Here is a 144,179-nt window from a genome sequence, read left to right as displayed (position 1 = left end):
ACAAATAAAAGTTTGTGAGAAGTGTGTGTGAATACGAGCAGCAAAACTACTTAATTCTTGTCACATTATAAAGAAGAAGAGAGTGCGCTGTATTAAACCATTTTTAACATTGCAGCGTGACGAAAGTGCTGTATCCATTGTGAACGCTAAGTCCACCAGAACGAGCTGTCCCGTGTTGGAATTTCTTCTGAGCATGCGTGGCACTTTGTGCGTCGGAACAGGCCACACACGGTCGGAATTGACGCGATCGGATTTTGTTGTCGGAAAATTTTATCTCCTGCTGTCCAACTTTGTGTGTCGGAAAATCCGATGGAAAATGTCCGATGGCGCCCACACACGGTCGGAATTTCCGACAACACACTCCGATCGGACATTGTCCATCGGAAAATCCGACCGTGTGTACGGGGCATTAGACTGAATCAAAGAAATCCACCTTTTATTCCCAGAAAACCTAATATAAGGAGTTCTAGTTTTAGAGTGCCATCATGTGGTTAAGTTAAGTTATTGACTGTTCAAACAAATTGTTAATCCATAATATTACTCCCCAATCAGATAAATATTACAAACTACATTCTCTGGGATGGTCCTTAGATTAAGGCAGTTTTTGTGAAATGAAAGGGGAAACTCAGAGAATGGAGGCTCATCGTTATCTCAATTCCCAGCTTGGTCCATATCAGCTCCATCTTAATCTTTATCTGGGAGTAATGTGATCCATATCCATCCATTCATCATGATCCATCTTGAATCACCATCCCCATCATGCTCAATCTCCCTGAAGGCCCTGTCTGGGTGTGGCTCGTAACCCAAATTTAATAATTCTTCTGGTATAGTAGAATTTGCTCAGTATTTTTAAACCGCTGTCTTACTTCTGGGGGTAACTAATGGTGTGTTATTATCTGGATGATTTTGCTTGTTAAATGTAAAATTTCTCTTACAATAGCTTTTGCTAATTTAATGAAATATCCTACTCACAATATCAAAACCCCTCCCTAGAATTAGATAAGTAAGTTTTTGTTGTATTGACGCAGATTCTGCCCTTTAATCCTATGGGTGAATAACAGGTACAGTCTGTTAAATGCATATTTAATTATCCGTTAGGTTTAGTAATATTTGATTATGATATCTACAAGAGGAAATTCATTATTCAACTCAATCTAGTTCATTGGCATATACAGTATCTCACAAAAGTGAGTACACCCCTCACATTTTTGTAAATATTGTATTATATCTTTTCATGTGACAATACTGAAGAAATTACACTTTGCTACAATATAAAGTAGTGAGTGTACAGCTTGTATAACAGTGTAAATGTTAACTGATAAATCACATGAATGGTGTGCAACTAATAAATAATAAAAAGTGTCCAATAATGGTGAAAAGTGCAGGCTTCTAATTTCCAGTTGGACAATTTAGTGAAAGATCAGCTGGTTGATAAACTTCCATATATAATCAATGGTGAGATAGCTTCCTTCCCTTAAAAAAGGTCTCCCATTGCCCTTACCTTAAGGGGCTTAAGATAAAGCCTTAATGTAGATACAGGTGATGACCTGGGAGAAGTAGGAGGGTGTCCCCTGGTGGTGGTTCCTGGTGAGTGGATACTCTAGTCACTTCTGATCTGGAGCGATTCAGGATCATGGGCTCCAATCCAACCAAGTAAGGAAAAAAAGAGAAGGAACACGAGGGCTTCCAATGGTGTAGTTAATTTAAAAGATGGTTTTATTGCATCAAAAAAATAAAAAATAACTTTCCAAAACGGTGGGTAAAAAACATACACACTGTGGGTACAGTGTGCGGTGGTGACAGACAAAGATGGCGGCGGGACGCCGTCACCCGGTGCAAAACTTCCGGTTCACACTGATAGCGCTTCTGGGTTAGAGCAGTGTGTAGTGTAAATGTGCTGTCCCCTCAAAATAACTCAACACACAGCCATTAATGTCTAAACAGCTGGCAACAAAAGTGAGTACACCCCTAACGCTGTGAGTAATGACGCTGTGACTCATTAGTGTTACAAGGTCTCAGGTGTGAATGGGGAGCAGGTGTGTTAAATTTGGTGTTATCGCTCTCACTCTCTCATACTGGTCACTGGAAGTTCAAAATCGCACCTCATGGCAAAGACCTCTCTGAGGATCTGAAAAAAAGAATTGTTGCTCTACATAAAGAGGGTCTAGGCTACAAGAAGATTACCAAGACCCTGAAACTGAGCTGCAGCACAACAGCCAAGACCATACAACAGTTTAACAGGACAGGTTCCACTCAGAACAGGCCTCGCCATGGTCAACCTAAGAAGCTGAGTGCACGTGCTCAGCGTCATATCCAGAGGTTGTCTTTGGGAAATAGATGTATGAGTGCTGCCAGCATTTCTGCAGAGGTTGAAGGGGTGGGGGGGGTCAGACTGTCAGTGCTCAGACCATATGCTGCACACTACATCAAATTGGTTTGCATGGCTGTTGTCCCAGAAGGAAGCCTCTTCTAAAGATGATGCACAAGAAAGCTCGTAAACAGTTTGCTGAAGACAAGCAGACTAAAAACATGGATTACTGGAACCATGTCCTGTGGTCTGATGAGACCAGCATAAACTTATTTGGTTCAGATGGTAGTTGACTATGGTCTTGATTTACAAACTTATTAACATATTATTTAGCTAGCCACAATAGGGCAAGCCACAATAGTACCATTAGTCCTATGTTTGGAATTGAAAAGAAAATCATGGAATTTTTTGCCACAATTTTATTTTGGAATGAAACATGCTGGTATTGAGGGGGTTAAAATATGGATCTTGGTAATGGTGCACTAGATACATTAAAGATACAGGTCATACACAAATTGAGGAGGTGAAGGGGTTAGTGTACAGGCCACTTACATTGGGAGGATAAAGATGAAGGGGTTAATGTACAGATGTGCAGGATAAGGGAGATGAGTTGGTCAATATATGCATCACTGCAGAGGCAGGATGGGGCTGAGATATACTGTGGGGGGAGAAAAGGGTTAAAAAAGGATCCCATAATCTTGGGAACTACTAACACTCTGATCTGGAAGTAATGAATGAACTATTAATTCAATCATTTATTCAATAGTTCCTGCACTGCTGACATTTGGGATCACTGTGATGAGTCATCATAGCAATCACATGGTGCAGAACCAATTGGATGTGATCTGTACAATGTATCTGTTATCCAAGCTATTACAGCCATTAACAAGCACACTGGCTGCCAAAGTGTGATTTCTGCAGTAATTTAGGCACTGCAAAAATAAGCATCTACCACTTCACTATTCAATAATCACCATCAGTAGATAGATAGTTAGACTACCTGCAAAAAAAGCCTTTTTGTAACTGAAATTGATTAGATTGGTGTACTGCTGCTGTACATGAGCAAAGCTACTTCTAAAAGAAAAAATAATATTTTTTGCAGCTAAATATGCACTGCCTCTATGCTCTGTCTCTGAAGATGTCTGTGAAAATCATGCTGTTTCACAACACCACAATTAGCTTTAAGGCATCCCCCAAGCATGTAATTTGAATGGATTTGTGATTTTAATACTACCATTAAAGCTGCATGAAAAAAACTCTCTCAATGCTGTAAAGTATATATATTTTTTCATTTTGGCATTGGCCCATGCCCCCCATAGCAATACCTTCTTCCCAGGCTTTTTTTCTTTTTACATTAGCTTGTTTATTAGACCTACAAAATGGATTGGCCAGAATTGTATTTACCTCTCCCCCATAGACTTCAGTGAGGTTCAGTGCAAATTTGTAAACTTCCATCTTCAGGCAAAATTTGTGCAAAGGCTCCTGAACTGAACCTGGGCAGATTTTCTCTGATCTACCAAAAATGCAGCAAGATTTGGTAATACCTGTGGCAATTCATTCCCCTTTTGTGATCTGAAACATGTGTAATCCACAAAATACCAAGCTAGCTCTAGGCAGTAATTTGTTGGACAAACATATTTCTTCATCCTCTCCATCATCAGCCCAGGATATTTGACAGTTACCTCAAAAATATACATTTCTATCTTTCAGCATTTTAAACACTGAAATGACCCATGGTAATGATTGCCATTTTAGAACTTCACATGGTGCATTATTCATGAACATGTTTTGTGTGATCATACATGTTCTTTATAAGATGCACCTCAACCGAATACTGAAAAAAAAGGCATACCCTTGTGTAACTAAAACACTTAGGTGCTTTCCTGATCTTTTTCCTCAGCAGTTCCCTTTGGTTTTGCTCATTGCGTGCACCTTTCCTCCCCAGCAATAAAGCACAGCTTAGAAATAAGTAAGCCTTCCTTTGATACTTACTTTCAAAGGAAAGTGTTTAAGGGAACTAACATTCCACAGCCGCAGATATCCTTCAACGATTTTACTTAAACTTGCTTTGCTGGTTGTAAAGCATGTGCGTTAAAGAGATAGATTATTTTAATCTCTTTTGTTGCACTGAACCTGAAATAATTCTGCATTCCGTGTAAGTGTTTTTAAATGGATTTCCACATTAGCCTTATCATTTTTGTACATTCCACTAGACTGGCTCACAGTGGAGCCGCAATATAATTTATAGTTCACAGAATAAGTTACCTTGTAATAGGACAGTCTTGCTATAAACACAGTTATATTGTTTACTTTACAGTCTAGCCACAGGCTGTGATATGTCTCCACTGCACATACTCTATGAGCAAGAATACCAGAAATATATCCAAATCCTATAGAGCATGTGCATTTCTGTATGTGCATTTCCTTAGTGAGCACTTGACTGTGCTCTCCCCAAGCTTTTCATAAATATCATTGCGTTTGCGGTGCTGAAAATGGGGAAACATCTTTCTAAAAGCACAATGATCACTTTTATCATTGACATTTGTGGTCTGAATTAAAATTAAGTGCACTATTACCCTTTCCTGAAGACAAGATCAAGAAAAAAGCTCTATGTGTGTATCTGTCTCCGCTGGGACATCTCAAATATCAGTTCAGTGGTTCAGATCTAAATGGTAAAAAAGAAAGGTATTTTACAGTAACAGCAGAGAAAGCAGCCATTAGGAGATTCCATCAGAAGTGTTCTCAATTGAATACTCCATAGGATTAAAGGGCAAGTGCCTCACTTGTGTCTATCCCATGGTTTAGTTGAGGAACTAATAATAAAAGATACTCTGACATTCATAAAAAGTTGATAAATGCAGGAGCATACAAGGTCCAGATGCAAGATGAAATCATTGTAAAGTTAGTGTGATGAAGTCTTCGAGTAGTACTTTTATGACTAGGGTGTTTCAGATTAAGCCAGTTACTGTCACACCCCATAATTGCCCATCCCAAATAAAACAGACAATTGAGTGGGATTTAATAAGCAATAGCAACCTTTCATTACAACTTCCAAAAACACATAATAAATAATAGGATTTTTTCATCATACTTACCTGTAAAATCCTTTTCTTTGAGTACATCATGGGACAGGCTAATATTCATTACCTACTGGGTTATTCTCTATCTCCAGGTGAATGGACACTGGTAGACCAAAGGTCTTCAGACAGGAAGTGATCCCCTATATAACCCCTCCCACACAGGAAGCACTTCAGTTTTGTAGCAAGCACTGAATCCTCAAAAAAAAAAAAAAAAAAAAAAAAGAGAGGGGAGGGATCTCTGTGTCCCATGATGTACTCAAAGAAAAAGATTTTACAGGTAAGTATGAAGAAAAAAACATTTTCATACATCATGGGAGTCAGGATAATATTTATTACCTACTGGGACGTCCCAGAGCAAAAGCCTTCAGGGGAGGGAGACACCCTGCCAAACAATAGCCATCAGAACTTTTATGGCAGCCTGCAGTACACTCGGCTGCTCAAACATCCACTTGATAAAATTTTGTGAACAAATGCACTGAAGACCAGGTAGCAGCCTTACAAATCTGAGCCACAGATACCTGATGGCCAAAAGCCCAGGAGGTTCCTACACCCCTGGTAGAATGAGCTCTCACCCTAAAGGGAGGAGCTTTACGTTTCAGACCATAGGCCTGAATGACCAATTGACAGACCCAATTGGCAATGGAAGCTTTGGAAGTTGCCTGCCCTTTCTTTTTGGTAAAATAAAAAAGGAGACTGATCCTCGGATTTCCGTAGATCTAGACAAATAAACCTTTGGACAACGTCCAAAGAATGCAGTCGTCTCTCTTCTGCCGAACAAGGCTGAGAGAAAAAAGAAGGCAAAATAATGTCCTAATTTTAATGAAAGGCTAACACCTCTTTTGGCAAAAAGGATGGAACAGGTCGTAACACAACCCTGTCATGGTGAAGGATCAAGTATGATTCCCTGCATGAAAGGGCTGCCAACTCTGACACCCTTCTAGCCAAGGTGATAGCCATCAGGAAGGTTAGCTTGCGTGACAGCAAGTCTAATGGAATTTCCTTGATAGGTTCAAATGGTTGTTACTGTATCACAGGCAGCATCAAGTTTAAGTCCCAAGGACACATAGGTGACCTAATGGGGGGAAGCAAGCCAGTTGCCCCCTGCATAAAGGTTCGGACCAGTGAATGGGAGGCTAAAGGCCTTTGGAAGAATACTGACAGGGCCGAAACTTGACCTCTGATTGTACTCAAAGCCAATTTGATTTCCACTACTGACTGTAGAAAAGAGAGTATTCTCCCAATCACGAATTTCTGAGGATGCCATTTTCTTGCTTCACACCAAGCAATATAAGTCTTCCAGACCTTATGATAAATTTTTCTAGTGTCAGCTTTTCTAGCATTCACTAGTTTAGACACTACTGATCCCAAGATGCCATGGTCCTTTAACACCCTGGCTTCAATAGCCATGCTGTCAAATTTAGAGACTGTAAATTGGGGTGGAATATAGGACCTTGAGACTGTAGATTGGGGAGACATGGAACTGTCCATGGCCCGTCTATTGTCAGTCTCACAATCTCCGAGAACCAGGGCCTTCTGGGCCAGCCTGGTGCCACCAGAATGACTGGAACTCCCTCTTTCCAAATCCTTCCCAACAAATGTGGAAGGAGAGGGATCTGAGGGAAAGCATAAACCAAGGAGTACTGTCTCCATGGAACTATCAGAGAATCTGCTCTGATTGCCAGAGTATCCCTTGTTTGGGACACAAATTGCTGTAGCTTGTTGTTGAATCTGGATGCCAATAGGTCGACCTCTGGCCATCCCCAACGATGGCAAATTTCCTGGAACACCCCTGGGTGTAGGGACCATTCCCCCGGGAAGATCTGCTAGCTGCTGAGATAATCTGCCTTCCAGTTCTCTACTTCCGGGATATGGACTACCAATATTGCCAATATGGAATGCCACAGGAGTGTTGTCTGAGTAGTGTGTGTGGATCGTTAGTACTTGTGTATTGTGTGTGTGTGCACGTGGGTCCGTGAGTGCACATTGGTCAGCGAGTGCACATTGGTCAGTGGGTGCACATTGGTCAGCTAGTGCACATTGGTCAGTGGGTGCATGTTGGTCAGCGAGAGCACATTGGTCAGCGAGTGCACATTGGTCTGCGAGTGCACGTTGGTCAGCGAGTGCACGTTGGTCAGCGAGTGCACGTTGGTCAGCGAGTGCACGTTAGTCAGCGAGTGCACGTTGGTCAGCGAGTGCATGTTGGTCTGCAAGTGCATGTTGGTCTGCAAGTGCACATTGGTCTGCGAGTGCACGTTGGTCAGCGAGTACCTGTGTATTGTCTTGTTGAGTACCTGTGTATTGCCTTGTTGAGTACCTGTGTATTGTCTTGTTGAGCACCTGTGTATTGTCTGGTTGAGTACCCATGTATTGTCTTGTTGAGTACCTGTGTATTGCCTGGTTGAGTACCTGTGTATCGTTTTGTTGAGTATTAGTGTCAAGAAGCTAATTGTTAAGTTAATTTGGACAGGGTATAATCCCCAATCCTCATTAAATTAGTAGCTACGATGCCTGGTGGGTGTGGAGATGCGACTCTGTGTACATCTTGCGGCATGTATGTGTTCCTTGATCATCTGATCGAGGGTGAATACTGCTGTGCAAAATGTAAGCACATTGTTTCCCTGGAAGCCTAGGTTCCTAATCTGGGGAAGAAACTGTCAGCACTGTGAAGTCCCTTCATATTACAGGAGAGCCAGGAACATACATGGCAGGTGGCAGCAGGGGCCAACACAGAGGCAGTGCAGGCTCTAGGAAAAGAGTAGGTGGGTGACAGTCAGGAAGGGTAGAGGGCGAAGTGCCAGGGAGGCCGATCCAGGGCTGGAGCATCCCAATAAGTAGGCTCCATTGAGTGAAACCAGTCAGGGACCAGCACTGCTGGAGCTGAGGGACTCTCCTAGCTGCCGGGGAAAGAACTCCTCCAGTGAGAGTGGGGGGGGAGCGAAGGGAAAGGAAAGACAGATTCTGGTGGTAGGGGACTCAATCCTTAGAAGGACATAGAGGGCAATCTGTAACAAAGACCTGAAGCGCCAAACTGTATGTTGTCTACCGGGCGTTCGGGTTCGGCACATCATGGATCTGGTGGACAGATTACTGGGAGGATTTGGAATCGTGCTGAAAACTGACATGCATATGAATCATCACTCAGCAATAAATCCCTGAATGCATATCATACAAATTGTACAAAGTGAATACAAAAATGTGAACATATCAAAGTGACATAACACCAAAATAGATGATATAATGGAATGTGAAATAAGTGAAAATAAAATTAATAAATAATGTAAATGAGTAAATGCACGTGAGTCCATATACATATACAACTAAATCACCAATGTGATAAGTAAGTAAAGAGTCCATAAAAGGCTGTATGGTCTCTGCTGCATGTGGAAATAGTGCTCCATCCACCACCACAAGTAAACAATGGCCGCTTACCAGAGACTCATGATTCCCCACTACAGAGGATCAGAGAAAGCTTGAAAGGAATAATTCCTCTGGACCACAGCCGATGAACCAAAATCCTTAGGATATAATGGCACAACCAGGGCCTTGCTACCGTGGCATAAATACTCAAACTGGCACGTTTAGACACCAACCCGCAATAGGATAGATGCACCATGAAAAATAGAAAGGCTCCAATAGTGTAAAAACCATTAACCTTGCACTCATAATTGCACTCACATGATGGTAGTAAAGTAAGCACCTGAAATGTCTGGAGCACCGGCCAGTAAGCTCGCAGACCAACCCGTCCTGCTGGTAACCGCAACAGCAATGAGAGGTGACGCAAGCACATCACTCCGACCTACGCGTTTCGTAATAGAGTTACGTCACCCCTGGAATTATCCCTTTCAAGCTTTCTCTGATCCTCTGTAGTGGGGGATCATGAATCTCTGGTAAGCGGCCATTATTTACTTGTGGTGGTGGATCGAGCACTATTTCCACATGCAGTAGAGACCATACAGCCTTTTATGGACTCTTTACTTACTTATCACATTGGTGATTTAGTTGTATATGTATATGGACTCATGTGCATTTACTCATTTACATTATTTATTAATTTTATTTTCACATATTTCACATTCTATTATATCATCTATTTTGGTGTTATGTCACTTTGATATGTTCACATTTTTGTATTCACTTTGTACAATTTTTATGATATGCATTCAGGGATTTATTGCTGAGTGGTGATTATTCATATGCATGTCAGTTTTCAGCGCAATTCCAATTTTTCCAATTTATCATTACTGTGTTGCCCAGAGGAATTGCTGCTTTTTAACTTGCACAACTACTTAATTTTGTTATTTTGTTGTTTGTATCACCAGAGCGCAGTTTCTTTGCCCCTTTTTTTCAGATTACTGGGAGGGGCTGGGGAAGACCCAGCTGCCATGGTGCACGTTGGCACCAATAAAAAAGTCAGAGGCAGATGGAGTGTCCTAAAGAATGATTTTAGGGACTTGGGAGCTAAATTGAAGAAAAGGACCTTTCCAGGTAGTATTCTCAGGAATACTACCTGTACATCGAGCCACACCAGAAAGGCAGAGGGAGATTAGGGAAGTAAAGAAGTGGCTGAAGAGCTGGTGTCGTAAGGAGGGGTTTGGGTTCCTGGAGGACTGGGCCGACTTCTCAGTCGATCACCAGTACTATAGAAGGGACAGACTGAACCTAAATGAGGAGGGTGCAGATCAGCTGGGAGTAAAGATGGCCAAAAAGTTATAGGGGTTTTTAAACTAGGCAATGGGGGGAGGGCCCAGAGGTAGAGATAGTAAGCATGGAACATATTCCAGAGGGTAGTATTGGGGGCATTAGTGGTAGGTTGACCAAAGCACATAAACCCAAGGTAAGTATAGTAACAAGTCCTATTTGCAATCTTGGAACACCCAATGAGAGGATAGTATGCAACCAGTCTGGGCTACGTGGCATGTTCCTCAATGCCAGGAGCCTGGCAGACAAGATGGGTGAACTAGAGATACTGTTGTACAAGGAGAATTTGGATTTTGTGGGAATTTCAGAGACCTGGTTCAACAGCTCCCATTATTGGCTGGCAACCATTCAAGGGTATACCCTTTATCGCAGAGATAGAGAGGGTAAAAAAGGGGGAGAGGTATGCCTATATATCAAGAATAATGTACAAGTGAATGTGAGAGATGACATCACTAAGGGAGCTAGGGAGGAGGTGGAATCCTTATGGGTAGAGCTCTAAAGGGATGACGCTAAGGAGAAAATATTACTGGGAGTATGCTATAGGCCCCCTAACCTGAGAGAGGAGGGGGAGGTGGATCTCCTATCACAAGCTGGATTAGCAGCAAGGATGGGAAGTGTTATCATAATGGGGGATTTTAATTATCCAGACATAGACTGGGCGGAGGGAACCACGCATTCGTCTAAGGCTCGCCAGTTCCTAAATGTCTTGAAGGACAATTTCATGGTTCAGATGGTAGACGCACCAACTAGAAATAAAGTGTTACTGGATCTACTGATTACCAACAATACAGACCTGATCGTGGATGTGGAAATACGGGGCAATTTAGGAAACAGCGATCGCAGGTCAATTGGCTTCAGTATAAATCACACAAATAGGAAACATAAGGGGACTACAAAGACACTGAATTTTAAAAGAGACAACTTCCCTAAACTACTAACCTTGTTAGAAGGCCTGAATTGGGATAAAATCTTAGGAACAAAGAACATGGAGGAGAGATGGGTTTGCTTTAAGAGCATATTGAATAAGGGCATTAGCCAATGCATCCTATTTGGTAATAAATTTAAAAGAGCGAACAAAAGTTCTAGATGGCTTAACTCCAATGTAAAAATGCATATAAAAGCAAAGGAGAAGGCCTTTAAAAAATACAAGGTTGAGGGATCATCATCAGCATTCAGACTTTATAAAGAATGCAACAAGAAATGTAAGGGTGCAATTAGGGAGGCTAAGATAGAACACGAAAGACATACAGCGGAGGAGAGCAAAAAATCCCAAGAAATTCTTTAAGTAGCATGGAACTATGTAAACAGTAAAAAAGGGAGGACAGACCATATTGGCCCCATAAAGAATGAGGAATGACATCTGGTTACAAAGGATAGGGAGATGGCGAAGGAATTCTCCTCTGTCTTCACAAGGGAATTGGGAAGCTTCAGTAACCAAAACTGCAGTGTTTAACCTTATGACACATCACAGGAAGCACCTCCATGGTTAACAGAGGACAGAATAAAAATGAGACATAGGAAACTTAACATTAATAAATAATGCATTTGAGTGGAAAAAATATGAATGCAATCTATATACGGGGGGAGAACCTCTGTGGGAATCTAGGATGGAAAAGGACCTGGGGCTCCTAGTAGTTGATAGGCTCAGCAATGGCATGCAATGCCAAGCTGCTGCTCACAAAACAAACAGAATATTGGCATGCATTAAAAAGGGGATCAACTCCAGAGATAAAATGATTATTCTCCCACTCTACAAGACTCTGGTCTGGCCGCACCTAGATTATGCTGTCCAGTTCTGGGCACCAGTCTCCAGCAAGGATGTACTGGAAATGGAGCGAGTACAAAGAAGGGCAACTAAGCTAATAAAGGGTCTAGAGGATTTTATTTATGAGGAAAGGTTGTGAGCACTGAACTTATTCTCTCTGGATCAGAGACGCTTGAGAGGGGATATGATTTCAATTTATAAATACCATACTGGTGACCCCAAAATAGGGATGAAACTTTTTTTGCGGAAGTGAGTTTAACAAGACAAGTGGCCACTCATTGAAATTAGAAGAAAAGAGGTTTAACCTTAAACTACGTAGAGGGTTCTTTACTGTAAGAGCGGCAAGGATGTGGAATTCCCTTCCACAGGCGGTGGTCTCAGCGGGGAGTATCGATAGTTTCAAAAAACTATTCGATAAGCTCCAGCTGAGTGTAAATATAACATATAAAGTGACTTGTCTTTAAAGTGCAAAAAGATGCAATATGCAAATTGCAAAAGTGATTTTTCCTCTTCTGTACAACAAACGCAACATGCAAAGTTCAAAAAATGATTTCTCCTCTTCTGTGCAACACACTTCAGTGAAGATGGCCTCTTACCTTACGGTTATGAGGCAACCACATATAAAATAAGTAAGGATTTCATTTAGTTTAACTTTGCAAAGATACATTCCTAAGTTCAACTGTGATGCATGTCAATTACCAAGTTACCTTTCACTATAAGCATATGTTAGTCCAGTCCTGGAAATCTGCATCTGCTTTACTATTAATTTCCATAAAAATTGGGTTCCTGCAGCTAGATGCGCCAAATGCATCTAGATGCGCAACCGCTGTGTATGTGAGATGCACAACTGCTGTGTGCGTGGAGGTATGTACCCGTGGTGCATATCTAGTTCCTGGCAGAGGTGGCCAGCACACAGGAATTAATTTACGCCCCTCCAGGAAGTTGCTTGTACGGCTGCTAATTTCTTCCCACCGCCATGCCCGCTCACTGTTCTCTGAGGAAGATATGATCCTTATTTGCAAATTAAAGAGGAGCTCCACTTTAAAAAAATATATTAAAAGCCAGCAGCTACAAATACTGCAGCTGCTGACTTTATATAAATGGACACTTACCTGTTCAGGGTGCCCGCGATGTCGGCAGCAGATGATGAGCAATCGCTCGGTTCTCGGCTGCCCCCACCGCCATCCTCGGTCAGGGAATCAGGAAGTGAAGCGTTGCGGCTTCACTGCCCGGTTCCCTACTTCGCATGCGCGAGTCGCACTGCACGTCTTCACTGGTCCCCATTGTGTTGTGGGAGCTGTGTGTTTCCCAGAACACAACGGGGGGGTGGGGTGGGGGGGCAGTCATCTGCGGCTAGCTATTCCCAGAAGTGGGTGCAGATACCTGTATTATACAGGTATCTGCACCCCCCCACCCCCCTGAAAGGTGCCAATTGTGGCACTGGAGGGGGGGGGGGGAATCCAATGAGTGGAAGTTCCACTTTAGGGTGGAACTCCGCTTTAAGATAATTTTTGACTTATTTTTACATGGGGTGGTGTTTGTGTGGGTCATGTGTGTATGTCTAAATAATTTGGCCTCAAAACACACACCTACTTCCTGTGTACAGATTCACTTCCGGGCCAATGTATATTGCTTCCTGCTTCAGTGTGTGTGTATATATAGATATATCTATATATAGAGATGTAGGTTCTCGGGTCCACCAGCAGAGAGAGGTTGGGTAGATGCCACTCTCCCAATTCTGGAGGCATAATAATGGTCTAGCACAGGGGTCTTCAAACTGCGCCCCTCCAGTTGTTCAGGAACTACAATTCCCATCATGCCTAGTCATGTCTGTGAATGTCAGAGTTTTACAATGCCTCATGGGATGTGTAGTTCCTTAACCACTTGACGACCGCCTCACGCCGATGTACGTCGGCAAAGTGGCACGGACAGGCAAAATCACGTACAGGGTACGTGATTTGCCTTCCGCGGGTGGGGGGTCCGATCGGACCCCCCCCCGGTGCCCGAGGCGGTCGTCTTTTGTCCAGCGGCGATCCGTGATGAGGGGGAGACCATCCGTTCGTGGCCCCCCCCTCGCGATCGCCGCCGGCCAATGAAAACACTCCTTTGCTGCTGTATGCTAAACAGCAGCAAAGGAAGTGATGTCATCTCCCCTCGGGTCGGTATTTTCCGTTCCGGCCCGAGGAGAGAAGACATCTATGTGAGTGCACCAACACACACACACACAGTAGAACATGCCAGGCACACAAAACACCCCGATCCCCCCCCCGATCGCCCCCCGATCCCCCCCCAATCACCCCCCCCCCCCCTGTCACAAACTGACACCAGCAGTTTTTTTTTTTTTTTTTTCTGATTACTGCATAGTGTCAGTTTGTGACAGTTACAGTGTTGGGACAGTGAGTACTACCCCCTTTAGGTCTAGGGTACCCCCCTAACCCCCCCTAATAAAGTTTTAACCCCTTGATCACCCCCTGTCACCAGTGTCACTAAGCGATCATTTTTCTGATCGCTGTATTAGTGTCGCTGGTGACGCTAGTTAGTGAGGTAAATATTTAGGTTCGCCGTCAGTGTTTTATAGCGTCAGGGACCCCCATATACTACCTAATAAATGTTTTAACCCCTTGATTGCCCCCTAGTTAACCCTTTCACCACTGATCACCGTATAACTGTTACGGTTGACGCTGGTTAGTTTGTTTATTTTTTATAGTGTCAGGGCACCCGCCGTTTATTACCAAATAAAGGTTTAGCCCCCTGATCGCCCGGCGGTGATATGCGTCGCCCCAGGCAGCGTCAGATTAGCGCCAGTACCGCTAACACCCACGCACGCAGCATACGCCTCCCTTAGTGGTATAGTATCTGTACGGATCAATATCTGATCCGATCAGATCTATACTAGCGTCCCCAGCAGTTTAGGGTTCCCAAAAACGCAGTGTTAGCGGGATCAGCCCAGATACCTGCTAGCACCTGCGTTTTGTGCCTCCGCCCAGCCCACCCAAGTGCAGTATCGATCGATCACTGTCACTTACAAAACACTAAACGCATAACTGCAGCGTTCGCAGAGTCAGGCCTGATCCCTGCGATCGCTAACAGTTTTCTTGGTAGCATTTTGGTGAACTAGCAAGCACCAGCCCCAGGCGTCAGATTAGCGCCAGTACCGCTAACACCCACGCACGCAGCATACGCCTCCCTTAGTGGTATAGTATCTGAACGGATCAATATCTGATCCGATCAGATCTATACTAGCGTCCCCAGCAGTTTAGGGTTCCCAAAAACGCAGTGTTAGCGGAATCAGCCCAGATACCTGCTAGCACCTGCGTTTTGCCCCTCCGCCCGGCCCAGCCCAGCCCACCCAAGTGCAGTATCGATCGATCACTGACACTTACAAAACACTAAACGCATAACTGCAGCGTTCGCAGAGTCAGGCCTGATCCCTGCGATCGCTAACAGTTTTTTTTGTAGCGTTTTGGTGAACTGGCAAGCACCAGCCCCAGGCAGCGTCAGATTAGCGCCAGTACCGCTAACACCCACGCACGCACCGTACACCTCCCTTAGTGGTATAGTATCTGATCGCATCAATATCTGATCCGATCAGATCTATACTAGCGTCACCAGCAGTTTAGGGTTCCCAAAAACGCAGTGTTAGCGGGATCAGCCCAGATACCTGCTAGCACCTGCGTTTTGCCCCTCCGCCCGGCCCAGCCCACCCAAGTGCAGTATCGATCGATCACTGTCACTTACAAAACACTAAACGCATAACTGCAGCGTTCGCAGAGTCAGGCCTGATCCCTGCGATCGCTAACGTTTTTTGGTAGCGTTTTGGTGAACTGGCAAGCGCCAGCGGCCTAGTACACCCCGGTCGTAGTCAAACCAGCACTGCAGTAACACTTGGTGACGTGGCGAGTCCCATAAGTGCAGTTGAAGCTGGTGAGGTGGCAAGCACAAGTAGTGTCCCGCTGCCACCAAAAAGACAAACACAGGCCCATAGTGCCCTTCCTGCTGCATTCGCCAATCCTAATTGGGAACCCACCGCTTCTGCAGCGCCCGTACTTCCCCCATTCACATCCCCAACCAAATGCAGTCGGCTGCATGAGAGGCATTTTTATGTCCTCCCGAGTACCCCTACCCAACGAACCCCCAAAAAAGATGTCGTGTCTGCAGCAAGCGCGGATATAGGCGTGACACCCGCTATTATTGTCCCTCCTGTCCTGACAATCCTGGTCTTTGCATTGGTGAATGTTTTGAACGCTACCATTCACTAGTTGAGTATTAGCGTAGGGTACAGCATTGCACAGACTAGGCACACTTTCACAGGGTCTCCCAAGATGCCATCGCATTTTGAGAGACCCGAACCTGGAACCGGTTACAGTTATAAAAGTTAGTTACAAAAAAAGTGTAAAAAAAAAAAAAAAATATGAAATAAAAAAATATAGTTGTTGTTTTATTGTTCTCTCTCTCTCTATTCTCTCTCTCTATTGTTCTGCTCTTTTTTACTGTATTCTATTCTGCAATGTTTTATTGTTATTGTTATTGTTATTATGTTTTATCATGTTTGTTTTTCAGGTGTGTAATTATTTACACTTTACTGTGCTTTATTGTTAACCATTGTTAACCATTTTTTTGTCTTCAGGTACGCCATTCACGACTTTGAGTGGTTATACCAGAATGATGCCTGCAGGTTTAGGTATCATCTTGGTATCATTCTTTTCAGCCAGCGGTCGGCTTTCATGTAAAAGCAATCCTAGCGGCTAATTAGCCTCTAGACTGCTTTTACAAGCCGTGGGAGGGAATGCCCCCCCCCCCCCCCACCGTCTTCCGTGTTTTTCTCTGGCTCTCCTGTCTCAACAGGGAACCTGAGAATGCAGCCGGTGATTCAGCCAGCTGACCATAGAGCTGATCAGAGACCAGAGTGGCTCCAAACATCTCTATGGCCTAAGAAACCGGAAGCTACGAGTATTTCATGACTTAGATTTCGCCGGATGTAAATAGCGCCATTGGGAAATTGGGGAAGCATTTTATCACACCGATCTTGGTGTGGTCAGATGCTTTGAGGGCAGAGGAGAGATCTAGGGTCTAATAGACCACAATTTTTTCAAAAAAGAGTACCTGTCACTACCTATTGCTATCATAGGGGATATTTACATTCCCCGAGATAACAATAAAAATGATTAAAAAAAAAAATATGAAAGGAACAGTTTAAAAGTAAGATTAAAAAAGCAAAAAAATAATAAAGAAAAAAAAAAACAAAAAAAAAAACACCCCTGTCGCCCCCTGCTCTCGCGCTAAGGCGAACGCAAGCGGCGGTCTGTCGTCAAACATAAACAGCAATTGCACCATGCATGTGAGGTATCACCGCGAAGGCCAGATCGAGGGCAGTAATTTTTCCAGTAGACCTCCTCTGTAAATCTAAAGTGGTAACCTGTAAAGGCTTTTGAAGGCTTTTAAACATGTATTTATTTTGTTGCCACTGCACGTTTGTGCGCAATTTTAAAGCATGTCATGTTTGGTATCCATGTACTCGGCCTAAGATCATCTTTTTTATTTCATCAAACATTTGGGCAATATAGCGTGTTTTAGTGCATTAAAATTAAAAAAAGTGTGTTTTTTCCCCAAAAAATGCGTTTGAAAAATCGCTGCGCAATTACTGTGTGAAAAAAAAAAATGAAACACCCACCATTTTAATCTGTAGGGCATTTGCTTTAAAAAAATATATAATGTTTGGGGGTTCAAAGTAATTTTTTTGCAAAAAAAAAAAACTTTTTCATGTAAACAATAAGTGTCAGAAAGGGCTTTGTCTTCAAGTGGTTAGAAGAGTGGGTGATGTGTGACATAAGCTTCTAAATGTTGTGCATAAAATGCCAGGACAGTTCAAAACCCCCCCAAATGACCCCATTTTGGAAAGTAGACACCCCAAGCTATTTGCTGAGAGGCATGTCGAGTCCATGGAATATTTTATATTGCGACACAAGTTGCGGGAAAGAGACAAATTTTTTTTTTTTTTTTTTTTTTTTGCACAAAGTTGTCACTAAATGATATATTGCTCAAACATGCCATGGAAATATGTGAAATTACACCCCAAAATACATTCTGCTGCTTCTCCTGAGTACGGAGATACCACATGTGTGAGACTTTTTGGGAGCCTAGCCGCGTACAGGACCCCGAAAACCAAGCACCGCCTTCAGGCTTTCTAAGGGCGTGAATTTTTGATTTCACTCTTCACTGCCTATCACAGTTTCGGAGGCCATGGAATGCCCAGGTGGCACAAAACCCCCCCAAATGACCCCATTTTGGAAAGTAGACACCCCAAGCTATTTGCTGAGAGGTATAGTGAGTATTTTGCAGACCTCACTTTTTGTCACAAAGTTTTGAAAATTGAAAAAAGAAAAAAAAAAATGTTTTTTCTTGTCTTTCTTCATTTTCAAAAACAAATGAGAGCTGCAAAATACTCACCATGCCTTTCAGCAAATAGCTTGGGGTGTCTACTTTCCAAAATGGGGTCATTTGGGGGGGTTTTGTGCCACCTGGGCATTCCATGGCCTCCGAAACTGTGATAGGCAGTAAAGAGTGAAATCAAAAATTTTCACCCTTAGAAATCCTGAAGGCAGTGATTGGTTTTCGGGGCCCCGTACGCGGCTAGGCTCCCAAAAAGTCCCACACATGTGGTATCCCCATACTCAGGAGAAGCAGCTAAATGTATTTTGGGGTGCAATTCCACATATGCCCATGGCCTGTGTGAGCAATATATCATTTAGTGACAACTTTATGAAAAAAAAAAAAAAAAAAAAAAAAAAAGTGTCACTTTCCCGCAACTTGTGTCAAAATATAAAATATTCCATGGACTCAATATGCCTCTCAGCAAATAGCTTGGGGTGTCTACTTTCCAAAATGGGGTCATTTTGGGGGGTTTTGTGCCACCTGGGCATTCCATGGCCTCCGAAACTGTGATAGGCAGTGAAGAGTGAAAGCAAAAATTTACACCCTTAGAAATCCTGAAGGCGGTGATTGGTTTTCGGGGCCCCGTACGCGGCTAGGCTCCCAAAAAGTCCCACACATGTGGTATCCCCATACTCAGGAGAAGCAGCTAAATGTATTTTGGGGTGCAATTCCACATAGGCCCATGGCCTGTGTGAGCAATATATCATTTAGTGACGACTTTTTGTAAATATTTTTTTTTTTTTTTTTTTTTGTCATTTTTCAATCACTTGGGACAAAAAAAATAAATATTCAATGGGTTCAACATGCCTCTCAGCAATTTCCTTGGGGTGTCTACTTTCCAAAATGGGGTCATTTGGGGGAGTTTTGTACTGCCCTGCCATTTTAGCACCTCAAGAAATGACATAGGCAGTCATAAACTAAAAGCTGTGTAAATTCCAGAAAATGTACCCTAGTTTGTAGACGCTATAACTTTTGCGCAAACCAATAAATATACGCTTATTGACATTTTTTTTACCAAAGACATGTGGCCGAATACATTTTGGCCTAAATGTATGACTAAAATTTAGTTTATTGGATTTTTTTTATAACAAAAAGTAGAAAATATCATTTTTTTTCAAAATTTTCGGTCTTTTTCCGTTTATAGCGCAAAAAATAAAAACCGCAGAGGTGATCAAATACCATCAAAAGAAAGCTCTATTTGTGGGAAGAAAAGGACGCAAATTTCGTTTGGGTACAGCATTGCATGACCGCGCAATTAGCAGTTAAAGCGACGCAGTGCCAAATTGGAAAAAGACCTCTGGTCCTTAGGCAGCATAATGGTCCGGGGCTCAAGTGGTTAACAGCTGGAGATTACTGATCACTCTAGCATGTCTTGAAAAAAGGTGGTTTTTCATGTGCATTGTATAATGCCCAAGAAATATCGTTTCGAAAATACAACTGGGTCATGGCACATCAACATTCCAAATTTGGCACTTAAGATGGTCATGCACTATGCAATCTGATTGGCCAATCTCTGTACAACTAGATATTTAGGCAAAATATGTAAAAGGAAGATGCACTTGAACAATTAATTCAAATTACAGGAAATCAAACAGGCTCTTGCACTAAATCCAATTTATTTAAGATCTAACTGATTGCAGTGTATGGTCACCTTTAAAGCTCAAGATCAGAAAATTTATTGGGTTTAGAAACACTTCTCTGTTCTTTGTAATGTATTGAAAGATTTGGGTAAAAAAATAAAAAAACACATTTCAAAGATATATTAGAAGTGATAGGAATGAGATTAGCATCAAAAGGGTTAATTAACTGAGAACACCTACTAATTGCCTAACAAGACACATCCAATGAGATGAAATTAACCAATTGTATTGGGCGTGCGCTATTATCAGTGAGAAAACCGCAGTTACCCTAGCACAGGTGCAGTTTACGTATGCGGGTATTTATTATTGCTATTTGCGCTTCAATGTGCGCCTGTTCGCACATTCAATTAATGACTTTTCCAATTAATGTATGAACTGGTGCAGTGCCTTCTTCTTAGTAAATCATCCTCAGTGTGTGATTTTAGACAGATGACAGGGATGCAACCATCATATTTCTGTTGATCTTTTTTATTTATGGCTCATGCTAACCTTCCTAAGTACCATTCTGTATTTTAATTAAGTTGTGGTGTTCCCATTAATGCACATAGTATAAAAATGACTATGACTAGTAAGGCACAATACATCTCATTTCATCTACACTATTTTGCCAAAAGTATGAACTTTAATGGCATCCCAGTCTTAGGCCGTAGGGTTTAATATTGAGTTGTCCCACCCTTTGCAGCTATAACAGCTTCAACTCTTCTGAGAAGGCTGTCCACAAAGTTTAGGGGTATGTCTATGCGAATGTTTGACTATTCTTCCAGAAGCGCATTTGTGAGGTTAGGCACTGATGTTGGACGAGAAGGCCTGGCTCACAGTCTCCGCTCTAATTCATCCCAAAGGGGACATATCGGGTTGAGGTACAGGCCAGTCAAGTTCCTCCACCCCAAACACGCTCATCCATGTCTTTATGGACCTTGCTTTGTGCAGTGGTGTGCAGTCATGTTGGAACACGAAAGGGTCATCCCCAAACTGTTCCCACAAAATTTCATGGTATGCTAATGACTTAGGAGTTCCCTTCACTGGAACTAGGGGGTCAAGCCCAACCCCTGAAAAACAACCATATACCATAATCCCCTCTCCACCAAATGATTTGGACCAGTGCACAAAGCAAGGTCCATAAAGTCATGGGTGACCAAGTTTGTGGTGGAAGAACTTGACTGGCTCGTACCTGACCTCAACCCAATAGAACACCTTTGGAATGAAGTAAAGTGGAGACTGCAAACCAGGCCTTCTATAGCTGCAAAGGGTGGGGCAACACAATATTGAACCCTACGGACTTATGTCCTGTACACACGATTGGACATTGATCGGACATTCCGACAACAAAATCCATGGATTTTTTCCGACGGATGTTGGCTCAAACTTGTCTTGCATACACATGGTCGCACAAAGTTGTCGGAATTTCCGATCGCCAAGAACACGGTGACGTACACCACGTATGACGAGACTAGAAAAGGGCAGTTCTGAACTAAGCGTGGCACCCTTTGGGCTCCTTTTGCTAATCTCGTGTTAGTAAAAGTTTGGTGAGAGACGATTTGCGCTTTTTCAGACTCGTGGTTTTCAGATCGTTTTCTGCTGTTCAGTAGGGATGAGCCGAACACCCCCCTGTTCGGTTCGCACCAGAACATGCGAACAGGAAAAAAGTTTGCTCGAACACGCGAACACCGTTAAAGTCTATGGGACACGAACATGAATAATCAAAAGTGCTAATTTTAAAGGCTTATATGCAAGTTATTGTCATAAAAAGTGTTTGGGGACCTGGGTCCTGCCCCAGGGGACATGGATCAATGCAAAAAAAAGTTTTAAAAACGGCCGTTTTTTCAGGAGCAGTGATTTTAATAATGCTTAAAGTCAAACAATAAAAGCGTAATATCCCTTTAAATTTCGTAGCTGGGGGGTGTCTATAGTATGCCTGTAAAGGGGCGCATGTTTCCCGTGTTTAGAACAGTCTGACAGCAAAATGACATTTCGAAGGAAAAATTCAATTTAAAACTACCCACGGCTATTGCATTGCCGACAATACACATAGAAGTTCATTGATAAAAACGGCATGGGAATTCAACACAGGGAAACCCGAACCAAAATTAAAAAAAAAAAATGATGTGGGAGTCCCCCTAAATTCCATACCAGACCCTTAAGGTCTGGTATGGATTTTAAGGGGAACCTCGCGCCAAAAAAAAAAAAAAAAAAACAGCGTGGGGTCCCCCCAAAAATCCATACCAGACCCTTATCCGAGCACGCAACCTGGCAGGCCGCAGGAAAAGAGGGGGGGAGGAGAGTGCGGCCCCCCCCCTCCTGAACCGTACCAGGCCACATGCCCTCAACATTGGGAGGGTGCTTTGGGGTAACCCCCCAAAACACCTTGTCTCCATGTTGATGAGGACAAGGGCCTCATCCCCAAAACCCTGGCCGGTGGTTATGGGGGACTGCGGGCGGGGGGTTTATCGGAATCTGGAAGCCCCCTTTAACAAGGGGACCCCCAGATCCCGGCCCCCCCCTGTGTGAAATGGTAAGGGGGTACTTACCCCTACCATTTCACTAAAAAACTGTCAAAATGTTAAAAATGACAAGAGACAGTTTTTGACAATTCCTTTATTTAAATGCTTCTTCTTTCTTCTATCTTCCTTCATCTTCTTCTTCTTCTGGTTCTTCTGGCTCTTCTGGTTCTTCCTCCGGCGTTCTCGTCCAGCATCTCCTCCGCGGCGTCTTCTATCTTCTTCTCCTCGGGCCGCTCCGCACCCATGGCATGGGGGGAGGCTCCCGCTCTTCTCTTCATCTTCTTCTTCATCCTCTTCTCTTCTTCCTTCTTCTCTTCTTCATTTTCTTCTCCGGGCCGCTCCGCACCCATGCTGGCATGGAGGGAGGCTCCCGCTGTGTGACTGAGTCTCCTCGTCTGACGGTTCTTAAATAACAGGGGGCAGGGCCCCCGGTGACCCTGCCCCCCTCTGACGCACGGTGACTTGACGGGACTTCCCTGTGACGTCACGGGGAATGCCACAGGGAAGTCTCGTCATGTCCCGTGCGTCTGAGGGGGCAGGGTCACCGGGTGGCCCCGCCCCCCCGTTATTTAAGAACCGTCAGACGAGGAGACGCCATCACACAGCGGGAGCCTCCCTCCATGCCAGCATGGATGCGGAGCGGCCCGGAGAAGAAAATGAAGAAGAGAAGAAGAGAAGAAGGAAGAAGAGAAGAGGATGTAGAAGAAGATGAAGAGAAGAGCGGGAGCCTCCCCCCCATGCCATGGGTGCGGAGTGGCCCGAGGAGAAGAAGATAGAAGACGCCGCGGAGGAGATGCTGGACGAGAACGCCGGAGGAAGAACCAGAAGAGCCAGAAGAACCAGAAGAAGATGAAGGAAGATAGAAGAAAGAAGAAGCATTTAAATAAAGGAATTGTCAAAAACTGTCTCTTGTCATTTTTAACATTTTTGACAGTTTTTTAGTGAAATGGTAGGGGTAAGTACCCCCTTACCATTTCACACGGGGGGGGGCCGGGATCTGGGGGTTCCCTTGTTAAAGGGGGCTTCCAGATTCCAATAAGCCCCCCGCCCGCAGACCCCCACAACCACCGGCCAGGGTTGTGGGGATGAGACCCTTGTCCTCATCAACATGGGGACAAGGTGTTTTGGGGGGCTACCCCAAAGCACCCTCCCAATGTTGAGGGCATGTGGCCTGGTACGGTTCAGGAGAGGGGGGCCGCACTCTCGTCCCCCCCCTCTTTTCCTGCGGCCTGCCAGGTTGCGTGCTCGGATAAGGGTCTGGTATGGATTTTTGGGGGGACCCCACGCCGTTTTTTTTTAAATTTTGGCCGGGGTTCCCCTTAATATCCATACCAGACCTGAAGGGCCTGGTATGGAATTTAGGGGGACTCCCACATCATTTATTTTTTTTAAATTTTGGTTCGGGGTTTCCCTGTGGGGAATTCCCATGTCGTTTTTATCAATGAACTTCTATGTGTATTGTTGGCAATGCAATAGCCGCGGATAGTTTTAAATGGAATTTTTCCTTCGAAATGTCATTTTGCTGTCAGACTGTTCTAAACACAGGAAACATGCGCCCCTTTACAGACATACTATAGACACCCCCCAGGTACGAAATTTAAAGGGATATTACACTTTTATTGTTTGACTTTAAGCATTATTAAAATCACTGCTCCTGAAAAAACGGCCGTTTTTAAAACTTTTTTTTGCATTGATCCATGTCCCCTGGGGCAGGACCCAGGTCACCAAACACTTTTTATGACAATAACTTGCATATAAGCCTTTAAAATTAGCACTTTTGATTTCTCCCACAGACTTTTAAAGGGTGTTCTGCGGCATTCGAATTTGCCGCGAACACCCCAAATTGTTCGCTGTTCGGCGAACTTGCGAACAGCCAATGTTCGAGTCGAACATGAGTTCGACTCGAACTCGAAGCTCATCCCTACTGTTCAGTTTGTGCTTGTGGGTTTGTATCTGGTCTTCAGTGCGTGCAGTCAGTTCGTATTGGATTATTCAGTGTGTTCTTGTCCGCTCATTGCCGTTTTTCAGGTCGCTCTTCACAGGCCTTGCTGTTCTTCAGTGCGTTCTGTTACTTCGTTCTGAGCAGCCGACCGTTTTCTATCCATGCTGCGTATACGTACTCCTCGTTCGTGCTGTGCGGGGGCTTGGTGTTGGGGTCCTTACCTTGACACAAGTCCAGTCCATGAACAGGGTGGGGAGGAGTTCAGGGACCAAGAATTGGTTGCTTCAACGTGACCAGTTCTGTCACATGCCTTTGCTCCGTGACATCCGTGAGAATAATCCTGACGATTTCAGGAACTTTCTCCGGATGACGGACCCCGTATTTCACCATTTGTTTGCTTTGCTGACCCCTTATATTAGCAGGCAGGATACCTGCATGAGGCAAGCCATCACTCCGGAGCAGAGGTTGGTCGCCACCCTGCGGTACTTGGCGACGGGGAGAAGCCTGCAGGACTTGAAGTTCTCCACAGGCATCTCCCCCCAGGCTCTGGAGATCATTATCCCGGAGACCTGTTCTGCCATCATTTAGGTCCTGCAGAAGGATTATATTAAGGTAAGATTTTTATCCTTTTATATCACATTTTATTGTATTTAATGTTTGATAATATATTGTATTTCTTTCCTCATTCCCTAATTACCATGATTGTAATATGCTGTGAATGTCCCCTTTGTCCTCATGCATGCTGGATTTTTATGTACTTATTTTTTTTGTCCTTCATACATATTTGCCTTCACTTACCTCCCCAGCATGCTCTCCTGGCCCTATATTCACCTCATGTAGTCACTTAACAATGTATTTTGTCAGCTCCATAGTAGTGCTTTACCCTAAAAACCCCCTAAAATGTTTAAAAATGTGATTTGTGCTTTAAATTCAGGCAGAGCGCCAGAGACTTTTTCTTTGGGTCCCCAAATCATTTGGAACCCTCCCTTCCCCCAACTGCTAAGTCCGCTGATACCAATTCTCTATCTATCCTCAATCATCTATCTGCTGACTTTGCCAAACCCATACACACTATACCCATCTCTTTTGTGGTCATATTTATGGATGAATTCCCCAAAGCATGTAGTGCAAGGGCCTGCCTGTATACTTTCAAATGGTACTGTTGAAAGTTTTTGTATACTATTATTATCTTGATAGGTAATAGCAGAATGTCCAAATGTGCTAAAATGTGTACAATGTGTATTTATATCTTTGTATTATGACACTTCTTACCTGTCCAGTGGGCTGTCAATAGTGTAAGTAAGGAGGGGCTGGCCAAAGTAACACACATTATTTAGGCATTCATCTCTCAATGAAGTGGAGAGGGTTACCTGTCCAAAAGATCTCCCCCCCAAAAATGTTAGAAATGGCCCATGAGAGGGGGGAGGGAGGGGGAATCTGATAGGTGGACCTTATACCTCGGTCTTTCAAAACTCCCTAAAATAAATGTTATACTGATGTTGGCCAAGAATGTTTGTGTCTAATCTGCTTTCCCTGTTTAGGTGCAAAATGATTAATTTTTTTCTTGTTTGACTCCACAGTTTCCTTCCAACCCACAGGAATGGCAGACTGTGGCCTCTCACTTTGCCCAGCGGTGGGACTTTCCTAACTGTAGAGGGGCAATTGATGGGAAACACGTCCACATCGTCCCACCACCCAACTAGGGGTCATACTATTACAACTATAAGGGGTTCAATAGTATTGTGATGTTGGCGGTGGTGTCGGCTACTTATGAGTTCCTGTATGTGGATGTGGGGAAGAATGGCCGGATGTCCGATGGTGGAGTCATCACCCAGACAGAGTTCTACAGGCGTCTCCAGAATGGCAGCGTGGACTTGCCACCTCCAGAAGACAATGTGTAAGGACTCCCATTCGTCTTCGTTGCGGATAAGCGTTTGCACTGGGGGACCATCTTATGCTGCCATTCCCTATGAGGACCCTCACCCCGGACCACAGGGTTTTTAATTACCGGCTGGCCAGAGCCAGAAGAGTGGTGGAGAACACATTTGGCCAGCCGGTTCTGCCTATTTCTTACACCCATACACATGGCGGAGTACAAACTGAATCATATCATCCTGGCGTGCTGTGTTCTACACAACTTTTTAAGGCAAAATTCTGCCAACTATGCTGCCTCAGTTGGGCCTGAGGCCGAAATTCATAATGAACCAACCCTGACGGCACTTCAAAGTGGCCGTCCTGGCTTGCCCCCCCTGAGTGCCCATGAGGTCCATCTTAGATTCCTTAATTACTTTGCGGGTAGGGGGGCCATCAATATGCCAGACAATGTCTGAAACATTTTTAAAATAAAAAAATAATTTTAACTACTAAAATCTTTGGTGACATTTACTGCTTGTGTTTCTTTTAACTGACCCTGACAGAAATGTGGTGAGTCCTGAAAATGGCGTGATTATGTAACATTACAAAGCACTGTTGGGTGTTATTTACTAAAGGCAAAGACACTTTGCACTACAAGTGCACTTGAAACTGCACTTGTAGTGCAAAGTGGATTTTCCCTTAGGAAATAACCCCCATTGTCACAGAAAACACCAATTTAAGCACAACAAAAGTTTGGGAGCATTGAAACAATAATCCAAACATTCTTGATTATCAATCCTTTTAATACCAGCACAATCACATGTGCATTTATCAAAGGTTTTTAAAACAAACCAACATATTTGTTGTATACCAATTTTTTGGGTCACATTACTAAAAGTAGAAATGTCCATTTAACGTAAAACAGGCATGTTTAAAACCAACAAGAAAGACACAAATCTGGAACTTACAAAGTTCAACTTTTAAAGAAATTGAAGGCAATATCAGACCTGAGTATTTATAAACTGTGTTTGATATTGCGTTCAGATGGGGTGAAGTCACCCCTGGAAAAGCCAAATTTTGAAGATGCACACAAATTGCCGAATGTCAACATGTGCTACCTGCCATCATGGGAGATCAAGGGACGTGTTTTGGGGGTGCAACCCCTTCCTCCCAGCTACTTTATTATTGAGGAAGGGGTTGCACCCCCAAAACACATACATTGATCTCCCGTGATGGCAGATAGCACGTTGACACACTGTGTGCATCTTCAAAATTTGGCTTTTCGAGAATATGTAAAAAAATGTGAGTCATTTTTAGATTCCAAAAAGCACAAAAAAGGGAAGGGATTTGGAGGTGTTTCAAACTCGCCCTAAAACATCAATGATGTTCTTCATTTTTTTTTTGAACATCATTGATGTTTTTCTGGATGTTTTCCAAGTCCCTATTACACCCCATGATCTCCCCAATCAGGATCTATGCACTTTCAGAGGTGAAATGACCTGGATCCACAACATCACGATCACCTTAAAAGATAGAAACAAAAACACACCATGTATTATAAATATGCCGGCATCCATCTCGAGCCTGTGGTCGCAGACACTCACCTGTTGTGGTGACAATTTCCACCACATCTCCTTCCTCCTCCTCCTCCTCCTGTTGTCTTTGGTGGGTCTCCACTTCTTCCTGAGGTGGTGGGTCTGTGGTCTCCTTGGATGAGGGGTGTCCTCCGAGTCTTTTCTCCCCTATGTAAAAAAAAATAGGTATACTTAGCACACAGATATTTCATGGCAGAAATAGGAATATGAAACATTGCTTGGAAGTGGGGTACAATTGTCTATTTGGGCAGAGTTCCAGGATGAAGAAATCTTTTTTCCCTTTGTCAAGCTTGAATACTTACCTGTTTTGTACAAGCTTCTCAGATGGAGACACCCCTATAGTATACACTGGAGCACCTGTGTGGGACCCCTAATGAAAAGGGTGTTTTGGTGTCCCACACTAGTGCTCCAGTGTCCAGATGTGAAAACTGCTGCTGAGTGTCCTCTCCTTACACAGAATCTAGTTTGCATTACATTCTACTTACAAACCCAGACAACAAAATTATTTGAATAGAAGTAGGGCCAAAAAAATGTATTCAAATGCATATGGCCAAAACAATGGTGTTTTCTAGGCCGAACAAACAATGTTTCATGCGAACGAACAATGTGCCCATGAACATGAAAGTTGCCATTTTAAACTGTACAACAGTAAAGAAAAGCACATGGAGCAGCACGAACGTAATAAAAAGAAAGAATAGGAAGACGGGACAACTACTTACTTTTTTGCAGCACTCTCCTGATCCTTCTGTACTGCTCATGCTCCCTTAATTTCAGGTCCAACCACCGCTTCCTGAGCTGATCCTTGGATCGTCGTACCCCGAAATTCCAGTGCAGACTCTTGACTACTTTTGCCATGATCTTGGCCTTTCTGACATTGGGGTTGGGGTAAGGTCCATACTTCCTGTCATAGTCGGCCTTCTTCAGGATGTCAACAATCTCCAACATCTCCCCAAAGGACAAATTTGACGCCTTAAATCGTCTCTTCCGGGATCGGGATGTTTCAGGCTCCGGGCTTTCCTCCTCCTCCTCATTGGTGTAATTATCTGACACCTGCTGTGTCTCCGTCATGTGCTCTTCCCCACTGCGCCGAACGAGAAGGGGCAAGAAATAGACTAGAAAGAACGTCAGGGGCGGGCGGAGTTTCACGCATGCGCAGTGTATATAAAGAGTAACAAGCGTGCGTCTTACGTACGATCTGTGAGCGGAGGAAGGAGTATCAGAGGCGCTGATCGTGATAACGAAGGTAAGATTTAAAATTGGGCCTATACTGCTTCTAGATTGAGGCCTGTATTTGGACAAGTTTAGAAGACTTTAGGCTGACATTAGGGTTTGTCTTGTGTTGTGTTTTGCAGTTAAAATGGATATCTTGAAGGATCATGACTTTATGCCAATCTTCATAGATATGTTCAGGGAGCTGCCCTGTCTGTGGCAGATAAACCACCCCAAATATAAGAACCAAACAAAGAGGAAGGCAGCGCTGGATAATTTGCTGCAATTTGTGAAGCCGGTGATCCCCACGGCAGACATCACCTATTTGAAGATCCTAATTGGTGGCCTGAGGAGCACTTATCTAAGGGAGCACAAGAAGGTCCAGGATTCCCTGAGATCAGGAGCTGCAGATGACATTTATGTCCCCAGGCTATGGTATTATGACAGGCTGCATTTTCTGTCAGACCAGAGTGAACCCAGGTCATCACTCTCCAGTCTTCCTTCCACGCTTCCTTCCCCCCCAGCTGAGGCTTCTGATGCCCAACCTGGGCCTTCCAGGCAGCAACATGTGGAGGAGCCCAGCTGGAGTCAGGTATAGCATTCTTCTAAATATTTCTGGTTGCCCAATCAATGATGTTAAATAGATATTAGTTTGGAGTACTAATTTATGATTGTGATTGATGAAGCAAAATCTAAAACCATGTCCCTTTTTCATACACAGGGAAGTCTCAGCCAGGAGGTGGCCGGGCCAATCAGGCTGCCCGATACCCAGGTCCCTCCCCTCCGCCTTCAAAGAAAAAGTGGCAGGAAGAGGAGTAACCTGGAGGAGGCTGCCATAGGCCTATTTTGGAAGGCTACTGATGCCCTCAGAACACCCCACAGTGTGGAGGAGGACTTTGCTGCCATAACTGCATGCAAAATGATGCAAATGGAGGAGGGCCAACGACACTTATGTGAGCTTTTAATTTTGGAAGCTCTAAATAAGGGGTTGAGGGGCCAAATCACATGTGCAACCCACATTTGTCAGCTCACCCAGAGTCCTCCTCCTCCTCTTCCTCCTCCTCCAGGTCCTCCTCCTCCTCCTCCAGGTCCTATTTCACCTCCTGCCACACCTCCAACACCAGAGCCACAGCCGGGAAGGAAGCATGGAAGGAAGACCAGAGAGTGATGGCCCTGGGTTCAGTCTGGTCTGGCAAAAGATGCAACCTCTTGTATGACCACAGCCTGGGAACATATATGTCATCTGCTGCTTTCATGATCTCTTGGACTTCTGGACCGGACTGCACTCCCTTATATATGGACTCCTCAGGCCACCAATTTTGTTGTAAAATAACTGATGTCCTCCCTGGGGGTCAAAGGCTTTGCCAATTTATGATGTTTATCCAGCGTTGCCTCCCTCTTTGTTTGGCTCTGAGCCCTTAATAAAGGAATTTTGGTTTCAATTATACTCGCCTATGTGTGTTTTCCTTCAAAAAGGACAGTTTGTTTGTGAGGAGGCAGGTACATTTCAAAAATACAATGTGAAATTAACAAGGGACACCAACACCAAGCAATCTCCTTGAGATTAAATAATACAAGATAATAATGGTGTTGTGGTAACTTGACACACAAAACACACACAAAAATATTCTGAAGTAAAAAAAAAATTAAAAACCAAAAAAAATCCGCCTTGAAAAAAAGACAAACCAAAAAAAATAATAATAATATATATATTTTTTGTCAGATGTGACAAATCAAAATATATTGAGGGAATCACGATAAATAATAAAGAAAGAAGTTTGTGAGAAGTCTGTGGGAATATGAGCAGCAAAACTACTTCATTCTTCTAGCATTATAAAGAATAAGAGAGTGTGCTGTATTAAACTATTTTAAACATTGCAGCCTGACGAAAGTGCTCTATCCATTGCGAACGCTAATTTTAACAGACCGAGCTGTTCCGTCTCAGAATTTCTTCTGAGCATGCATGGCACTTTGTGCGTCGGAATTGTCCACACACGGTCAGAATTGACGCGTTCGGATTTTGTTGTCGGAAAATTTTATAGCCTGCTCTCAAACTTTGTGTGCCGGAAAATCCGATGGAAAATGTCCGATGGAGCCCACACATGGTCGGAATTTCCGACAACAAGCTCCGATCGCACATTTTCCGTCGGAAAGTCCGACCATATGTACAGGGCATAAGACTGGGATAAAGTTCATGTGCATGTAAAGGCAGGTGTCTCAATACTTTTGGCAATATAGTGTATATATGCATGGATAGCATATTTTTGACTTGCTTGAGGAGTGCTCAGAATCTTGGCAAGTTGTAATAAAAAAGTGGCCATTGATGAGTGAAAAAGGGAGCCTTGGCTGGCAATACGGGGTAGATGACCCGTGCTTAAGTACAAACTATCTGAAAGCATAAAGAAAACGATATACAGTACAAAATTAAAATAATATGAATTGCACTGGCAATATTTTTATTGGAGACAGGGGATTGCAAAGCTTTGCTTTTTGAAAGCAGAAAATAACTTTAACCACTTTAATACTGGGCACTTTCACAACCTTCCTGCCCAGGCCGATTTTCAGCTTTCAGTGCTGTCGCACTTTGAATGACAATTGCGCGATCATGCAACATTGTACTGATATGAAATTGTTAACATTTTTTGAGACAGATTTGGTGGTATTTATTCACCACTGAGTTTATTTTTTGATAAACAAAGTGAAGAAAATGAAAATTTTGAAAAAAACAAACATTTTCCTTTAGTTTCTGTTATAAAATTTTGCAAAGTAATTTTTCTCCTTCACTGATGCTTCACTGATGAGCACTGATAGGCTGCACTAATGGGCACTCATAGGCGGCACTGATGGGCACTGATAGGCTCCACTGATTGGCATTGATGAGGCTGCACTGATATGCGGCACTGATGGACACTGATAAGCAGAGCTGATGGGCACTGATAGGCTGCGCTAATGGACACTGATAGATGGCACTGATTGGCACTGATAGGAAGCACTGATGAGGAAGCACTAATAGGCAGCACTGATGGGCACTGATAGGCTGCACTGATGGGCACTGATTGGCACAGTTGGGGCTGCACTGATAATCATATTAGTGATGATGCCCTGATTATCAGTGTAAATGTCCCCTGTCACACTTGCCAGTTACCGGCTCTCCTTTCCTCACACTGTAACAACGTGTTAGGAAAGGAATACTGATAACTGGCAAGTTTGTTTACATGTTATTACCTATAAATGGACACAGCTGATCACATGATAAAGGGTCGCTGTGATTGGCCCTTTACCCTGAACTGTGATCAGCTGTGCCCTAAGGACACTATAGCATGTTCAAGAAGTGGTTAAAGTGGAAATCCTAGTTTAAAGTGGAAATCCTGTAAATAATAGAATTATTATCTACAGTATGTGAACCAGGGAATCAATACACATAACTGAAATTCTTACCTTCAATGAACCTTACCTGAGCTTAATGCCAGGTGATGCCACTCCAACCACCTTTATGTAAAAGCTGGGTTAGTCATCAAGACCAAGCATCCTGATGACTAGTTGTGACCTTGGCAATTCTGCAGGCTAGGAAAACTAAGGCTTGTGTCTGGTGTACAGTTTGACTGCTTAATAACCACTCTGAAATATTATACTTATAAAAATTCCCTTGTTTAATCTTCATTTGCTCTTTAGGACTTCAGTCACTCATTTTAAAAGGTATATTGTATGGGCCTACACCAATGTTCTCTTTAGGCTGACCATAAATTATACAATTTTTCTTTAGCTTTACCAAAACCATATAATATGAGGTCAAACCTAAAAACTTTCAATTTATATGCAATCAGACAGGCCCTTGTACTACATAAAGTAGTTTAAGGTAAATCCAAAGGAAATTGAGTAAGAAAATTGTATAATGTATGACCATCCTTACAACCCAATTTAAGTTGTATTTTCTGTTAGTGTTAGTCTCCTAGTGTTCTAAAAAAGAAACAAGAAGCATGGGGAATCTCCAGCCACGTAAGCAAAGGGGTGGAGAAAGTGTAAAAAATAGGTCAAACCTATAGCCGCGCACCCTGGATCAATAATTAAAAAATAATAATATAATAATATAATTACTAATAATGATACTATATAACAGCACCATGTAGTGAGACCATTGGTCTAATTATATAAAAAGAAACGTAATAATAAAATTACATACCGCGCTCATAAATCATATAAATAAGTTGAAATAAACAATAAGTCCATAAAACACCACAAAATCTTCAATCCAAGTGAAAAAAGTGGTAAAAGATTGCTGTGAAAATACGTGTCGTCTTCCACCGATAATCAAACAGACATCCTACTCACTGGACCAAATTGACACCCATTATAAGTAGTCAAATAGCGTGGTATTGCAATAGAGATGTGAACTCAATGGTGATCTATTCCACAGTATTATAAATCCGCCAAGAGGCGTGGTTTGGTGCCGGACTCTAATGGACGCCTGATCCCTGCGCTCCGGTCCTCAGAGGGATTTTCAGCAGCCTAACAGAGGCATCCGAAGCGAAAATATGGGGAAACCTAAGGGGAACACATCCCCATCCCGTTCCCGATCCCCGCGGAGACCCAATTCACAAGTGGGCCGCAGCATTCCGGAGATATTCCGGATGCAATCACGCGAGGCCCCGGCTCCATCTCAGGCCTACTCATCCACAGCACGCTCCTCCAGCCTCAGCCCCTCTGGCAGACACCAGACACAATCGCCCACACAGCGCATGGCGACAGAACAGCCCCAAAACATAGGGGATCTGACAACAGTGGCAGAGGACATTAAAGCCACTTTTGCAACGGTCATCTCTGACCCGAGGAGAGACATCCAGTCCATGACGGTCCGCATGGACAACATAGAAGAAGCAACAGCGCACAGTGAGAATGCCATCCACAGGCTCCAGACTTCATCCCAAGCACACTCCGTCCAGCTCAGAGATCTGTACAGATACATGGAAGACCTGGACAATTGTGGCAGACGACACAACTTACGGGTTAGAGGCATGCCAGAATCGATCGATCATACCCAACTTACCCAGGCAACCATAGCTGTATTCAACGATCTCTTAGGCAGACCCCCTGAGACCCCCATTGAATGTGAACGCTTACACAGGGCCCTCAGACCCAGAGGTAGAGACACCGATCCTCCCAGAAATGTGGTATGCTGCCTAGTTAATTTCAAACTGAAAGAGGAATTCCTTCGCAGGGCCAGAGATCGTCGCAACCTTGCATGCCAAGGCTCAGAAATAAAAATCTTTCAAGATCTATCGCCCATCACTCTACAAAATAGAAGAGACTTGCGCCCTCTCCTTGATCTATTACGCACAAACGGAATTCAGTACCGCTGGAAATTCCCTTTTTGCCTCTCAGCATCAGCACAAGGGCGAACAGCTAACCTGAGAGTGCCTGAAGATCTCACCACATTCTGTGAAATTCTGAATATACCTTGCATTGAACTGCCTGACTGGTACCGCTCTCTCAGACCTCCCCAACTCAGAAGGTCCAGCTCCACGGATGCCATCCCAGTCCGTGATGAGTTCCATATAAGAAGGCGCAGATCCAACTCACCCAGGACCAACACACCCACAGGACCCAGGAATCCCGCAGACAACAGCCCCACAGCTTCTCCTGCCCACAGACGACCCCGCCACGGGGGTCCTGAATAACGGGGTAACCCACCCCCATCTCCTATTGATCACCTGAAGCCCTTTCACCCGCTACCCTATAAAGGTCTATGCAAGACAGACTTCAATCAAAACTGCGACTACTCAAATACTTACAGATGGATCTCCTACAAGCCAGAAGCAAGATGTTTTGACTCAAAGGATCAACACAATTCCTCTCCCTCACTCAGTTCCTGACGGATGCTTACCACTTAGATCCACAGACTGGCCTACCTTACGAAAACATCCTCCACCCCTCTACCTCTCTTCTTCTTGCTCGTCTTCTCACACCGCAAATTCAACGCAAGATCTACGAACCCATCACTATGCCCAGTCCCTCCCATCTGACTCATCTAACAGTGACTTATACTACGCAGACAGACTTCAAGCAACAGAACATTGGTCACGCAAGTATAACATGAACATGCATGAAGATGACTAATATTTGAGACCGCTATATAGCTCCCCAAATAATAACCCCCCCTCTTTACTCCCTTTCCACCTCCCCATCATGTCGCCTCCCCTTATTTAACTCCCAAATAGGCTTGCTTGAACTTCCCTGGGCAAGTATCACTCCTTGCTATGAAAGACACAAGTCGTACTTCCAGGACAGAATCCCCTTATTCTAACTTGCACCCCTTTGAAAAAGGACCGGTTCTCACACTTGTTTGTTACTAATGTGGACTCCTCTCTGGAGGGGCGATTTCACACAGAACCTAAGCTACACCCTTAATTCCACCCAATCTCTACATATCCATCCCCAATTGATGCCCCCCAACATAAAGAGCTGATCTTTATATGCTCAGATTCCCCCCTCACCTTATCAAGCAACTGGTTAACGGGTAGGGATGAGCCGAACACCCCCCGGTTCGGTTCGCACCAGAACCTGCGAACGGACCGAAAGTTCGCACGAACGTTAGAACCCCATTGACGTCTATGGGACTCGAACGTTCGAAATCAAAAGTGCTCATTTTAAAGGCTAATTTGCATGGTATTGTCCTAAAAAGGGTTTGGGGACCCGGGTCCTACCCCAGGGGACATGTATCAATGCAAAAAAAACTTTTAAAAACGGCCGTTTTTTCGGGAGCAGTGATTTTAATGATGCTTAAAGTAAAAAAAAAAAAGTGAAATATTCCTTTAAATATCGTACCTGAGGGGTGTCTATAGTATGCCTGTAAAGTGACGCGTGTTTCCCGTGTTTAGAACAGTCCCTGCACCAAATGTCATTTTTAAAGGAAAAAATCTCATTTAAAACTGCTTGCGGGTTTAATGTAATGTCGGGTCCTGTCAATATGGATGAAAATCAGTGAGACAAACGGCATGGGTACCCCCCAGTCCATTACCAGGCCCTTTGGGTCTTGTATGGATATTAAGGGGAACCCCGCACCCAAATTAAAATAAGGAAAGGTGTGGGGCCACCAGGCCCTATATACTCTGAACAGCAGTATACAGGCTGTAGGTTTGTTGTTAAGTAGAATCTCTTTGTAATTTTGAACGGGTACATTTTTAACGTGTTTAGCTCCAGCCAAAAAATCTTTTTTAAGCTTTTTGGAAAACATAGGGAAGGGTTATCACCCCTGTGACATTTGTTTTGCTGTCTTTCCTCCTCTTCAGAAGATTTCACCTCACTTTTTGTCCCAATGGATTGGAAAGCATCAGTGGAAAGGAGAAATGTTTTTCCCATATTAACTCCTACAGGAGAGAATTTCCCTTCCTAGGGGTAGATTTATTCTCACTTCCTGTTGTCTCCTTCCGTTTGCAAGTAGGAGTCGTTTGTAAGTTAGTTGTTTGAAAGTAGGGTCCTGCCCTATATACTCAGCAGAAATTTGGGCCTTAGGTGTTGCTGTGGCCACAACACTGTAAGCCCTCACAGGGCTCTGCTGTGAAATATTAGATCAAGAATTGTAATTACATGCCCCTGTTGAACAGGAGCTGAAAAATTAGGCCTTAGGCACTGGTGCTGGTGCCACAACACTGCAACCCCTCACAGACACTCTAGTTGGAATGCAGGAACGAGCCCTGCTGCAAAGTATTGCATCAAAAATTGTAATTACACGCCCCTGTTAAACAAGGGCTGAAAAATTGGGCCTTAGGCACTGGTGCTGGTGCCACAACACTGCAACCCCTCACAGACACTCTAGTTGGAATGCAGGAACGAGCCCTGCTGCAAAGTATTACATCAAAAATCGTAATTACACGCCCCTGTTAAACAGGGGCTGAAAAATTGTGCCTTAGGCACTGGTGGTGGCGCCCAGAACCAAAAATGCTCTTACAAGCTATCAGCGTGATGATTGAGGAGGAAGAGGATAATTACTCAGGAATAGTCACTCAGCATCAGCATAGGCAGTCTTTGAAGGGATCTGAGATTTCAAAAAAAATTATTCAGTTACATCAGCATCAGGTGCTTGGTAGCTGGTGGTGATCCAAGACTGATTCATCTTTATGAAGGTCAGTCGATCGACCGAGTCAGTGGACAGACGCACCCTGTGATCGGTTACCACGCCTCCAGCAGACTGAATGTGCGTTCCGAAAGAACGCTGGATGCAGGACAGGCCAGTAGCTCAATTGCATACTGTGCAAGCTCTGGCCAGTGATCCATCCTCAAGACCCAGTAACCCAGAGGATTTTCGGTGGGAAAGGTGTCCAAGTCTGATCTTGCCCCTAGGTATTCCTGCACCATGTAAAACAGACGCTGGCGATGGTTGCTGGAACCGATCATACCTTGGGGCTGCGGACCAAAAAATTGTCTGAATGCATCGGTCAGACGGCCACCTTCTCCACCGCTCCTTCTTTGACTGACCGAAGCCTCAGCAACACGTTGTCCAGAAACAGGAGTTTGTAACCTCCCAGTCTCTGGGAACGCGTTGCACAGACCTTTCTGCAAGGCCTCCCGAAGATGTTTCATCCTCTGCTCCCTCTGCGATGGCAAGATAAGGTCCGCAACCTTACCCTTGTAACGTGGATCAAGGAGGGTTGCCAGCCAGTATTGGTCCTTCTCCTTGATACCACGAATACGAGGATCCTTACGCAGGCTTTGCAGGATCAGGGAGGCCATGCAGCGTAGGTTTGCTGAGGCATTCGGTCCGGAGTCCTCTGGGTCACTAAGGACGACATGGTCCGCAGCCACCTCCTCCCAGCCACGTACAAGTCCATGTGTTTCTTGGGACTGATCCCTTAAAGACTGCTGCTGATGCTGAGTGCCAGGCTCCACCTCCATACTGACACAATCTTCCTCCTCCTCCTCCTCCTCTTCCTCCTCGTCCTCTTCCTGTGTGATCGGCGGGCACGCAGGAACACTGTCTGGATAAAGGGGGCCTTGAGAGCTAAGGAAGTCCTCCTCTTCCTGCCTCTGTTCTGCCTCAAGTGCCCTGTCCATTATTCCACGCAGCGTGTGCTCCAACAGGTGGACAAGGGGGACAGTGTCACTGATGCATGCACTGTCACTGCTCACCATCCTCGTGGCCTCCTCAAATGGTGACAGGACAGTGCATGCATCCCTGATCATGGCCCACTGGCGTGGGGAAAAAAAACCAAGCTCCCCTGACCCTGTCCTGGTGCCATAGTCGCACAGGTACTCATTGATGGCCCTCTGCTGCGTGTGCAGCTGCTGCAGCATGGCCAACGTTGAGTTCCACCTGGTGGGCATGTCACAGATTAGGCGGTTCTTGGGCAGGTTAAACTCCTTTTGGAGGTCCGTCAGCCGAGCACTGGCATTATATGACCGGCGGAAATGCACACAGACTTTCCTGGCCTGCCTCAGGACATCCTGTAAGCCCGGGTACCTGCCCAAGAACCGCTGCACCACCAAGTTAAGGACGTGAGCCAAACAGGGCACATGGGTCATTTGTCCCTGTCGGAGGGCAGAGAGGAGGTTGGTGCCATTGTCGCAAACCACCATTCCTGCCTTAAGTTGGCGTGGCGTCAACCACCTCTGAACCTGCCCCTGCAGAGCTGACAGAACCTCTGCCCCAGTGTGGCTCCTGTCCCCCAAGCACACCAGCTCAAGCACCGCATGGCATCTTTTGGCCTGCGTACTTGCGTAGCCCCTTGAACGACTACGGAGCACCGCTGGTTCCGAGGAAGAGGCCATGGAGGAAGAAGAAGAGGAGGGGGTGGAGGAGAGAGGTGTGTCACAATCATTAGCATTTTGGAGGCGTGGTGGCGGAACAACCTCCAACACTACTGCACCTTGTCCTGCATCCTTCCCAGCTGCCAGCAGAGTCACCCAATGCGCCGTGAAACTTAGGTAACGTCCCTGTCCATGCCTGCTGGACCATGAGTCAGCGGTAATATGCACCTTACCGCTGACCGCCCTGTCCAGCGAGGCATGGACATTGCCTTCCACATGCTGGTAGAGAGCCGGAATCGCCTTCCGTGAGAAAAAGTGGTGCTTGGGTACCTGCCACTGAGGAACTGCACATTCCACAAACTCACGGAAGGGGGCAGAGTCTACCAACTGAAAAGGCAGCAGTTGAAGTGCTAGCAATTTTGCCAAGCTAGCATTCAACCGCTGGGCATGTGGATGGCTGGGAGCAAACTTCTTTCGGCAGTGCAGCAGCTGGGGCAGGGAAATTTGCCTGGTACAATCTGACGTCGGTGTACCAAAATCAGATTGCCCACAAGTACGTGGCTGTGACACACCTAATTCTACACCTTCATTCCTCTCAGTGCAGGTCTCAGAGAGGACTGAAGGTCTAGTGGGGTTGGAAATCTCAGCTGATGAGGAGCAAGCAGAGGTCCTCTTTGTTCTTTGGTGTGGGTCTTTTAGATACGCTTGCCAACGAACTGCATGGCAGGTCAACATATGTCTGGTCAAGCATGTGGTACCCAAGCGGGAGATGTTTTGGCCACGCGAGATACGCTTGAGACATATGTTGCAAATAGCAGCGGTGCGATCTGATGCACTCGTCTCAAAAAAGGCCCACTCCAAAGAACTTTTTGAATAACGCGCAGAGACTGCAGCGCCCTGCACATGTGGAGCTTTGGGGTGTGATGCAGTCAATGTGCTGCCCTTAGGCTGGCCCCTGGAGGGCATCCTGCCTCGTTGGTGATGTGCCGCCTCCTCCTCCTCCTCCTCCTCCTCTCTCCTATCAGGCACCCACGTTGAGTCAGTGACCTCATCATCCCCTCCCTCCTCATCACTGGAGCAAACCTGGCAGTATGCTGCAGCAGGGGGAGCATGACTGCCAGATTGCTGTCCTTCTTGGGCACCCCCTCTGTCCGTGCTCGTGTTACTGCCTTCATCGAGCTCAGTATCATCATCAGAGCCTTCCAAACGCTGGGCATCCTCCTGGAGCATGTACCCAACACTGTGGTCAAACAGTTCGAGGGACTCCTCAGGAGGACATGGTGGGGCTAGGGAAGGAGTCACTGATGACATTGAGCCGAGGGAAGAGGCCGCTGCTTTGCCAGACAAAGTACCCTGGGCATGGGTGAGAGAGGATGAGGAGGATGAGGACGGCTTGGTCATCCACTCGACCAAGTCTTCCGCATGTTGCGGCTCAACATGGCCAGCTGCCGAAAAAAAGGCCAAGCGTGTCCCATGGCCACGTGCTGATGAGGATGCACCGTCTCCACGACCAGCACTAGACACAGAGCCTGCTTGCCCTCTCTTATTGGCTTGTGACTGTCTGCCTCTCCTTCTTGGCCTTCCAGACATACTAATGGCCTGTAGCTGCACTAAGCTGGGATATATATATATATATATATATATATATGTACTGATACTGCAGCTAGCAAAATCAACTGCCTGCCTGTAGTATGAGAACACCACCAACCTTCTACAGGTAGCTTTAGCTGAACACTGTGAGGTGGACGCACCCCACTAACTTGTAGGTTTAGCAGAACACTGTGAGCAAGACGCACTGCACTAACTGTAAATAGTCTAGCTGCCTGACTGTGGTACTAATAGGATCAAAAGAACACCAGCAATTTTCTTTAAAATACTGTAACAAGACAAGCCTGCCTGTCAGTAAGAAGATAACAGGAACGGATCTAGCTGAACACTGTGAGCAGGACGCACCCCACTAGCTTGTAGGTTTAGCTGAACACTGTGAGGTGGACGCACCCCACTAACTTGTAGGTTTAGCTGAACACTGTGAGCAGGACGCACCCCACTAACTTGTAGGTTTAGCAGAACACTGTGAGCAGGACGCACTGCACTAACTGTAAATAGTCTAGCTGCCTGACTGTGGTACTAATAGGATCAAAAGAACACCTGCAATTTTCTTCAGGTAGCTGTATTTACTGTAACAAGACAAGCCTGCCTGTCAGTAAGAAGATAACAGAAACGGATCTAGCTGAACACTGTGAGCAGGACGCACCCCACTAGCTTGTAGGTTTAGCTGAACACTGTGAGGTGGACGCACCCCACTAACTTGTAGGTTTAGCTGAACACTGTGAGCAGGACGCACCCCACTAACTTGTAGGTTTAGCAGAACACTGTGAGCAGGACGCACTGCACTAACTGTAAATAGTCTAGCTGCCTGACTGTGGTACTAATAGGATCAAAAGAACATCAGTAATTTTCTTTAAAATACTGTAACAAGACAAGCCTGCCTGTCAGTAAGAAGATAACAGGAACGGATCTAGCTGAACACTGTGAGCAGGACGCACCCCACTAGCTTGTAGGTTTAGCTGAACACTGTGAGGTGGACGCACCCCACTAACTTGTAGGTTTAGCTGAACACTGTGAGCAGGACGCACCCCACTAACTTGTAGGTTTAGCAGAACACTGTGAGCAGGACGCACTGCACTAACTGTAAATAGTCTAGCTGCCTGACTGTGGTACTAATAGGATCAAAAGAACACCAGCAATTTTCTTTAAAATACTGTAACAAGACAAGCCTGCCTGTCAGTAAGAAGATAACAGGAACGGATCTAGCTGAACACTGTGAGCAGGACGCACCCCACTAGCTTGTAGGTTTAGCTGAACACTGTGAGGTGGACGCACCCCACTAACTTGTAGGTTTTGCTGAACACTGTGAGCAGCACGCACCCCACTAACTTGTAGGTTTAGCAGAACACTGTGAGCAGGACGCACTGCACTAACTGTAAATAGTCTAGCTGCCTGACTGTGGTACTAATAGGATCAAAAGAACACCAGCAATTTTCTTCAGGTAGCTGTATTTACTGTAACAAGACAAGCCTGCCTGTCAGTAAGAAGATAACAGAAACGGATCTAGCTGAACACTGTGAGCAGGACGCACCACACTAGCTTGTAGGTTTAGCTGAACACTGTGAGGTGGACGCACCCCACTAACTTGTAGGTTTAGCTGAACACTGTGAGCAGGACGCACCCCACTAACTTGTAGGTTTAGCAGAACACTGTGAGCAGGACGCACTGCACTAACTGTAAATAGTCTAGCTGCCTGACTGTGGTACTAATAGGATCAAAAGAACACCAGCAATTTTCTTCAGGTAGCTGTATTTACTGTAACAAGACAAGCCTGCCTGTCAGTAAGAAGATAACAGAAATGGATCTAGCTGAACACTGTGAGCAGGACGCACCCCACTAGCTTGTAGGTTTAGCTGAACACTGTGAGGTGGACGCACCCCACTAACTTGTAGGTTTAGCTGAACACTGTGAGCAGGACGCACCCCACTTACTTGTAGGTTTAGCAGAACACTGTGGGCAGGACGCACTGCACTAACTGTAAATAGTCTAGCTGCCTGACTGTGGTACTAATAGGATCAAAAGAACACCAGTAATTTTCTTTAAAATACTGTAACAAGACAAGCCTGCCTGTCAGTAAGAAGATAACAGGAACGGATCTAGCTGAACACTGTGAGCAGGACGCACTGCACTAAATGTAAATAGTCTAGCTGCCTGACTGTGGCACTAATAGGATCAAAAGAACACCAGTAATTTTCTTCAAAATACTGTAACAAGACAAGCCTGCCTGTCAGTAGGAATATAACAGGAACGGATCTAGCTGAACACTGTGAGCAGGACGCACTGCACTAAATGTAAATAGTCTAGAAGATAACAGGAACGGATCTAGCTAAACTGAATACAGTGTATATATATATATATATATGCAACACCTGGGATGCATATATATACACAAAACACTTTAAGTGCAGCTAACTGACTGACTGTCCTGCCTAATCTAGCTAACTCAAATGAAATGACACTGTCTCTCTCTCTCTCTAAGCACACCGGAACACACTGCACAGGGCCGCCGTGCAGGTGGCCTTATATAGTGTGGGGCGTGTACTAAATCCCCTGAGCCATAATTGGCCAAAGCCTCCTTGGCTTTGGCCAATTATGGCTCTCTGTTAAGGCGGCGCTGTGATTGGCCAAGCATGCGGGTCATAGTGCATGCTTGGCCAATCATCAGCAAGCAATGCACTGCGATGCCGCAGTGAATTATGGGCCGTGACGCGCCACACGAATTTGGCGCGAACGGCCCATATCGTTCGCAATTCGACGAACGATCGAACAGCCGATGTTCGAGTCGAACATGGGTTCGACTCGAACACGAAGCTCATCCCTATTAACGGGTATCTAAGCCCTGACATCCACTAAGATGGCAAACAAGATATACCCTGCATACCCCAATGACCCCCGTAAAACATCAATCTGTGTGGACTCGTCCACCCTGTATGTGTATTGACGTAGAAAGTTATCCTGTTATCTTCAGTTGAGTTACAACCCAAAGGAGGCTAATAACCCTGCTAGAGGGTATTGGTACCATTATTGTTTCTGTTATTACACGAATATTCGTTATATAAGACCTAAAATGTATGTTGAAACTCGATAGATCCCTCACCAACTAAATGGCTGACCCCTTGTGGGGCCGGCCTGATGCCTGGTAACATAACATATAATGCTATGTCATTTTATTTTCTTTTCCTTATTAATATTTCAACACAACAAACAATGTCTATCCTTGGCAACCAAGCAAAAGAACCCGGATGGACCTCCGGCGTGTGTGAGCGACCCCCATGCCCCACCTGGGTAATGGTTTATACATTATGACCTCTAGACGAACATACACACAGGTGGGTCGAGCTGGCTTACCTTTATGGTGGACTCTCGGGCTACCTGTTCTTATACCGTGTGGGGTTCAGTCGCACAGGTTGGAGGCCTACTCTGAGGATGAGGAGATCATAAATAACGCAAGAGATACATACTAACGATATAAAGTCTGGTTAATGTTATAAGGTAAACTGTATATTTGAGTCCTTGCTTGTCTCGCTAAGCATCTGAATGACTCACAGATAGATGTCCACTCCACACTCCCACAATGGCTAAGGCTGCCTTCCCCTAATTATGCGGATTCAATCTCCTGCCCCAAGAGACCTCATTCAATATTCTGTCTCTTGCAATGACATTACTTTAAACTTAAGATCTCCCTCATTTAATCCACAATCCCCAAGCCTAATACTATAACTTATTGGCTCATTCTTCTTTCTTGACCATCCACACCCCTCTGAGGACCAGAGGATTACACTTTATTTCCAACCCGTTACTACCGGCACCCTTCACCTCTCCACACAACGGGAACCTATCTTTCCCGTTGACCTATACCGGACAACGTACTACCCCATAAGAGGGGTCTTTGAACCCTTCTTTACCTCCGGAACACCTAGACCTTACATAACTATCTTGGTTTTTCTTCTTTTTTCTCTCTCCTCTCTTTTCTTTTTCCCCTCCGCTTCCCCTCCCCTCTATAGACCCCTTTCCCTCCTCGGCTTCTCCCTCCTCATTCCTTAGCCACATTCAGTTTTTTCGAGCCCTCCTCTACCTCCCTCACCCCCCCTCCACTGCCCCCTCGGTCTCCGCCACCTCCACTTCGCCACCGCAATCCCTCCCGAACCAACAACATCCCCACAAACCACCCCCCGACACACTCAAAGAGGTCTATTGACTAATCCGACAAAAGACCCCATCCTTTTAAAGCCTCCCCCCCCCCTCCAAAAAAAAACAAAAAAACAACATGTCGCACATAACACCTACCACCAAACACGACACGCTAAAAGTGACATCCCTAAACGTAAAAGGGCTCAATATTCCAGAAAAATGCAGCCAGGTTCTGTCTATGATGCACAAACTAAAATCCAATATAGTCTTCCTCCAGGAAACCCATTTCCGCGCAGATAAGATTCCCAAGCTTACAATTCACTGGTTCCCTCATTCCTACCACTCTACCAACCCACAGGCAAAGACTAAGGGAGTTTCAATCCTGATCTCCAAAAACCTAACCTGGGAACTCACTGATTCGCTTATTGATAGGGAAGGCAGATACATCTTTTTAAAAGGTAAGATACAGGGACGTCCTGTAACCTTGGCTAATATTTACAGCCCTAACTCTGCACAATCTAGCTTCTTTAGACAGATCTCTCAACTTTTATCAGGCTTCTCTGTTGGTCTAACCGTGCTAGGGGGAGACTTTAATGTAGCCCTGTACCCAATTTTAGACACCTCTTCAGGCACCACATCGCTGCCATACAGAACTCTACGCCAAATCAAACTACAATTGAATGACTTGCTTTTACATGATACCTGGTGCACTCTCCATCCAAATGTCAAGGATTACACATTCTTCTCCGCCCTTCATGACAGATATTCCAGAATTGACTACCTCTTCCTCTCCCAACCAGACCTTCCATTTCTTTCCCATGCGACAATTGAACCAATGCTCCTATCTGACCACCACCCCATTACAATGACACTGACCTTCCCTGACCATCAGAATGTTTCTAAAATCTGGCGCCTAGATTCTACCCTTTTGACCTCAGAAGGAGATATCGCAGACATTAGACAAGCCATACACAATTTCTTTATCGACAATGACAACGGAGACACAACTCCACTAACACAATGGGAGGCCCACAAATGCGTCTTGAGGGGTAAACTCATCGCCCTTAAAATGTCGCAGAAAAAAGCCCATTAAGCCAGTATTTCAAACCTGATTCAGAAGATTAAAACCCTAGAGCTAGCTCACAAACAGACTCAGGCCCAGCAGACATATCGAGAACTCACACAAACCAGAGAACATCTACTCACAGGGCTGTCACATAAAATGAAACGTAAATTCATCCTGCAACAGAAATTGTTCTATGAATTTGGAAATAAGAGCGGAAAATACTTAGCCCGAGCCATCCAGAAGAACAAAGCTCATTCCAACATTTATGCGATTAACGACTCCCAAGGTAGATCGAAAGTCACAGCCCCAGACATAGCTTCCCAATTCGAGGCGTACTATTCTACGTTGTACAACCTCGACACAACAGCTGACGGCTCATCCAATAACAATGATAGGCGATCCCTTATTAAAAGCTTTCTAAAAGAACATTGTCCTAAACCTATTGACAGAGAAGATGCTCGCCAATTAGAACTCCCCATTTCGGAAGCTGAACTTAAAAATGCAATCAAACAATTAAAAGCCGAGAAGAGTCCTGGCCCAGACGGCTTTACAGCCGTGTATTTTAACCACTTCAGCCCCGGAAGGTTTTACCCCCTTCCTGACCAGAGCACTTTTTACAATTCGGCACTGCGTCGCTTAACTGCTAATTGCGCGGTCATGCAATGCTGTACCCAAACGAAATTTGCGTCCTTTTCTTCCCACAAATAGAGCTTTCTTTTGATGGTATTTGATCACCTCTGCCGTTTTTATTTTTTGCGCTATACACGGAAAAAGACCGAAAATTTTGAAAAAAAATGATATTTTCTACTTTTTGTTCTAAAAAAAATCCAATAAACTCAATTTTAGTCATACATTTAGGCCAAAATGTATTCGGCCACATGTCTTTGGTAAAAAAATTGTCAATAAGTGTATATTTATTGGTTTGCGCAAAAGTTATAGCGCCTACAAACTAGGGTACATTTTCTGGAATTTACACAGCCTTTAATTTATGACTGCCTATGTCGTTTCTTGAGGTGCTAAAATGGCAGGGCAGTACAAAACCCCCACAAATGACCCCATTTTGGAAAGTAGACACCCCAAGGAAATTGCTGAGAGGTATGTTGAGCCCATTGAATATTCATTTTTTTTGTCCCAAGTGATTGAATAATGACAAAAAAAAAAATTACAAAAAGTTGTCACTAAATGATATATTGCTCACACAGGCCATGGGCATATGTGGAATTGCACCACAAAATACATTTAGCTGCTTCTCCTGAGTATGGGGATACCACATGTGTGGGACTTTTTGGGAGCCTAGCCGCGTACGGGGCCCCGAAAACCAATCACTGCCTTCAGGATTTCTAAGGGCGTACATTTTTGATTTTACTCCTCACTACCTATCACAGTTTTGAAGGCCATAAAATGCCCAGATGGCATAAACCCCCCCCAAATGACCCCATTTTGGAAAGTAGACACCCCAAGCTATTTGCTTTGAGGCATGTTGAGTCCATGGAATGTTTTATATTTTGACACAAGTTGCGGGAAAGTGACAAATTTTTATTTTTTTTTTGCACAAAGTTGTCACTAAATGATATATTGCTCACACAGGCCATGGGAATATATGGAATTGCACCCCAAAATACATTTAGCTACTTCTCCTGAGTACGGGGATACCACATGTGTGGGACTTTTTGGGAGCCTAGCCGCGTACGGGGCCCCGAAAACCAATCACCGCCTTCAGGATTTCTAAGGGTGTAAATTTTTGATTTCACTCTTCACTGCCTATCACAGTTTCGGAGGTCATGGAATGCCCAGGTGGCACAAACCCCCCCCAAATGTCCCCATTTTGGAAAGTAGACACCCCAAGCTATTTGCTGAGAGGCATGGTGAGTATTTTGCAGCTCTCATTTGTTTTTGAAAATAAAGAAAGACGAGAAAAAACATTTTTTTTTTTCTTTTTTCAATTTTCAAAACTTTGTGACAAAAAGTGAGGTCTGCAAAATACTCACTATACCTCTCATCAAATAGCTTGGGGTGTCTACTTTCCAAAATGGGGTCATTTGGGGGGGGGGGTTGCCACCTGGGCATTCCATGTGCTCCGAAACTGTGATAGGCAGTGAAGAGTGAAATCAAAAATTTACGGCCTTAGAAAGCCTGAAGGCGGTGCTTGGTTTTTGGGGTCCCGTACGCAGCTAGGCTCCCAAAAAGTCTCACACATGTGGTATCCCCGTACTCAGGAGAAGCAACAGAATGCATTTTGGGGTGTAATTTCACATATTCCCATGGCATGTTTGAGCAATATATCATTTAGTGACAACTTTGCGCAAAAAAAAAAAAAAAAAAAAAAAAATTGTCTCTTTCCCGCAACTTGTGTCACAATCTAAAATATTCCATGGACTCGACATGCCTCTCAGCAAATAGCTTGGGGTGTCTACTTTCCAAAATGGGGTCATTTGGGGGGGTTTTGAACTGTCCTGGCATTTTATGCACAACATTTAGAAGCTTATGTCACACATCACCCACTCTTCTAACCACTTGAAGACAAAGCCCTTTCTGACACTTTTTGATTACATAAAAAAATAATTTTTTTTTGCAAGAAAATTACTTTGAACCCCCAAACATTATATATTTTTTTAAAGCAAATGCCCTACAGATTAAAATGGTGGGTGTTTCATTTTTTTTTTTCACACAGTATTTGCGCAGCGATTTTTCAAACGCATTTTTTGGGGAAAAAACACACTTTTTTTAATTTTAAGGCACTAAAACACACTATATTGCCCAAATGTTTGATGAAATAAAAAAGATGATCTTAGGCCGAGTACATGGATACCAAACATGACATGCTTTAAAATTGCGCACAAACGTGCAGTGGCGACAAACTAAATACATTTTTAAAAGCCTTTAAAAGCCTTTACAGGTTACCACTTTAGATTTACAGAGGAGGTCTACTGCTAAAATTACTGCCCTCGATCTGACGTTCGCGGTGATACCTCACATGCATGGTGCAATTGCTGTTTACATTTGACGCCAGACCGACGCTTGCGTTCGCCTTAGCGCGAGAGCAGGGGGGACAGGGGTGCTTTTTTTTTTTTTTTTTATTATTATTATTTTTTTTATCTTATTTTAAAACTGTTCCTTTAATTTTTTTTTTTTAAATCATTTTTATTGTTATCTCAGGGAATGTAAATATCCCCTATCATAGCAATAGGTAGTGACAGGTACTCTTTTTTGAAAAAATTGGGGTCTATTAGACCCTAGATTTCTCCTCTGCCCTCAAAGCATCTGACCACACCAAGATCAGTGTGATAAAATGCTTTCCCAATTTCCCAATGGCGCTGTTTACATCCGGCGAAATCTAAGTCATAAAATGCTCGTAGCTTCCGGTTTCTTAGGCCATAGAGATGATTGGAGCCACTCTGGTCTCTGATCAGCTCTATGGTCAGCTGGCTGAATCACCGGCTGCATTCTCAGGTTCCCTGTTGAGACAGGAGAGCCAGAGAAAAACACGGAAGACGTTGGGGGGGGCATTCCCTCCCACTGCTTGTAAAAGCAGTCTAGAGGCTAATTAGCCACTAGGATTGCTTTTATATGAAAGCCGACCGCTGGCTGAAAAGAATGATACCAAGATGATACCTAAACCTGCAGGCATCATTCTGGTATAACCACTCAAAGTCGTGAATGGCGTACCTGAAGACAAAAAAATGGTTAACAATAAAGCACAGTAAACGGTAAAGTATAAAAAATTGCATACCTGAAAAGCAAACATGATAAAACATAATAACAATAAAACATTGCAGAATAGAATACAGTAAAAAAGAGCAGAACAATAGAGAGAGACTAGAGAGAGAAAGAACAATAAAACGACAACTATTATTTTTTATTTTATATTTTTGTTTGTGTTTTTTTTTTTTTTTTTACACTTTTTTTTGTAACTAACTTTTATAACTGTAACCGGTTCCAGGTTCGGGTCTCTCAAAATGCGATGGCATCTTGGGAGACCCTGTGAAAGTGTGCCTAGTCTGTGCAGTGCTGTACCCTACGCTAATACTCAACTAGTGAATGGTAGCGTTCAAAACATTCACCAATGCAAAGACCAGGATTGTCAGGACAGGAGAAACAATAATAGCGGGTGTCACGCCTATATCCGCGCTTGCTGCAGACACAACATCTTTTTTGGGGGGGTTCGTTGGGTAGGGGTACTCGGGAGGACATAAAAATGCCTCTCATGCAGCCGACTGCATTTGGTTGGGGATGTGAATGGGGGAAGTGCGGGCACTGCAGAAGTGGTGGGTTCCCAATTAGGATTGGCGAATGCAGCAGGAAGGGCATTATGGGCACGACGGGCCTGTGTTTGTCTTTTTGGTGGCAGCGGGACACTACTTGTGCTTGCCACCTCACCAGCTTGAACTGCACTTATGGGACTCGCCACGTCACCAAGTGTTACTGCAGTGCGGGTTTGACTACGACCGGGGTGTACTAGGCCGCTGGTGCTTGCCAGTTCACCAAAACGCTACAAAAAAAACTGTTAGCGATCGCAGGGATCAGGCCTGACTCTGCGAACGCTGCAGTTATGCGTTTAGTGTTTTGTAAGTGTCAGTGATCGATCGATACTGCACTTGGGTGGGCTGGGCTGGGCCAGGTGGAGGGGCAAAACGCAGGTGCTAGCAGGTATCTGGGCTGATCCCGCTAACACTGCGTTTGTGGGAACCCTAAACTGCTGGGGACGCTAGTATAGATCTGATCGGATCAGATATTGATCCGTTCAGATACTATACCACTAAGGGAGGTGTACGGTGCATGGGTGTTAGCGGTACTGGCGCTAACCTGACGCTGCCTGGGGCTGGTGCTTGCCAGTTCACCAAAACGCTACCAAGAAAACTGTTAGCGATCGCAGGGATCAGGCCTGACTCTGTGAACGCTGCAGTTATTTGTTTAGTGTTTTGTAAGTGACAGTGATCGATCGATACTGCACTTGGGTGGGCTGGGCTGGGCCGGGCGGAGGGGAAAAACGCAGGTGCTAGCGGGTATCTGGGCTGATCCCGCTAACACTGCGTTTGTGGGAACCCTAAACTGCTGGGGACGCTAGTATAGATCTGATCAGATCAGATATTGATCCGATCAGATACTATACCACCAAGGGAGGTGTACGGTGCGTGCGTGGGTGTTAGCGGTGCTGGCGCTAACCTGACGCTGCCTGGGGCTGGTGCTTGTCAGTTCACCAAAACGCTACCAAAAAAACTGTTAGCGATCGCAGGGATCAGGCCTGACTCTGCGAACGCTGCAGTTATGCGTTTAGTGTTTTGTAAGTGACAGTGATCGATTGATACTGCACTTGGGTGGGCTGGGCTGGGCCGGGCGGAGGGGAAAAATGCAGGTGCTAGCGGGTATCTGGGCTGATCCCGCTAACACTGCGTTTTTGGGAACCCTAAACTGCTGGGGACGCTAGTATAGATCTGATCGGATCAGATATTGATCCGTACAGATACTATACCACTAAGGGAGGCGTATGCTGCGTGCGTAGGTGTTAGCGGTACTGGCGCTAATCTGACGCTGCCTGGGGCGACGCATATCACCGCCGGGCGATCAGGGGGCTAAACCTTTATTCGGTAATAAACGGCGGATGCCCTGACACTATAAAAAATAAACAAACTAACCAGCGTCACCCGTAACACTTATACGGTGATCAGTGGTGAAAGGGTTAACTAGGGGGCAATCAAGGGGTTAAAACATTTATTAGATAGTATATGGGGGTCCCTGACGCTATAAAACGCTGACGGTGAACCTAAATATTTACCTCCCTAACAAGCGTCACCAGCGACACTAATACAGCGATCAGAAAAATGATCGCTTAGTGACACTGGTGACAGGGGGTGATCAAGGGGTTAAAACTTTATTAGGGGGGGGTTAGGGGGGTACCCTAGACCTAAAGGGGGCTACCACTCACTGCCCTAACACTGTAACTGTCACAAACTGACACCATGCAGTAATCAGAAAAAAAAAAAAAAAATACTGCTTGGTGTCGGTTTGTGACAGGGGGGGGTGATTGGGGGGGGATCGGGGGGCGATCGGGGGGGGATCGGGGGTGTAAAGTATGCCTGGCATGTTCTACTGTGTTGTGTGTAGTGTTGTGCACTTACATGTCTTCTCTCCTCGGCGCTGGAACGGAAACTGCCAAGCCGAGGAGAGATGACATCACATCCTCTGCCTGTGTGAAACTACACACAGGCAGGGGAGGATTCCGATTGGCTGGGAGCGATCGCGAGGGGGGGGCCACGATCGGATGGTCTCCCCCTCGCCTCCCAACGCTCCCAGTCAAATGCCGACCGCCGCTGGCACCGGGGGGGGTCCGATCGGACCCCCCGCCCGCGGGAGGCAGATCACGTACAGGTACGTGATTCTGCCTGCCCGTGCCATTCTGCCGACGTATATCTACGTTAGGCGGTCGGCTAGTGGTTAAAACCTTCATAGAGACACTTACTGGTCCCTTTCTCAGAGCCTTTAACTCCTTGTCCTCCTCCACGCTTCCCTTCCACAGACTCCTCGAAGCTCACATTACAGTCATACCAAAGGAAGGGAAAGACACGACCCTAGTAAACAACTATAGGCCGATTTCCCTACTAAATGTTGACATAAAACTCTTTGCAAAAATCCTAGCCAATCGCTTGCTTCCTCTATTACCATCACTGATAGATAAGGACCAGGTTGGTTTTATTCCAAGCCGGGAGGCAAGGGATAACACCATTAAAGCCATAAATCTCCATCATTGGATGACCACTAATAAACATAAAGGTTTTTTCCTATCATTGGACGCGGAGAAGGCGTTTGACAGATTGGCATGGGACTACATGGGGGCAGTGCTGAGATGCCTAGGCCTCCAAAATCGCATGTTCAACTCAATTATGTCTTTATACACGACACCGACGGCCAGAGTTCGGATTAACGGACATCTGTCAAACGCCTTCTCCATAACCAATGGAACGAGGCAAGGTTGCCCACTTTCCCCTATCCTCTTTGTACTAACCCTTGAACCTCTCCTGAATTGCCTCAGGAGAAATGAAAATATTAGAGGAATACCCATAGCAGGCCACACTTATAAGTTGGCAGCTTTTGCCGATGACATCCTACTTTCCCTTAGCGAGCCCCACACCTCTATTCCAAACTTATTAAAAGACTTCCACCTCTTCCAGCGCATCTCCAATTTTAAAATAAACTTCACCAAATCACATGCCCTCAATGTCACCATCCCAAAAGAGACTGTTACACAGTGTGAGACTAATTTCCCCTTCCAATGGCGGCACAACGCAATTAAATACCTTGGCATTTACCTTACAACGAACCTATCAGATCTCTTTGCACAAAACTATCCTCCCATTCTCAAAACGATCTCTGCTGATCTCAAAAATTGGAACAAACCTCAGTTTTCCTGGTTCGGACGTGCAGCCATTATTAAAATGAACATTCTTCCCCGCATCTTATATATTCTACAAGCTATCCCCATTAAACTTCCCCCATCATTCTTCCTGTCCTATAAAAGACTTTGTACAGATTTTCTATGGAAACAAAAACATCCGAGAATCGCATACGATCTCCTAACACGACCTAAGACGAAGGGGGCATTGGTCTTCCAGATCTGAAAAAATATTACTGGGCCTGCCACCTTACCCGTATTGTGGACTGGTAACTACACACTCAACACAAAGATTGGGTCAGACTGGAGGGATCACTGTCTCCCTTCCCTCTGGGATCCACACCCTGGCTGGCGCCGGCACATATTCCCTCCACTCTCAAAGAACACCCTCTTATTGGCCCGACCCTTGGCTGTTTCAGGGAAGCTTGCCGAAAACTACACATATCATCCTCCCCGGGCCCTTTAACTCCTATAAGACGGAACCCTGCCTTCCCCCGGGTATGTCCGCACAATTCCTAGCAAGACAGTGGCAACTCCCCAACATACTAGCGCATCAATTTTTCTGCGACGGTTCTTTTCTAGACCGCCTCACACTAACACCCACCATCACCAGCGACCCTTTACCATTCTGGATTTACTTTCAAATTCGACATTTTTTACAGGGAGTCAATCGCGACTCTTCTATATCACGACCATTCACTCCATTTGAGCACCTATGCTCCCAATCTAATCCCCAACAACATCTAATCTCCAGTATATATGCCATGCTATTTACTGGAACTTCCCCCAAGGAAGGGAAAGCTTGCAAAACATGGGAAAGAGAATTACAAGCAGAACTAGATGAAGACCAATGGGAACACATATCTACGATTGCCCATAAAGTCTCCCTGAACGTGTCCATTCAGGAAAATAACTATAAGACCCTGACACGATGGTACAGAACCCCAGCCATCTTAAATAAAATCAACCCTTCATTCCCCAATAAATGCTGGAGATGTGGTGATGAACCGGGCACATTGTTACACATTTTGTGGTCATGCCCAGCTATTCAACCATTCTGGACGCAAGTCCGAGAACTCACTGAATCAATATCGACCTATAACTTAGACCACTCCCCAGCCCAATGCCTTTTTCATCACTCAGATTTATCTACTTCATACTACCGTAAACACTGATCTTACCCCTACTGAATGCAGCGAAAATGTGCATCCCTAGACACTGGGGTACGTCTCATGCTCCGACCATCCAAGAGTGGTTCACACAAATTAATAAAATAGCTGAAATGGAAGAACTCATTTCCATCTCACGAGACTCCCCAGCTAAATTCTCCAAGACGTGGGCATGCTGGACTCATTTTCGGCAGATACCTGACATTAATGCAATAATTTTCGACCTTGACCTGCTCACCTAAGATCACCACCCACCACCCACTATCTACACTGTTTAATTCTTTCAGCCTCACCACCCATATACTTCTTCTTCCTCCCCAGAAGACGTGGACCCCCCACCCCTAAACAAGGGACGAGTATGGGGGGTCGCACGTCAAAGTCAGCCCTGTACTATTCTCCGAGAATAGGAATCAGACAAACCTAACCTACTTCACCATAGAGCAACACCAGACCGCATCTACACTACAAGTGGCGGAGACCGAGGAGACAACCACCCCTCTATCTCCCTTAATCTCCCCCCTGTGTCCCCATTCCCCCCCTCATGTCCCTTAGGTCTCCCCTCCCCCCCTCCCCTCCCCCCTTTTCATATGTTTCTCACTATCCACTCACAACCCATCTTAACACCATGTACGGTATGGGTCTCCTAACAGAGTTCCCGACCAACATCTCTACTTTACACATGGATTGAATTGTCATACAAACCCCTACACCATCACCTAACGAATGGGAATTTTCCCCCGGTAATTATAACAGCAACTGGGAAAAGTGAAAAAAAATAAAAATAAATATTTTATGCCATTGTAATAAACATCACCCTCTCGACGGTTACTTTAGTGTTTTATTCGAATAGTTTAAACCCTCTTGTCGTGCATATGTTGTAAAGCATCAACAAGAGATTTTCTGTTATAATCAATTCACTGTTACATTTGTCTCAATCGCAAGAATTTTTGTTCCCCACTTCTTGTACAACTGTATGATGATACTGTTATGCCGTTTTCTTTTTCTTTCAATAAAAATCTATTTTGGAAAAAATAAATAAATAAATCCGCCAAATGATTATGCAATCATAAATCCAAAGGAGACAAGAAACTCCTCATAGTGTAGTATATAAAATATTTATTGCCATAAAAACAAGGATGACACGCTCAGCTCAGATCAGATTGTTACACGCTCCGGTTATATCACACAACACAGGCTATGACCATACTCCATGCGATGTTTGTCAGTGTTCCTGTCCCACTCAAACTTGAGTAAGAGTGTCATCCTTAGTGCCAGATGGGCACTTGTAATTTGTGAGTGGAAATCTTTGTTGCTTTTATTAATAGCCTGTTTTAACATATCACACTATGAGAAGAATTTTCCCTTCCTCCCCCCTCTCTTACCATACACTCCGTGTCAAGATGTGCCTGTGATTGAAACAACTCAGCGGAGCAGTGATTGGAGCTTATTGAAAAAGTCCTCAATCTTTAACAGCAAGTTGATATTGGTGAGAAACTCACAATTTATTCTGACTCCGATTGTTGTGAAGCGACTATCCCTTGTGAAACCTCTATGCCTGGCCTGTATAAGATATAATCACTAAGGACAATCCTCATCAGATAGTTTGAACTCACCAAATACTGATTCCATCCACAAGATGTTTTTATTCTGAACATCAGGTTACAGCAGAAGACAGGATACAAACAGATGAATAGGTTGTAGTATTTATGTGGTCAAAAGATGATATTGTCTGTAGCTTACAATGCAGAATACATGTGCCCTGCTACATGTGGCTTGTTGCTCCATCCATGACACAGGAAGTATAAACACAGGAAGAAGGGTGGAGCATTACATATAAGGGAAGTGTGTCATAATATAAGGGAAAATAAACTTGAGAAAACAAGTGCATTACCAAAAAAGGTCACTAGATGGCAGCATGTGAACTAAATATAAACGTCCATAGAAAATGGTTAGGAAAACAATCTATATAAATTCTATGCTCTGTTGGGGCAGCACACAATTTTTCTTTGAACACTGGGTGTCTATTTGGCTTGAAGAGTCATTATATGTATTAAGAACATTGCACAAAAAGTTTTTTGGGGGAATTTTACTGTTATATTGAGAGGTCAAATTTTAATTTTATTCATCAATTTTGAGAATATTTGGTTTCATAGTTTAGGCAGATTTGCACATACAGTATCTCACAAAAGTGAGTACACCCCTCACATTTTTGTAAATATTTTATTATATCTTTTCATGTGACACTCAAGTAGTGAGTGTACAGCTTGTATAACAGTGTAAATTTGCTGCCCCCTCAAAATAACTCAACACACAGCCATTAATGTCTAAACTGCTGGCAGCAAAAGTGAGTACACCCCTAAGTGAAAATGTCCAAATTGGGCCCAATTGGCCATTTTTCCTCCCCAGTGTCATGTGACTCGTTAGTGTTACATGGTCTCAGGTGCGAATGGGGAGCAGGTGTGTTAAATTTGGTGTTATCGCTCTCATACTGGTCACTGGAGGTTCAATATGGCACCTCATGGCAAATAACTCTCTGAGCATCTGAAAAAAAGAATTTTTGCTCTACATAAAGATGGCCTAGGCTATAAGAAGATTGCCAAGACCCTGAAACTGAGCTGCAGCACAGTGGCCAAGACCATATAGTGGTTTAACAGGACAGGTTCCACTCAGAACAGGTCTCGCCATGGTCGACCAAGGAAGTTGAGTGCACGTGCTCAGCGTCATATCCAGAGGTTTTCTTTGGGAAATAGATGTATGAGTGCTGCCAGCATTGCTGCAGAGGTTGAAGGGGTGGGGGGGGGGGGGCAGCCTGTCAGTGCTCAGACCATATTCCACACACTGTATCAAATTGGTCTGCATGGCTGTCATCCCAGAAGGAAGCCTCTTCTAAAGAAGATCTACAGGAAAGCCTGCAAACAATTTGCTGAAGACAAGCAGACTAAGGACATGGATTACTGGAACCATGTCCCGTGGATCTTATAAGACCAAGATAAATGTATTTGGTTCAGATGGTGTCAAGCGTGTGTGGCAGCAACCAGGTGAGGAGTACAAAGAGAAGTGTGTCTTGCCTACAGTCAAGCATTGTGGTGACAGTGTCATGGTCTGGGGCTGCATGAGTGCTGCTGGCACTGGGGAGCTACAGTTCATTGAGGGAACCATGATTGCCAACATGTACTGTGGTATACTGAAGCAGAACATGATCCCCTCCCTTCGGAGGCTAGGCCGCAGAGCAGTATTCCAAAATGATAACAACCCCAAACATACCTCCAAGGCGACCACTGCCTTGCTAAAGAAGCTGAGGGTAAAATTGATGGACTGGCCAAGCATGTCTCCAGACCTAAACCCTATTGAGCATCTGTGGGGCATCCTCAAACGGAAGTTGGAGGAGCGCAAGGTCTCTAACATCCACCAGCTCTGTGATGTCGTCATGGAGGAGTGGAAGAGGACTCCAGTGGCAACCTGTGAAGCGCTGGTGAACTCCATGCCCAAGAGGGTTAAGGCAGTGCTGGAAAATAATGGAGGCCACACAAAATATTGACACTTTGGGCCCAATTTTGACATTTTCAATTAGGGGTGTATTCACTTTTGTTGCCGGTGGTTTAGACATTAATGGCTGTGTGTTGAGTTATTTTGAGGGGACAGCAAATTTACACTGTTATACAAGCTGTACACTCACTACTTTACATATTAGCAAAGTGTCATTTATTCAGTGTTGTCACATGAAAAGATGTGAGGGGTGTATTCAGTTTTGTGAGATACTGTACACTTTGGACTTTATATTGGTGATAATACAGTGGGGACGGAAAGTATTCAGACCCCCTTAAATTTTTCACTTTGTTATATTGCAGCCATTTGTTAAAATCATTTAAGTTCATTTTTTTCCTCATTAATGTACACACAGCACCCCATATTGATAGAAAAACACAGAATTGTTGACATTTTTGCAGATTTATTAAAAAAGAAAAACTGAAATATCACATGTCCTAAGTATTCAGACCCTTTGCTGTGACACTCATATATTTAACTCAGGTGCTGTCCATTTCTTCTGGTCATCCTTGAGATGGTTCTACACCTTCATTTGAGTCCAGCTGTGTTTGATTATACTGATTGAACTTGATTAGGAAAACCACACACCTGTCTATATAAGACCTTACAGCTCACAGTACATGTCAGAGCAAATGAGAATCATGAGGTCAAAGGAACTGCCTGAAGAGCTCAGAGACAGAATTGTGGCAAGGCACAGATCTGGCCAAGGTTACAAAAACATTTCTGCTGCACTTAAGGTTCCTAAGAGCACAGTGGCCTCCATAATCCTTAAATGGAAGACGTTTGGGATGACCAGAACCCTTCCTAGAGCTGGCCGTCCGGCCAATCTGAGCTTTCGAGGGAGAAGAGCCTTGGTGAGAGAGGTAAAGAAGAACCCAAAGATCACTGTGGCTGAGCTCCAGAGATGCAGTCAGGAGATAGGAGAAAGTTGTAGAAAGTCAACCATCACTGCAGCCCTCCACCAGTCGGGGCTTTATGGCAGAGTGGCCCGATGGAAGCCTCTCCTCAGTGCAAGACACATGAAAGCCCGCATAGAGTTTGCTAAAAAACACCTGAAGGACTCCAAGATGGTGAAAAATAAGATTCTCTGGGCTGATGAGACCAAGATAGAACTTTTTGGCCTTAATTCTAAGCGGTATGTGTGGAGAAAACCAGGCACTGCTCATCACCTGTCCAATACAGCCCCAACAGTGAAGCATGGTGGTGGCAGCATCATGCTGTGGGGGAGTTTTTCAGCTGCAGGGACAAGACAACTGGTTGCAATCGAAGGAAAGATGAATGCAGCCAAGTACAGGGATATCCTGGACGAAAAAACCTTTCCAGAGTGCTCAGGACCTCAGACTGAGCCGAAGGTTTATCTTCCAACAAGACAATGACCCTAAGCACACAGCTAAAATAACAAAGGAGTGGCTTCACAACTCCGTAACTGTTCTTGAATGGCCCAGCCAGAGCCCTGACTTAAACCCAATTGAGCACCTCTGGAGAGACCTAAAAATGACTGTTCACCAATGTTTACCACCCAACCCTGACAGAACTGGAGAGGATTTGCAAGGAGGAATGGCAGAGGATCCTCAAATCCAGGTGTGAAAAACTTGTTGCATCTTTCCCAAAAAGACTCATGGCTGTATTAGATCAAAAGGGTGCTTCTACTAAATACTGAGCAAAGGGTCTAAATACTTAGGACCATGTGATATTACAGTTTTTCTTTTTTAATAAATCTGCAAAAATGTCAATAATTCTGTCTTTTTTCTGTCAATATGGGGTGCTGTGTGTACATTAATGAGGAAAAAAGTGAACTTAAATGATTTTAGCAAATGGCTGCAATATAACAAAGAGTGAAAAATGTAAGGGGGTCTGAATACTTTCCGTCCCCACTGTATATACCACTTATATAATTATTTATTTATTAAATATTATTGATTCATTCACATATAAAATCAGTTCCACTGCATGTTTGCACAGTGTATATAATAACACATATTAATTTGCATATTTGCACATAATATTGTATGACTACAAACATATTTAACAGATTTAATATTATGTTGAGGACTACAATCCATGCTTCAGAATCATCACTCTACACCTCCATCCAACACAAATATGGTGTTAAAGCAGTTGAATACTATTTATCCAAGAGTAACATACACCCTCTACAAACCAAATTCCTCCTCGACTCCATTGAGTTTTGTCTCGCCCACAATTATTTCTCCTATGTGGGTGAGTACCATAGACAAACCAGAGGGACAACCATGGGAGCCAGATTTAGTTATGCAAACCTTTTCATGGGCTTCTGGGAAGACAGCTCAATTTGGGCCAATAATACCTTCAAGGCTCAATGCTCAGCTTGCCCTCTATACTAGGTATATAGATAGCATCTTGATTATTTGGAATGGATCAAATATGGAGCTAAACAAATTCCTTGAATATTGTAACTCTAATCCGTTTGGCATATCTTTCACCCATGTGGTTGATGACATATCACTCGTCTTTCTAGACCTTGAATTGCAGGTTGATGAAGAAGGCATGATCCTCTCAAAAACCCATTTCAAACCAAGTGCTGGGAATTCCTACCTACATGCGAAAAGCCATCATCACCCAAAATGGATTAACAACATCCCATATGGGCAATTTTGTAGGCTGAAGAGAACATGTACCAGAAAAGGCGACTACAAAAAGCAAGGGTTCATCCTAAGAAGGAAGTTCTTAGAGAAGGGGTATAAAGAAGACCTCACTGAAAAAGCATTCCCAAAATACCTGATACAGTATGACAAAAACCCCTCAGACACTATGGTGATGGAGGCCAATACAACTCGAAAAAACAAATGTATCACCAACAATTATGATCCCTCCAATTCTATTAGATTCAGTACGCAATACAACACAAAAGCATTAGATATCCAGAGAGTACTCCAGCGCAACTGGAACACCCTCAAACAAGATTCCATCCTGAATCAAATTCTGCCATCTAGATCGGAAGTCGTGTTCCGTAAATCGAAAGATCTTAGAGGTCTGATAGCACCCAGTAGAGTACGGAAAGTCAAAAATACAACAAGGATCACGACCGGCCCTTGGTCATCAATCTTTGATCAAAAGGGAAACTACAGATGTGGAGTCAGAAACTGTGGAGCCTGTACATTTATGTCACACCGCAAAAAGGAAGTCATAGGTTCCGATGGCCACAACCATAGAATCGGCCAATTCATCACTTGTGGCACTTCGTATCTGGTCTATGGTATAGTCTGCCCCTGTGGCCTATTTTATGTTGGGTGTATAACGCGTCCACTAAGATCAAGATTCAGTAAACACAAAAGCAGTATCATCAACAGCAATGTGTATGACCACTCTATGAAAAACAAGAGACACAACTATTTAGTTCCCAGGCACTTCAAGGAGTGCAACAATGGAAACCCAGCAGGCCTTAAAGTGTTTGGCATTGAAGTAATCAAAAAAGATGACGATATGGGAAGGAGATTTCAGAAACTCTGCAGACAAGAATCTTTCTGGATCTTTACACTTGGTTCCTTGGCCCCTGCTGGGATGAATGAAGATCTTGAAATCCATCGGGTAGTTTAGATGCATGATCAACAACAATGTCCATACGGATTATTACTATTATTACTTCTATTATTATTATTTTTTACATCAAACATCCCCTCCCCAGTTATATTCGCCTTCCCTCGCTTGTATTCATATTTACACCTATATCCCTATATCATCAAACTTACATACATCTTAAGTTATCAGTGTTCCTGTAGCCACCTTCCCATGAAGCCCTATACACTTCATGCATTACTCTCGCTCTCTATGTTAGTGCAGTCATCATCATTATCATATATTATATTATATTATATTATATTATATTATATATACTACATCATTGTCAACAAAAGATATCCATTAGAATCATTAGAATGAATCAGCAATAGATTCTAAGCATATATCATGCTCACTTTCATTTTTATTTGTGTCTATATTCAATATCCTCTCCCCTTTTATTGTTATCAGCATTGACTCTTTGCAGCACTCAATATTTGCATTTCCCAGTTAGCCTTGAGCTATGGCTTCTGGTTATAAATTGTAAGATCCCCTCTGACTGTGACACACTGGTCACATGACCGCTGCCCAGTACCACCCACATGCATAGACTGAGAGGCATTCAGTGACCAGATCCCCTGCAAGCCACAGACTGATTAGGTCAGCCCCTTCTTAGGATAGGTTCAGGAATTACAAGCCCGCCCCATGGACCAGCCCACCTTCTGCTCTTAAACAAGCCTGCACTCTCAAACACAGCTGCTGTCTCACACAGTTGGAGACAGGTACAATCCTTTGGACAGCACAAGGCAAATCTCTGATAAAAGGCATATAGAACCCACAATGAAGCAACTACCTCCTGTCCTTGAATTGATGCATGCAGGCTGCAACATCTTTACACACTCAGATGCAGGTTAGTTACATGGATCCTTTACACACTCCATGCATTCATTCACCTCCTAATCCTCATTGACTGATATTGTCATGTTTGACATATATCAGCAGATTGGGTTATCCCTCCCTAGTCCAATCTGTATCATTTCTCTTTCTGTAGGTACAACCGACAGACAAATATGGAATCTCTCTCTCTCTCTCTCTCTCTCTCTCTCTCTCTCTCTCTCTCTCTCTCTCTATAAAAAAATATACGAACCACATTTCTCCACGATACATAGGTGGGTGCGTTTCAGATCCCTTATACTCTCACCAGCTTGTCATCTCAAGCCGGGTTCACACTAGTGCGACAAACGCTCTGACATTGGGAGCTCATGTCGCATGACATGTGAAAATCAATGTTTCCCTATGGGAGCCGTCTTAACTGGTCTGACACAAGTCGATCCGACTTTGAAAATGCTCCCTGTACTACTTTGGTCCGACTTTGATCCTACTTCAGCCCATTGACTATCATTGAAGTCGGATCAAAGTCGGATCGCCGTCTTGCATGATCCAACTTTGGCATGCGACTTGTGCTCAGATGATCTTGAGGGGGAACTCCGCGCCAAATTTTAAATAATAAACCGGCATGGGTTCCCCCTCCATGAGCATACCAGGCCTTTCGGTCTGGTATGGATTGTAAGGGGAACCCCCTACGCCGAAAAAACGGTGTGGGGGTCCCCCCAAAATCCATACCAGATCCTTATCCAAGCACACAGCCCGGCCGGTCAGGAACGGGGGGTGGGGACGAGCGAGCGCCCCCCCTGAACCGTACCAGGCCGCATGCCCTCAATATGGGGGGTGGGTGCTTTGGGGAAGGGGGGTGCCCTGCGGCACCCCCACTCCAAAGCACCTTGTCTCCATGTTGATGAGGACAAGGGCCTCATTTCGATAAGCCCTCCGCCCGCAGACCCCAACAACCAATGGCCAGGGTTGTCGGAGTCTGCGGGCGGAGGGCTTATCGAAATCCGGGAGCCCCTTTAATAAGGGGGCCCCCAGATCCCGGCCCCCCCATCCTATATGAATGAGTATGGGGTACATCGTACCCCTACCCATTCACCTAGGAAAAATGTGTCAATAAAAAAACACACTAGACAGGTTTTTAAAGTAATTTATTAGGCAGCTCCGGGGGTCTTCTTCCGACTTCGGGCGTCTCTTCTTCAAAGCACTCTCCAGTCTCTTCTCCGCACTCTCCGGTTCTTCTCCCACTCTCCGGTATCTTCTGCTGGGCTCCTACTCTATCTTCTGCTCTTTTGCCCGCTCTTTTACTAGCGGTGGCCCGGTCTTCTCCTTCGTCTTCTTCCCTCTTCTCGTCTTCCGATGTTGACACAATGACGTCACGGCCCGGGACATGATGGGGTGGTGAAGTTTGAAGCAGGGTTAGGTTATAAATAAAATATCCCATGCTTTGAACATCTCACTGAGCACTGTTCAATCCATCAACTGAAAATGCAAAGAGTATGGCACAACTGCACACATAACAAGACATGGATGCCCACCTAAACTAACAGGCTTGGCAAGGAGAGCTTTAATCAGAGAAGCAGCCAACAGGCCCATGGTAACTCTGGAGAAGCTGCAGAGATCCACAGCTCAGGTGGGAGAATCTGTCCACAGGACAACTATTAGTCGTGCACTCCACAAATCTGGCCTATTATGGGAGAGTGACAAGAAGAAAGCCATTGTTGAAAGAAAGCCATAAGAAGTCCCATTTGCAATTTGCGAGAAGCCATGTGGGGGGGGGGGGGGGGGCACAGCAAACATGTGGAAGAAGGTGCTCTTGTCAGATCAGCCCAAAATTGAACTGTTTGAGATAAAAACAAAATGCTATGTGTGGCAGAAAACTAATACTGCACATCACCCTGAACACACCATCCCCACCGTGAAACATGGTGGTGGCAGCATCATGTTGTGGGGATTATTTTCTTCAGTGCGGACAGGGAAACTTGTCAGAGTTGATGGAAAGATGGATGGAGCCAAATACAGGGCAATCTTAGACGAAAACCTGTTATGCCGCGTACACACGGCTGGACTTCCCGACAGAAAAAGTCAGATGGGAGCTTTTAGTCAGACATTCCGACCGTGTGTATGCCCCATCAAACTTTTTCTGTCGGCATTTCCGACGAACTCAATGTATATACATGAGTATATACATGTTCTAAATCTTTCTGTCGGAGTTTGGCCCGTTGGCAAGTCCGCTCGTATGTACTCGGCATTAAAGTCTGCAAAAGACTTGAGACTGGGGCAGAGTTTCACCTTCCAGGAGGACAAAAACCCTAAACATGCAGCCAGAGCTACAATGGAATGGTTTAGATCAAAGCATATTCACGTGTTTAGAATGGCCCAGTCAAAGTCCAGACCTAAATCCAATTGAGAATCTGTGGCAAGACTTGAAAATTGCTGTTGACAGACACTCTCTATCCAATCTGACAGAGCTTGAGCTATTTTGTATAGAAGAATTGGCAAAAATTTCACTCTCTAGATGTGCAAAGTTGGTAGAGACATACCCAAAAAGTCTTGCAGTTGTAATTGCAGCGAAAGGTGGTTCTACAAAGTATTGATTCAGGGGGGCTGAATATAAATGCATGCCACACTTTTCAGGGATTTATTTGTAAAAAAAATTGAAAACCATTTAGCATTTTTCTTCCACATCACAATTATGTGCCACTTTGTGTTGGTCTGTCACATAAAATCCCATTTACTTTTTTGGCTGTAACATGACAAAACATGAAAAATTTCACAGGGTATGAATACTGTATGTGCATACAAACATGCACCCACATATGTCTATGAGATTTTTTTTTTTTTTTTTTTAGATAAAAGAAAAAAATAAGAAAACAAAATATATATATTTTATTTCTTTAGTGTAAATTTAAAAAACACCCATAACATCCTAGTACTGTATGGTACACAGGAAATGTCTGACACAAAAGGTTTCTGATATCTCATAGCAAATATCAAAAGGCCAATTAATTTACTGTTGACCAAATTAGGTTTTCAATTTAAGCAGACAAATGACAATATCATTTTACCATTCACTTTGTTTCTAGGTTCTTCTCTAGAATCAAATAGAAGAGATAGTGTGCAGGTTTATCGATCTCGGTTTTACTGACTAGGCACCAAAAATGAAACAATCTGTAGTTTTCAAAGAGCAGTCAACCTAATTTACTCTGCAGATTGCGGTAATGGTTACAATAAGAAGCACTTAAGACAAATGTAATGACAGTCTAGGGTCAATGTTGCCAGCTGAGAATTAGACACATTTTTTGAGGACTGTTATCTTTTTCTGTGAGAAAGTTGTGTACAATGAAACAATATCTAGTACAATGAAAAAAAGAAAGGTTTCTAGTTTTCCAAAAGCATGAATATTTACCCAATTTATACTTTTTCAAAACAAGTTGTTAAAAGAAAACCTGCCATGAGACAGCAGTTATGAAAAGGTCAATGACATGGCTGTCCTAATAAGTCTCTAATCTACATACATTGTGCCACTAACCCAGAACAAGTATTCATATAAGGATTTTTCTCTAACTATCCTGAGCCACTTACTTGTTTGAGGTTAGAGCAATGGCGGTTAGTGCTTTTTTTTGGGGGGGGCGGCAAACAACTACCCCCAGTCTTCCGGTGGCACACTGCCCACTCTAGATAGGTCAGTCGTTGGTTGGGTCACTCGCACCCCCACCCCCCTTCCGGTTGGTCATCAAGCCTGGCACTTACCCCATCTAGGTTGTGGGCGGGCAGCGGGCGGGTTGCGGGCTCCTATGGGTGGCGGGCGGTGGACAGTGGCTCCTGTGTCCTCTCCTACTCTTCTGTATCATGGTGGCTTCCGTCGTGCGTCTCCTCCCTCCTCCTCCTAGGCATCCAATAGGATCGCCTGTCCTTTCAGCTAATTGGATGACGGGTCTCAAGACCTGCTTCCTCATTGGCTGGGAGGAGGATCAGTGTGGCGATAGGAAATATTTATTCGCTATTGTCACACAACTGGGTGGGCTCAGAGCGCAATGTACTCACTTTTGTGAGATACTGTATAAAGGGTAACGTTTTTGGGGGATAGGTATTGGAATGCAAGTTCTGATATCATTCTAGTATTCCAACTCTCTCTAAAAAAAACAGGCTAGAAAACCCCTATGGACAAACTGCTGAAACTCAAGCTCACAAAGCCAGCCTAGGAAATAAATTTCACACACAATTGGTATTCAATTATGTCATAACGTATTGCCCTCTAGGTAATTTAAGGAAGCCTGTGCTAAAGAAATAGTTGACAAAAGGGGGACAGCTGTGAGTACAGACTGCTAAAGAAATAGTATAGCATGCTATTTTTGACATCTTTCTGAAAATGGTGGTCGTCTGGTTGTCTCTGCTTCAGTATTTTTAATAATAAGAACAATCACAGTGATTTTGGAAAAAAAAAAAAAAATTTAGCAGAAAAATTTGCAATTTCCTGTTTGTATAATGTATGTATGCCACCTTAAAGTTATATTAAAGGTTTGGTTTAAAAAGAAAAAAGAAAAAACAAACATGTCAAAATTACCTCTGTACAATGGTTTTGCATAGAGCAGCCCGATTCTCCTCTTCTCAGGTTCACCAGCACTCCTGGCTCATCCCCCTTGACCAGTGTCCCCAATAGCAAGCTGCTTGCTATGGAGGATTTGGTGCATGCTCGCTCTGGAGCCCCACTCTATGCATCCATAAGACACATAGGGCCGCGGCTCGGCCCTGCCCCCCACTCTCCCCCCATTGGCTCACTGGCTGTGTCTCAGCCAATGAGGAAAGAGAGACCCGGGACAGCCGAGGCTCCCATGGACATTGCTGGATCGAGAGGGGAGGCACTTGGGGGGAGCAGCACACAGGGTTTTTTTTACCTTCATACATAGAATGCATGAAGGTAAAAAACCTTCAGCCTTTACAACCACTTTAAAGCTGGGAACATACATTTAAGCACCCATTACGATGTGACATGGCTGACCTGGTGATCACATGGCTTTGTTGATAAAAAAAGCCATTTGATCATCATGTCTTTTCTTATCTGATTATCATGCGTTTGGATAATAAAAAAGCCATGTGATCAAGTTTGTGATAGTCAGCAATGTGATTACCATGCCCACTTTGCCCTGGTGATCAATCAAATGGCTTTGTTGATTCCAAAGCCATGTGATCACAACTGTTTCTGATCACACTTTGTTCATCAACAAAACCATGTGATTACCATCAAAGGTTACCTTGAAGTGACTGACAAGAATTCTTCATGCACTGAACCAGTGGCTGAAGAGCTTATTTAGTTTGCCCATAGGTCAACTTGGAAATGTTTTGGATGAATCTACAGGTATTTGACAAGAATGCCGTGCTAATGCCATCTAATATTCCACTATTATCATGAGGTTATATCCTTGCCTTACTATTCTTTCATTTTCAATATGTTTATTAAGTTTTGGAAAAGGAAAAAAAAAACATATGTAGACAGTCTTTGGCTTACAATAGAAAGTAACAGTTACAGACATTACTGTCTATGGCAGTTGATATTAACCATTATCCATAGATTAGAAATCAACTTTGATCAATCAATCTGGCACCTTAGGGTCACTTAGTGAAGTGAATAAACAAATATCCCTGTCTCTATAAGATTGTCCTATTATCTCCTGACCAAAGATGCATGGGTCCCAAACTAAGGTAATTTCTGGGGGTGCTCAGGGGAGACAGTCACCCGCCCTGTGAGCGACCCAGCACACCACCCCTATGGGAGCTCACTGTGGATATGCCTACTCCCTCCTGGGCCCCATGCCCGCCCCCCCCCATCCCTAACCCCACGGCAGGCTGACTGCATCGCTAGTCAGGGCTACCACAGTAGCATGAAATTAAAGGTTTAATCTGGAATGATGGTACAGAAACAGAATTTCTTACATGAACAGACTAGTCAACTTGGAGCGTTTTCCGCTTTCCATGTGAGGGGTGTGATGACCCCCCTTCATAACCAAAAACCTCTTTAAGCAGAGAGAATATATAGAGAAAAGTAGGAACAGGTGTCCCTGAAAGCGAGAGAAAAGAGAGAGTAAGAAAGAAGGGGAGAGTAGAGGACCAGGAGTGTCCTGTCATCTATTGGAACGGAATGGAGGAAAAACCGGTGCATGTGGATAAAAAGACACAAACCAGGGCCCTGGTTTGGTAGACCGTGCAGTCAATTAATGGCGGTAGGGACTCCTTGGACCTTTTGGAGTGTTGCGTCAGTCAGCCAGGTGGGTTGCAGGGGGCTTGCTGGAGGTAGACGTTTTGATAACGAGAAGGGTTCCTTATTGAGTGGAGGTGGTTGGAGCTCTTGTGAGATTAGGCCCAGGTGGAGCAATAGGCACTCACCCTCCACAAAAGACGAGAATCCAAAGCCTTTATTGCGATAGAAAAGTTCAGGCGGAGAGGGAATGACCATCTGTAGGTTATCTCTTTCTGTTGTAGGACTTGGAGGAGTGGTTTAAGTGATCTTCGCTTCTGGACCGTGGTGAGAGGTCGGCAAAGACCAGGACTGTATGACCCTGTGCCGTGAGGGCATCAGCCGTTCTCAATCTTCTCATCACTTCCTCTTTGACAGAGTAAAAATGAGGTTTGACTATAATGTCCCTGGGGAGGCCATCGAAAAGGGGGGCTGTAAGGCTCTGTGAGCTCTGTCAAGTTCCAGGCGGTGTTCAGAAATGTCTGGAATGAGACCAGTGATGAGAGCCTTAACTGCTGGCTGGACATCTTTTACAGATTCAGGGAGTCCCCTTTTCCTGAAGTTATAACGTCTGGACCTATTCTCCTGGTCATTGATCTTAGATATAGCGGTCTCTAGTTGGTCCTGTATGTCTTGTATTCTGATAGAATTTCAATTGATTCTGGCTACAGATTGATCAGCCTTTTTTTCAATGACTTCAATCCTCATACCCAGCTGCTGCAGGTCTGCGTGGATGGATGAGGCGATTTGGGCTGCGTTTAGAGCTAGACTTCTAGACAGCATCTGGGAGAAGGCTGTCATCATAGAGGGAAAGTCAGTGGGTACTAGAGAGGCATTACAGTTATCCCCCCCACAAGTAGTTAGGCCTGCTAAAGGGTCATTCATTCAAGTGTCATCGGGAGTCCATCCATCGACCTCCACTGACAGCGATTCAGTGGATGTGGGGGAGGTTGCCACCATGTGCGGAAAACTCACTGTGCCTGACGTGGATGGAGGAGCTGTATCCTGGTCAGCTATGGATTCTGCCTCAGTGTCAGTGTTTCTCCCTCATGGAGCGGTGGCCGCCATTTTAAACGGGCCAGTGGCAGAATTTAGCTGGCAGGAGAGGTCTCTCCGGACCAAAGCTGTGGTCATCGGAGCATTCACAGTATGATCCCCAGCTGATGTGTCATAGAGCGGTGCTGGGGCAGGAGTCCTGATGGCTGCAGAGAGCTTTAGTGGACCAAAGTGGCGCAGAGCTCTAGAAGGTCGCAGCCATCTTGGAAACTGCCACGCATGCGCCTCCTGCTTAACAAATATTCCTTCTAGGTACTGAGTACCTTCATATGTCACTGTCAAACTTTATAAAAATATACAGAATTTAGCTGTCAATTATATGTAAAGCCAATAAATATATAGCAAATATCATTCACATTTTTATGGATAATGTGTTTTTCATATGATATAAGAAGTTATAACTATTGTTAACAAACAAGCTCATGTATTGATTACTGTTTTAGAAATAAGTATATTATCAAATGTATACCCTCTGCATAAAATATTACAATTTTACAGTTCAAAACAATTGTAAGATTTGGGTTTATTGCTACCATGGGTTTGAGGTGAACCCTGCATGTTTGAAATTCATGGCTGCAGTAAATGTATATGCAGATTCACCTGGGAGAATTTTTTAAAACCATAATGCACTGCTAGGCCTTTCAACTATCACCATCAGAATTAGAAGGGCTGTGAGGGACTTGAGATGGATTAGCCCCCTCACTATAAAAAAAGTGTACTGGAAGCTGCTTTAGGGAAAGGATAGGCAAAGCTGAAAAACTGCATAGCCAGAGATTTCTGTCAGTTAGGGAACTTCATAATTGGTAGCTTTTTGGGAAATCAACCCCTTTGTTGCTTGTTTGTCCTTAATAATTGTTTTTCTTTAATTTTATTATGTTCTTGATCTAAGATAAGAAGTCAATTTTAGCTGCTGCCGCACTCAAAACAAACTTTTTTTTTTTAATTGTAATGCAAGGCTTCCAATTAAAAAAAAAAAATGGGCTTTTGTTTCATGGAGTTATTTTGGGGGTTTTATTTTATTTTTTTTTGGTGGGGCGGGTGGTCAGGGACTTTTTTAATTGTTGTATTTACTAGGCATTTATTTTAGTTTAAATAGTTTTTTTTTTCTTAAATCAAAACAGGCTTCTGTTTTTGAGATTATTATTTTGGGGAGTTCATTTCTTTTGTGGGTTTCTTGCTTTTTATTTTTTTGTTGATAGGGCCTTTTTTATGGTTCAATAATTTAATGGGTTTTCATAGTCACAAGGTGCAAATACAGAGTTTCATATTCTATAAAGGTAATAGCATCACATAAACTAAAGTGTACTAGTGATTTTCCATGAAAGAATATACTTGGGACTCATAGCAACTATTAATGTATACAGGAAAGTGTCTGGGGTCCCGCATTTATGGAGAAATGGACAAGGAAGAGAACTGCTGCCTCTACCAGTACAGCCACCTGAGTGGAATGTAAAAGGTAAATGTATGAATGGGAAAGGTAGAAATGTCGCTGTTCTGGGGTGCAATATCACATGCCCCCCCCCCCCCACAAGTAGTTAGGCCTGCTACTTGTAATAAATCTCAAAATTGAAACCAAAAACAGAAACAAAAACAAAAAATATCTTGTGTTTAGTGTGAGCCAAATATGTGCAAATGTGACCAATGCACTTGTACAGCAATCTGGTGTACTTCTATTTAAATTGACAATAATTCTATTAAATGTAACCTCAGTGTGGCTCTTAAGTTCTATGTCAAATACAAAGAAATAAAAACATACGTATGTGGACCACAGTGCATTTGCTTGAAATATATGAAAGAAACCTTATTTATAAAGTAACTAGTGCCCTTTAACCACTTAAGCCCCAGGCCATTTGACTGGCCAAAGACCAGAGCACATTTTGCGATTCGGCACTGCATCACTTTAACTGACAATTGCGCGGTCGTGCGAAGTGGCTCCCAAACAAAATTGACGTCCTTTTTTTCCCACAAATAGAACTTTCTTTTGGTGGTATTTGATCACCTCTGCGGTTTTTATTTTTTGCGCGATAAACAAAAATAGAGCGACAATTTTGAAAAAAACACATTATTTTTTACTTTTTGCTATAATAAATATTCCCAAAAAATATATTAAAAAACTATATTTTTCCTCAGTTGGGGCTGATACGTATTCATCTACATATTTTTGGTAAAAAAAATTGCTATAAGCGTTTATTGATTGGTTTGCGCAAAAGTTATATCATCTACAAAATAGGGGTTAGTTTTATGGCATTTTTATTACTAATTTTTTTTTACTAGTAATCTGCGATTTTTATTGTGACTGCGACATTATGACAGACACATCGGACAGTTTTGACACATATTTGGGACCATTGTCATTTTTACAGCGATCAGTGCTAATAAATTGCACTGATTACTGTAAAAATGACACTGGCAGTGAAGGGGTTAACCACTAGCTGGCTAGGAAGGGGTTAAGTGTGTCCTAGGGAGTGATTCTAACTGTTAGGGGGCATGGCTACGTGTGACACATCACTGATCATAGCTCCCGATCACAGGGAGCTATGATCAGTAACAGTGTCACTAGGCAGAACGGGGAGATGCTTGTTTACATTAGCATCTCCCCGATCTTCAGCTCTGTGAGATGATCACGGGTATCCCCACGGACATCGTGTCCGCGGGACCCGCAATCTTACTCACGGAGCTCGCGGCAGGGTCGCGCACGCCGCCGGCAGTGCGCATGTGACCACGCAGCGGAAAATTCAAAGGTACATACCTGTATGCCCACTTGCCCAGCCATGACATTCTGCAGATGTAAATGCACATGCAGCGGTCAGCAAGTGGTTAAATACGTGCCTGATTGATACTCCCATGTATCAATTGCAACAGGCTTATGTAATATATGCTGTGATCAAAAATAGTCCATATTTCGTTTTAAAGCAAGATGCAAAAATCAGTAAAAAAATACAAATATAAAAATTATAAAAAGTGACAGGTGCTCTTCAAAACTGTGCTCAGTGCTTCTTATGGGTGCCCTATAGGTATTGGCACTCACCGGAATCATTCACCCCACGCAGGGGTATTGCGCTTTCACAGTATCTGCCACTGTGTAGCAAACAAAATACTTTTTCCTGTGTCAGCTGTTTGTTTCCATGCTTGCGGTATAAGATGTAAGGATCTTCTTTAGCTTTCCCTTTGTAACTCCCACATGCAGAAAAGAGACATCTCCATAGTGTATTACTGTTTTAAAAAGGTGAAATTTATTGTATAAAAGTGGAAACATACTCACATATAATGCAGTAATATAGAGCTGTGAAATACAGGAAGCTGGGACGGTTTGCGTTCCACGGTTCAAAACCGGAAGTGATGCAAAGACACTGGTAGCTCTGCCCTACGCGTTTCGTCACTAAGGCCGCACCAGATGACGTCTTAGTGATGAAACGTGTAGGGCAGAGCCACCAGCGTCTTTGCATCCCTTCCGATAAAAGAGAATGGTCTGCAATCTGGTCCAATATCAAATCTTTTTCTCCTAATGTGACAGATATTGAAACCACCTACAAGGTACTCTCAAGCTGGTATTTGGTTCCTGCTACAATAGCTAAATTTGCGCCTGATTACTCTGCTTTCACGGCTGTTCAGGGAACATATATACACATGTGGTGGAATTGTTCTATTATAAAAAAATTCTGGAAAAAGGTTTTTTTACTCGCTTCAGAAATGTTTGAATTAGCAATAATACCAGATCCAGAAATTGCCCTTTTAAATATAAAACCTGATTACATGACTTGTAAACAATTCAAGCTATTCATACAACTTATGATGGCCGCTAAACAGACAATAACTAAAGCATGGAAAACTCCCTTACTAAACATAGCAGAAACCAAGCACAGAATGAATCGGTCATTGTTGCATGCAAAAATGGAAGCCCTATCATAGAGAAAATCTGAAAGGATATGAAGGTCTATGGAAACCACGGACCACACATTTTTCCGACGGGAAATGTACGATAGGAGCTTGTTGTCAGAAATTCCGACTGTGTGTAGGCTCCATCGAACATTTTCTGTTGGAATTTCTGCCAAACCAAATTTGAGATCTGGATTTCAAATTTTCCGACAACAAAATCCGTTCTTGTAAATTCTGATCTTGTGTACACAATTCCGACGCACAAAGTTCCACACATGCTCTCAATCAATTACAAGACGGAAGTGCTTGGTCTGGTAAAACTAGCACTCGTAATGGAGATAGCACATTCGTCACGCTGCAAATTTTTAAATCTTTTAATGCAGCGCATTCTCTTCTTTTTTATATAGCTAGAATAATGAATTTGTTTTGCTGCTCATATTCACACAGAGTTCTGAAAAAATGATTTCTTTATTATTTCTCGTGATCTCCTGAATAAGTTTTTTTTTTTTTCGTCAGATCTCCATAATAATGTTTTTAATGTTTGTTTATAGTGTTTTTTTTTATCAAGATCTCCTGCTTTTTTTTTATATTGCTCTCCATAATATTGTTTTTCGTTTTGTGTCAACACCATTATTATCTAGTATTTTTTTAACCTCAAGGAGGTTGGTTGTTTTTTGGTGTCCTTTGTTAATTTGACATTGTATTTAGGAAATGTACCTGCCTACTCACAAACTGTCCTTTTTTAAGTAAAAAACATAGGCAAGTATTTACAAATCCAAAATAGCCATTTATTATGGGTCATAATATAATAAAGAAGAAGGCAACGCTGGAGAAAATAGTGAAATTGGTGAAGCCTTTGTACCCCAGGGCACACATCAACTATTTTACAGAGAAAATTGGTAGCACAAGGAGTCCATATAATAGTGAGCACAATTCGGTCCCGGACTACAAGAGATCAGGATTAGCAGCAGATGACATATATGTCCCCAGCCTGTGGTCATACAACAGCCTGCGTCTTTTATCAGACCAGACTGAACCCAGGACAACACACTCTTGTCTTCCTTCCACTCTTCCTTCCAGGCTTGCTTCCAGGCTGTGATTTTGGAGTTGTGGCAAGGGGTGGAGGAAGAGGAGGAGGATGGTCCACCTCACACAGGTGTGTTTTGTTTGTGAGTTGGCCCCTCAACCCCTTATTTAGGGACATATACATAATTTCCTCACAGATGAGGTGTTAGCCCTCCTCCATTTCCTGCATAAAGGCCTCTTGAAGAGGGGGGGGTTGGTTCTGAGGGCAGCATTAGCCTCCTGAATCAGCCCAAGTGCTGCCTCCTCTACGTCACTCCCCTTCCTGGGCCTTTTGGTTGGAAGGCGGAGGGGAGGGACCTGGGATTCGGTCAGGCTACTGGGCTGGGCCACCTCCTGGCTGCCACTTACCCCCGCCACCTCCTGGCTACCACATACCCCACCTCCTGCTACCACATTCCACAGTCTCCTCCTGGCTGCCACATTTCACGCCCTCCTCCTGGCTGAGGCTTTCCTGTATATGAAAAAGGGACATAGTTTTATTTTTTTATTCATCAATCACACACAATTTTCAGCTCATGACTGTTGCAAATTGAATGTTAACAAATAGAAAAGACTATCCTTCTGACCCCAGCATTTTTCATTCTTGTCCCAAACATTTTTGGCCACTACAGTCTATTGATATGTAAAACACTTTATTAAATCAGCAATTAGTGATCAATAACATCTAGTTACCATCATTAATTTTACGACAAGAAATCTGTAGAACCTATACCTGGCTCAAGCTGGGCTCCTCCACTTCTTCCTGGCTGGAAGGCCCAGGTTGGATGTCGGAAGCCTCAGCTGGGGTGGAAGGAAGCGTGGAAGGAAGAGTGGAAGGTAGGGTTGAGAGTGATTGCCTGACTTCAGTCTGGTCTGACAGAAAACAAAATCTCTCATAGTACCACAGCCTGGGGACATAAATGGCATCTGCTGCTCCTGATCTAATGGAATCCTGGACCTTATTGTGCTCCCTATTATAAGTGCTCCTCAGCCCAGCAATTTGGCCTTCAAATAGGGGATGGTTGTCGTGGGGATCTGCGGCTTCACCAACTCAAGCAGTTTCTCCAGCGCTGCCTGCCTCTTTTGTTTATGATTATAATGCGGATGTTTCACCTGCCACAGACAGGGCAGCTCCCTGTACTTGTCTATGAATAGGGGGAGGAAGTTGTGATCACTGAAGCCATCCATTTTCTCTGCAAGACACAACACAAGACAAACCCTAATGTCAGGCTAAACTCTCCTAATCTTGTCCCAATATAGGCCTCAATCTAGAGGCAGTATAGGCCACTGATGCACCAAGTTAAACTTGTACCTTCGAACGATTGGCGCTTCCTCTACTCCTTCCTCCGCTCACAGATCGTATGTACGACGCACGTATGTTACGCTTTATATACACTGCGCATGCATGAAACTCCGCCCACCCCTTACTTTCTTTCTAGTCTATTCCCCACCCCTTGTGTTTCGGCGCAGTTCGAGAGCACATGGCGGGGAAAGAGCAAGTGCATATAGACAGCAACAACGACGAAAGCCCAGAGCCACAAACATCCCGATCCCGGAGAAGATTTAAGGCATCAAATATGTCCTTTATAGAGATGGTGGAGATGGTGGACATCTTGAAGAGGGCCAACTATGATGGGAAGCATGGACCTTACCCAAACCCAAATGTCAGAAAGGCCAAGATCATGGCTAAAGTTGTGAGAAGTCTGCACAGGAATTTTGGGGTACGACGATCCAAGGATCAACTGAGGAAACGCTGGTCAGACCTGAAATTGAGGGTGCAGGATCAGTACAGAAAGATCAAGAGAGTTCTTCAAAAAAGTATTTGTCCTGTTCCTTTTATTATTATTACTTGCATGCTTCTCCATGTGCTTTTCTTTACTGTTGTACAATTTAAAATGGGAAGTTTCAGGTTCGTGGGCACAGTAATCGTTCGTAGTAAAAATCGTTCATTCGCCCACTAATACGATGTTTTTGGCAGATCCAGGTTAACTACATTTGTTCAGGCATATTTGTATTAAAATATGTTTCTGACATTGTTGTCTAGATGGGTTTGTACCAGAAGGAGTTGCAAACTTGATTCAGTGTAAGAAGAGGACACTCAGCAGCTGCAGGATGCAGGAGCACTAGTGTGGGACACCAGAACAAAATTTTTAGGCTGTCCCACACAGGTGCTCCAGTGGATACTGGGGGTGTCTCCATGTGTGAAAATTGTACAAAAAGGTAAGTATTCCAGCTTTAGAAAGGGAAAAAAATAATGTCTTCAGCTTGGAACTCAAAAAAGACAATTGTACGACACTTCCAAGCAATGTTTCATATTACTATTTCTGTCCTCAAATATCTCTGTGCTAAGTATACCTTTTTTTTATTGACATGGGGAGAAAAGATTCAGGACATCTGAGGGCACCAGGGACCCCCCACCTCCAAAAGAAAAGCAAATCCCCACACCACAACCAGAAGATGTGGAGGAAGGAGAGGTTTATGAAGTGGGCGAAATAGTGACCACAACAGGTGAGTGTCTGAGACCATGGGTTCAGATAATAGATGGATGCCTGCATATTTATAATACATGGTGTGTTTTTTTATTTTAGGTGATGTGGATGTTGTGGAAGAAGATTCTCATTTCACAAGTGCAAGTGCACACGTCCTCATCGGGGAGATCATGGTGTGCAATCATGATTTACATAAGATCAAGGAAGACATCAATGTGGAAAAAAAACTCAAAAGCATCATTGAGGTTTTAGGCAGAATCTAAAACCCCCAAATTCTTTTAGTTTGTTTGTAATTTTATTATTTTCACACATTTTAAATATTTTTTAGAAAGCCAAATTTTGAAGATGCACACAGTGTGTCAACATGTGCTATCTGCCATCACGAGATATCAAGGTACGCGTTTTGGGGGTGCAACCCCTTCCTCACAACTAAAGTAGATGAGAGGAAGGGGTCGCACCCCCGAAACACGTCCATTGATCCCCCAAGATGGGAGATAGCACATGTTGACATTAGGCATGGGATCAGGAGGGAAATCCCCATTTTGACTCTCAATTTGTGTGCATTAGGGATGAGCTTCGAGTTCGAGTCGAACTCATGTTCGACTCGTACATTGGCTGTTCGCAAGTTTGCCAAACAGTGAACAATTTGGGGTGTTCGCGGCAAATTCGAATGCCGCAGAACACCCTTTAAAAGTCTATGGGAGAAAACAAAAGTGCTAATTTTAAAGGCTTATATGCAAGTTATTGTCATAAAAAGTGTTTGGGGACCCGGGTCCTGCACCAGGGGACATGGATCAATGCAAAAAAAAGTTTTAAAAACGGCCGGTTTTTTCAGGAGCAGTCAAACAATAAAAGTGTAATATCCCTTTAAATTTCGTACCTGGGGGGTGTCTATAGTATGCCTGTAAAGGGGCACATGTTTCCCGTGTTTAGAACAGTCTGACAGCAAAATGACATTTCAAAGGAAAAATTCCATTCAAAACTACCCGCGTCTATTGCATTGCCGACAATACACATAGAAGTTCATTGATAAAAACGGCATGGGAATTCAACACAGGGAAACCCCGAACCAAAATTAAAAAAAAAAATGACGTGGGAGTCCCCCTAAATTCCATACCAGGCCCTTCAGGTCTGGTATGGATATTAAGGGGAACCCCAGCCAAAATTTTTTAAAAAATGACGTGGGGTTCCCCCTAAATTCCATACCAGACCCTTCAGGTCTGGTATGGGTTTTAAGGGGAACCCCGCGCCCAAAAAAAAAAAACGGCGTGGGGTCCCCCCAAAAATCCATACCAGACCCTTATCCGAGCGCGCAACCTGGCAGGCCGCAGGAAAAGAGGGGGGGGCGCACTCTCGTCCCCCCCTCTTTTCCTGCAGCCTGCCAGGTTGCGCGCTCGGATAAGGGTCTGGTATGGATTTTTGGGGGGACCCCACGCCGTTTTTTTTCTCAACATTGGGAGGGTGCTTTGGGGTAGCCCCCCAAAACACCTTGTCCCCATGTTGATGAGGACAAGGGCCTCATCCCCGCAACCCTGGCCGGTGGTTGTGGAGGTCTGTGGGTGGGGGGCTTATTGGAATCTTGAAGCCCCCTTTAACAAGGGGACCCCCAGATCCTGGCCCCTCCTCCTGTGTGAAATGGTAAGGGGGTACTTACCCCTACCATTTCACTAAAAAACTGTCAAAAATGTTAAAAATGACAAGAGACAGTTTTTGACATGGGGACAAGGTGTTTTGGGGGGCTACCCCAAAGCACCCTCCCAATGTTGAGGGCATGTGGCCTGGTACGGTTCAGGAGGGGGGGGTGCACTCTCGTCCCCCCCTTTTTTCCTGCGGCCTGCCAGGTTGCGTGCTCGGATAAGGGTCTGGTATGGATCTTTGGGGGGACCCCACGCCGTTTTTTTTTTTTTTTGGCGCAGGGTTCCCCTTAAAATCCATACCAAACCCTCTATGGAATTTAGGGGGAACCCCACGTCATTTTTTTTTTAAATTTTGGTTCGGAGCTTCCCTGTGTTGAATTCCCATGCCGTTTTTATCAATGAACTTCTAAGTGTATTGTCGGCAATGCAATAGCCGCGGGTAGTTTTAGATGGAATTTTTCCTTCGAAATGTCATTTTGCTGTCAGACTGTTCTAAACACGGGAAACATGCGCCCCTTTACAGGCATACTATAGACACCCCCCAGGTACGAAATTTAAAGGGATATTACACTTTTATTGTTTGACTTTAAGCATTATTAAAATCACTGCTCCTGAAAAAACGGCCGTTTTTAAAACTTTTTTTTGCATTGATCCATGTCCCCTGGGGCAGGACCCGGGTCCCCAAACACTTTTTATGACAATAACTTGCATATAAGCCTTTAAAATTAGCACTTTTGATTATTCATGTTCGTGTTCCATAGACTTTAAAGGTGTTCGCGTGTTCGAGCAAACTTTTTTCCTGTTCGCATGTTCTGGTGCGAACCGAACAGGGGGGTGTTCGGCTCATCCCTAGTGTGCATCTTCAAAATTTGGCTTTTACAGGGGTGACATCACTCCATCTGATGAAGGCAAGATCAACACAGTTTGGACATACTAATGTCTAATATTGCCTTCACTTTGTCAAAGTTGAACTTTGTAAGTTCTTGAGCTGTGTATTGTTTTATGGTTTTAAACATGACTGTTTTAACACAAAAATGGCTATTTGTACTGTCCAAAAAAAATGTTATTACTAATATATGTTGGTTTGTTAAAAAAACATTTTCTAACGCACATGTGAGTGTGCACAGAGTAAAAAGTTTTTTAAACAACAATGTGTCTTCTTTCGATGCTCAATATAATTTTTTGGACTAAGTTGGTGTTTACACTGAAATGGGGGCTATTTACTAAAGGCAAATTCACTTTGCACTACAAGTGCACTTTCAGTGCAGTTTCAAGTGCACTTTTGCAGTGCACTTGGAGTGCAAAGTGGATTTTCCTTTAGTAAATAACTCCCACAGTGCTTTATAATTTCCCACAATCATGCCATTTTCATGACTCACCAAAATTCATTCATGGTGCTGAAAATTATGTATATTTTTAACAGTAATGCATTACATACATTAACAACAAAAACAAGGTGTGTGTGTTTAGCAGACCCACAACATAATAATAGTTCACTGAAGAAGAGATTGTCTCATGTATCAAATAAATTACGTTTGCACTATTGAAGATAATGCCCAAAAAAAAGCACATTGGATAACCTTGGAGACAGCTAAAAGAAACACAAGCAGTAAATCAAAGGAAATCTTATTTCAGTTTAACTAAAAAAAAATATTTTTAAAATGTTTATGAAAGATTTTATGGCATATCAATGGCCCCCCTACCCGCAAAGTACTCCATATATTTGATACAGACCTCGCGGGTGCTTTGGGTTGCAAGCCAGGACAGCCAGCTTCAAGTGCCGTCAGGGTTTGTTCGTTAAGTCCGGTCGGGCTAAGGCCCAACTGAGGCAACATCGTTAATTGAATTTCTCCTTAAATAGTTGTGGAGAATGCAGCATGTAAGGATTATGTGGTTAAGTTTATATTCCGCCATGTTGATTGCCGTAAGGAATAGGTGGAACCGGCTGGCCATTATCCCAAAAGCATTCTCAACTACTCTTCAGGCTCTGGCCAGCCGGTAGTTAAAAACCCTCTGGTCCGGAAAGGCGCATGCGCGGAAGCTTCCAAGATGGCCGCGTAAGCTGGGCGCTCCGCACTGCCTCAACCATCCAGCGATCCTAAAGCCGGATCGGAACCAGCACGAGCCCCCCTAATGGCAGGACCCGATCGGGGAACCCCCCAGGAGCATTTACATGTCGGGCAGCACAGCCAGAAGGGATCTAGGGCCGCAATTTACAGCCAAACACACATGGACCGAATCCAAGATGGCGGCCGCTATTCAGTCACAGGAACAGCTCCAAGGAGGACAGTAAGAACACAGGCAAGTCCTGACCCCAGCTACACTCACCTACACCCCCTGGCCTCCACCAGAATCCTCCACATCGCCACCCCCTCCCCGGCCTCCACAGAGTGGCTAATTGAGCGCTCACTGGACTCATACAGGCTCTCCCCCATGGGAGATACCCCTGACCGCATGGTGAATGTACTCACCCAAAGAGGCCCAGAGATGGACACCCCCCTTAATGTAGGAGACCTGTACCTAAAACTGTCTGAGCTGCTTGACAGAGGTCTCACTCATACCGCCAACAAAATCACCAGTGACATACGTTATGACTTACAAAACTTGGGAGCCAGGATGGCGGCGATTGAGCACAAACTCGACATAACGGTGTCCAGGGCCAACCAGAACATTGACCACATACACATCATTCAAGAGCAATTAGACACCGCTCTGGCCAGGATCGACGATCTTGAAAATCGTTCACGGAGGGACAATTTCAGGATTAGGAGCTTACCAGAGTCCATCACGGACATCCCCAAGACAGTCAAAGAGCTTATCAAAACCCTCATCCCATCCATAGCTCAGCACAAACTCGAGCTAGACAGAGCTCATAGATCTCTGGGTCCTCTTAGAAAGGATGGAACCCCCAGGGATGTTGTGGTTAAGCCTCACTATTATGGAGTGAAGGAAGACATAATGAAAGCCTCACACAAGCAGACACACTTCTCCTTTCAGGGCAATGACATTCAGATTTTTGCGGACATCTCCCCCACGACCATCCAACATCACAGAACCCTCAAACCGTTATTATTCATTCTATCACAAAAGGAGATCAAATACTGGAGGGGTTTCCCCTTTTCCCTAAAATTTGCCTTTAAAGGCAAAACACATTCCTTCACCAATCTTCTGGAAGGTGAACGGGTACTCCTCCAATTGAATCTTATCTCCCAAGACCCCTCGATGGATACCTCAAATCTTCAATCAAGCTCTGCCAAACGCCCCACACCCATGAGCCCAATCTCCCCCTCTTGGAAAACCATTAAAAACAGAAGAGTGAAGGAACCTTTGCCTACTTGAAAAATTAAAATATGGGACATTCCTATTGCTCCTTCTTTGAGCTCGGCATTGCCTAGCTACCTACACCAGAGTCCTACCAATCCGCGTTACAACCAGGACTCATCCTTGACCACCCAATCAAGTCCTTGATGTAACTTTCTCCTACAGCACAGAACAGTCAGCCTTTCACCCGCACCCCACCATGATCCCCTCTTTCTTCAAGGTTGCCTGAACAAGCTGGCATACTCTGAAAGCGGAAAGACTTCCTCGAAGACCCACGCTAAGGTGTTAGCGCCGTTCACTCCCCAGAGGAAGGATGGGAAGACGTTAATCTTACCTATTTTTTCACGCACCAGTTGGGGCACCCCCCCCCTCGAGGGGCATTGACCTTTCTTCTTTTTTTTTTTCTCTGGAGGACTCGAGTCATCCCTAGCTCTACTGTTCTTTGCATTACCCAATAAGACTTCCGGCCCAGTATTATGCCTATTAGCTGGTTACGATCATTAATCCAGTTATCGTTATAATTTTTTTTTTTATTATTCTTTCTAGTTGTGCATTTTCATGTGATAATGTACTTATTTCTTTTTCAGGATTACCTTGGCTGAGGCAGCTGTCGTGCGCTTCCTACCATCGTCCTACTATGGATTTTCCATACATGGAGGATGGGACACAGGCCCAATTTATCGGCTATGATTGTTTACTAGGTGATGGGAGGGAGAGTCTTTTTACTCTCCCCTATCGCCTCCGGCCCTTTAAGGGCTATCTCTCTCCTTACCTCATTCTTCTCCCTGTCTCTCTCACATACCTCTTTTTCTATTTTGCCAGTGCTCGTTCGTCTACATCAATGCCGGTTTCTCCAGGTTCCAAACTCCAAATTCACCATCACCCAGACCTTCCTGCTTCTCACCAGAAGATGGTAAGTGCTGCCTACATTAGCGTCCACCTTTGTTCCGGTTGCCATGTCTCTTAATGCCACAAATAACACTGCTCTTCAGGTAGTCTCTCATAATGTTCAAGGGCTAAACTCCGTAGTCAGGAGAAGGAAAGTACTCCAATCATACCACTCACAAAAAGTAGATGTAGTGATGCTACAGGAGACACATTTCCCTAGGCGGTACATCCCCTCATTCCTCCACGCTAAATTCACACAATTCTACCTAGCAAATGCAGAGGACAAATCCAAGGGGGTAGCTATCCTATTTGCAAAAAAATGCAAATTCACGAAGCAGGAATACAGAGACCCGGAAGGCAGATTTATCCTCATTAAGGGTCTCATCAAGGGACAGCTCTATTCATTTGTCTCTTATTATGCCCCCAAGAAGGGCCAGGTTAAATTATTCCACTCAATGTTTCAGGAACTAGGGTCTAAGGTAGAGGGAACGATTATCTTCGGAGGGGACTCCAACACAGCCTTCGATCAATCAATGGACAAGTCAAAACCACCAGCCTAACAACTAACTCGCCCCACCAAGATTAACTCAAACATTGCTAAACTTGTTTTTCAACAAGGCCTAGCAGACATATGGAGGGAACTTAATCCGACATTGCGGGACTATACACACTTCTCACATCCTCATCAGGTATATTCCAGGATAGATCATATTTTCATCTCCACAACACACATTCCTTATGTCAGTAAAGCCCACATCATGGACTCAGCCCTTTCAGACCACTCTATGGTTCTCATTACCCTTCTAGGCCCTATCACTAGGCTGAACAGATCACACTGGACCCTCAACGAATCTCTACTGAATGACCCCATTAGGGTCATCGAAATTGATAAAGCCCTAAAAGAATATTTTCTAATTAATGACGTAGATGGCATCTCGGCCGAGACCTTATGGGCAGCTCATAAAGTTACGATCCGAGGTAAAATCATTCAAATTGCTACGCAACACAAAAAAGAAAGATCCTCGAAAATGATTAAACTAGAACAGGAATTTGCAACCTTAAGCAAACATCACAAGCAAGACCCCTCCATGGTCTCCATAACGCAGCTTGACTCTGCCCGCCTTTCTCTAAACTTAGCGATCACGGTCGGGGCCGAGAAAGCTATCCGCTGGAACAATGTTAAATTCTACCAACACAAAGATAAAATGAGCACCATGCTAGCCACCAAACTAACCCCCAAAATACGACCACATGCCTCCCCAAAAATTAGACTAAAAGACGGCTCAACAACCCAAAATCCCCAGCGTATTTTACAAACTTTTGAATCATTCTACTCCAAACTATACCAGGGAGACTCCGATACTGACGAGTCCAAAATACAATCCTTTTTAAAAGACCTTCCCATCCCCACACTGAAAGACGATCATAGGGAAATCTTAGATGCTACTATCTCAGCAGACGAGGTGCTAGAGGTAATCAAGAAGCTGAAAAGAGGTTCAGTCCCTGGCCCGGACGGCTTTTCTGTTCCCTACTATAAAGCTTTCGCAGTAACCCTGGCCCCTCGTCTAGCCAAATTCTTCAACTCCAAAAGAAAAGGAGACCCGGTGGACCCTTACCTTAATGCAGCATTTATATCGGTTATCCCCAAACCCGATAGAGACTCAGATCTAGTGGAGAACTACAGGCCCATTTCATTGATCAACAATGACCTAAAAATATTGACCAAAATTTTAGCGAATAGAATGGGATCTTTCATTAAATGCTATGTACACAAAGATCAAGTCGGCTTTATTCCAGGCCGACAAGGCCCAGACCAAGTGAGACGGGCGATAGACATAATCCCAGTCCTTTAATCCAGGTGGGGCAGGGAACTCTCTCAGGAGGGGCTTTTGCTTTCGTTGGACCTACAAAAGGCCTTCGATTCGATCTCTTGGCCGTACTTGTTCATAGTACTCAAGCGTTGGGGCTTCGGAGAAAGCTTTCTGGGAACTCTTACATCACTTTACCACAACCCCGTGGCAAGGATTAGATTTCAGGGCTATTACTCAGCCCCTATGAAAATTTCTAGGGGCACCAGACAGGGGTGTCCTCTCTCACCCCTGATATTTACATTGGCGATAGAGACTTTAGCAATAGCAGTCAGAACTAATCCGAATATCAGGGGTGTCCAATGTGGCCAATCCTATCATAAATGTGCATTATTCGCAGATGATATCCTATTATTTATCACCTCACCAATTACCTCACTTCCTAACCTATGTAGTTTATTAGACTCATTTGAAGCAGTCTCAGGTCTACGGGTGAACCTAGCCAAATCCCAAGCTATAAATATCTCCTTACCCCAATCAGTTGTAGATAGTTTAAAACCCGCTTTCAAATTTAAATGGAGTGACTTCTCCATCCATTATCTAGGGATTAATCTTACCCCCAAAATCCAACTACTATATCAGGCGAATTTCCCTCCTATGTTCCACAAACTTGAATCTGACCTCAAAATCTGGTCCTCACTTCAGTTATCGTGGCTTAGCAAGATCAATTCCATCAAGATGACCCTACTTCCCAGGCTCCTCTACCTCTTCAGATCACTTCCCATAGCGATTAAAAGAGACCAACTCAAAACATTCCAAAAGAAAATCATAAAATTCATATGGGAAAATAAGGGTCATAGAATTGCCCTACAAGTCCTTTTCAGCCCTAAAACAAAGGGGGGACTGGGACTCCCCAACCTCCTGTGGTATTACAAGGCAGCTAGATTAGCACAGCTATCTGTGGTGTACTCTAAATACGAAAAACCAGATTGGATACAAATGGAAAGACAAGCAGTTCCTGAGAATACCCTGGATTTCCTCCTGTGGTGCCCCCAAAAAGCTAGACCTCCCATAATGTCCCCTACCCTCTCTCACTCACTAGCGTTGTGGGATGAACTACGTCAATTACCATCTCTAACCTCGAGTATACAGCCCTTAGCGCATATATTTCACAATCCAAACTTTCCCCCGGGCATAAATATCAAATCATTCCAATGGTGGCTGGATAAGGGGATGTACCGCATAGGACACTACTTCTCGAGGACGGGCCCGCTGACCCTGAAACATTGCATAAATAAACTGGATCTACCAGAGTCGGAGAGATTTCGCTTTTCCCAAATCTCTCACTTTCTAAACTCCATCTGGAAGAACAGGGCCATACCCCTTGAAATCACAAACTATGAACAATGGCGTGTACAGGCAACGGAACAAAGGGGGGATCTCTATAATATATGCAGCACTCTCCAAATCCTCTTCCAGGTTTCCATATATAGATGCATGGGAGGAGGAATTACAGGAGTCCTGGGACCTGGAGGAATGGAACCGAGCAATAGCGAGAGCTACAAAAGGTATTATGAATGTCTCCCTTATGGAAGCAAACTTAAAAGTTATTACCAGATGGTACCTAGTCTCCACCAGATTAGCCACCATGTTTCCCTCTACCTCTCCACTTTGCTTCAGAGAATGTCACGTGATTGGTTCTATGACCCATGTCTGGTGGGAATGTCCAAATATCAGAGGATTCTGGAACAGAATTTTCTACTTCATTAGGAAAGTTACGTGAAATCCTGTTCCAAAGTCAGCACAAGTGGCCCTTCTGGCCTTTCCAGTTCCGGGAACCTCCAAACACTCCCAGAAATTAATTATCTTCATACTTTTGGGAGCGAAAATGACAATCGCAAAAGCATGGAAAAAACCCAGGGTCTCCTACCGAGCAGCGAAAAATAAAATATCTTGGATTATGACCCAAGAAAAAATGGTCAGCTCAATTTTAGACACTACCAAATCATTCCAAGCAACATGGGAACCCTGGGCCAGATATGTCGGAATCCCTCATCCCAGGCACCTAAGTTATGAGAAACAAGAGAAAGCACTGAAATTTGACTCTCACCCCCCACTTACTCTCCCCTTCTCTTTTCCCCTCTTCATCCTCCTTTTCCTCCTCTTTAATATGATCTATTTGGTGACATTCACTAAAGTATACATTTATTTGGTTCTTACATATCACTAGACCCTGATTTGACGAAGGCAAAAGAATACCAAAAGTTGTACTTTTAGATTTACACTGTTGTTATGGTATTATGCTCCCTCTAGTTTTACCTCAAAATGTTTGTTTTTCTAGATATCTAGCTTTTCTATTTCACAGCAAAATTGATCGGAAAGCTGTGACGCAGATAACCCCAACCCTTTATCTCTATGATAGCTACCTCATGTCACAGTTTGCTCCCGTTCGGGGTGTCATGAGTGGCTTTCCTCCACATTACCTTATTAGCTACAAGGTTATCTGGCTCTAACATTCCAGTATGTATATGTTCACGCTACTGTATCTTTCCTATCCATTTGCGCTAAATTAGACCCCTTATACAATTTGATAACCTACATTTTTCGAGAGACATTACTGTCATTTCAGCTGCATGGTTGATGTCATCTCTTGTTATGCATTTTATTTTAAATAAACTCTATTAAAAAAAAAACCCTCTGGTCCAGGGTGAGGTTCCTCATCGGGAACGGCCGCATCAGGTGATCACCTAGCCCAAACACTTCATCAGCGACAAAGACACGTTCTCTTTAGCAGGTGGCAATCCCAAGCCACCATTCTGGAGCCGTGTGTAGAACTCTGGGCAATGACTCCACCATCCGACATCCAGCCATTCTTCCCCACATCCACATAGAGGAACTCATATGTCGCCGACACCACCACCAACATCACAATACTATTAAACCCCTTGTAATTATAAAAGTATGACCCCGAGTTTGGGGGTGGCATGATGTGGACGTGTTTCCCATCAATTGCCCCTCCGCAGTTGGGAAAGTTGGGAAGCCACAGTCTGCCATTCCTGTGGCGTTGAAGGAAACTGTGGAGTCAAACAAGAAAAAAGATCTTAGTAATTTTGCACATAAACATTGCAAGCAGATTAGACACAAACATTCTTGGCCAACATCAATATAACATTTATTTTAAGGAGTATTTAAAGACAAAAATATAAGGTCCACTTATCAGATTCCTCACCCTCTCTGATGGGCCATTGTAAAAAATTGAGGGGGGTTATGTTTTGGATAGGTAACACTCTCCACTTCGCAAAACTATGACAATAAGAAAATTTTGCGCTTCAAATCTATCACATAGTAAATAAAAAAATATAAATATCAATAATAATAATCACATTAAAATAACATATATGTGAGGCTATGACTTAGCTGTGCAAAAAAATGTGTAGATAAATAAAAACATTCTACACAAAATAGTTCAAGTGCACTAATTTCTAAATCCACATCGTGCAGTGAAATAGTTCATAATAAATGTGTCACATCAGCTGGGATCAGATGTGGGGGGAGATAATGATGATATTCTTCCTATGGAGAGTGCCGGTCTTACCAGGCTCTCAGAACTCTCGCCTTAAGGGAAGCAAATTCAGGCATCAAAAGGTTTCTTTAATGGATGCTGTGTGTTGTAGTGTATTGGTTGTCCAGGTTAAGCATCTGTGATGGCAGAATTTTCTTCTCAGTATATGGATACCTATCAATAAAAAGGAGGTTGCCCACCTAGGCTCCACCGACCCGGTGGGATGAAAGGGGGAGGGGAAAGAGAAAGGCCTCCAATAGTGTTGTATTTTAATTAAAGGTAATTTATTAGATGCTAAAAGTGGTCTCTTACATTTAAAATCATTAAAAACAGCATAAAACAGTATAAAACTGAAGGAGCGGCGTTTGAGGCGCCTCCTCACGTGACTTCCAGTTACGTCTGCTATCTGCCATGCCCTACGCGTTACGTCACCGCTCGTGACTTCTGGCGACTCTCCACTTCATTGAGAGTTGAATGCATAAATAATGTGTGTCACTTTGGCCAGCCCCTCCTTACTTACACTATTGGCAGCACACTGGACAGGTAAGAAGTGTCATAATACAAAAATATAAATACACACTGTACAATGTGAAGCACTTTTTTACATTCTGCAATTACCTATCAAAATAATAAGAGAACAAAACTTTAAACAGTATCATTTGAAAGTATTCTGGCAGGCCCTTTCACTACATGCTTTGGGGAATTCATACAGAAATCTGACAACAAAAGAGGTAGGTATAGTGTGTATGGGTTTGGCAAAGTCAGCAGATAGAGGATTGGTACTGGTTGACTTAGCGGTTGGGGGGGAAGGAGGGTTCCAAATGATTTTGGGACCCAAAAAAAAAGCCTCTGGCACTCTGCATGAATTTAAGCACACAAATAACATTTGTACACATTTTAGGGGGTGTTTAGGGTAAAGCACTACTATGGAGCTGACAAAATACATTGTTGAGTGACTAGGCTAGGTGTGTATGGGCCCAGGATGGCATGCTGGGGAGGTTAGTGAAGTCAAATATGCATGAAGGACAAAAAAGGAAGTTTAAAAAATTCAAGCATGCATGAGAACAAAGGGGACATTCACAGCATATTACAATCATGGTAATTAGGGAATGATGAACAAAATACAATACATTAGCAAACATTAAAGACATAGAATGTGATGTTAAGGGAGAAAACTTACCCTAATATAGTCCTTCTACAGGACCTGAATGATGGCAGAACAGGTCTCTGGAATAATGATCCCCAGAGCCTGGGGGGAGATGCCTGTCGAGAACTTGATGTCCTGCAGACTTCTCTCTGTCGCCAAGTACCGCAACGTGGCGACTAGCCTCTGCTCGGGAGTGATGGCTTGACGCAGACAGGTGTCCTGCCTGCTAATATAAGGGGACAGCAAAGCCAACAAACCTTGAAAAACGGGGTCCGTCATCTGGAGATAATTCCTGAAATCATCAGGATTATTCTCACGGATCTCCCGCAACAAAGGTATATGAGAGAATTGGTCACACTGGAGTAACCAATTCTTCGTCCATGAACTCCTCCCCGCCCTGTTCATGGACTGGACTTGGGTGAAAGTAAGAACCCCAACACCAAGCCCCTGCACAGCACAAACTCTACGACAAGTACGTACCCACATCATGGCTTCAAAGCGGTCGGCTGGTCTCAATGAACTAACAGAGCGCACTGAAAATCAGAAAGGTCTGAGAAGTGCGATCTGAAAATCAGAAACGAGCGGGCAAGAACGCACAGAAAATCAAATACGTACTATGAAATATGCACTGAAAAACAAATGCGAACTGACTACATGCACTGAAAACCAGATATGAACCCACAAGCACAAACTGAAGAGCAGTAACGATTGGAAAAGCACGAGGCTGAAAAGCGCGAATCGTCTATCACCAAACTTCTACTAACACAAGATTAGCAGAAGGAGTCCAAAGGGTGGCGCACTGGCTATTGAACTTCCCTTTTCTAGTGCCGTCATACGTGTTGTACGCCACCGCGTTCTTGACGTTCGGAATTTCTGACAAAATTTGTGTGACCGTGCGTATGAAAGACAAGTTTGAGCCAACATCCGTCAGAAAAAAACCATGGATTTTGCTGTCGGAATGTGCGATCGTGTGTAAGCGGCATAATACTACTACCCATGTTGGTTCTTCACGTAGTTTAGTTTAGGCATTTGAGTTTGTTAGATTGGGAAGTCCCAAACAGCTTGACAATTTATATTGCGTAAGAATGGACCAATTGAGACCAAGAGAGTAAAGAGTCCAGGCTCCAGCATGTATGAAAAAATAGCCAGAGGGAGAATCCAACAAGAGTAAAGCAATTTCAGCAGGTAATATTTTTATCACTGCCACACTACAAAGCCAATAAAGGAGAGAGACTTGAGTCTTTGAAGCAATGAAAGATAAGTAACTGCATACTCAACTTATATACCTTCTGCGCTTCCCGTAACTTATCTTAAAATATGGTTTAGGCTCAACACCCTTGTTCTTAGAAGATTGGCAAGGCAACTTTAAACCATTAGTTTATACGCAGTTAGATGTATGAACACAGCCATCTCCAGTTTTTAACCTGGATTAGTTTTGATTGGGGGTTCTCGTTAAAACAGACATACCAGGAGGATAATATATCCTCTACAGATCAGAGGTGGGTAGAAACTTTGCTCTGTATTCATTATTTACTCACCCTCTAGGGCCTGATCCCAGCACATGTAGAAGGATTCATATATTATGTTCAAGTTATCTTACCCAGGTGTAACTACGGTATTTTCTCTCCAACTGTCCTTTTATTGTGCCCCTGTGCTCGCCACTGGGGAAATTCATGATGTTGATCTAGCCCATGTGGGATTCCAGCTATGTTCTTAGTAATTATTTTAAGGTATAGATATAACGCGTAATGGGTAATGTGTTATGTTATAATAGAATAGTACTAAGTTTTGTTGTAAAAATTCTCAATTTGATGATCACTTCTACACCATATGTTTGTATTGATTGCTCTCCCATCTCCTGAAGAAGTGGGGCTTCCCGTGAATTGCATAGTGAAAAACAAGATCCCTATAACAGGCCTGACAAAATGAAAAGAACGTTGCAAATTGAGACTGACAGACTTACTTAGGTTAATATTGTAAGATATTGTATTTTTGGATCTACTGCAAAAAAGGGAATGGAATATATTGAAATGTTTTTAAAGGTATGTGTATGGATTTTATGCAAAGTATATTCTGATAAATGTGTATATTTCTTTGATATTTGGTGTGACCTTGGATATTTCAAAAGTCCATATGTAAAAATCAATATCCACAATTGTTTATATATTCAAGATGCTGTATCCTGTGGACCTAATCTAAGTTAGCTAGCACAAGCAATATAACTGGTACACCCCAAAAGATTATAATATAAATCAGTGTGGTGCTATAAAAATGAAATAATGTTAATTAATATCATACATACATCACAGTACTACTGCTACAGTGACTTCTATCTAATAAACAACATAAAGTGCTATCATGTTGCAACATGTGATCATATACAATAAAATTCTATTGCATGATCAATCTCATGACACATTACAAAAACATCGATCCTTTAGAAAAATCAATAGCCCATGCATGTAGAACGTTTTATCATTATTTACCTTCTCTCTCAAACCCTTAAGTAAAAGACAAGCCTCCTGTGACATTTACTACCGGCCACCCTCTGAAAAAGCTCTCAACTTATCAGGTGGGCCTTACAAATAGATAAGGTCTTTTAATACCCTGTTCATTCCAGTGTAGTATGAGTTTCCACAAGATCCATGCTCAAAGACCCTATAAGGGTCTCATTTAGGTTCCACGTCTTGTCCCTGCTTTGTGTAAGGAGGGACAATGCCAGGAGGACTGTGCAAGGGTCTGACCATGAGACGTAATCAAGATATACTTGTGCTTAAATCCCAATAGCTTGTACATGAATATGATCAATCAGGTGCTAAAGGGGTGTGACCACGTTAACACAGGAAATTTTGGATAACCTTCTGCACACTGCTATATATCCTTTCTAGCAAATTTTGCAATGAAAAACAAGGATTTTTAGTTCACACATATTACAATACATGTTTAAGCTGGCCAAATACGTCATTTTGTGTCTGTTTGCCCCATGCTGGCATTGTGTCCACTATAGCATTTGCATTGGCAGAGCAGAATAGGACTGGCCACGAGAGTGAATACTTTGATGCAGTTGGCAAGCTTAAAGTGATACTGCAGTCTTGTTTTTTTTTTTCTATAAAAATAACAAACATATTATACTTAATGCTCTGTGCAGTGGTTTTGCACAGAGCAGCCCAGATCCTCCTCTTCTCGGGTCCCTCTTCAGTGCTCCTGGCTCCTCCTGTGTGTTGAGTGCCCCCTCAACAAGTAGCTTGCTTTGGGGCACCCGAGCCGAGTCACAGCTCCCTGTGTCCATTCAGACATGGAGCCATGGCCTGCCCCCCTCTCTCTCCTCCTCATTGGCTCACTGACTTTGATCGACAGCAGCGGGAGCCAATGAGGAGGGAGAGTCCCGAACAACCGAGTCTCTCGTGCAACATCGCTGATTCGAGATGGGGCTCAGGTAAGTATTAGGGGGGCAGAGGGGTGCTACTGCACACAGAAGGCTTTTTATCTTAATGCATAGAATGTGCAAAGTAAAAATCCCTGTTTTTCATTGCAAAGTTTGCTAGAAAGCGTATATAGCAGTGGGCATAGGGTTATCCAGGATTTCTAGTGGCCATGAGACAAGTCTGATTTCCAAGTGGGCAACCAGTGGGAGCTTAGCATGTGTCAAGAAATGATGATCAATGTGAGCAAATGAGCCATAGAAAGGGAAATGAAAAGTGTACTCACATCTGGTCGGATGTACTTCTCGTTAGGGGTCAATGGGCATGTATTGCTCTAAGAGAGTATGAAACTGAGCTACTGCTTGAAGAGAATGGGAACAGTCTCTAGAATTGTCTAATGTAGGATATAGCACCTGATTTGAATTGCCAGTTAATGTTTCTTGCATATGTCGGTTTACAACTTCCTCTAAGGACTGCTCTGTGCTTTGTTCTGTCACTGGCCAAGTATACTTGAGGAAGAAATGCAGAAAAATACCTGCATATGGAGTGCAAAATTTTAAAAAAAGTCTCTTTTAGACAAATGATATCTGTTTTTAGAGAGTGAAAACAATGTAAGGTTTACTGTAGGATCACTTGATGGGAGAGTTCAGGCCTTTGATGTTGAGTGACAGAATGGTAAATGAGTCAGTTGGGTCACAGTATAGGAACTAAAGTAGGGAAGGGGTGGGATGGGATAGGCAAGGAAAGATTGAGGCCAGGATTTGGACTAGGAGTGGATGAAAAAGTGAAGATGCGATGAGGGTTTATTTTAGGTTTGGACGTGGAACCAAGTCAGTTTCCAAGTTGAACATGGAATCAATGGACAAGTTACCAATAAAGCACAACAATTTTACAGTGCACTTATGGTACAACCAAAACATTTTTCCAACAGGTTCATGAGGAAATAAAGTGCTAATTAAAAATTCCAATTTGCAGACATATAATGATGTAGACATATAGTGGGTAAAGAGATCCAGTCTCTGTAAGTTTCAACAAAAAAGAAATGTATAGAACATAGTAAAATGTAGCAGAAGTCATTGAATGCAGTGGGTCTCTGTAAGGGGGGGCACATACAGTAGGGCGATCCTCAATGAGGCAATGATTTGGAAAAAGTAATAAGGAAGGAGAGGAAGGAAACAAAGAGAAAACGGGTTGGAAGGGCACAAGGGGGAAGAAGGAGAGAAATAAACTAGCAAAAGGAGTAAGAGTACGTAGAAAAAGAGTGGGGGGAGGAGAAGGGAGAGGAAGGACAGAAGGATAAGGTGGATAAAAGGAGGGAGTAGAAAAGGAGTTCCATAGAATCTAATGATTTAAGTAAGTCTCCTAAAACAGCCAAACTGATAAGAGGCATGGAGGAGCTCAGCTATGAGGAAAGATTAGAGGAACTGAATTTATTTACTCTTGAGAAGAGGAGAATAAGGGGGGATATGATATGATATGATCAACATGTTCAAATATAAAAGGGGTACATATAGTGAACTTGGTGTTGAGTTATTCTCTTTACGGTCAACCCAGAGGATACGGGGGCACTCTTTACGTTTAGAGGAAAAGAGACTTCATCTCCAAATACAGAAAGGTTTCTTCACAGTAAGAGCTGTGAAAATGTGGACTAGACTCCCGCCAGAGGTGGTTCTGGCCAGCTTAGTAGATTACTTTAAGAAAGGCCTGAAAACTTTCCTAAATGTACATAATATAACTGGGCACTAACATTTATAGTTAAAGTTGATCCAGGGAAAATCCGATTGCCTCTTGGGGGATCAGGAAGGAATATTTTCCCCTGCTGTAGCAAATTGGAGCATGCTCTGCTGGGTTTTTTTGCCTTCCTCTGGATCAACTGTGGGTATAAAATTGGGTACATTGGACTGTACGATATTTTTATTTTATTTTTTTTTTTTTTTAAGGTTGAATTAGATGGACTTGTGTCTTTTTTTCAACCTGACTAACTATGTAACTATGTAACAGGAAACCAGTTACATATAAAACAGATATGTAGACATAACAAAACAAAAGCCTTGTTACAGTATCCAAGCTCCTATATGGCCTGATGACTAAGAAGTCCTTGTAATGAACTGAAGTATTAGTAAAAGAAGGGTTGGAAAAACATAATCCTCTAGGCAGTAAGGGCAACCATGGGAGAGGGAGAAAGCTTTCCATTTAAAGAATATAAACCACAAGTAGCATTCAAATGGCTATTATTCCATCAGCTGATATTGACAGAGTTATTCCATGATGGTGACACCACCTCGACCAGTGGGTCGGGACCCCATCGGGGGTCGAATGGGATTTGCCAGGGGTCACCAAAACCTGGGCTGTTCCTGCAGCTCTCCCAGCCTTTTTGCGGCCACTCAGCAGGGCTGTTCCTGGAGCCCGCACCGCTCTCCCAGCCTCTTTGCAGCCGCCCATTCAGTTCACGGCATGGCTGGGGGACAGAGACTAGAGGTCAGCTGACTGGTGAGGAATGTGAAGTGGGAGGGGCTGGAGGAGACCCTATCTCCTGATTTTGGCATAGGTGTCACTGCTACAAGACACTATAAGGCCGGAGACACAGTGAGTAACACTACCTGTGATTATAGTTGCCATTAAAAGTCCCCACTATAGTTCTCAGATCAGCAGATGACCTTGATCAAGAGCACCTAAGTTGGCTGTTCAGACCCCCCCCCCCCACTGCCACTCATCCCAACTCCCCGCCAACACTGCCACTCATCCCATTCCCCTCAACCCCACCAAGGAGTAAGAGAAGGAATACAAATAGAGAATACATGGAAGGGAGAGGAAAAGAGAGGGAGGAACAAAGAAAAATGGAGAGGAAAGAATAAGAGAAAGAACAGGAAAGACAGCTAGAGAGAGGGATGGGGAAAAAAAAAAAACAAGAAATTAGGATAGAGAGAGATAAAAGGGAAAAAAAGGAGAACTAAGAGAAAGAGTTGTACATTCTAAAATGTACTATAAGGGATTTTAATACTGTATGAGTGGAAGTGTTCACGACACTAGAGGGTTGAGAACCACTGACCTAGACCATTATTCTTATACTTATATGTCAGAACAAGAAATGGTTTCCCTCCTGAATAATGCTGGAGCAGGAAAAATTGTTTAAGAGATCAATTAAAAGCAAACTGTGTATGGGTCCACAGAGGACTAGCAGGAAGGGGGAGGGGAGAAAAGGCATAAATAACCCAAATAGTGAGGTTTCCAACTTGCACCCCGAAAGGCATAGCAAACCAAGAAAAAAATATAACACTTATCTGAGACGCATCATGTAAGAGTGTAACCTGGAAACAAGCATTGGAGTAGCCAAAGTCTTTCTTCCTACCATCAAGCAAATTTGTCCAAATGGATTCTGTCCTTCAAGGCCCTTTTTCACTGACCAGATTTTTCTTTTTTCCGTGCATGTGATTGAGTATTTTTGCAAAGTGAAGTATTACTAAGCTCTGAATCAACTACATTTGCAGAATCAGTGAAGAAGTCACGTGATCGGTGACGTCACGCGTAGGGACGGAATAGGCTTGTTTTTGGTTTACCTTCCTTGCTGAATACATTGCGAGCTCGCTGCTCGTAGGATACCATGCTCTATGAAAATAACTGCTAATGTGAGTACTCTGTATATTGCATATGTGAATAAAGTGACCCTAAAGAAACATACTTCACTATCTGGGTACCTTGTCCTATATTTTACATACACTGGAGACATGATGTGGAGGAGGAGCTAGGAGCCGCACTGTCCTAGGACCCCAGTTAGGACCACTACTAGACATATCCCAGCCCCCAATAAGATCCTGTAGAGTCAGCAAGTCCGGACACAGAGACGCAGGAAAGACCCAAGACTCCGGGAGTTAACAACTTATATGCGGTTGACCTAGCACCGCTAGGTAAGGGGCCATTACCTACATTAGTGCATGCTGCATGAAGAGGATATAGAGTGTCTGATCTGCATAGCAACACTCCACTGTCATTCGATTATTGTGTTTGAGCACTGGTTTTGAACACTATTCATTTTTTTGGACACTTGAATTACTAATTTATTTTTGACACTAACAAATAGAGTGGGTTTAACTACTCACGTTGACCATCCACACTATACTTGCACTGTCGCACTGGTCGCAACACGAGGATCAGGCGACCATATCTCCTTTCTTGTTTGTTTCACTTGATGTTTGTTTGTTTCACTTGATATATGATTTGTTTATTGTATTGCCCCATTTTTTGCACTTTAGTATATGTACAAGTTTGATCTTCTTATTTAAGACACAAGAGCACGAGCACTTTGGATATATTGTACTGTAATATTTTAACACATGCAGAAATTGGGTTTTTATCTATATATATATTTTTTCACTTTTTGATCAACATATGCATCAGTGTTTATATTTATATCCCTTGCTGGATCAACACATCTACTTTTGAGTCATTATATCTACGCATAATCTCAACTCAAATCCATGCGATTTTTTACGATTGTTTTATGTTTATGATTATTTAAAACTTCGTGACCTAGGAATACTAGGAATTATTATTAACACCTATAAGCTGAGACCCCTTTGGATAGCGCGGCACCCCCCCCTCTCTCTTTATACATTTGCAGAATGCAAAGACTATCTTATGTAAATCAACCCCGATGTCTCAAGTAAATTTCAGCCAATTCTCCCTCAATAAAAATCCTGATGCTGGCCAATTTTTCATTACTCTATTGTCTGCATTCTCTTAAAGAGGAACTTCAGTCTACTCACATAATTTGTAATAAAAACATCTTTGCCATTCTGAAGCTTCCCTCCAACCACTTTGAATATTATTTTATATATACTGTGATTCTGTACTTGCCAAATATGCTCCATAAATCTCCTCCACTGAGTCTAGCTGCACCTATTTTAACTGTGGACAGCTGAAGCTGCTGCCTGTTCACTTCCTGGATTTACACAGACAACCAGAGGCACACACCAGCTCTGCAACTCTCATTGGCCCTCTTATGACTCATCCCCCCTCCCTTCCTGGCAAGATCTCACGAGAGTGAGCTGTGCATGATGTCATAAGTCTAGGCTTTTTACCAGTCAAGAAACAGGAAGTGGGCTGTATAAGGTATTTCCTGGCAGAAAAAAATGTTTTACTATACAAAGTTAAAACAACAAGGACAGAGGATTTAATAGATGGAAAGATGAAAAATGACTGGTGTTCTGCTTTAATTTTTAAAGATAGTTTGATTTGGCCAGAAACAGGGCAGTTTTGCATTAGCTAGAACAGGGACAGCCTGAACAAACTACTAGCCAATTTCTATCTGGTGGTCAAGGAGGGCCTATTATCGCTTTATAAAAAAGCATGTGTCACTTCTAAAACTACCTGAAAAAAAAGCCCTTTTTCAAACTGCAATTAATCTGATTCATGCCGTGTCTGCTGCATGCAAACCAAGCTAACTGTGAAAGTAAAAATCAATGCCACAGCCACATATGTGCTGTCGGTATTCTCTGTCACTGAAACTGTCCATGAAAATTATACTGTTCAGTAACTCCATGAACCACGCACCATGCCCCATAAACTTCAAATCGATATTAAATCCATAACCAAAAATGTAATATATTGCAGCTTACTAATTCTTATGCCGCGTACACATGAGCGGAATGTCCGTCAGAAAAAGTCCGATGGGAGCTTTTCATCGTATATTCCGACCAACCGTGTGTATGCCACATCTGAGTTTTTCCGTCGAAAATTTAGACGGACTTAGATAGAGAACATGTTCTAAATTTTTCCGATGGAACTAATTTCTATAGGGAAACCCGCATGCTCGACGCATGCTCAGAAGCAAGTATGAGATGGAAGCTATTGGCTACTGGCTATTGAACTTCCGTTTTCTAGTCCCGTCTTACATGTTGTACGTCACCACGTTCTGGATGGTCAGAATTTGGTGTGACCGTGTGTATGCAAGACAGCTTGCGCAGAATCCCGTCGGAACTCCGTCGGAAAAACCTTCAGAGTTTATTCCGACGGGAAAACCGGTCATGTGTACAGGGCATAAGATGTGGTGGCTGCATTAGTGTTCTTTTTTTTTAGGATTTCTTTTTACCTCATTAGAGGGTCTACAGTATAATTCAGATGAAGGAACAACAGAGACAACTTTGAACAGCAGCATTGCCAGTCTGGGCGGAGGGGAGTGTTAGATGCACTGGTAGATTTAGATACACTAACTGATTTAGATACTGGTAAGCTGCAACATAATAAATCTAAGAAATTATATTCTGCCATATGATAAATGTTTGCTTTTAGGTTTAATACAGCAGTGGGAGCAGGTACCTCAAAAAACTAGGTACCAACCCCCCCCCCCCCCCAAAAAAAAAAAGTTCCAAAAGAACATTTGGACATAAGCAGAACTTTAGGCGAAGTTCCATTTAAAAGAATGTGTGTAATTTTCTGATTGCCCATCAAAACTGCACAAAGAGAACCTCTCCCAGCTGAACTGTATGTTTTAAAAATATTTTTCTATTGGTACATGCCCAGCTCCCAATGCCATTTTTTTACAGATTTTAATGCCATAGACTTCTTAAGGATTTCTACTTCACTGAATTTCCCCCATGATTCCCTAGACCCTTGGTGATTCGAACCCTGGCAGATGTATTCCTTTCCATTTGATGCCCAACTAAACTCTTCTCAGTAAAAAACAAAGTTTAAACTAAACTTCATCATGAGCTCCATATGGCGTGTTTTATAAAAGTTCCTTTACAATATAACTAGCAATGAGGCTGATCACAATTCTTTTGTGATTGTATTTGCTGTAGTGATGCGGTTGACTAAAGGTAAATTAAGACGCAGACACCTTGCTTCAAATATCCCTAAACAAATATCAGATAAAAGAATTTCCAATGCGAAGCAATTCAGAATTCTTTAAGCAAGAAAAATGTGACGTGACTATTCCTTCTAAAGAGAACACCACTGAGATTACTGTGATGAAATACGTGACCAGGATGGTAAACAAAAAAAGAAAAGCAATCTGTACAAAGCCATGAAATTTGGAAGGAAAGAAAATGGGGCTTCATCTTTTAATTCCCCAATCTACATAAGCAATTGCAAGAAAAACAGCTGATGCCATATGTGTAAAACCAGTTTTATTACTAATCGTTTTTCTTGCTTTTGTTTTTTTTCCTTTGAGGAAAAAAAGAAGAGATATGAACAGGGCTAATTTTTAGACAATGAAAAATCAATTCTCCCTGCAGGATCAGAAGGAGGAATCCTGAGAAGCTGCTGAGCCTCTTTCTGTGAAATGGTATCAGTCTTAGCAAAAATCAATACTTGCCTATTGAAGAAAGCTTATTGGAAAACAAGAGACAGAGCCATCAAAAGAACTTATTAATATACAATATGTTTCCATGTGATAAGCAAACCAACCACACAGGAAAGATAGAGGGCTCTGTGCTGGCGCATACCAGGACTGCATAGGGCTCATATGAAATATGAAATCGACCTGGGCATAGCCTATGACATTTTCACACTTCATCGATGATGCCATCATTTCTGAAGCTTACATGCAAGTTATTGTTTGGTGAAAGGCTCTCCAAGGGTTTTCAGCAGCCTCTGAAGGAACATGAATAATGTTAATAGGCTCGTTTTTTACTGCTTAAGCAAGTAGAGTGGCAGCCCATAGCCCAACCTTATAGGTCTGTAGGGGTTGTCCACCCTGCACTACCCTAGGTCAGCCATTGAGTGACCCTTGTGTAATGGATTTTAGTTGCATCCTTGCACATAGTTACATTTGAAAACAAATTAGGTCAAAGGGAGGAAGCAAACATGCTTTTAATTATGTAATCAAAATTAAAGTGTATAATTTTTGTGAAGAATTCCAAACATATTGCACAGATTACATAAGGGTCATGTATTAAAAATGTATTTGTGAATGTCTCTACATTTGATTTTGAGTCACAAATAATACCTATAAGGTGTTTAATATGTGTGAAATGTCAACTTATCTGGTTTTCCCACAGCAAATGTAACATTTCCTTCTAAGAGAAAAAAAAGCTTTACGGACATTCATCCAGAAGAGCTAAAGAACATTTGACCAATAGAGAAAATAGCCTAACAGAGAGAAAATAATATGAGATCTCTGCACTACGTTAAAAGAGAAGTATGGGTTTGCTTTTATTTTCATATTCATACATACCTAGATGGAGGCAGCATGGGACTGTTGCTGCATCTGTCCCCTGGTGTCTGCACTGGGAACCGAGCCATCGAACATCGCCGATGGCTTGGTTCTCTCAGCTCCCCGAGAGGAGAGCTGCTGCCTGTCAATCAGCAGTTCTCCTGCTCTGCTCCTCCATGCTCGCTGAGCTGTGGAGGGGCGGGGAGCAACTGTCTCAGCCTCTCAGCGGCTCGCTGAGAGGCTAAGACAGCCATCAGTCCAGGCAATTAGCGGATCCAGACTTCATTGTCGTGATGACACGGTGCCTGGACTGATTCCATTGACGTCAGCAGAGAGCAGACCTCAGATCGCTTTGCTGAAAATGGGTCACAGGAGTGCAAAATAAAATGCACTCCTTTGACTCTCCGGAAAAGCCCAACCAAATGTGTCCATGCTGGACTTCTCCTTTAAATGTTTATGAACTGCAGGTTCAGCGAATGGGCAAATAAATTGGTGTTTGGTTGAGTTGAACCTCCAGATACAGCAGGAACTGAAATATTTAGCAGGGGTATTAATACCCGTGTTAAATGTTAGTTTCCTGCCTGGGGCTTCTGGTTCGGTCCCCCTTGTCCTTCCCTCACCGGAGGGCCATCCACAAAGCACAGCGCACTTCGCCTTTGCGCTGTAGGGAACCGGCTGTGAAGCCGCAAAGCTTCATTGCCGGTTTTCCTGACAAGCGATAGCGGCAGCAGCACCCAAGAGCCGGTGGAATTATCGGCTGGAGTGAAGACACCGCAGGATCCCTGGACAGTTAGGTGTCCTAATATTAAAAGTCAGCAGCTACAGTATTTGTAGCTGCTGACTTTTAATTTTTTCTGGAGGAGGCTGGACCTCCCCTTTAACCACTTGCCGACCGCCGCACGCTGATGTACATCCCTTTTTTGAGGATGGATATCATTGTTATGGCAACAGCTAGCTAGGATTCACCGCAAGATCACTTTTATCGGTGGCGGGAAAGGGCCCCCCTCCCGCCGCGATCCGGTGCCCTCCGCTGCTTACCGGAGCTATCGGTAGTGGTGGAGCCGATCACGTCCTCTCACTTGCTGTGCATGGAGACGAGTAAGGGGAAGATGGCCCCCACCCTTGTTCATGACACTGAAGGGCGGAAGCGACGTCATAATGTCCCTTCCGCCCATACATCTTAAAGGCACATTTTTTCAATGTCATTTTTTCAAATGACATTTTTTTTTCTTATTGCATTTAAGTCCAAATATGAGATCTGAGGACTTTTTGACCCCAGATATCATATTTAAGAGGACCTGTAATGCTTTTTTCTATTACAAGGAATGTTGTAATAGGAATAATAGTGACCCAAATATTTTTTTTTTTAAAAAAACAGTGTAAAAGTCAATAAAATCAAATCAAATAAATAAGAAAAAAAAAATTTTAAAAGCCCCGTCCCGACGAGCTCACACGCAGAAGCGAACGCATACATGAGTAGCACCCGCATATGAAAACGGTGGTCAAACCACACATGTGAGGTATCACCGCGATTGTTAGAGCAAGAGCAATAATTCTAGCCCTAGACCTCCTCTAACGCAAAACATGCAACCTGTAGAATTTTTTAAACATCGCCTATGGAGATTTTTGAGAGTAAAAGTTTGATGCCATTCCACGAGCGGGTGCAATTTTGAATCGTGACATGTTGGGTATCAATTTACTCTGCATAACATTATCTTTCACAATATAAAAAAAATTGGGCTAACTTTACTGTTGTCTTATTTTTTTATTCAAAAAAGTGATTTTTTTCCAAAAAAAGTGCGCTTGTAAGACCGCTGCGCAAATACGGTGTGAAAAAATGTATTGCAATGTCTGCCATTTTATTCTCTAGGGTGTTAGAAAAAAATATATATAATTTTTGGGGGTTCTAAGTCATTTTCTAGCAAAAAAACTGTTTTAAACATGTAAACACCTAAATTCAAAAACAAGGCTTGTCTTTAAGTGGTTAACATTATAGAATAAGGACATTCAACTAGAAGTGGAAATATTGAGATCTCTGCACTGTATACAATGTTTATGAGCTGCAGGTTTGTCCACTGTTTGGCAGGTTTCAGTGAACAGCTGAATGAATGGGTGTCTGGCCATGTTAAACCTCTAGCTGCAGCAGGACCTGCAACAATTAGCTGCAGTATTTCTATTTCTGCAAAATGTGAGAGTTTTCTGCTTAGGGAACCTGTGTGTTAAGAAACCAACACCCATCAGCATCCTAACAAGCAATGTCTCATCCTGTCGGCTCCATACCATCACTGGCACATTCAACTGTCAGATGGGAATAGCCAGCTGACAGGTGAATATAAATAAAGGGGTGAGGACAGTGTGAAAAAAAAGGTGTGCACCCCTCCCCCCAAAATTCATACCAGGCCCTTCAGGTCTAGTGTGACTTTTAAGAAGAATCCTTAAAATGGAATTTGGAGGTCCCCTAAACTCCATACCAGATGCTTATTGAAGCATGCAGTCTGGCAAGGAACAAGTGGTAGTAAAGTCTGCTTTGTGATTTTTATCTACAGGTAAGCTTATAATAAAGCTTACCTGAAGGAGAAATGAATATCTCCTAAAACGTGCACCATTCAGGAGATATTCACTCTTTTGGCAGCCGGTGACATCACCAGTGCATGTGCTCCCATGCCATTCCTTCAGAGCGCTGTGTCGTGGCCAGGATGGTCTGGCTTTCAATATGGGGTGGTGGGTACCATGTTAATGAGGAAAAGGCTTCTTCCCCACAACCCTGGCCTGATTTTGTAGGGATCTGTGGGTGGGGGGAGGTTTATCAGAACCTGGCAGCCCCCTTTACAAAAAGAATAGCCCAGGTACCACCCCCTGCGTTAATGAGTTATACCCCTAATCATTCTCAAGGAAATGTAAACAGTAAAAAAACACATGCATAGGTTTTGACAAGTCCTTTAATAAATGAAAAAAAAAACATCCATCAATGGACATTATTGATGGTGACCTTACATCGTGTAGCTTTTTTTTTGAGCTGGCATCCCTTGGCAAGTGCCAGCTCCCTAACAACCAGGAGCTCTGAGCAGGGAGCTTTCATATTCAGCAATGGTAGTTTCACTGCTGCTAAATATTTAAGTTCATGGTGCAGCTGCAGGTTTAGCCCTGAGAAACATCCATTAATTTGGCCATTTCCTGAACCGCCCATGCAGTGTACAAGCCTGCAGCTCAGAAACATTGTACACAGTGCAGAGGTCTTATTATTTTTAGTTCTAATGTTGGTGGTCCGTAGTGTTAGGCTATTTTCTCTATTGTTAAGCATCAACCAAATAGTGACATTTTACACATATTACAAACAGTACAGTTATTTTTTGTGGCAATTTTTTTATGCATAGACCCCTATGTCTCCTTATAAATATGAACGCTCTCCCTAATCTGCTATAACACTGAAAAACAACCTCTGTGAATGTGTCTGTGACTGCATATAAAAATAGAGATTTTTTTCAGCTATCAGGACCAGCTCCCAACTGTCCAACATGCTGTATGTTTGTTGTGACTGTATGTAAACATAGAGAGACTTTTTTTTAGCTATGAGCACTGAGCACCAGTAGGAAGACCACATTTCCCTGCCTCCTGTTAGCTTTACCTAATTAGTACATATATGTTGCAACACCCACTAAACAAATACTCTTCTGAACATTGACTTTTGTAGAGATGGGACTGGTATATTGGCAAAACTTCATGATTGGTCCTTCCAAGCCACATGACCGCAGGCCAGAAAGTTCATTATTGGTAATGGTTGCTATGAACCCATTCGTTTGCCATTTTCTCAAACAGCTAGAGCCGAACACATAGTCCACCAGATCTCAAAGCTCAACCCTACTGTTTATTTGTACGTCACACTTTTTTTCCTTTTAGTCAGCAGAAATACCTTTATCTCACATGTTTATTTGGACATTGTCACACTCTTCTAAGGAGGCTAGGACCAATACATTTTTGTCTAAAGTGATATAGGACATAGGAATTGCTTTGGGGACAAAAGATTGGGAGCCTACTGATTCTAGTGCTGAAACTCTGGCCCTGGTTACTGCTATAGTTATTTTTTCAAATGTATGTGGACTTGATTTCATTTAGACACATAAATAATGGTCCAGAGCACATGAGACCTCAGTAAAAATCCTAGTATTCACTGATGACTTGTGAATACAAAATGTGACATAATAGCTATATAGCATAATATACTTGCACAAAAATGGGGGGACTTTTTGAACTAACATTCTTCATAAAAGGTATGTTTTACTATAAAAATATGTATTAAGTTTGCTTTAGATTTTTTCTTTGCATAGTGAATAACAAACAGATTACATAGCTATGCTATTTCATCATCCACAAGTAATGCCACATAAATTAAAAGATAAATAAATCATACACAATTAAGGAAAGGATAGAATTTTTGATAGAGAAGATTAGTGTACTCATCAATTATTATGTAGAGCTAAAAACATAGGATAATACATCGCTTGCTAAAGCTGTCGACCCAGACTGAACCATAGAATGCACTATACAGTAACACTATTCACATTTTATAAATCTGCTGAATTGTTACTACTAACAAATTATGCATGGCCTAGAGTAGACAAAGTAAAAATGTTAGACACTAAAAAAAAAAAAAATTTAAAACGCTGACCATTTATGAGGGGTCCTTCACTCAAGGCCATACACAAACATACTTCTACATCTGGAAGTCAAGAGTGTTTGTGTACATTTGTTGTTTGCATACAGAATGATGTGAGTCCTTGAGCGCAAACTGTTTATCCATTTTTGTACACATGTTACTGCTGCAATGTTCATACAGCCCCATCCTCTGTCAGCCTGTCATTGATTTACACAGGCTTCTGGCTATAGTTGTACGCAAACACCCATGACTCCCATGCACAAAATTACACTGAATTCTGTCAGTGTATGGCCCTCTGAGCCCATGTGAATGAGCCCATAGTGCTTCAATAAATATGCTATTACATGAAAATCAAACTCTGCATTTTGATATTAGACTTTAAATATTATGTCAGGGAAAAAATACCAGCCTGCATCCCTCCCTCCCACCAATTCACAATTTTTAAATTAAAAAAATAATTAACTTCTTAAAGTGGAACTTTAGGACTAAAAAAAGGACAAACAGGAAGCAATTTTATTGCACAAGAGACTTGCTTTGCTTCTTCTGCATTAAAGTTACCTACCTGCCTGTCCACCCTTGCATAGTGAGCTGCGCACGTGCAGCTCACTATACAATTTGACAATGCCGAATCAGACTGAACTCCCACGCGTATGTGGGAAAGATGTCAGCTCCTCCTGTCTGATGTAAGGGGATGGTGATTAAGACTTGGAAGCTGGTGGCCTGAAGATGTCAGCAGCCAGACAGGGAGCTCTGGGATGCCGCATCACTGGAGCCAGTGACAAAAGTGAATACATCCCTCACATTTTTGAAAATATTTTATTATATCTTTTCATGTGACAACTGAAGAAATGACACTTTGCTACAATGTAAAGTAGTGAGTGTACAGCTTGCATAACAGTGTAAATTTGCTGTCCCCTCAAAATAACTCAACACACAACCATTAATGTCTAAACCACTGGCAACAAAAGTGAGTAACCCCTAAGTGAAAATGTCCAAATTGGGCCCAATTAGCCATTTTTCCTCCCCGGTGTCATGTGACTCATTAGTGTTACAAGGTCTCAGGTGTGAATGGGAAACAGGTGTGTTAAATTTGGTGTTATCTCTCTCACTCTTTTGTACTGGTCACTGGAAGTTCAACATGGCCCCTCATGGCAAAGAAGTCTCTGAGGATCTGAAAAAAAGAATTGTTGCTTTACATAAAGATGGCCTAGGCTATAAAAAGATTGCCAAGGGCATGAAAATGAGCTGTAGCATGGTGGCCAAGACCATACAGTGGTTTAACAGGACAGGTTCCACTCAGAACAGGCCTTGTCATGGTCGACCAAAAAAGTTAAGTGCATGTGCTCAGCATCATATCCAGAGGTTGTCTTTGGGAAATAGACGTATGAGTGCTTTCAGCATTGCTGCGGAGGATGAAGGGGTGGGAGGTCGGCCTGTCAGTGGTCAGACCATACGCCGCACACTGCATCAAATTGATCTGTATGGCTGTCGTCCCAGAAGAAAGCCTCTATGCTGAAGACAAGTAGTTTTGCTGAAGACAAGCAGAAAAAGGACATGGATTACTGGAACCATGTCCTGTGGTCTGATTAACTTATTTGGTTCAGATGGTGTCAAGCGTGTGTGGTGGCAACCAGGTGAGGAGTACAAAGACAAGTGTGTCTTGCCTACAGTCAAGCATGGTGGTGGGAGTGTCATGGTCTGGGGCTGCATGAGTGCTGCCAGGACTGGGGAGCTACAGTTCATTGAGAGAACCATGAATGCCAACATGTACTGTGACATACTGAAGCAGAGCATGATTCCCTCCCTTTGGAGACTGGGCCACAGGGCAGTATTCCGACATGATAACGACCCCAAACACACCTCCAAGACGACCACTGCCTTGCTAAAGAAACTGAGGGTAAAGGTGATGGACTGTCCAATAATGTCTCCAGACCTAAACGCTATTGAGCATCTGTGGGGCATCTTCAAATGGAAGGTGGAGGAGAGAAAGGTCTCTGACGTCCACCAGCTCTGTGATGTCATCATGGCAGATTGGAAGAGGACTCCAGTGGCAACCTATAAAGATCTGGTGAACTCCATGCCCAAGAGGGTTAAGGCAGTGCTGGAAGATAATGGTGGCCACACAAAATATTGACACGGGCTCAATTTGGACATTTTCTCTTAGGGGTTGGGTAGAATTATAGGGGTCTGATAATGTCAAGTTTTATATATATATGGAGAGAATCACTTTAAGAATTGGTAATGCACTTTTTTTTTTTTTACTTTCCCTAGGCGTTTCCTTGTTTTGTTTCAATTCCTGGGAAATCGAAACTACTGGATATGTGACGACACAAATTACTCATAAAAACCCTAAAAGCTGCTTAAAATGACTTCCTTATCAACCAGTCTGAACCGACCAAATACTGCTGAAATCTATTTTTTTTCCAGTCACATGATGTATACACCCATAGCGCTTATATATTCTGAAAGTCTTTCAAACTTACATAAATACACAGTCCACTTTTGACAAAATAGGCAGCCAAAATGTGAGAAAGATAAAGGAAAATCCGCAGCAAAAGAGAAATGTTTAGGGTAAATTATAATTAATTACTCCAGACGATTAACCATCACCGCGATGCTTGAATGACAATCCCCCAAAAGAAATTTACTTACCAGATATTACTGGATTTATTGCATATCTCTGGGTATGTTGTTATCAGCAACCCTCTGTGAATCTTCATCCAACATTAGTGGGAAGGTGTGTGGATGTCAGGTGGCTAAAATCAGCAATCACTGCATCTTTCCATCTGTATGTTGCTCATGACAAGCAAGAACATAAGGGTGCACATAGCATAATCCAATTTTCCTAAAGGTATGTTTATTTAATAAACCCTCATCGATGTACACTTACAATAAAAACATAAGTTAAAAGCATAAGTAAAATTATACTTGTGAAGTCTATAAAAGAGAGATTGTGGCGCTACCCTATGTGCCAAAACGTATTATAAAATGTGTATATAAGTGAGGCATAAATTCCATAAAGCCAAACCCCGTGACATATGACTGGGGTGTGTTTGTATTCCACCAGTGAATGTGACTTAGCGTGGTAAGATGTAAACGAGTGTTGTGGGTAGGGTGTAAATTGGGCAGAACCCCCACGCAGCCAAAGTCAATTATCCGCCCCCTGGAACTCCATGTATCCACACCCTACCTCTAACAAATCAAAAAATCAAACTCAAAACCAAACTAAAAAACTGACATATTAAATGACATAATCTTAAGCGAAAAATAAATACTAAAGTGCATGTACACGTTAATAATTAGTAGATCAACCAGTAATTCGTGCAACCAGCGTCCACAGTGTTAAGTACATATATAATTGTCCAATCTGTAGTGTAAGTCCATAAGTACTGTGCTTCTTATTATAAAAACAACTTATATTGCATAAAGAGGTGGTTATAAACAAAACGTGATAAAGTTCCAAATGTGACTTCCAGTGACTTCTGTGTGTGGCATATATTGTAACTGAGTGCTCCCCCAATGTGTCCCCACTCACCAGAGATGATAACCCCTGCAGGGGTAGTAGACACAGAGTGGGTGGCTTTAATAAAGATCTTCCTCTTAGGTAGCCATAGTAGTTGTCTGCACCACCATCACTGTAGTATTAAATCATGGATTTCCAGCCCGAATTTTGAACCAGGGTACCCCGAGATACTTCACCGCAAACGGCCCGTTCCTCACTGGAAAACACAAAGGACTTCCATAGTGTAGTAGAAAGGTTTATTGTAAAATTAGCATACATAAAAAAACCCGTCCAGGACAAAATGCAAGTATGCAGGGGCACTTCAGTGCTATGAATGGAGAGCTGTCCGTAGCATGGGCACCAGCCTGCGTTCCAAGCCGAGACTTCCGGGTGTGATGTGAGAGCGTGGCTCTGCCTTACGCTTTTCGTCATAGGACGTTATCAATGGCGTAGCCATCACTCCACGCTCCACGTATCTTATAGGCAGGTGGACTCCATAGTACCTCCCCCCACCTGACGTAGTAATACCCTTCAAGAGCGGCCAGATGATGGTATCTCCGTGGGGAAGAGCGGAGCCGCCTGTCTATCTGTATGACAGACAGCGTTATTCAGCATGGCAAGATAAATTAGTCCACACGTATGTTTAAAATCAAATATATATATTGCCTCATAATTCCACAATATATGGATGCACCAAATGTACAACCCTTTATGTAATAAACATAAAGGTTCACATATATGAAATTAAAATTAAAAATGAAAAAAGGGGGGCTCAAGGTAAATACCAATAAAAATAGTAAAATGGGGTAGAGGGTTTAAACAAGTTATCCCCAAAGGGAATAATAAAAGATAAAAAATAAAAAATGAAAAAATAAAAATAAATAAAAATAAATGCATATAAAAATAAGGGTTATGCTCCGGGTACGTGTACCAGTGGGACCTACTCAGGATAAGTACCAGGCCAAGAACTATTCGGACCCCATTATAAAGGGCTCTCACCGCACTACAGGTACATACCATCCTAAGGGGACCCTTACTCAGAGTGGTGTATGCCCATCCCATATGTTAACTGGAAAGAACGTCACCCATATGGTGTGGTATATGAGGATAATAACACAAGCCCAAATTGAAAGAGGTAATTATCATAAAAAACACAGAACAGGTAACGCCCATTACTAGCTGTACATCAAGTTATATAAACATGTAGGGGCTGGTTAATGTTACACCCTCCTTCTATAGTAAATTAAATTAAAGAATAGAAATCTATATCCCAAGGGGTTGTGTTCTTCCATAATGGTACACAGTAATCATATTTGTGATGCCTAGTGCTGACAGGGGCATAATGTAGTACCTACCCTCTACAGTAGTATCTACATATACTAACCTCCCAATATATTCCACTATTGTAAGTAGACAGATGTCCTTATATCTATTAATACAATAGGGGTATGATAGGTGTACCAGAGGATATTAACTTAACTTAAGTCTAGTAGGTAAACGTAACTGATTATCTCAGCAGCTTTCAGCCTTTATGGGTTTGCTATAAAGCAATTCAGATCAATGTCTAAATTTAGTCCCTTGGGGGCAAGGGATCCCAGCTGGTATATCCAGCTGGTTTCATTCCTGGAAATTAAAGTTCCCCTATTGCCCCCCCCTCCAGTGTTCTTGTACTGTATCAATTCCATAGAAAATGAGGCCACTTGGGTCTCAATGGTGAACCTCATCAAAGTGTCTGGAAAGACTATGATTGGGGAAACACTTTTTTATGTTCTTGATATGTTCCATTATACGAACAAAGAGGGTCCGAGTGGTTCTGCCCACATATTGGCGGTGGCACGGACATTCAATAATGTATGTGACGTGTGTCCATAATAGTTGCCCCTTAGGGACATTAGTCTTCCACCGTGGGTGATGACAGCTTGAGGTGGGAATGTACCCATTCCGGTCTGTTGTTTTAAAGTATGTACGGGTAGATAGTGTGTCACCTACTTTGTAGATCTCCATCTACCCGTACATACTTTAAAACAACAGACCGGAATGGGTACATTCCCACCTCAAGCTGTCATCACCCACGTTGGAAGACTAATGTCCCTAAGGGGCAACTATTACGGATATGACGGAATTGCGACACACTCGAAGACTTTACCAATCAAGCTGACACCCTAATTACAAGATCCCAAGAAAAGAGGTACGCAATGGATAGCCTTTTAAAACTGAAAAGGGAAATCATGGGAATGGATAGAAACATACTGCTTCAAAATAAAAAGATGAGTAAGAATGAACAAACCGATATTGCCTTCATAACCGGGTTCAATAGCCAGTTTAAAGAACTTGAACGAATAGTGAAAAAATACTGGCCGATACTAAAAGAGGACCTATCCTATCTAAAATCTTGCCCACAAAACCTAAATTTGTGTACAGAAGGGCACCCAGTCTAAGAAATCATTTAGTACGCAATGCTATAGACCCACCCAGACCAATCAAAATCCTCCCTGACCTGAAAGGGTTCTTTAAATGTCAAAGATGTTTACCGTGTAAAGTTAGCAAAAAACAACCTAGGAAAAAGACTACATTTAAATCACTCACAGATTACAGAGAATACCATATCAATCAGTTGATCATAGGTCGAAGTACACACGTTACATATATTATTGAATGTCCGTGCCACCTCCAATATGTGGGCAGAACCACTCGGCCCCTCTTTGTTCATATAAGGGAACATATCAAGAACATAAAAAAGGGTTTCCCCAATCATAGTCTTTCCAGACACTTTGATGAGGTTGACCATCGAGACCCAAGTGGCCTCATTTTCTATGGAATTGATACGGTACAAGAACACTGGAGGGGGGGCAATAGGGAAACTTTAATTTCCATGAATGAAAATAGCTGGGATCCCTTGCCCCCAAGGGACTAAATTTAGACATTTATCTGAATTGCTTTATAGCAAACCCATAAAGGCTGGAAGCTGCTGAGATAATCAGTTACGTTTACCTACTAGACTTAAGTTAAGTTAATATCCTCTGGTACACCTATTATACCCCTATTGTATTAATAGATATAAGGACATCTGTCTACTTACAATAGTGGGAAGTATGGGAGGTTAGTATATGTAGATACTACTGTAGAGGGTAGGTACTACATTATGCCCCTGTCAGCACTAGGCATCACAAATATGATTACTGTGTACCATTATGGAAGAACACAACCCCTTGGGATATAGATTTCTATTCTTTAATTTAATTTACTATAGAAGGAGGGTGTAACATTAACCAGCCCCTACATGTTTATATAACTTGATGTACAGCTAGTAATGGGTGTTTCCTGTTCTGTGTTTTTTATGATAATTACCTCTTTCAATTTGGGCTTGTGTTATCATCCTCATATAACACACCATATGGGCGACGTTCTTTCCAGTTAACATATGGGATGGGCATACGCCAATCTGAGTAAGGGTCCCCTTAGGATGGTATGTACCTGTAGTGCAGTGAGAGCCCTTTATAATGGGGTCCGAATAGTTCTTGGCCTGGTACTTATCCTGAGTAGGTCCCACTGGTACACGTACCCAGAGCATAACCCTTATTTTTATATGCATTTATTTTTATTATTTTTATTTTTTCATTTTTTATTTTTTATCTTTTATTATTCCCTTTGGGGATAACTTGTTTAAACCCTCTACCTCGTTTTACTATTTTTATTGGTATTTACCTTGAGCCCCCCTTTTTTAATTTTAATTTCATATATGTGCACCTTTATGTTTATTACATAAAGGGTTGTACATTTGGTGCATCCATATATTGTGGAATTATGAGGCAATATATATATTTGATTTTAAACATACGTGTGGACTAATTTATCTTGCCATGCTGAATAACGTTGTCTGTCATACAGATAGACAGGCGGCTCCGCTCTTCCCCATGGAGATACCATCATCTGGCCGCTCTTGAAGGGTATTACTACGTCAGGTGGGGGGAGGTACTATGGAGTCCGCCTGCCTATAAGATACGTGGAGCGTGGAGTGATGGCTACGCCTTTGATAACGTCCTATGACGAAACGTGTAAGGTGGAGCCACGCTCTCACGTCACACCCGGAAGTCTCGTCTTGGAACGCAGGCTGGTACGCACGCTATGGACAGCTCTCCATTCATAGCACCGATGCGCCCCTGCATACTTGCATTTTGTGCCGGACGGGTTTTTTATGTATGCTAATTTTACAATAAACCTTTATACTACACTATGGAAGTCCTTTGTGTTTTCCGGTGAGGAATGGGCTGTTTGCGGTGAAGTATTTCGGGGTACCCTGGTTCAAAATTCGGGCTGGAAATCCATGATTTAATACTACAGTGACGGTGGTGCAGACAACTACTATGGCTACCTAAGAGGAAGATCTTTATTAAAGCCACCCACTCTATGTCTACTACCCCTGCAGGGGTTATCATCTCTGGTGAGTGGGGACACATTGGGGGAGCACTCAGTCACAATATCTGCCACACACAGAAGTCACTGGAAGTCACATTTGGAACTTTATCACGTTTTGTTTATAACCACCTCTTTATGCAATATAAGTTGTTTTTATAATAAGAAGCACAGTACTTATGGACTTACACTACAGATTGGACAATTATATATGTACTTAACACTGTGGACGCTGGTTGCACGAATTACTGGTTGATCTACTAATTATTAACGTGTACATGCACTTTAGTATTTATTTTTCGCTTAAGATTATGTCATTTAATATGTCAGTTTTTTAGTTTGGTTTTTGAGTTTGATTTTTTGATTTGTTAGAGGTAGGGTGTGGATACGTGGGGTTCCAGGGGGCGGATAATTGACTTTGGCTGTGTGGGGGTTCTGCCCAATTTACACCCTACCCACAACACTCGTTTACATCTTACCACGCTAACTCACATTCACTGGTGGAATACAAACACACCCCAGTCATATGTCACGGGGTTTGGCTTTATGGAATTTATGCCTCACTTATATACACATTTTATAATACGTCTTGGCACATAGGGTAGCGCCACTTCCCCACTCTCTCTTTTATATATTTCATTAGGGCCCTTAGGGAACTAATTAGGGGAGCCTGCAACCCTTGCTTTCCTAAGCGCGGATTTTTACCATACTATTTATACTTGTGAAGTCGCTCCCTCCTGATGTACGTTTTCACTAAGGATGAGCTCCGGCGTGTTCACATGCTGCACATGCCGAGCCTGCTAAGGAAGTCGGCAATGCGCCGCGCTAATCACAGGCAGTGAGACATTTCCCAATCTCTGCAGCCGCACATCGGGAAATGTCTCACTGCTTGTGATTAGTGCAGTGCCGAGTTCCTGTCGGGCTCGGCACGTGCAACATGCGAACACGCCGGAGCTCATCCTTAGTCTTCACCGCTACATCGGAGAGCTGACAGCTTGATCTAATGGCATGGGTTGCTGTGTGAACATTTCTCTTTTGGAGCGGATTTTCCTTCATCTTTCTCACATTTTGGCTGCCTTCTTTGTCAAAAGTGGACTGTGTATCAAGTTTGAAAGACTTTCAGAATATATAGGCATTATTAGTATTTAAATATTTATTTTGGACACAATTTTGTTACATTGGTTTTTTTTTTTATAGTAGCAGCTTGGTCAATATTGTATCTTCACCGTGATCGCTGAGGGAGAGATATCTATAGTTGTTTGATTATTTCCCAATTTTTGTCATGATGTATATACCCATTTAACTGTTTCCTTGCTACTAAGAAGATATGGACATTGATTGGACTAAACTATACGATCACACTTATATCACGCCTAGAATACACTTAACACACACCCATATTTTATGCATATTCATACGTATAAAATTGTATAACCTGTAGGTGTAAGCTCAGAAACACTTTCACTTTACTTGCTTTATTGAGAACTGTGCATTGAGTTTCTCCACTGCAGTGAATAAAAATGCACCTATATGGATCTACTGTCTGAATGTCTTGTTTTGGAGACTCCCTAGCCTGATTTAACAGAATGGTGCCTGCGATTCAGCTACAGTCCGGTGGGCTCCCAGCCAGAGAGACACGAAACTCACACTGAGCAGACAAGTGGCCACGGTAACAAACTGTTATTCTTACTTATTCTGCTCTTCGTGGCGAGTACCTAGTCGGTGTCTGGAGTCCATTGGCAGAAGGAGTCTTATGCAGTTGATGAGATGGTGAGATTAAGGTAAAATTGAGTAAACTAGAGTAATGTTGATGTTACACAGTTTGACCCAAATTACTCCTTTACTATACCTATTGTAGAAATAATAGAGCTGATAATAATTATCATTGTTATGCCCCGTACACACGGTCGGACTTTGTTCGGACATTCCGACAACAAAATCCTAGGATTTTTTCCGACGGATGTTGGCTCAAACTTGTCTTGCATACACACGGTCACACCAAGTTGTCGGAAAATCCGATCGTTCTATACGCGGTGACGTAAAACACGTACGTCGGGACTATAAACGGGGCAGTGGCCAATAGCTTTCATCTCTTTATTTATTCTGAGCATGCGTGGCACTTTGTCCGTCGGATTTGTGTACACACGATCGGAATTTCCGACAACGGATTTTGTTGTCGGAAAATTTTATCTCCTGCTCTCCAACTTTGTGTGTCGGAAAATCCGATGGAAAATGTCCAATGGAGCCTACAAACGGTCGGAATTTCCGACAACACGCTCCGATCAGACATTTTCCACTGGAAAATCCGACCGTGTGTACGGGGCATGAATGTTTTGTTTCTATGCTTGGGGTGTCAATAGATTTATTAGACTTGTGAGGTCTCACCAGAGGACTGTAGTAGTGAGCCTGTGTGGCGAGTAACGCCTATGTGGCAAGTGTGCAGGCCTGTGTGACCAAGTGTAATAAAGTGCCATTTGATGGCTACTGTGTGTGACCCAGGAGAAATTTTGAGTGTCGACCCACACATTTTGTAAGTAGAGACTCAAGAGTGAGGACTCTAGATTTGGAGTACAGCGCTCCCATGGATCTTTCAAGCCGGGAGAGGTAGAAGTGCACAAGTAAAGTAAGTAATATGACAGACATGACAGACAGATGTGGACAGTGGTTAAAAAATGACACCAAGACTATTATAGGCTGGACCAAAACAGACCAGATCCAATACCAGTAGAAGGAGTTATGATCAACTTGGGTTTCTGTGTATGTTAATTTTTATGGCAGATTGACAGAGTTGGATAAGGGGATTAAATGTGTACAATATTGGATTTTTGAAAGTATGCAATGTGATGGAACTTTAACTAGTTATGAGCCTGTCAAAGTTTTTCTAATGCATATGTCTGATGGGTCTAGCAAAAGAGAATTAGACCAGGCAATGCAAGGCATTTATCAATTATTATCAATTATTTAAATGTTCAAGAAATGTTTGAGATGAGATGAAAAATAAGTATAATGGGGTGTGCACACGGGCGGACTCTCCGATCGGACTGGTCCGAAGGACTTTCCAACAGACTTTTTTTATGAATGGACTTGCCTACACACAACCGGACTTTGGACGGACCTGCCTACACAAGACCGGACTTTCCAGCAGACTATGTCCACCGGTCTTCCTGACGGAGTTACGATGGACTTTCCGAATAAACGGACTTGCCCACACACAAACAAGTCCGTTCATTTTGAACGTGACTCGGGTACGACGGGACTAGCAAAAGAAGTCAATCTTGCTGCTTTTATCGGCTAGATTGACACCTTGTGAGCCCCGTCGCGGGGCATACCAGGCCCTTAGGTCTGGTATGGATTTTAAGGGGAACCCCTTATGCCGAAAAAACGGCGTGGGGGTCCCCCCAAAATCCATACCAGACCACTATCTAAGCACGCAGCCTGGCTGGTCAGGAAAGGGAGTAAGGATGAGCGAGCGCCCCCCTCTCCTGAACCGTACCAGGCCACATGCCCTTAACATGGGGGGTGGGTGCTTTGGGGGAGGGGGGTGCCTTGCGGCCCCCCCACCCCAAATCACCTTGTCCCCATGTTGATGAGGACAAGGGCCTCTTCCCGACAACCCTGGCTGTTGGTTGTCGGGGTCTGTGGGTGGTGGGCTTATCGGAATCCGGGAGCCCCCCTTTAATAAGGGGGCCCCCAGAACCCAGCCCCCCACCCTATGTGAATGATACTTTAAAAACCTGTGTAGTGTGTTTTTTTATTGACACTTTTTCCCTAGGTGAATGGGTAGGGGTACGATGTACCCCATACTCATTCACATAGGGTGGGGGGCCAGGATCGGGGGGCCCCCTTATTAAAGGGGGGCTCTCGGATTCTGATAAGCCCCCCGCCCACAGACCCCGACAACCAATGGCCAGGGTTGTCGGGAAGAGGCCCTTGTCCTCGTCAACATGGGGACAAGGTGCTTGGGGTGGGGGTGCCCCAAAGCACCCCCCCATGTTGAGGGCATGCGGCCTGGTACGGTTCAGGAGGGGGGCGCTCGCTCGTCCCCACCCCCTTTCCTGACCGGCCGGGCTGCGTGCTCGGATAGGGGTCTGGTATGGATTTTGGGGGGACCTCACGCCGTTTTTTCGGCATAGGAGGTTCCCCTTAAAATCCATACCAGACCTAAGGGACATCGTCGCCTCCCCTCGCCGCAATAGGAAAATTTGTTTTTCCTATTGCAGCAAGTGCAAGATGTAGTACCCTGCCCTTGCGTCGTATCTGGTCCGTCGGACGAACGGGCTTTCCGTTAGGAACTGAGTCCGGCGGCCTTATGACGTAAAGATTTGAAGCAGGTTTCAAATCTAAAGTCTTTCGGATTTCCAATTGAAACGGTCCGTCGGAAGTCCGATGCAGCCCACACACGGTTGGGTTGTCCGCCGGATTTGGTCCGTCGGACCAGTCCGGTCGGAAAGTCCGCCCGTGTGTACACGGCATAAGAGGAGTGAGGTGCCCCTCCCCTTCACATTGCCATGTAACATTGTGTGAGAAACGTGGTTTGCAGATATTTTTCTTAAAAGACTGTGCCCGTCTGGAGCCAGAGATTTTTGAACATCTAAGTACTATAGAAAGTTGTAAATGAGAAAAGTGAACACTACAGAAGGGTTATATTGTAGGTACTGAAACTGAGCATGAAAAGGGAAAAGGTTCCACTCACTGATAAGACTGTGTTGATTTAGTATTTTAGTATGCCAGAATATTAAAGGAACTATGCAAGTTAAGAAGCAGTAGTTAGACAAGGAAGCACATGCCAGAAGAGAGAAATCAAAATATTATTGATGGTTTAAAGAAGGAGATAGGAAACATGAAAGTGAATTGCACTAGAAAGTGGACAAAATGTTGTAGAATTATTAATAATGATTGCTGGAAGACTGACAAGAAAAGGCTGAGGATGTCTTTGATTACTTTAAATGACTGGATGACACTGGATGTACTTCCAGTGTGCTCCTGTTCCTTTAAGGGGAATTGGGCTGCCTCCAGGCCCACCTGCCCATCATCTATCCTTTTAATGCATGTGCTTCCATTGTGGAGATGCTTATAAATTCATTAGCGTTAGGACTGCAAGCATACACAGGGTACCATGAAGAGGCCTTGCAGCTTATGCATGCATTTGCTAATGCGTGCTAACTAAACCCCTGTTTTTAACGCAGACTGTTGGACAGGTTAATTTGGTCAGTTGGCAGACTGGTTGGTGAGTTGAGCTATGGTATGTTCTTTTTTGTCTTTCATGTGTTTGCCCTTCCATGTGCTCCTTGCTGTGAAGGCCAGTTATAGGTGGGGGCAGGGGTCTTTTGGTTTATTACTTTAAATGTGTTCAGTCCATGGCAGAGACAGTAAATGTGGATGTGAATGAGTACTAACTTTGCTGCCACAATAAGGAAACAAGGATTTGAATGGGCTTTGCTAAGAGAAGTGTGCAGTAGCATTGAAGCCCAGAGAGAGGAGAGAAAGAAGGCAGTAGACTTAATGCTTTTATAACCTAAGATGAGGTTCAAGAAGATAATGTGTTTTTCAAAGAGAAACCAGGAAATTATTAAATTATAATAAAATTGGGCATCTTGCCAAGAAGCACAGATCCCAAAGAACATTGTGAACAAGATGGTGACGAAGGCAAAGATGGGACTGGTGCTGGTACTTTTTCTGTATATCCTGCATTCTTAAATGAAACCTCCTCATCCTGCCTTGTTGACCACAAACCCTTTCAAACCGTGTATAAAATAGATCTGGTTGGTGGATGCACCAAGATCTATGTTATGGCAAGAACACAAAAACAAAACTGCAGCTGCAACCTGTGCCAGTGGTGCTGTACAAAAGGGAAGATATGCTTTAGAACAGAAGTTATGAATAAATATGCAAATTAAATCTTGAAAAGAGCAAGGACAAACCATTTGTCATCAGCAAGGCTGAGCAAGTATGAAGCAATACTGCTTGAATTAGGAGAAATAGATGTGAAAAGATGTACTACAATCAATCCTTCCAGTTTTTTTCCTAGAGTGAGAAGACCTCGAGGTGGAGGGTGACCACATCTGCTTAAAACTTATGGAAGAAGAAATGCAGCAACTCTCCCCAGTAAAGGACACTCCTCTTGAAAATTCTGATCTGATCCTGTTTGCCGAGTGTTCCCGCCTGTACAAAGATGGAGTCCCAAGAATGACATATGCAGTGACAACATCGAAGGAAGTGATTGAGACCCAACTACTCCCTTCCTCACTTTCAGCGCATGTTGCCAAAGTGGTAACACTCACCAGAGTCTTAGGCCGCAAAGGATCAAACAGCCAAAATCTACACTGATGACAAGTATACTCTCGGAGTAGTACATGATTATGGACCCATAAGGAAGAACAGAAGATTCACAACTGCTGCAGAAGAACTAATTCAAAACTGGAAATATGTTTAAGAATTTTTTGAAGCAGTCACCCCCCACAAAGGAAGTAACCATCCTGAAGGTCAAGGCACATAGTGGAGGACAAACCATGGAAGAAAAAGGAAGCCAGTTGGCTAATCACACTGCCAGGAAGCTGCTGAAACACCAATGGAAGAAATCATGACCCTTGTCACTAATTTTGCAAAGGAAGAAGAAGAAGCCCATAAAACATTGGAACATAGAAGAGAAAAAATACAGAAAGCAAAGAACTGATTAAGAAATTGCAAGAATCTGTACCCGATGATTGGTACGGAATCATGGAAAGGGACGGAGCAAAGAAGGACCAAGATGTGCTCTTGTACAAGGAAAATGGAATATGTGTCCCACCTCAAACAGAGAAGCTGATCATGCAACTAGCCCATGGCCCAGGTCATGTAGGTCCTAAGGCAATGGAAAGAAACATTGAAAAGGCTGGATGAAATGGAGTATGAAATACTCCAGAAATGCATGTCAAGACTTTGTTGAGGGGTGCATAATCTGTGCTAAAAATAACCCAGGAAAACTGACCAGTGTAACACAAAGACATTTGGCCAAGCCACTATTCCCTTTCCAAAGACTTCAGATTAATTACATCCAATTGCCCAAATCAGGCCAATATCAATGCAACCCTGTGCAATAATTGCGATAATTGCAGTGACAACCTGTAATTTACATAAATCTATGTAAAAGTGCATCAATATACAATAATCAATATAGAAATAAAGATAGAGAACCAACATGATGGATTATTGCGATGATTGCGGTGGTCCCCCTGCATACACCAAAGGGGGAGCACAAGAGTGGACACGAGCACTACTGTTTTATCATCTGCAATGAGTACCAGAAGAATGGAGTAGTTATGAATGCACTTTATGTTGCGATTTTGTGGACACAGATTAATGCATGAATTTGTTTGGCACAAGAGCACTTTAAACACGGTTCACTTTATTTTTATATTGATTATTGTATATTGATGCACTTTTATATAGATTTATGTAAATTACAGGTTGTCATTGCAATTATCAAATTTATCGCAATTATCGCACAGCATATTTCTCTGTTGCATATGAATGCAACATGTGTATATAGAGGTGTGTATGCTACACAGGTTGACATTGGGAGTATCGCATAGGACTGCAATTTTTAATTTTTTATGCTCGCAATTTTAATCGCATAAGACTTCATTTTTATGTTCACTAGATTTTTTACATAGGAATGGAATATCTCACCACTAATATTTAACTGCAGTCAGTAATATTAGGATTTAATACGATTATAATTTGATTACATTTGGATAGTGCAATATTATATTGGTATAAATAATATGCAAGGACATGGGAATTGAGCAGGCCTTCCATACCCCCTTATCATTGTCAGAGTTCAGGAAAGGTAGAAAGATACAATGGGGTTATTAAAAACAGGCTAGCTAAACGTATGCAGGAACGGGAGGAAGGGTCAGTAAAGAAACAGTGGCCAGAACTGTTGCCTCTGCTTCTTTACAGCATCAGGACTACCCCTACTTGTAAGTCAGAAAACTTGAGCCCTTATGAAATTTTGTTTGGAGGCCCACCTAAGACAGGGTTGTATTATGTAATTACTTACACAAACAACTAATTGCTACGCATAAGCTTGTTTTTGATTAATTTCCAGATCAAGTAACTGGAACACATGATTTGCAGCCAGGTGATGGGTCCTAGTGAAAGAACACGTGAAAGTGCACTTGTGACCAAAATTTGAAGGACCCTACCAAGTACTCCTGACAACTGCCACAGCTGTAAAGTTGGAAGGAAGGCAGATGTGGATACATGCCAGCCATTGCAAGAAAGTACAGCCAAAGTTAAAAGATGCATAAAATACTACTATGCCTTTACTTGATCTTAACAGTCAAGGCTATAGAGGAAAACCAGATGTACAAATTACACATGATGGTGGGCATAAGGGGTAACTTGAGTAATTGCTGGATCTGTTCACATAGGCCAGACAATTCAAAAAGTATACACCTAGTACCCATTCCCTTTAATTTAACCACTTGGAAAACTGTATCCTTTTGGTCCAAGCCAGGGTTTGGCCTTAGCCAGGCCCCAGACGTTAAACCCATTTACCTTCACTCTGATTTTAAACAATACAAGGCTGCCCACATACCAGTATGTCAAGAAATGCCACAAATGTTTTACTTTTCTGAAAAATCACCTTATTTTAAATATAACCGAAGGCCTTTGGGAATATACCCTTGCTCAGCACAGGCAAGAGGATGCAATGTGGCATCAGAATAGAAAAAAAGACAAACCCAGAATACATCCTGTTTAGAGATGGTAAATTCATTAAGGCATTAGAATGTCTTTTAGCCTCCAGGGACTGCACGGAAATAACACATACACCCAAAAACTATAGATCTCAGGTTATCCGTATATCTTCTATTGCATCCTCATGGGGTTATACTCAACCTGAAGTGGATCATTTTAGCCCTGTTTGATCAGAATCTGTTTTATCTAATCCATGCTGGAATGTGGCAATATCCTAGGGTAGGAAACGTTTCTGTAGCCAAATGTTACAATTATCAGACCTATGAGTATGTACGTTGCCCTGGTCATAGACTTTTTACACCATATGTACTAATAAACCCTTACTACCTTATCTGTGGTCAAAAGGCTTATAAGTGGATACCTCTCCATAGTTATGGTACTTGCTATATTGGGACATTAGCGCCATCCCTTTTTGTGGTTGAGGAAAATGTTACTAGGATATACAAGTAGCAATGAATCATTTAGAGGACTACCATCAACCCATGCCTGCACAAAAACATAGAGCTAGATTCAATACTGGAGACAAGATATGGGCATGATTTCCAGCAATGTTTGGGGGAGGTATAAATATAATCAATAAAATGGAAAATGCTTTTAATAATTATAGTACTTTAGTTGACCATATGTTTAATGAAACTGAGAGTGTGGTCAAGGAAATAGCTTCAGACCTAAGCATACCCTGCAAACTAAATTGGCTTTAGACTATCTGTTGGCTAAGGAAGGAGGTCTATGTGTGCTCATAAATGATACTGCTTCTTGTTCCTGGTTTAAAGATCCTGGTATACAAGACACGATAGGAGGCCATCTCCAGAAGAAAGAGAACCCGAGAAAAGAAGCCATTGATCTCACCACTAGGGATGAGCTTCGAGTTCGAGTCGAACTCATGTCCCGTGCGTCAGAGGGGGGCGGGGTCACCGGGTGGCCCCGCCCCCATTATTTAAGAACCGTCAGAAGAGGAGACGCGTCACACACCCGTGTAAAAATATATGAATGAAAAGTCCATAAGATGCAAGCTGAATATCATCGGAAAGATGTTGAGTAAAGGTTTTAGTCGAATCCACCACCAAAACAACAGAAATGGACTCTTACCAGAGCTCCATGATCCCCCATAACAGAGGATCTAGGAATGCATGTATAAAGGTACTGGATGGCTTCAGGATAAACAGAAAACCTCAATATTGGGCAGTCCCCTCCCAACCAATCAGATCACGTTGGAACTGTGTGGTCTGACGTGGAGAAAATCCGATGCTGCTGGCCATGTGTTTAAGATGGAGACTGAGAAGCATTCTCAACATCTTTCCGATGATATTCAGCTTGCACCTTATGGACTTTTCATTCATATATTTTTGCACGGGTGTTTTTTTGCTGTCTTGTCTGTAGATGTTTATCTTTATTTATTAATAATTTTTATTCACTGATTTTTTATATATCACATTTTTTATGGGATTTTTTCATGAACCATTGACTCATATTCACATTTGTGTACCACAATTTATCTACAAAGCACGCATTTATTAATGGTCTTATCACCAATTTGTATATGCACATGTAGATGTTTCCATTTAAATGTACCCTCGACGTTCATTATTAATAGATGAATGTATGAGATTTATTTTGATTATTGATATCAATTTTTGATAGCGCGATTCTGTTTTTTATTTCTGATTGTTTTCTTGTATTTATGCTTACATGAGAATTGCAGCTTTTGGGGGGCTGTGCGTCGGATACAGCTCCATTTAACATTTATCTTAGCGCAATTTATTTTCCCTATTTTTCAGATAGTATCAGTGCAGTGATGTTGAACACCATCTATTTGATTGCGTTACTGCCAGTTTAACGCCATATAGTTTTGTGTGCGTTACTGCCAGTTTAATGCCATATCGTTTTGTGTGCATTACTGCCAGTTTAACGCCATATAGTTCTGTGCGTTACTGTACGTTTGGCGTATTATATTGCATTATATTATAGTGTGTCCATGGAGTGTGTCTGTGTAGTGTGAGTACTCAAATTAAAGTGCACCAAACACCTCTTTACATTGATTAAAGTGCATCTATGTACAGATTTCAACTTCTTCTTTACATTTGCTTATAAGCACCGCCCCTCCCTCCCAATAATGTCTGAGAGAACAACAAGGAGAGGCAGACGTTCCCTTGGCACTGTAAGGGGGCCAGAAACAAATGTGTCCACAGGCAAAGGTGGACGTGGTGGTCAGTCCTCAGGCAGGGCATCATCTCCCCTGTTTAGTGAGTTTGCCCATGCTATCCAGCCACAGCATGCAGAGGAGGTGGTGGACTGGCTTACTAAACCTTCCACATCCTCCTCATCTCCTGTCACACAAGCAGAGACAAGTGTGCAGTCCCCTGAAGTTGCCAGAGTGGATAAACCTGCCTCCTTGTCCACATCTATTCCTGCCATAGCCCCAACATCAGCCATAGAGGAGTCAGCTGAGTTATTTGACCACAACATCAGCCACTTGTTCCTTGATGATGCTGTTTGCCAGTTCGCCGAACAGCAAACAATTTGGGGTGTTCGCGGCAAATTTGAAAGCCACGGAACACCCTTTAAAAGTCTATGGGAGAAATCAATAGTGCTAATTTTAAAGGCTTATATGCATGGTATTGTCATAAAAAGTGTTTGGGACCTGGGTCCTGCCCCAGGGGACATGTATCAATGCAAAAAAAGTTTTAAAAACTGCCGTTTTTTCAGGAGCAGTGATTTTAATAATGCTTAAAGTCAAACAATAAAAGTGTAATATTCCTTTAAATTTCGTACCGGGGGGGTGTTTGTAGTATGCCTGTAAAGGGGCACATGTTTCCCATGTTTAGAACAGTCTGACAACAAAATGACATTTCAAAGGAAAAAAAGTCATTTAAAACTACTTGTGGCTATTAATGAATTGCCGGTCCGACAATACACATAAAAGTTCATTGATAAAAACGGCATGGGAATTCCCCACAGGGGAACCCTGAACCAAAATTTAAAAAAAAACCTGGCGTGGGGGTCCCCCTAAATTCCATACCAGGCCCTTCAGGTCTGGCATGGATATTAAGGGGAACCCCGGCCAAAATTTTTTTAAAAAATGACGTAGGGGTCCCCCTCAAAATTCATACCAGACCCTTCAGGTCTGGTATGGATTTTAAGGGGAACCCCGCGCCAAAATTTTTAAAAAAATTGGCGTGGGGTCCCCCCAAAAAATCCATACCAGACCCTTATCCGAGCATGCAACCTGGCAGGCCGCAGAAAAAGAGGGGGGACGAGAGAGTGCCCCCCCTCCTGAACTGTACCAGGCCACATGCCCTTAACATTGGGAGAGTGCTTTGGGGTAGCCCACCAAAGCACCTTGTCCCTATGTTGATGAGGACAAGGGCCTCATCCCCACAACCCTTGGCCGGTGGTTGTGGGGGTCTGCGGGCGGGGGGCTTATCGGAATCTGGAAGCCCCCTTTAACAAGGGGACCCCCAGATCCCGGCCCCCCCATGTGAAATGGTAAGGGGGTACAAAAGTACCCCTATCATTTCACAAAAAAACTGTCAATAATGTTAAAAATGACAAGAGACAGTTTTTGACAATTCCTTTATTTAAAGTCTTCTTTTTTCCATCTTCTATCCTCTTTCTTCTTTCTTCTATCTTCCTTTGGTTTTTTCCTCCATCTTCTTCTTCCTCCGATCCTCTGCTTCTTTCTCCGGTGTTCTTGTCCAGCATCTCCCTCAGTGGCATCTTCTTCTCTTCATTTTCTTATCTTCATCTTCTTTTCGGGCCGCTCCACATCCATGATTGGATGGAAGGCTCCCGCTGTGTGATGCTTCTCTCTTCATCTTCTTGTCTTCATCTTCTTGTCTTCATCTTCTTTTCGGGCCCCTCCGCATCCATGATGGCATGGAGGGAGGCTCCCGCTGTGTGATGCTTCTCGTCTTCTGACTGTTCTTAAATAGCGGTGGGCAGGCCACCTGGTGACCCCGCCCCCCTCTGACGCACGGGGACTTGGCGGAGACTTCCCTGTGGCATTCCCCATGACGTCAGAGGGGTGGATGACCCTGCCCCCCCTGACGCCAGAGGGGGCGGGGTCACCGGGTGGCTCCGCCCCCCATTATTTAGGAACTGTCAGAAGAGGAGAAGTGTCACACAGCGGGAGCCTCCCTCCATGCCATCATGGATGCGGAGCGGACCGAAAAGAAAATGAAGACAAGAAGATGAAGAGAAGAAGATGAAAAGGAAAAGATGAAGAGAGAAGCGTCACACAGCGGGAGCCTTCCATGCAATCATGGATGTGGAGCATCCCGAAAAGAAGATGAAGAGAAAAAGATGCCGCGGAGGGAGATGCCGGACGAGAACACCGGAGAAAAAAGCAGAGGATCGGAGGAAGAAGAAGATGGAGGAAGAAACCGAAGGAAGATAGAAGAAAGAAGATAGAAGATGGAAAAAAGAAGACTTTAAATAAAGGAATTGTCAAAAACTGTCTTTTGTCATTTTTAACATTCTTGACAGTTTTTTTGTGAAATGGTAGGGGTATTTTTGTACCCCCATACCATTTCACACGCGGGGGGCCTGCCAGGTTGCATGCTCGGATAAGGGTCTGGTATGGATTTTTGGGGGGGGCAATTTTTTTTTAATTTTGGCACGGGGTTCCCCTTAAAATCCATACCAGACCTGAAGGGCCTGGTATGGAATTTAGGGGGACCCCCACGCCAGTTTTTTAAAAAATTTTGGTTCAGGGTTCCCCTGTGGGGAATTCCCATGCCGTTTTTATCAATGAACTTTTATGTGTATTGTCGGACCAGCAATTCATTAATAGCCGCGAGTAGTTTTAAATGACTTTTTTTCCTTTGAAATGTCATTTTGCTGTCAGACTGTTCTAAACACGGGAAACATGCGCCCCTTTACAGGCATACTATAGACACCCCCCAGGGACGAAATTTAAAGGGATATTACTTTATTATTGTTTGACTTTAAGCATTATTAAAATCACTGCTCCCGAAAAAACGGCCCTTTTTAGGACAATACCATGCAAATTAGCCTTTAAAATGAGCACTTTTGATTTTGAACGTTCGAGTCCCATATACTTCAATGGGGTTCTAATGTTCGTGCAAAGTTTTGGTCTGTTCGCAAGTTCTGGTGTGAACCGAACCGGGGGGTGTTCGGCTCATCCCTAATGCCCAACCATTACTGGATTCAGATGTTGGTTCTGAGATTCAAGATGACAGGAACATTAAGGAGGAACACTGGTATACAAATTGGCATTCATGTTCCCCAAGCCGCAGCGTATTGCCAAGTTGTCTCCAGTGGTAATGATGAAGATGGAGATGGAGATGATGATGATAATGAGGTCACTGGTGTGACTTGGGTGCCAGATAGAGCAGAGGAGGTAACTGAAGGTGAGGTGGCACAACCCCAAGGAGGCCGACATCTAGAAAGATTAGAGAGCAGCCACTCTATTCCATCACATTCTGCAGCTGTTATCTCCCAACCCACTCCCCAAAGCTCAGCTGTCTGGGCCTTTTTCAGCACATCTGCAGCAGATCACACTGTTGCTATCTGCAAACTGTGTCTCAAGCACATCAAATGTGGCAAAAACACCAACCGTTTGGGTACCACGTGCTTAATAAGGAATTTAACGTCCAACCACTCAGCCCATTGGCAACAGCACCCAAAAGCCACACAAAAGGGGCACAAATCTGTACCTCCTCCTCTTCCTCCTCCTTACCCACTTCATTCTGCCCCTGTGATAACGAGTGATTACCTCTCAGCAGCCTCCAATAACAGGAATGATGGTATAGCATAGGGTGTCCCAGGTCCTAGCAGCACACCACCAGTTGTAGACTGTAGCAAATTTCTCTGCCCCATCTGCTGCAGCGAAAAAAAAATAGAGTCCCTGCCACCCACATGCCCAGCGTCTGAATGCAAGCTTGTCAAAGCTGTTGGCTCTCCAACTTCTGCCTTTCAGCCTGATGGATTCTGCCCCCTTCCGTGAATTCGCACAATGGGCTGTACCACACTGGCAGGTTCCCAGTCGCTACTACTTTTCACATAAGTTACATAGTTACATAGTTACATAGTAGGTGAGGTTGAAAAAAGACACAAGTCCATCAAGTCCAACCTATGTGTGTGATTATGTGTCAGTATTTCATTACATATCCCTGTATGTTGCAGTCATTCAGGTGATTATCTAATAGTTTCTTGAAGCTATCAATGCTCCCCGCTGAGACCACCGCCTGTGGAAGGGAATTCCACATCCTTGCCGCTCTTACAGTAAAGAACCCTCTACGTAGTTTAAGGTTAAACCTCTTTTCTTCTAATTGTAATGAGTGGCCACGAGTCTTATTAAACTCTCTTCTGCAAAAAAGTTTTATCCCTATTGTGGGGTCACCAGTACAGTATTTGTAAATTGAAATCATATCCCCTCTCAAGCGTCTCTTCTCCAGAGAGAATAAGTTCAGAGCTCGCAACCTTTCCTCATAACTAAGATCCTCCAGACCCTTTATTAGCTTTGTTGCCCTTCTTTGTACTCGCTCCATTTCCAGTACATCCCTCCTGAGGACTGGTGCCCAGAACTGGACAGCATACTCCAGGTGCGGCCGGACCAGAGTCTTGTAGAGCGGGAGAATTATCATTTTATCTCTGGAGTTGATCCCCCTTTTAATGCATGCCAATATTCTGTTTGCTTTATTAGCAGCAGCTTGGCATTGCATGCCATTGCTGAGCCTATCATCTACTAGGACCCCCAGGTCCATCCTAGATTTCCCCAGAGGTTCTCCCCCCAGAGTATAGATTGCATTCATATTTTTGCCACCCAAATGCATTATTTTACATTTTTCTACATTGAACCTCATTTGCCATGTAGTCGCCCACCCCATTAATTTGTTCAGGTCTTTTTGCAAGATTTCCACATCCTGCGGAGAAGTTATTGCCCTGCTTAGCTTGGTATCGTCTGCAAATACAGAGATTGAACTGTTTATCCCATCCTCCAGATCGTTTATGAACAAATTAAATAGGATTGGTCCCAGCACAGAACCCTGGGGAACCCCACTACCCACCCCTGACCATGCTGAGTACTCCCCATTTATCACCACCCTCTGAACACGCCCTTGTAGCCAGTTTTCAATCCATGTACTCACCCTATGGTCCATGCCAATGCACCTTATTTTGTACAGTAAACGTTTATGGGGAACTGTGTCAAATGCTTTTGCAAAATCCAGATACACCATGTCTACGGGCCTTCCTTTATCTAGATGGCAACTCACCTCCTCATAGAAGGTTAATAGATTGGTTTGGCAAGAACGATTCTTCATGAATCCATGCTGATTACTGCTAATGATATCATTCTTATTACTAAAATCTTGTATATAGTCCCTTATCATCCCCTCCAAGAGTTTACATACTATTGATGTTAGGCTAACTGGTCTGTAATTCCCAGGGATGTTTTTTGGGCCCTTTTAAAATATTGGTGCTACATTGGCTTTTCTCCAATCAGCTGGTACCATTCCAGTCAATAGACTGTCTGTAAAAATTAGGAACAACAGTCTGGCAATCACCTGACTGAGTTCCCCTAAGTACCCTCGGATGCAAGCCATCTGGTCCTGGTGATTTATTAATGTTAAGTTTCTCAAGTCTAATTTTAATTCCGTCCTCTGTTAACCATGTAGGTGCTTCCTGTGTTGTGTCATGAGGATAAACACTGCAGTTTTGGTTACTGAAGCCCCCCGATTCACTTGTGAATACTGAGGAGAAGAATAAATTCAATACCTTTGCCATCTCCCCATCCTTTGTAACCAGATGTCCTTCCTCATTCTTTATGGGGCCAATATGGTCTGTCCTCCCTTTTTTACTGTTTACATACTTAAAGAATTTCTTGGGATTTTTTTTTGCTCTCCTCCGCTATGTGTCTTTCATGTTCTATCTTAGCCATCCTAATTGCACCCTTACATTTCTTATTGCATTCTTTATAAAGTCTGAATGCTGAGGATGATCCCTCAACCTTGTATTTTTTGAAGGCCTTCTCCTTTGCTTTTATATGCATTTTTACATTGGAGTTAAGCCATCCAGGATTTTTGTTCGCTCTTTTAAATTTATTACCCAATGGGATACATTGGCTAATGCCCTTATTTAATATGCTCTTAAAGCAAACCCATCTCTCCTCCGTATTCTTTGTTCCTAATATTTTATCCCAATTTATGCCTTTTAGCAAGGTTTGTAGTTTAGGGAAGTTGGCTCTTTTGAAATTCAGTGTCTTTGTGTTCCCTTCATGTTTCCTATTTGTGTGATTTATACTGAAACTAATTGACCTGTGATCGCTGTTACCTAAATTGCCCCGTATTTCCACATCTGTGATCAGGTCTGTATTGTTGGTAATCAGTAGATCCAGTAATGTTTTATTTCTAGTTGGTGCGTCTACCATCTGACCCATAAAATTGTCCTGCAAGACATTAAGGAACTGGCGAGCCTTAAATGAATACGCGGTTCCCTCCGTCCAGTCTATGTCTGGATAATTAAAATCCCCCATTATGATAACACTTCCCATCCTTGCTGCTAATCCAGTTTGTGATAGGAGATCCGTCTCCACTTTCTCCCTCAGGTTAGGGGGCCTATAGCATACTCCCAGTATTATTTTCCCCTTAGCTTCATCCCTTTGGAGCTCTACCCATAAGGATTCCACCTCCTCCCTAGCTCCCTCAGTGATGTCATCTCTCACATTCACTTGTACATTATTCTTGATATATAGGCATACCCCTCCCCCTTTTTTACCCTCTCTATCCTTGCGGTATAGGGTATACCCTTGAATGTTTGCCAGCCAATCATGAGAGCTGTTGAACAAGGTCTCTGAAATTCCCACAAAATCCAAATCCTCCTTGTACAACAGTATCTTTAGTTCACCCATCTTGTCCGCCATACTCCTGGCATTGGTGAACATGCCACATAGTTTAGACCGGTCGCATATTGTCCTCGTATTGGGTGTTTCAAGATTGCAACTAGGACTTGCTACTATACTCACCTTGTGTTTTTGTGCTTTGGTTAACCTACCACTAATGCCCCCAATACTACCCTCTGGAATATCTTCCGCGCTGGCTATCACTGTCTCTGGACCTTCCCCCCCATCGCCTAGTTTAAAAACCCCTCTAACTTTTTGGCCATCTTCATTCCCAGGTCCGTTCCATCTCTCTACCATCACGTGGAAGGGAATGTTCTGGCATCGTTGGGCAAGGCAGTCAGCCATAAAATCCACCTTACTGCTGACATGTGGTCCAGCAAGCATGGGCAGGGACAATATACTTTGTTCACAGCACACTGAATATCGATTCTTGCAACTCAAAAAGATGCATGACAGGGCTCAGTCCTGCAGCTTGTTGTGCCCCCACATCTCCATACAGCTGGTGGTGATGATGTCAGACCTGTGAGCCCTACCCCCTCCTCCTCCTCCTCCTCCTCCTCCTCCACCACCTCCATGCCCTCCTCTGCAGAATTGTCCTATGAACATCAGGTAACCCCTAAGCGTTCAAAGGGCTATTCCCAGAGTCAGGCTAAAAGGTGTCATGCAGTGCTTCAGCTGATCTGTTTAGGGGACAGGAACCACACCAGAGCAGAGATTCTTGCAGCTCTGCAGGGACAGGCCCAGAGGTGGTTCACACCAGGCCAGCTTGAGCCAGGAGTGGTGGTGTCCGATAATGGCTCAAACCTCCTGTCCGCCCTTAGACAGGGAAAGTTGATGCATGTGCCATGCCTGGCACATGTCCTCAATTTGGTGGTGCAGCATTTCCTAAGTACGTACCTAGGGTTGTAAGATGTACTAAAGCAAACCAGAAGAGTCTGTAGCCATTTCAGGTGGTCATACACAGCCAGTGCTCAGCTGACTGAAATTCAGCAGGAATTCCACCTGCCCGTAAACCACCTGATTTGTGACATGTCCACCAGATGTAACACAACTTTGGGAATGCTGCAGCGACTATACATGCAGCAGAGGGCCGTCAATGAGTACCTGTGCTGGTACGGCATGACGACAGGCTCAGGCCGCCTCAGATTTTTTCCCCATGCCAGTGGCTGATCATTAAGGATGCATGCACTGTATTGTCACCATTTGAGGAGGCCACAAGGATGGTGAGCCATGACAGTGCATGCATCAGTGACACAATCCCTGTTGTGTTCCTGCTGGAGCAGACTCTGTGTGGCATTATGGACAGGGCACTGGAGGCAGAGCAGCAAGAGGAAGAGGAGGACTTCCTTTCCTCTCAAAGCCCACTTTATCCAGACACCATCATTCCCATGTCACAGAACACACAGGAGGAGAGAGAGGGAGAGGATGAGGAGGAGGAATCTGGCACTTTCATAGGCTTTGAAGAAGAGGAAGACATGCGTCAAACTGTAAGCGATGGCTTTCCAGCCCCAGGACCCTTGGGAGTAGTACATGGCTGGGGGGAGGAAGTTCCAGATGCTGTCATCCTGAGTGACCCCGAGCCTCAAGCCTCGGCAAATTTGAGGCGCATGGACAACCTTATGCCTTCAAAGCCTGCAAAAGGACCCAAGAATACGTGGCATAAAGGAGAAGGATGATTACTGGTTGGCAACCCTTCTTGACCACCGTTATAAGCGGAAGGTCTCAGAACTCATTCCATCCCCACCGAGAGTGCAGAAGATAAAATCTCTTGAGGACACGTTAAAGAGGATTTTATTGAATGTTTTTCCTGACTCCAGTAGGTTACAGTGTTGTGGAAAACATGATTTTGAGTCTTCTGTTGGTCAAGAGAGGAGAGTTGGAGAAAGCGTCTGCCTAAGTGAGGCATTTTGGAATTTTTTTTAAGCCTCGCTGCCCAGGGCTGTCAGCTTCCACATCCCATCGGCAGCATCCAGCTGACGATCCACTGACTTACTGGGTCATGAGAATAGACCACTGCCCAGAACTTGCCCAGTATGCTATTGAGTTGTTGGGCTGCCCTGCATCCAGCATGCTTTCAGAACGTTCATTCAGTGCTGCAGGAGGTTTCTTTACTGATCATAGAATGCGTCTGTACACAGACTCCGTGGACCTTTTGACTTTTATAAAAATGAATCAGTCCTGGATTACCAGCTATGAAGCCCCTGATACTGATATCACTGATTAAGTCTTTTTGGGATGTGGAATCTCTGCAGGACTTCCAGGCTGCTTAGCTTTGAGGGTGTTCAGTCATTTATTCTGGAAGAATGTTTTTGATGTGCTCAGTTTGAAGCTGTGGAGCTTGGTGTAAGTGGAGCTGGATTAAGTGGGAGTTAAAAACAAGTGTTAGAGTATACAAGTCTTGCTGTCTGTTGGTGTTTGCTGTCTGTTGGTGTTTGCTGTCTGTTGGTGTTTGCTGTCTGTTGGTGTGTGTTTGCTGTCTGTTGGTGTGTGTTTGCTGTCTGTTGGTGTGTGTTTGCTGTCTGTTGGTGTTTGCTGGGTTGCATTTTGGGGACTTTTCCTTTTAGTTTTTAATTTGCCTTTTGCTGTCATTTTTTAAATAGCTTTTTTTTTTTTTCTTGGTTTCATCAGTCTATCAATTAAGGGGTGTGGTTAATTGCTCACAGGTGCCTATTTAACTTGTTGTAGGACTCAGTCTGAGCGTGCTCAGTTTGAAGCTGTGGAGCTTGGTGTAAGTGGAGCTGGATTAAAAACAAGAGTTTAAAACAGGAGGTTATAACAGGGGTCATAGTACCTGTGTAGTGTGAGTATCTGAGTGTTGTCTGAGTAGTGTGTGTGGATCGTTAGTACTTGTGTATTGTGTACCTGTGTATTGTCTTGTCGTGTACCTGTGTATTGTCTTGAGTATTAGTGCCAGGAAGCTAGCTGTTAGGTAATTTGGACAGGGTAAAATCCCCAAATCCTCACTAAATTTAATAGGTACGATGCCCGGCGGGTGTGGAGAGGCGACTCTTTGTACATCTTGCCGCATGTATGCATTCCTTGATCATCCGATCGAGGGCGAATACTGCTGTGCAAAAGGTAAGCACATTGTTTCCCTGGAAGCCCAGGTTCTGAATCTGGGGAAGCAACTGTCAGCACTGAGAAGTCCCTCCATACTAAAGGTGAGCCAGGAACGTACACGGCAGGTGCCGGCAGGGGCCAGCACAGAGGCGGGTGGAGACAAAGAGGTGCAGGCACTAGCAAAGAGTAGATGGGTTACAGTCAGGAGGGGTAGAGGGGGAAGTGCCAGGGAGGCCGATCCAGGACTGGAGCATCCCAATAAGTACGCTCCATTGAGTGACATTGGTGTAACCAGTCAGGGACCAGCACTGTTGGAGATGAGGGACTCTCCTAGCTGCCAGGGGAAGAACTCCTGCAGTGAGAGTGAGGGGGCAGCAAAGGGAAAGGAAAGACAGATTCTGGTGGTAGGGGACTCAATTCTTAGAAGGACAGAGAGGGCAATCTGTAACCAAGACCTGAAGCGCCGAACAGTATGTTGTCTACCGGGCGCTCGGGTTCGGCACATCACGGATCTTGTGGACAGATTACTGGGAGGGGCTGGGGAAGACCCGGCTGTCATGGTGCACGTTGGCACCAATGACAAAGTCAGAGGCAGATGGAGTGTCCTAAAGAACGATTTTAGGGACTTAGGAGCTAAATTGAGGAAAAGGACCTCCAAGGTAGTGTTCTCAGGAATACTACCGGTACATCGAGCCACACCAGAGAGGCAGAGGGAGATTAGGGAAGTAAACAAGTGGCTGAAGAGCTGGTGTAGTAAGGAGGGGTTTGGGTTCCTGGAGGACTGGGCCGACTTCTCAGTCGGTAACCGGTACTATAGAAGGGACGGATTGCACCTAAATGAGGAGGGTGCAGATCTGCTGGGAATGAAGATGGCCAAAAAGTTAGAGGGGTTTTTAAACTAGGCGATGGGGGGGAGGGTCCAGAGACAGTGATAGCCAGCGTGGAAGATATTCCAGAGGGTAGTATTGGGGGCATTAGTGGTAGGTTAACCAAAGCACAAAAACACAAGGTGAGTATAGTAGCAAGTCCAAGTTGCAATCTTGAAACACCCAATACGAGGACAATATGCGACCGGTCTAAACTATGTGGCATGTTCACCAATGCCAGGAGCCTGGCGGACAAGATGGGTGAACTAGAGATACTGTTGTACAAGGAGGATTTGGATTTTGTGGGAATTTCAGAGACCTGGTTCAACAGCTCTCATGATTGGCTGGCAAACATTCAAGGGTATACCCTATACCGCAAGGATAGAGAGGGTAAAAAAGGGGGAGGGGTATGCCTATATATCAAGAATAATGTACAAGTGAATGTGAGAGATGACATCACTGAGGGGGCTAGGGAGGAGGTGGAATCTTTATGGGTAGAGCTCCAAAGGGATGAAGCTAAGGGGAAAATAATACTGGGAGTATGCTATAGGCCCCCTAACCTGAGGGAGGAAGTGGAGACAGATCTCCTATCACAAATTGGATTAGCAGCAAGGATGGGAAGTGTTATCATAATGGGGGATTTTAATTATCCAGACATAGACTGGGCGGAGGGAACCGCGCATTCATTTAAGGCTCGCCAGTTCCTTAGTGTCTTGCAGGACAATTTTATGGGTCAGATGGTAGACGCACCAACTAGAAATAAAACATTACTAGATCTACTGATTACCAACAATACAGACCTGATAACAGATGTGGAAATACGGGGCAATTTAGGTAACAGCGATCACAGGTCAATTAGTTTCAGTATAAATCACACAAATAGGAGACATGAAGGGAACACAAAGACACTGAATTTCAAAAGAGCCAACTTCCCTAAACTACAAACCTTGCTAAAAGGCATAAATTGGGATAAAATATTAGGAACAAAGAATACGGAGGAGAGATGGGTTTGCTTTAAGAGCATATTAAATAAGGGCATTAGCCAATGTATCCCATTGGGTAATAAATTTAAAAGAGCAAACAAACATCCTGGATGGCTTAACTCCAATGTAAAAATGCATATAAAAGCAAAGGAGAAGGCCTTCAAAAAATACAAGGTTGAGGGATCATCCACAGCATTCAGAATTTATAAAGAATGCAATAAGAAATGTAAGGGTGCAATTAGGATGGCTAAGATAGAACATGAAAGACACATAGCGGAGGAGAGCAAAAAAAATCCCAAGAAATTCTTTAAGTATGTAAACAGTAAAAAAGGGAGGACAGACCATATTGGCCCCATAAAGAATGAGGAAGGACATCTGGTTACAAAGGATGGGGAGATGGCAAAGGTATTGAATTTATTCTTCTCCTCAGTCTTCACGAGTGAATCGGGGGGCTTCAGTAACCAAAACTGCAGTGTTTATCCTCATGACACAACACAGGAAGCACCTACATGGTTAACAGAGGACGGAATTAAAATTAGACTTGAGAAACTTAACATTAATAAATCACCGGGACCAGATGGCTTGCATCCGAGGGTACTTAGGGAACTCAGTCAGGTGATTGCCAGACCGTTGTTCCTAATTTTTACAGACAGTCTATTGACTGGAATGGTACCAGCTGATTGGAGAAAAGCCAATGTAGTACCAATATTTAAAAAGGGCCCAAAAAACATCCCTGGGAATTACAGACCAGTTAGCCTAACATCAATAGTATGTAAACTCTTGGAGGGGATGATAAGGGACTATATACAAGATTTTAGTAATAAGAATGATATCATTAGCAGTAATCAGCATGGATTCATGAAGAATTGTTCTTGCCAAACTAATCTATTAACCTTCTATGAGGAGGTGAGTTGCCATCCAAATAAAGGAAGGCCCGTAGACGTGGTGTATCTGGATTTTGCAAAAGCATTTGACACAGTTCCCCATAAACGTTTACTGTACAAAATAAGGTGCGTTGGCATGGACCATAGGGTGAGTACATGGATTGAAAACTGGCTACAAGGGCGTGTTCAGAGGGTGGTGATAAATGGGGAGTACTCAGAATGGTCAGGGGTGGGTAGTGGGGTTCCCCAGGGTTCTGTGCTGGGACCAATCCTATTTAATTTGTTCATAAACGACCTGGAGGATGGGATAAACAGTTCAATCTCTGTATTTGCAGATGATACTAAGCTAAGCAGGGCAATAACTTCTCCCCAGGATGTGGAAATCTTGCAAAAAGACCTGAACAAATTAATGGGGTGGGCGACTACATGGCAAATGAGGTTCAATGTAGAAAAATGTAAAATAATGCATTTGGGTGGCAAAAATATGAATGCAATCTATACACTGGGGGGAGAACCTCTGGGGGAATCTAGGATGGAAAAGGACCTGGGGGTCCTAGTGGATGATAGGCTCAGCAATGGCATGCAATGCCAAGCTGCTGCTAATAAAGCAAACAGAATATTGGCATGCATTAAAAGGGGGATCAACTGCAGAGATAAAACGATAATTCTCCCGCTCTACAAGACTCTGGTCCGCCCGCACCTGGAGTATGCTGTCCAGTTCTGGGCACCAGTCCTCAGGAGGGACGTACTGGAAATGGAGCGAGTACAAAGAAGGGCAACAAAGCTAATAAAGGGTCTGGAGGATCTTAGTTATGAGGAAAGGTTGCGAGCACTGAACTTATTCTCTCTGGAGAAGAGACGCTTGAGAGGGGATATGATTTCAATTTACAAATACTGTACTGGTGACCCCACAATAGGGATAAAACTTTTTCGCAGAAGAGAGTTTAATAAGACTCGTGGCCACTCATTACAATTAGAAGAAAAGAGGTTTAACCTTAAACTACGTAGAGGGTTCTTTACTGTAAGAGCGGCAAGGATGTGGAATTCCCTTCCACAGGCGGTGGTCTCAGCGGGGAGCTTTGATAGCTTCAAGAAACTATTAGATAATCACCTGAATGACCGCAATATACAGGGATATGTAATGTAATACTGACACATAATCACACACATAGGTTGGACTTGATGGACTTGTGTCTTTTTTCAACCTCACCTACTATGTAACTATGATATAGGTTTCATGGGCACAATTAACACCCAAAGACCAATTTTTCAGCACCTGTTTGACAGGTGCATATAATTGCAATTTTTTACAGCAAGGCCAATTCTTGCTTTCATCAAGAGTACCTCTATAGGGTTATGGTGGGAAGGCACCACTGACACCCAAAGACAAATTTTTCTGCACCTGTTTGCCAGGTGCATATCATTGCAATTTTTTACAGCAAGGCCAATTCTTGCTTTCATCAAAAGTACCTCTATAGGATTACGGTGGGAATGCGCCACCGACACCCAAAGAGTAATTTTTATGCACCTGTTTGACAGGTGCATATCATTGCAATTTTTACAGCAAGGCCAATTCTTGCTTTCATCAAGAGTACCTCTATAGGGTTATGGTGGGAGGGCGCCATGACACCCAAAGACAAATTTTTACACACCCGTTACTTCTATCCAAAGTCAAAGTGACGCCAGAATGTATCCAAAAAATCTCTAATCTTGTTCCCAGTGCACTACATTGAGGCCTCATCATACACACTGGCTCCCCAGCTGTTGCCGAGCAAAATAAAGGCAGCTTGCAGGGAAAATTTCTTTTTTTTTGGCTTTATAAATGCAATTTTTGCTGCAGCAGATTCTAGACAGATCTGCCACTTTACAGGTTGACTAAGGGGACCCCCCAGGCACTATATTGGAAGGAATTTTTCATTTGTATGCTTTCACTTTAAAGATAAAAAAATCACTACTTATTTAAAAATGAAGTTTTTTTCACAAACTTTTTTTTATTGATACATGTCCCCCAGGGCAGGACCCGGACCCCTATAACCATTGTATGCCCAATTACTTGCATATAAGGCTTCAAAATGGACACTTTTGATTTTTGGCATTCGTGTCCCATTGACTTTAATGGGGTTCGTTATTCGGGTGTTCGCGGTGTTCGAAAGTTCTGGTGCGAACCGAACAGGGGACCGTTCGACCCATCCCTAACCACAATCATGTGACTCTCTAGAGCACCTCTCCTGGGGGAGTAATTAGTAGCCAGTTTTCTACCACTGCAACCCAAGCACACTGAAAACCAGCCTTGTCGCTGCCCCTTATCATGACCTCATCACATCACTGTTGTAGATTTCAGGATCTGTGAGGATCCCCTCAATGGACAGCCAGTGGAAAGTGTAAATGCAGCCATGCAATTAATTAGATAAAAAGAGAATTCCTGCAGGCCTGAAGAGAGAAGACATGGGTGTGTGACCTGACCACAGATCAAGGTAAGCATTGTTGGTATGAGGACTCTGCTCCATATCCAAGGGGGAAAAAGTCACTCACCGTAAAAGCTAAGGTTACATTTATTGAAGCAAATCAATGTACAGACAAGTCCACCAGATGCATCCAACCCTAACTTTTTTCACTCCTAACTCTGCATCCAGCGGCCTGGTTCATCCTGTCCATGTGCAGCATATCACATGTGTGTTAAGTCAGATAATGGACTTTTAGCATGCATACAGTCCAAGGAGGGTGTTTAAACTCCTTCTCTTTTGATGTGTGACTTTTGCCAACTAGTTTGTGAGATTACTGTTATTGCTATTGATTGCCTAAATCTACCCATATCTCCTACCCTTGTTTCCAACCCTGCTGGATCCTGCTACTCTACCCTACCACCTGCTTCTACCTCTGCATTGACCTTCAACTACTTTTGCCTGCCATCTGTCTTGACTTCTACCTGGACACCATCAACTCTTGTTTCTCACCTGCTTCAACACTGACTACTCAAACATTTGACTCAACCTCAGTCTGAACCTCAACCAGCTATAGTGCCATTGCCTGTCTCCATATTTTACCCACAGGCCCTTTTCACACTGAGGCACTTGTAAACTGCCAGTAAAACACTAAGCCCTTTTGAGGAGCTTTTCAGGTGCTTTTGAAGAGCTTTTCAGGCGCTTTTGAAGGGCTTTCAATTTATTTTAATGGAGAGGGGCGTTTTTTCACTGACAGCGCAATGCCCCAGTGTGCAAGCATTCATTGATTTTAATGAAAATAGGTTTTCGTGAGCTTTTCAGGTGCTTTTTTTAGCATAAAAGAGCCTGAAAAGTGCCTCAGTGTGAAAGGGGTCTCACTGTTTCTACGATCCCCTTGGTGGGGAGATCCCGAGGGTCATGACCTGGTAACATCTAGCAGCAAAGTAGCCCAGGTATCACTAGGGTGACCTACTAATTGCTCCTTGCAGGGTGCTCTGGTGAAGACCAAGGTGGCACTCTGTACCTCAGGTTAGCTTGTATCACCTGCCAGAGGTGTTTCCTGTAAGCACACATGCACATGCTGTATGAACACAGCTGAAGTTTAAATGTGTGTGTTCTAAGAAGTAGATTGCAATAAATTGTTTATAAATACATTTTTCCATGAAAATTTAGCATTTTTACATTTTATTCACATGGTGTCTGGCTACATTTGTGCATTGTCTTTATAGGGTTTGTGCACCAAAGTTACCCTAGGGCATCGTTAACTAGGTGCATCCACCGGCCTTTTGATCTGACAAAGGATAAATGCAACTCTTGTATTTTCATCCTGTTTTGCACCTGTGATCATATGAACAAAGAGCAAGGTTACCAAAAAGGTCAGTTACCCTTTATTTGAAAACCATATGACATTTGAGTTACTTTGAACCATAAAAATGTGCACTGCAGCTTATCTATAAGTTCTAAAGCAAGGATAATTCCAGTCTACATACAGTTAAACAGCCACATCTACATTTAATTTGAACAACCTTTTCGTAGCAGCCTGTCCCTGTCATGAATCTTTACATAACAGAAGGCAGGGAATTAATTCTAAACTAAGCTTTTAGACATGGGTGCTGAACATTCAGGCCTGCCAAGGGGAACAATAACTGTGAAAGAGCCTGCAGTATCAAGCATGGTAGGGGTACTACAGACAATATTGGTGTTTTTTTTTGTTATTTTATAACTCAGCAAGAACATGTGAAGAAAGTTCTTTTGAAGCTTAATATGAAAGGCAACTCTAAACTACCCTTCCTGGGATACATTTGTGCTCTAGGTAACTATATATAGCTTAGAAGGTTAGAAGGTTGTGGTTGGATTTCATATATATCAAAAAAACTGGTTTGTCCCTGTCAAGCCTGACAAGGACCAGAAGACCAAATGAGCGACACAGCGTACAATGTGAAGATAATTAAAAAAAGATATTTAAATGTATTATTAAGTAGAAAAGTACATCAAACTCCTCAATAGGAGGTAACAATTAGGACACAAGCAACAAGATATCATCCAGAGATTACTGCGTCATGTAGTCTCCAGATGTGGTAACATATAAACAAAAAACAAAACACACTACACAAAAAAACAAGTAAACAATCGTCCGGATGCCAAGGATCTATACACGGGTATCCCTACCACGACAATTAGTCGTCTGAAGTTTTAATTACATAAATATGCAAAATAAGGTAGGGGTATCAGTGTGGAGGTCCCTGGAAGACTCGACCCCACAAAATACTATAAGGGAGAGAGGGGAGGGAAGGTTTCAGACTAAACTAAAATAGCCTAGGAGTGTATCTAACTATGGTTTGAGAAAACCCACAAAGTTAATGATACTTGGTTGCCAATATATAGTAGCTGATGGTGGAAAATGGAATTGAAAATGCAACAAGCGGATGATTGTTGTGATGCAAGCTTGATTGGAGAAAAAGCCATTCAGAGAGCTTCCCTGATAGATGGCAGAAAAGAGTCCTGTGTATTTGTTATTCAGACTACACCCCTATGACTGCCAAGGGGGGAAGAGGGTTTTTGACCATGCAAAGTGTGGTTTTTTGAGACTTTTTAAGAACTCAGAACAGACTTATATTTCAATCATATTCTGGCATTGTTCATCAACAATATCATGACCTGGATCACAGTCCTTTTTAACCAGTGTGTCACAATTACAGATCGGGGTTCTAGGCTTCTATTGTATCTCTATACCACGCAAAATATAAGCAGTTTTTAGAGTTTAAAGACCAGCCATACAATACCCTTCCTGGAATGGTACTCTCTCCGATAAAAAAAAGTTTTTTTGAAAGTGAGGGCTTTATGTACTCAATCCAGTTTGCAGCTATCCCTTTTATGCAAGTGCTAAACAGCACATGGATTAATCCAATGTCTCATGACCTCCATGCTGTACAGCAGCTATTTGGCTCTCTTATCTCCCGTCTTCCCAGCTAGCCGTGGGCTTGCTTCCGGGACACAACAGTAAAGCGGCGTCACGTGACGCTGATGAGGTCTTCTGGTCCTTGTCAGTCTTGACAGGGACAAACCAGTTTTTTTGATATATTGATATATATGCAGTATTCTTGACCAGAGTGACACTACCTGCATTAGGTATACGATGTTTTGAAGACATATCAGTGTATACATATATACATTATTTTAGGCCCTTTCCCCTTTCGGGTTTTTTTGGTATATATTGTGGTTGGATTTCAGCCTTACGCATTAAAAACATACAGTGGCTTTTGTATTTAATGATTATTTTTGGCAGTTCATCAATATGGAACTATGTTACTTGCCCGCATTACTATTTTTAAAACAAAAAGGCATAAACTATAAACAGTCCATGCAAAAGTTTACAATGGCTTCATCCTCCTTTCCAGTTTTGCAAACTCAGCATACCAGTCATTCCTTTCTTAAAGGTTATTATTTTGGCCATAGGGGTAATTATGATACTCTCTTATTTACAGTGGCAAAACTAGACATTCTTTCATTAGGGAGGGCAAAGACTCAGTTGGCCCCCCTGGACAAGGTCATTCAGTGTCCAAGGCGAAGATGTAGGTGTGGGTTGTGGGATTCAGCGGACCGCACTAAAGCATGTAGCATTCTATTCCACAGTAAAATATGGGGTGACAGTGACATACAAAATAATGGGGCCTCTGTGCAGGATCATAAGTTGGGCCATCCTAAGCAAGCAAAAAAAGCATGGCGCGTGCAGTGTGCTCTGGTAAAAATTGAAAAAACAAGGAATAGGGGCGCCTCTGAGAAATTGTCATAAAAAACACTTTATTACAAACAAAATATCCACTCACATGAAGGTAGAAGAAGTCATGTACAGGAGCATGATGAGGGCTGAAGAGCTGAGAAACACAGGACTGTAGCATCTTGCTTGAAAAAGGAATGCGGCTATTCCATCCATCTATAGCTAGCAATTTCGGAAACGCGTCGCATGTTGATGACGTCACGGCTCGGCGCCGGCCTGTGTCTGCTCTCCAAGCCTCACTTCCATCTTACACACAGGGCCGTGTCTCTCCCCTCACCACACAGGGACAGTGCGATCGCTGTGGAGATACAGCGCAGCCCTGCCATCCAGCCAGACGTCCTTCTCCTTCTCTTTACTGACATTCATGCCATCATTGAACTGATCCTTTCCTCTTCCACTGGACTACTGACACCATCTTCCAGGGACATTGTATTACACCGGTGTGTGTATGTGCTCAGCCATCTGCACCCCTGCCTGCCTGGACTTGATTGTGCTTCAGCTACATTGATACAGCTTCTGCCTACAGTCCTGTGTTTCTCAGCTCTTCAGCCCTCATCATGCTCCTGTACATGACTTCTTCTACCTTCATGTGAGTGGATATTTTGTTTGTAATAAAGTGTTTTATGACAATTTCTCAGAGGCGCCCCTATTCCTTGTTTTTTCTTAGCTATTGGAACTCGCTTTTGGTTTCTTGGTGGCTGCCCTGACTGAGATAGCGGTTTTATATTACCAGTGTACACATCTGTACATCCACATTCCTGGACAATTGGGTACTACATTGTAAGGTATATGCATATTGCGCCTTGTTACTTGTTTAGTGTGGTAAAAATTGGGTGGGGTTTTTATTGTGGATAATATTGACCGTGTTTAAAATAGAAGCAAAGTGCCGGGGTTCAGTAGTAAGTTACTCAGAGTTTAGAGGTAAATAGTAAGTGATGCAGAAGTCACAACTCAGTAGTAAGTGGCGCCCAGTTCAGAGGTCAGAGATCAATAGTAAGTCAGGTAGGAGCCCCTGGTAAAGACTAACTGTAACCCAGCTACAAAAAAACCGCCCCCTCCCAACATTTTATTCATAATACATGGAATATAGAGAGCGAGGCTGCTGTGACCATTGAAATATAGCTTATACACTTTAATAATACTATTAATAGATCGAGGTATGGCGGGACGGGGGGATGGGGTCCAGTGTAAGTTTACCTTACAGATTTTCTGTAAAGGTGAACTTAAGCCTCATACAC

The sequence above is a fragment of the Aquarana catesbeiana genome, linkage group LG01, assembly GCF_042186555.1.
Source record: "Aquarana catesbeiana isolate 2022-GZ linkage group LG01, ASM4218655v1, whole genome shotgun sequence".
Taxonomy (NCBI): domain Eukaryota; kingdom Metazoa; phylum Chordata; class Amphibia; order Anura; family Ranidae; genus Aquarana; species Aquarana catesbeiana.
The sequence above is the reverse complement of the archived record's forward strand: the minus strand, read 5'-3'. Positions refer to the sequence as shown.